This window comes from Nylanderia fulva, unplaced genomic scaffold (assembly GCF_048542155.1).
Source record: "Nylanderia fulva isolate GAGA-0341 unplaced genomic scaffold, ASM4854215v1 Scaffold117, whole genome shotgun sequence".
Lineage (NCBI taxonomy): Eukaryota > Metazoa > Arthropoda > Insecta > Hymenoptera > Formicidae > Nylanderia > Nylanderia fulva.
In genome coordinates this window covers 125932-270110 of record NW_028189376.1, presented here as the reverse complement: position 1 = coordinate 270110, position 144179 = coordinate 125932, and the positions used below count along the sequence as shown (strand labels likewise).

The 144179-nt window shown below is 40.2% G+C and overlaps 4 protein-coding genes and 4 long non-coding RNA genes across 10 annotated transcripts; 4 read left to right on the top strand and 4 right to left on the bottom strand.

Moving 5' to 3' along the window:
- The first annotated feature begins 18333 nt into the window (after positions 1-18333).
- On the top strand, positions 18334-18954 carry LOC114936782 (uncharacterized). Its single transcript, XM_029310098.1, has one exon. The coding sequence runs from the start codon at positions 18334-18336 to the stop codon at positions 18952-18954; it is 621 nt and encodes a 206-aa protein (XP_029165931.1).
- A 1646-nt stretch (positions 18955-20600) lies between these two features.
- Positions 20601-21455, top strand: LOC114936783 (uncharacterized). Its single transcript, XM_029310099.1, has one exon. It carries the CDS (start codon positions 20601-20603, stop codon positions 21453-21455), a length of 855 nt encoding a protein of 284 aa, XP_029165932.1.
- Positions 21456-33171: 11716 nt separating this feature from the next.
- LOC114936789 (uncharacterized) lies at positions 33172-37771 on the bottom strand. Its single transcript, XR_003820774.2, has 3 exons — positions 37636-37771; positions 34730-34886; positions 33172-33235 (listed from the first exon to the last, which is right to left on the bottom strand). It is a non-coding gene; the product is annotated as an uncharacterized LOC114936789 (long non-coding RNA).
- A 10025-nt stretch (positions 37772-47796) lies between these two features.
- On the bottom strand, positions 47797-49840 carry LOC114936788 (uncharacterized). The gene is made up of 2 exons (XM_085489662.1): positions 49580-49840; positions 47797-49185 (listed from the first exon to the last, which is right to left on the bottom strand). The coding sequence occupies exon 2, from the start codon at positions 49183-49185 to the stop codon at positions 48784-48786; it is 402 nt and encodes a 133-aa protein (XP_085345788.1). The 5' UTR covers positions 49580-49840; the 3' UTR covers positions 47797-48783.
- Positions 49841-52753: 2913 nt separating this feature from the next.
- Positions 52754-53577, top strand: LOC146724778 (uncharacterized). Its single transcript, XR_014926392.1, has 2 exons — positions 52754-52823; positions 53129-53577. It is a non-coding gene; the product is annotated as an uncharacterized LOC146724778 (long non-coding RNA).
- A 20555-nt stretch (positions 53578-74132) lies between these two features.
- LOC146724777 (uncharacterized) lies at positions 74133-75600 on the bottom strand. Its single transcript, XR_014926389.1, has 3 exons — positions 75189-75600; positions 74812-74967; positions 74133-74684 (listed from the first exon to the last, which is right to left on the bottom strand). It is a non-coding gene; the product is annotated as an uncharacterized LOC146724777 (long non-coding RNA).
- Positions 75601-82454: 6854 nt separating this feature from the next.
- LOC114936784 (uncharacterized) lies at positions 82455-87817 on the bottom strand. Its single transcript, XM_085489723.1, has 3 exons — positions 87773-87817; positions 87244-87559; positions 82455-86491 (listed from the first exon to the last, which is right to left on the bottom strand). Exons 1-3 carry the CDS (start codon positions 87815-87817, stop codon positions 82455-82457), a joined length of 4398 nt encoding a protein of 1465 aa, XP_085345849.1.
- A 40916-nt stretch (positions 87818-128733) lies between these two features.
- Positions 128734-132881, top strand: LOC114928787 (uncharacterized). Of its 3 annotated transcripts, none has more exons than XR_014926386.1 (8): positions 128734-128834; positions 129032-129122; positions 129358-129487; positions 129856-130083; positions 130775-130887; positions 131320-132299; positions 132417-132530; positions 132659-132881. It is a non-coding gene; the product is annotated as an uncharacterized LOC114928787 (long non-coding RNA). The 3 variants fall into 3 exon arrangements; XR_014926387.1 differs by having other exon boundaries at positions 129007-129122; XR_003819118.2 differs by having other exon boundaries at positions 128734-129136.
- Positions 132882-144179: the final 11298 nt, after the last annotated feature.

The following is a 144179-nucleotide window of genomic DNA, read 5'->3' as shown; positions in this document are numbered from 1 at the left end:
TATCCTTACCACATTTAATCAAAGAATATAATTTTTTCGGTATAGTGTAGACCACATTAAAACCCATTGTACTAAGCGATCTACTTATGCATTTACTAATGTCTTCGACATAAGGCAATGGGATAATCGACTTAATATCGAATCTCTTTTTAATAATATTAATGTCGAGATTATATTTATGTCATTAACAATATTATAGCGTTCATTTAAAATATTGACTCTTTTATAAATAAAATGTTTAATGGTGTGCTTGGGAAAACAGTTATTTGTTAAAATTCTTTTAACCGTATAAATGACTTCTTTGTGAAATTCAACGTCAGACAGTAATATAGCATGATCAACTAAGTTATAAATCGTGTTAATTTTGTAATTAGAAAAGATGATTAGAATAAAAATTTATATATCTCTCAGAGTTAGTAGGTTTCCTATACCTTATTAGTCAATAATTTACCATTGCGTCTTATGACTGTCGTATTTAAAAAATTAATACACAAAGTTGACTCTGTTTCATGTGTGAATTTTAGCCGTTCATGATAACTGTTAAAAGTCCTTAAAATTATTGACTAATACGGTTTTTAATTTTAAAGTAAAGTTTAACGTTGTTTACATAGATCTTTACGCATTACTATAAACTTATTTTTACTTTTTTATTTTTATTACTTTTTTGTAGTACACTTGATAAGGACTAAAACCCATGGTCGAAACGTTGTGTTGATTATTAAATATTTATTAGCCAGTATTGGTCGTTAAAATTATTTATCCTATTAAAAATATTGTTGATACTGCTAAATATGCAATTGTGCAGAATTGATACTTATAGTTAATATTCTAGCACAGAAATGTCATAGGAAAAAGAGAAAAAAGTATTTTTAAAAATAATAACACTAATTTTATTTTTTAGAAGTAAATATCAATAACAACTAATTATTTATTTGCAAAAATATATATTTTAAAAAATAAATAATAAATAGAGGGCCAACTTAAATGAGCTAAATTTTAAAGGTGTTATAATGATCTATTTATTATCAAGTATATAAATTCTGACAAATTTAAACACGTATACGTTTCGACTGTACGACAGTCTTTATCAATGCATACAAAATTAAATACCGTGATCGTGCTATGGTGTTAACAATTATTAGGAAAACAGTTTGCATGTCAAAATTTTAACAAACCAATGATCAAAATCGCAATTACAAATTTCAATGAGACGATTACATATTGATTATTTCCGACATGAGTTATAAACTGTTGATGATTCGCATTAATCGTTAGAAGACGCATAAACGTGAACATCATACTTCTTTAGATTGTTAAATGTTGGAACGACCAATTTAATAGTCCAAGGCTGTAGATATTACATGTCACTTAGTCATTTAATAAAATATAATTAATCTATTAAAAAATTGTGGTCACTTACATGTGTGTCAAAATGCTAGTAGTATAGTAACAGGTATGGCACGTCAAAACAAACCCTCACCACCGGCCCCTCGTTCCACTATAGACGCTTTAATATCTGGATTGCGCGTTACACAAAAACGGATGTCTTTTTCTTTTAAGACATTTTGTACAGAACGGGCGATAAATTCTTTGCCTTTGTTGGTCTGTAAGTGAACAGGTAGTCGACCTTCGTTTCTCGAAAATATTTGTTGAAAGGCCTTTATTACGCAGGCGGCTGTTTTGTCACGTAAAGGTTCTACCCAAACAAATTTACTAAGCACATCGATAACCGTTAGTAGATAAGTATAACCGTCATTATAGCTCTTGAGATTACGAAGATCGATCAAATCGGCTTCCCATAAATCATCGATATTTGCTACGTTATAATGTAAACGAGGAAATTTTCGTCGTACCGGTCGATGCAATGTGTACGCGTCCTGCGATTTAAGCCACTCGACGACTTTGTTACGTGTAAAATTCAGTTTAACGGCTCGCGATAAATTGTTCACCGCAGAGTAGTCTGCATAATACAAGGGGTCGTAATACAATTTTTCGAATTCCATCAATTGAGATTTATCCAATCGAGTAAGCCTCTTCTTCTCTTTGACGGAGAAACTACGTTACGCGCTAATGTTTTATCGTCGTCGCCTTCGTCGTCGACGGATATAAATTGCGTATCTCCTTCGGTTTCACTCACTTCGTCTAACTTGCGACTTTACGATTTTGAATGTGTGATCGGAGTGGAGGTTCCGCGAGGTAACGCGGAAGTAATATAGCGAGATCGTGCGCCTGCTTTTAATAACTTTTGATTTCCTATGAGATGCGGTGACGTACCTATGTCCTGTAGTAATCGAGCAAACTGATTTCTTTCGGTTGCTTCTACCGTTTTTCTCTCGCGTACGGCATCGCTTATAAGTTCCGCGATATTCGAACCCTCCACAATGTCACCGTCTATAGTTACGAGCCCTTGTCTACTCCAACTAATTTTAGATGATGGAGTATTAAGCAGATGTTTCAATAGCAAGCGTGCTTTACGACGATAACTTTTCGGAACACTATTAAGTATTTTTTGGATCATTTCCGCTGATTGAGTACGTTTTTTCTCGAAACTACTACTAGCGACGCTAATGTTACCGTCGCTGCTAATTAAAGTTTGCGTTTCCATAAGTTCATCGTCATCATCAATGTTATCATCCAGCTCTTTTGTGTCTTCGTTCTGCTCTCCATTGCGTTCACCGTTGGCGTGCACGTCTTTGCGTAAACGTTTTCTCGCAGCTCGAACAAACTGAAGATAACGCTGAAATACCTCCTTATACATTTTCCATCTTTCGTCCTCGCTGACTTGAGGCGTGAGATTCAGAATACGCCACATCTCTGCATCGTACCGCGACAAAGGAATTCCCGGGGTTCGCACGGAATTATTATTATCATTTTCCACATTCGATATTTCGGTAATTTTATTTGATGAATTATCGGTCGGCTTGTTAAAAAAAATTTCCGGTTGTCGCTGCAGTCTTTTGAGATTTTCCGACGAAATTAAAACCATTTTTTTTTGCTCTTTCCATTATTGAATCGTAAATATTTTACCTTTTTTCACGTTCGACGCAACAAATATACACAGAATAGCGTTTCTTTTTTAATCTCCAATGATCCGGGATAATATAGCTTCGAATATAGGAACAATAAGATAGGGTAAGAATCCGCCGCGTTGCACCAATAGTTCTCTCTTAACTTTCAAATCACCTTTTTTCGCAGCAATACGACGTAGGATCGATTTATGTTTAGCAAGTCGTTTCTTTTTACTACTTCCAAGCGGTACGTTACCTTTAAGAGTATTGAAAACGCACTCTTGAATACACTTTATGAGGTTATTATTGACGGTACGTAAAAACGTTGTTCTTTGATTTTTTTTTAGATAACATAAAGTTTTCAAAAGACTCGTGTTTCTTTTGCCGATAGATCGTCTAGCAATTTTTACGGCCCTGACGGATGAATTCTTCGACGACGATAATGCCGGTTGCGATTTTTTTTCTTTTTTTACCATCGCGCTGTAATTGCACGAGTGATAATCGTGTGTGAATAACGGAGTCTTTTATACGCCTCCCCCTCTATTGATCGATCTACGTGGAATGTACGCGTAATGCAGCTTATCGTTGGGAAAGATACATGTTCGAAATCGATATTCGTCTGGAGTCGATTGTTTTAAATTGAGCAATAAATACCCGTGAGGCTTCGAAGTAGTGTCGTAGTACGCTTCTTCCATAAACTTCGGATCGTCCGGATATACTTGACGTGCTAAATGCTGAATTTGCGCGCGATCGCGCGGATTTTTGAAAACTACTATGTAATTCGCAGAGATATGTCGCGTTGTCCGCGTCCCTGATAGAAGAGATTTTGCGAAATGAGAATAACACTGAGATTCTTATGATGGCTTCCTTTAGTAAACAGATCTACGATAACATTGCACGATGACGACTCTCTCATAAGATCGTCGATTATCACTAATTTCGGGGAGAGTGGATCGTGAGAATAATCTTCCGTGCGCGGTAAACCCTCGTGAAATTCGATTATATTTTTCTTCGAGATATCGGAACGTTATTTGCATATACGCTCTTTTTTCTCACGCTACTCTTCTCTTCTCTTTCATTTTCATCGCATTGCAGACGTTGATAGGCATCTTGCCACTCGGCGTAATAAAATAAAATTCTCTCTCGAGCATCGGACACGTCGGACAAATAACAAAGAAATGTTTTCACAAAAATCGTTTTTTCACATCCCGTAGGCCCGCAGACGATCGACATCCAAGGATGTTTCCAGCGCACATTCATTTCCTAAAATGAACGCGATATTCACCGTTTATGTACAATCTCATAAATAAAAGAAAATCTAATCCGGGACGTTCTTAAAACCAAAAAATTAACGTAAAGAGCGCCCGCGTATTTAAATTTTAATATTACTCATACTCATAGTATAGAATGAGTACGGAGGAAAAAGCTTATCCGCGCTCCGGGCGCCCAACCCGCGGCGGTCGCATGCTCGTGCCAGCGTACATCATGGATAGCGCCGATCAGCTGATGAGCGCCTGGTTAGCTCGCAACTACCGATCAGCTGATGAACGTTTGGTTAGCGCACCGCTACCGATCAGCTGACGAGCGCTACGTTGCGCTGCCCACGATCAGCTTTTAAACAAATGTTCTTGTTGGCGTGTATGTCTTGTGATAGTGGACGTATGTGAGTTTGGCACGGATATATTTGAATATATAAAAATCGTACGTAACAAGAATTTTTTAAAAATTAAATATTTTTATGTTAAAGTTTTTCAGACAAAAAATTTATATTAAAAATTTTGTTAAAAATTTAATATTTCACTAAATAAAATTTATTTTGCTTAAAAGGTTAATTATTATTATTATTAAAATAATAAATTAGTAAAAATTATAACGCTCTTATATATTGAAATAAAATTGTAAAATTAATGTCAGTACAGGCCAACTAAAGAGCATAAAATTATTCGGATGTTAATGAATATTATAAATTTTTATTTTAAAACCATCAAAACATAATAATACATTAAATCACAAACGTTTCGACTGTACGCAGTCTTCTTCAGTGGAGTCATATAATATTAGTCAATTATAAAATTTAAAAAAACATTTCGACAATGCTAACGATTGCAATTCTTACTGTTCATTATAATCATATATAAAATAATTTGGGTGATGCGAACGATTACAACTTTTGATGATGTGTAGCGTGTATGATTTGAGGTTGAATACATCTCTATATTGTTCTTGGATCATTTCCAGATGTTAATGCGGATTATTTCCAATGATGATTTTAAAGGTGGACAATTGGTGGAAGGTTGGCATTCCATCATTTGAAAGCGTGGAATTGTCTTAGTTTCCCTTAATAATTATACGTTTCTATATGCAATGACACACTTTTACTAGTTTACAAGATCAGTTGCAAAGACTGCAATGCAACATACGTGGGTCAGACAAAGAGACAATTACAGACAAGGATAAAAGAACATATGAATAACATCAAATTGGATTCAAAGAGACACTCTGTTATCTCTGAACATAGAATTAGGGAGCAGCATACATTTCATTGAAATAAAGTTAAAATTTTAGATCATGAAATAAATTTATTTACATAACTTTATTTCAATCAAATGTATGCTGCTCCCTAATTCTATGTTCAGAGATAACCATTACCGTTTCGCCTATTTGAAGTTCGACATTTCGACTGCAGTTTTTCGCAATGACCTGAGCTAATTGTTTATCGGAAACACTATTAACGTCTGGCTTTAGTAAGTCAAAACGCGTCCTCAATTCTCGCTTATAAACCATATACGCCGGCGTTCTCCCCGTCGTACAATGCTCCGACGTCCTATAATCAAATAAAAATAAGTTCACCGCATAATCTAACGGTTTACCGCTCTTCACTATCTTGTCCACTTTATCTTTAAAAGTCTCTACAAAATTTTCTGCTGCCCCGTTCGTTGTAGGGTGGTGCGGCGCAGTGAAGCTGTGTTTAATGCCGTTTCTATTTACAAAGTCTCGAAACTCGTTACTCGTATATTGAGTCCCGTTGTCTGTGACAAGATGTCTCGGTAAACCATGCCTACCGAGTATTTTCTTAAACTCCTCGATAGCTTTTGGAGCTTGCGTGCACCTGTGCATGTCAATTATTTCAGGCCACTTTGAGTACGCGTCTACAATTACCATGAACATGTGTCCGTGGAATGGACCTAAAAAGTCTGCGTGAATTCTGCTCCAAAACCTATCGGGGTAGGGCCAAGGTGTCAAAGGTACACTCGCAGGTATTTTTCTCTCTCTCTCACACATACTGTACACGCCGCAACCATGTTCTCAATTTCGCTATCAATGTTCGACCACCATACATATGATCTCGCGATCATCTTTATTTTCACTATTCCGAAGTGTGATGCGTGGAGTTCTCGAAGGACGCTTTCCCTAAACTTCTCTGGAATCACAACTCTATAACCCCACAGTACACACCCTTTGTCCACCGACAACTCTTCTCGTTTTGCATACAAATTTCTCTCTTCCCCGCTTAACTCATCTGCTTTTGGCCACCCGTTTCTTACGTATCGGATAACTCTGCTTAACGTTTTATCGCTTTTACTCTTTTTCGCAATCTCTCCCGTATTCAAAATTTCGCTTTCTTCTATGTAATTTATCGCAGAAAATTCTTTATTGAAAATTGGAGTCGCGTCATCGATAGGGAGTCTTGATAATGCGTCACAATTGCTGTTCTTTCCTGATTTAATGTACTCGATTGTGTATGAAAATCTCGAAAAAAAAAATGCCCATCGCTGCAGTCTACTAGCCACTGTAAGTGGAATTTCTTGTTTTGGGCCGAAAATATGAGTCAACGGTTTGTGATCAGTTCGTAAAATTATCTGTTTACCGAAAATGTAATTGTAGAATTTTTTAAAACCGAATACTATCGCACTAGCCTCCTTATCGATTATCGCTCTATTTAATTCTGACTCCGGAATCATTTTTGATGCGAACGCTATCGGTCTCTCCGTTTTATCTTTATACCGGTGTGATAGTATCGCTGCTATTCCGTATGCCGATGCATCGCATGCTAAGACTAACTCTTCCTCAGGATCAAAATGAGCTAAAACTCTCGAGGACGCTAATTCTGTTTTTATCCATTCGAAAGCCGATGCGCATTCTTTACTCCATTTAAATTCGCCTTGTTTAGCGCATTCGTACAGCGGTTTTAGCCTTTCGGCTCTATCTGGTATAAATCTTGCATAATATGTTATTAATCCTATGAACGAGTTTAATTGTTTCTTGTTTTTCGGTGTCGGTGCGTGAATCATTGCCTTGCCTTTTGTTTCCGCTTTGTGGAGTCCATTCTTATCAATTACGAATTTTAAAATGTCGAGTCGATCTTTGAAAAAATCGCATTTGTTTATGTTTATTTTGAACCCGGCTTCTTCCAATCACGTAAATACCGTATTGAGAGCTTGCCAGTGTTTTTTGTCGTTACTACCGGTGCAAAATATATTGTCGAGGTACGGTATCACGCCTTCGATACCCGCTAAGCATTGTTCTATTTTCCGTTGGAAGTCTCCCGGCCCTGACGCGATGCCTTCTGTCATTTTTGTATATTTGTACAATCTTTTATGTGTAATTATTGTGAGGTAATCTTGACTTTTCTCGTCTACCGGAATCTGCATATACGCGTGCTGTAAATCTATTTGTGAAAATTTCTCGCCATTCTGCAATGCTAAGAAGATTTCATCTATTAATGGTAACGGATGCCGGTCCATTACTAAACAAGGGTTCACCGTGAGCTTGAAATTTCCACAAATCCTTACTGTCCCGTTCGATTTGATTACCGGTACGATTGGAGTCGCCCAATCGCTAACGTCTACTTTTTTTAAATGACCTAATGCCTCCAATCTATTTATTTCGTTTTCGACTTTTTTGTCAATGCAAAAGGTAAGTGTCTTGCCTTAAACGCTTTTGATTGTGAATTCTCTCGTAGTACTAATTTTAAAACATCTTTATTATATAGTCCCGTTCCCGAATAATTTTGGAAACTTACTTGGAAATTCTTTAATAACGTTACTCAAATCTATTTTATGGCAGCTCAACGTATCGCTTACTAATTCGTTTAAAGGTAATGGCCATAGTGCTAATGCTTGTAGCCATTGTCTTCCAATTAATGTTGGTCCCGATCCCTTCATTATTATCATTTTTAATGTTGCCTTTCGCCTACCTAATTGCACCTCTAATCCCGTCGTAATACCGACATGTTCGAATGGAACTTTACCGTATGCTTTCAGGGGCGTATTCAGCGTTTCAATTTGTATACTCGGAAAATATCTCTTTTTTGTTTCTTCCGACATTATTGTTACATATGTTCCCGTATCTATTTCCATCTTTACATTAATTCCATTTACAATAATATTTATGTACATCGGTTCCGCGGTCTTACAATCGTTTATGATGTTTACATTACCGACTCTTATCCGATTATTACCGATGTCGTTTTCTTCTTGTCAGATGAAGTCTGCTGAAGACTCTTCTCCCTTCTCAGTTTCCTGGGTTGACACTTGAAGATGTTGAATCTCCGATTTCTTTGATCTGCACATTACTGTGAGGTGTCCCTTCCTGTGGCAGGCTTTGCATGTTTGGTATCGTTGAAAACAATCTCTGGCCATGTGATTGTCTTTTCCACAGCAATAACATACGATTGTTTGTTGATAAGTGTTTGAGCTGTCGTCCGTAACTTTTTTTCTTGATGCACCTCTAGTGTACTGTTTGTTACCTCGCCAAGATTCTTGTGTGCTTCTGTAAGAACGTTGTTGTGGCTGCTGTGTTCATTGTACCGAACTTGTGGTTGGCATCGCTGCCGTATTTAATTTATCAGTCGCCGTCGCGTCCTGTTCTGTCGTTTCCATTTGTGTCGCAATTTTATATGCTGTATCGTACGTCAAGTTTTCTTCTCGAAATAGAGCTTTCTTCGTCGCATGATCCTTGAGGCCACACACGATTTGATCTCGTACCGCATTATTTACATCCGGAAAGTTGCAATATAGTGAAAGTCGCTTTAATCTCGCAACAAAATCAGCAACCGATTCCGTTGACGCTTGTTGTGCTTGATGGAATTTGCACCTTTCCATCGCCTCCGAAGGTTTGGAGTTCAAATGATCTTTGATAAGCGCGACTAGTTGCGCATATGTTTTTGTGCTTGGTTTGTCTGGTGCACATAGGTCTCTTGCTAAATTATATGTTTCCGGGTTGATTTTTGTTAGCAAGACTGCTGCTTGCTTATCAACCTTTATGTCGTTTACCAGGAAATATAGCTCCAGTCGTTCCGTATATGTTTCCCAGTCGTCTTTTCCTAGTACGAACTCTAGCTTTGATGCTTTGTGTTCTGACATCGTGTGAATTATTTCCGGGACTTTGTTTATTTCGTTCTCAGATGTTTCGTTGCGTTCTGTTTCTTGTTCACGCTGCTTATCACGTACGCGTGATCTTAGAAGTTTTTGTAGTTGTTCGATATTGCTATTATTGTCGAATTTGATGTTTAGGCCCGACAATAATTTAGCTAGCTGTGCCTTTGAGAGAGCTTGAATCCACGATGTCCTTGTGTAGTCAATATTATGAATCGTTATTTCTTCTTCGCTGCTGGATTTCGACGACGTTCGAATATGGAACTATTCTAAAAGTTTCTTTATTCGCTAATTACACTTGTGTAATTCTGTCTCCCGATACCTTTAAGTTTTGTTGTTATCGTATGCTACATTCTTCATTGGCTACTAGCTTGTTCGTGGCTGCTTCGCAGTTACTGTATATAGTGGATCTCGAGTACGGCGAATCAAGCGCTCTTTTCTTACTTTCTTTATCGCGTTTTTGATTGTTGAGTTTGAGTTACCTCGTCGCCAAAATTGTCATGTCTTGCCCTAAGGTCGGGTTGTTAATTAAACACCAGTGTGACTTTCAATAAACAACTATATAATTATTATTCGATATCATGAGAACTAGCTCCGATTACAATACGCGTCACGCGGTGTGTCGGTACGTTACGTACGAGCGTCGGCCGTGGACTGCCTCTGCCTTCGTGTCCCCACCATAGCAATATGTTGTTGATTCGGAGATTCCGCAGATCACGTGAATACAAAGTGATGATAATATATGAGTACAGTGAATACACCACAATAAGCAAAACATATAAACGTAGGAGAAGATTAAGTATAAAATATGCAATTATTACCTTTCTCAACCATCGCCCTGCTATTTTCTTCTTCTTCTTCTTCTTCAGAAAACGTGGCGTTATTTTTATCTGCCACTTCTTCTTCTTCATCTGCCGCTTGTTTTTCTTGATCTTCCGGCTCTTCTTCTTCAGCTTCCGTTTGCTCTATTTCTTCTTCCAACCTCTTCATCTTCCTCCTCTTTCTCCTCCTCCACCTCTTCTTCATCTTCCGAAATCAAGTTTATTTCCTTGTCGATTTCCTTCTTCTGTTCTCGCTCCTCTACGACCACGTTTTCATTCGCCATGCCATCTAATATTCATCAGTCATATATTATTAGTATTTCACATAATTAAAAAATCTTTTGTGTTGATATACCACTGTAGTATTTTTCTTACTTACTTTCAAGCGGAGTAAATATGCCCGCCTCATCGAACGGACTTACTTTGCAAACCCGCACTTCTTCCACGTCATTGTTACTTTTGGCTAATTCAATAACCGGATGTTCCAGCTCCGGCGTTAACACGATGCGTGCACGGCCTGGAACGTACAACATTTTATTAAAAAATTTTTTGTTTAATATTATGTTTTCTAACAACACGATATCATTTATGATGTTAAAACTTATGCGAAGGTCTGGGCTCCGGCGAAGAATCCGCTCGTCGTCTTCTATTTAGCCTTAATTTTGGTAGTGATACGCGACGGTTCTTCAGTACACGTAACCGGTTTCTTGTGACGCGTGCGACAGGTCGTACAATACCTGAAGTTTTAGCGATTTAAATAAATAAATAATTGAGGTAGTTTTAATTAATTTATTTATAATTAAGTGTAATAAAAGATAAAAACTTACTATTATCTTCTCCCCGCAGAACTCGATGAAAATGTAGGAGGAGATATTCGATGTGACCTGCTATATCGTTTTTCTTCTCACTACTAAAATAGTATCGCGACTCGATCACCTCTCCCGCGATAATCAGTAACTCACGAAAAACACTAAAATGTCCTAGTCGGAATAATACCGCTAGCACAGCGCTGGGACATTCTCCCGCGAATTTCCCAAAAATATTGAAGCATTTCTCTTCATTCGCGCATGCTAATTTACATATATGCTTGGAAAAATTTTTTCCGCATAAACTCTGCGTTAGTGATAGACAAATTTCAACTACTTTTTCAAACTCATTATTGAAATTTAATGATACACTTGCGTCAAATACGTGAGTACACGAGAGACGAAATTTAAAAATGTAACTAACTAACTGGTAATAACTAACGGTGACCGGGGCTGCCGAGCTGCACGCAGGGAGAGACGATATTCGTCGGAGCTGCACCTCGAGTGGCGGCGTGGCGCCGGGCAGAGAAGAGGAAGCGTAGCTGGGTAAGCTGTAGTTGAGCCTGCACCAATCATTTTTTTTGCGCTGCGCAATTAACTTATTTATTTATTTATTTGTAAATACTCGATTCGCGTTAGTCACTGTAAATTATTTGTGATCCAAAAAAATGCCGATCGACCGTAGCCCTGATACAAGTGGCGCGAGTGCGGCGACGTCAAACGTAACGGCATCGGAGGTAGCGGCGCTGAAAAGAAGGCGCGGAATAATAAAGGGCTCGTGCACGCGGATAGAAACATTTGTGAACAGCGTGATCGCGGTAGATGACGAGGCACGAGCGCAATTGGAAGTGAGGCGCGCGCGCTTAGACCCAATATGGGAAGATTACTGCAAGGTGCAGTTGCAATTAGAGGCAACAGACGAGGCCAAGATAGATGACAGAGTCGCGTTCGAAGACAACGTATATTCGTTGTGCGCGAGAATGCGGCGATTATTACAAAATGACAGCATTCAAAATAGTCCGCGGGCCTCCACGCCAGGATCAACGCGATCCGAGAGTGAAGCCGCAACACACGTCCGTGTACCAAAAATTAAATTTACCATCGTTTTCTGAAAAGTACGAAAAATGGTTCCCATTCCATGACACGTTTATGTCGGTCATACATAACAACAAGACATTATCTGATATACAAAGATTTCAATATTTGCGGGCGTCGTTGACGGGTTCAGCTCTCGACATCATCAAAACATTAGAGATCTCGAATAATAACTACGACCTTGCGTGGAATATTCTAAAAGACCGTTACAACAACAAGCGTGTAATCGTACAGACGCATATAAAGGCAATATTCGAATTAGCGGCGATTACAAAAGAAAGCGCGAGTGGCATTCGGCAGCTGGCGGCCGGTGCAGCGGTACACGTACGCGCGTTGACTGCATTGGACTGCAACGCCGACAAATGGGACGCGTTGCTAATACACATAATTACGTCCAAATTAGACCACGTAACATCCAGGGAGTGGCATGCTTCCCTGGGGGGCTTGGAGTTGCCCGCCTTCAAGGAATTGATTGATTTTCTCGCTCATCGTAGTCAGATTTTAGAGGAGTCGACTGGGGGGAGATCAGGCGCTTCCGAGCGCTCCGACATTTGTTCGCGGGCGCGATCGACTTCGGGGCGACACGCGCTGCATGCGACGGTCGAGGAGGGAAAGTGCACTTATTGCGGGGGTGCGCATTTGGTCTACTTTTGTAGAGGCTTCTTAGCGCTTCCGGTAAACCGGCGCGTAGGTGAGATGCGCGGCCGAAAACTTTGTTTGAATTGCTTGCGTAGCCGTGATCACGTGGCGGCCGAGTGCTCGTCGAGCGGCTGCAGGACGTGCAAGCTGAAACACAACACGCTGCTGCATCTCTCGAATCAAAGAAGAGGAATCGAGAATTCGCGGACCGTCGACTCAACGACGGACGGTTCGACTCCGATCGCGAGCGACCCTGCCGCCGTGGTTGCGCACGATGCGGTCGGGGGGGACGGTGCGGGCGGCTCACGGGTGTCATGCCGTGCCTTGCTGGATGCAGGAGCACAGGCGACCCCTTCGTGGATCGCGGCCTTGCCGTGGCGAAGGGGCTCACCCTTTGCAAGAGGATAGTCTTGCAAGGGGTGCCAACAGCGACCTGTACCTCTCGAGGTACACTGCCCCCGGTCCGGGGGGCACGCCCTCCGTCTCTGGGGACTCTTCTTCGGGGGGTGAAAGATTTCCACCCCCTGGGGAGACGGGGCCCACTTCCCCGTTAGAGCTTCGGCTCGTATGTGGTAAGGGATGGCGACCCGGAATTCAAACGCTCGGTGGCATGGCACCGTTAGGAGAAGGGACTGCACGGCGCTTCGGCGCTTCCCTTCCCACCATGCTCTGTGGCCCGACACGCCTGTCGGGTAGGCGGCTTTTGCCGTCCGGGGTTTTCTCCCCCCTCCGTCCTGGGGGGGGGGCTCGTTTTAGGGTTCCCTTTGGGGGGTAAGGGTGGGCGTCGGCGGCGGGGGCCGCATTGGAAGGTGCCGCGCGTGATTACCCGAGAGGCTCTGCCCGGAGGGTTTCCCGAGGGGCTTTGCCCGGAGGGGGTCGCGCCGGTGGAGGGATCGACATGGTCACCCGAGGGGCTTTGCCCGGAGGGTTGTCCCAAGGAGCTTTGCCCGAAGGGGGCCATGTCGATCGGTCTTCGGGGCCCGCTCGTGGAGTGGTTCCCGGGGACAGGGAGGTGCCTCAGGATGCTGGTTGGGGGTCTCCAGGCTGGGTAGCCTGGGTCCCTGTCCCAGCGTCCCTGGGGTAGGCCGCACCCAGGCCGCTCGGACGTCTCCGAGGCAGGGCTGGGTCGGCGTAGACGGCCACGCGTGGTCACCCGAGGGGCATAGCCCGGAGGGTTTACCCAAGGGGCACTGCCCGGAGGAGACCACGCGGGTCGGCCGTTGAGGCCGCTCGGATATATTCCGAGGCGGGGCTCGACGGCGAGAGGGAAGTCGCAGAGTGCTGGTTGGAGAGCGTGCTCTCGTCCCAGCGTCCCTGCGACTTGCCATCCTCGGGCCGCTCGGACGTTTCCGAATCCGGGCCGAGGGTGGCGGAGAAGGCGCGCCGCGGTTACCCAAGGGGCATAGCCCGGAGGGTGCCGCGGCCGCCTGCCGCCGGGCCCTGCCTCGGAAACGGCCGGGCCCCAAGTTTCCCCGGGGAGGGGACATATGTCTTAGGCCGGGGGGATACCGCACCCCGGCCAGACTCCGAGCCCCTTACACATCCGTGTGGGATTTGACGCCCACACGGGCTTTCAGGGGTCCCACACCTCTGACTGTGTGGGCACCGCAGCGGGTGGCGCCACCCGGGGGGCCCCACGGACGCTTTAGACAGGGTCGCCGCTCCTCGGCCTTGCCCTACACGCCGTGGCGACCAGCAATACCGTGTCGCGCCTTCCTCGAAGACGTTCGAGGAGGGGCAGGCGCCTCCCCGGCCGGTCGGTTCGGAAAGGGTAACGGTCCCGACCGACCAGGGATATCTACTCTCGCCGCCGGGCCCTGCCTCGGAAACGTCCGAGCGGCCTGGGTGCGGCCAGAGTAGATATCCCCGGTCGGTCGGGATCGTTACCCTTTCCGAACCGACCGGCCGGGGAGGCGCCTGCCCCTCCTCGAACGTCTTCGAGAAGGGCGCGACACGGTATTGCTGGTCGCCACGACGTGTAGGGCAGGGCCGGGGAGCGGCGACCCTGTTTAAAGCGTCCGTGGGGCCCCCCGGGTGGCGCCACCCGCTGCGGTGCCCACACAGTCGGAGGTGTGGGATCCCTGAAAGCCCGTGTGGGCGTCAAATCCCACACGGGTGTGTAAGGGGCTCGGAGTCTGGCCGGGGTGCGGTATCCCCCCGGCCTAAGACATATGTCCCCTCCCCGGGGAAACTTGGGCCCCGGCCCTGGGGTGTGGCCGGTCATGTTTCGGGGCACCTCTTGGCCGGTGGGGGTATACCCTGGGGGACGGAGCCGCAGCGGGACAGTGGGATCAACAAGAATGGAAGATATAATTAAAAACACAAATCAGAAAGAAGGTGAGAAGGGTGAGTCTCACACGGAGGGGCTAGTTACGCGAGCCGATATACGCGCCGCACTGGAAAGGGTTTCAGTCTTGCAGAGTTCTGATGAAATCGCAAGAGGGATCTCCAGAGAAGTCGCTATAAAACTCATGAGATGCGACTCGCAGACGGGCGCATCATCGTCTGAGGATTCATGCATAGCAACGAGACTAAGGAGGAGAACAGGCGTGCCACCCGCCTCAGGAACAGGGGCAATCAGGTCAAGAAGCCCCTCAAGAATAAGGGGGGCAACAAAAACAAGAGCAAAAAGTTGTGCTCCTTTTGAGTACAGCAGCCTTGATTTTGATTTAGATCAGATCAGCGTGGGCACGGAAAGAGCGGAGCTACCTGCTTTCCGTGAGATGACCCGACAGATCGACAATGATTTAAACCTGATGATAGAGAGGCAGGACGCGAAATAACAACCACAATTACCAAAGGAACCGCAACACCAACAAGAATGCGGGGAGCAAGAAGAGGAGGGGGTGATCCCCACCATTCCGGAGAAGAAAGGAAAAGGCCGGCCCGGAACTACCAGGATTGGTAGGACAAAGAAGGAGGAAAAGGCCAGGAGAGAAGAAGAAAGAGCCCTTCAAAAAGAGAAGGAAATCCTGGACCCGCTCTACAAACCAGGACCAACGAAATCTTTCAAAGACTTCGTTGAAAGTATTAAGGAGAGGGAAGAAGAGTACAGCGAGACCCCGATCGCTGACCTGGAGGCAATGGTATCCGAGAGATGTACGGATATATATATAAAGTTGCCACACAATCCGGCAACATAAAGGGCACACTTGCGAAGGCTGCAAAGGAAGCCGCAGCTGATATGTGTGCTGCCGCGACCGTACTTGCCATAAAGGCGCAGCATCCTCAGGAGGCTCGGATAGAGAACCAAATGAAGGAGATGAGATACCAAATGCATCTCCTTCGGATGGAGAATGCTGAGCTTCGCAAAGTCGTGCTGAAGCTCAAGAGGAAGACGAATAAGAGTCGCGAGGAGATCCAAAGACACTCCGAGAAGAGCCAGGAGACCTCCCTCGTCAAGGAAAGAGGGAGAAGGACAAAGAGGTGGATGAAAGAAAGCTCACCTCTATCGGGAGATGGGGAATTCCCGAGCACCGAGACGGTCCAGACGCCTGGGAATCCACTTCCACCCCCAGATAGGGAGCCCTCAGAGGATAAGGGAAAAGAGGCTCGTGGAAAGACACATCCACCCGAAGATGGGGTCTCCCCAGAAGCCCACAAGGAGGAGAAAATAGAGATAGACGAGTGGAGATCAAACATATTCAGGAAGGAGGAGTTCCCCCCCCCCTCGGAAAGGAGAAGACAGGAAAAGGAAACGGACCAGGCCCACTTCCTCAACACCAAAAGAGGGTGGTGGACATCGCGGATCAGGAGGACAAGGAAGAAAGAGAGGAGAGATATAAGAGGGAGGCCCTTATCGCCATGATGGAGGGGATCTGTGAGCGCATCATGGATAGGAGAATGGGAAACCCGGTCCCCAGCTTCGCCCGGAGGAAGAAGGCCGAGAAGACAAGGACGGAAAAAGAAGGAGGCAGCAAGACAAACCCGTCAGCCCCAAGGAAGGAACAAGCAGCAACAACGTCAGGGAAAAAGAATAGAAACACCCCGACAACAGCAACAACCCTGAACCCGCCGGCGAGACCCGGGAAACCAAGAATAAAAGCTATCGAAAAGGTCTCGTTGGAACTCCCCCTACAAAAGAAAACAGCAGGGAAAAGGAGGGAAAAGGTAGGCGCAGCTAACTCCCACAAAAGGACCGCTCCGCAAGAGACGCAACAACAAAAACCCGAAGCGTGGACAACAGTTGTGTCAAGGAGAGCTGCGAAGAAAGAGAAAGAGAAAGACAAGGAGGAAAAAGAAAAGTTGCAACAGCAGCAGAGACCCCCCCCCCCTTTTATTGCATCCCAAAGGAAAGGGCAGATGGAGCCCCCCAAGAGGAGAAGAGAGCCAAGGACGGCGGCGATATCAATAACACGCCCCCCGGGAGAATACGAGGCCACTATGACTGAGGCTCGCCAAAAGATGGAGAGCCTCGAAAGCCTTGGTATTAAGGAGGGCGTGAAAATCAGAAGAGCCGTCACCGGGGCGCTGATTTATGAGATTCCCGGAGAAAACGGTAATGAGCTTGCGGACAAATTGGCCCTCAAGCTCAGACAGGCCCTCTCCGGGAAGGAGGGTGTAAAGATTCAGCGCCCCTCAAAGACAGCAGAGATAAGAATGAGGGGACTAGACGAGGCAGTTACCCCCTCAGAGATCGGAGAAGCAATCTCTAGAGACGGAAACTGCCAAGAGGAGGAAGTATCCGTGGGGAAATAAAGAGGGCACCCAACGGTACTAAAATGGTGTGGGCCCGGTACCCTCTAAGGGCGGCAAACACCATTGCGAAGAAAACCCAGGTCAAGATAGGCTGGGCAATGGTGAGAGTCGAGCTGGTGAACAGTCGCCCCCTCCAGTGCTATAAATGCCTGGAGGGAGGCCATGTAAGGGCCAGATGCCCAAACAAGGCAGACCGCAGCGGTAGATGCTACCGTTGCGGAGAAGAAGAACACAGAGCCAGTGTATGTGAAGCCCCGGTACACTGCGCGGTGTGCAAGGACAAAAACCTCCCTGCCAATCATAGAACGGGGGGAAAGTCCTGCACACCGGTGCAGAAAGGAAGAAGGGGTATCCCACTAACCAAGATGGTGGGAACCCCCAAAGAAACCGGGGCTGCACGAATGGAGGTGGAACCTCTACACAGCGTCTCGAGCGGGAGTTCTCGAGCCATGGCCCCACCCCCCAAACTCTTTGGGAGGGCGCGGCGTGGGGCCGGTGTTCGCCCTGCGCCGCAACCGCGAGGGAACCGCACAGCCATTGACTGTGTGGTAGGGGAGGGGTTTCGGTCGCAAGACTGAGGCAACTCCCCGGAGACGACTTGGCGGGGGGGCGGCGAGTCAACATGGGATACCAGCATCCTCGCCGCCCCCTATCCAACGCCCGGGAAAAACACCCGCTGGGGTTTTAGTAAGGTAAATCTTGGGCCCCCTGGTCGAACCATTCGTAGCTCGACCAAGGGGAACAAGGAGTCCCACATAACCCGCACCCCTACCCGGGGGTGTGTGGTACCATGAGGTTTTCCCAGCGTCACAAAAAAAAAAGAGCACAGGCGAACTTTATTTCGACTAAATTCGTAGCGAAATTAAAATTAGAGACATGGCCTATGGAAATGTCAATATCGGGCATATTCGACTCGACGTCCGTCTTGAATTGGATGGCGCGAGTCAGATTCCGGTCGCGACGGAGTTCGTTCGAGGCCGAGCTAAACTGCGTTGTCACCGATCAAATCGCAGATAGAGTTCCGGCGAGCACGCTGAAGCGTCAGACCTTCAGGCTGCCGCCCGGCATCGATCTAGCGGACCCGAAATTCAACGTGTCTTCCGACATCGATTTATTAATCGGAATCGATCTGTTTTGGCAGCTGGCGTGCGTGGGCCAAATTCGTGCGATATCCGAGCACCCTCTTTTGCAAAAAACACGTTTGGGTTGGATTTTGGCCGGGCGTACGGGTGGTGGCACCTCGCGATCGAGCGCCAAATTGCGTGCATTACACGCGACGATTAGTAACTCGCAGCTCCACGAACGAGTTAATCAATTTTGGCAAATCGAGGAACTGGCGGATTCTAACGGTTATACCCGCGACGAGCAGGCGTGCAAAAGTCACTTCATGATGAACGTGTCGACGAACGATGAAGGTCGATATGTAGTAAAATTGCCGCTAAAAGAGGACACATTTCAACGGCTCGGCGAATCGCGCGAAATAGCGATAAAGCGTTTTCTTACACTCTAGAAGCAGCTTAACCGCGACCCGGGTTTAAAGCGCTCCTACGCGAATTTTCTACGCAAATATCAATCGTTGGGACACATGAGAGTCGCATCTGCGGGTTCGATCGGGGGTGAGCCTATCTACCTGCCGCATCGGGGTAATAAAGGGGACCGGTCCATGCGCGAAGTTACGCGTGATTTTCGATGCCTCGTGCAAAACCAGCACGGGAGTTTCGCTCAACGAGGCTTTGCGAATAGGTCCGGTTATTCAGCAGGAATTGATCGCAATATTAATACGTTTTCGAACATTCGTGTGTCTTCGTGGCGGCCATAATTAAAATGTATCGTCAGATACTGCTGCACGAATCACAGACACATCTGCATAGAATAGTGTGGCGAATACGAGCTGCTGACGGTCACGTACGGTACGAGTTCGGCGTCGTTCCTGGCCAGCAGGTGCCTTCAGCACCTTGCACAAAAGTATGCGGACGAGTACGCGATTGGGTCAAGGTGCGTGCTCTGGGATTTCTACGTCGACGACCTGCTCACCGGTGCTAACACCCTGCCGGAGGTGAAGCGCGTCCGCGGGGAGACGGTTGCGCTACTGAAGCGCGGAAAATTCGAGCTCGGCAGGTGGGCATCCAACTGCCGAGGATTGTTGCAAGACGCGGAGGACGCGACGGATGCGAGCGTGTCTCTGGGCGGGGACTCGAACTCTAAGATCCTGGGAATTACGTGGGATCCCGTAATAGCTTCAAATTCGACTATGAGAGCGGCTCGCCTGCCAATTGCGTAACCAAGCAAACTATTTTGGCGGAAATCGCGAGCCTTTTTGGATCCGTTAGGGCTACTGGGGCCATTGACGGTAGTAGCAAAGTTAATTCTGCAAAACACATGGCAGACGCAGGTTGGATGAGATGAGTCGCTGCCGCAGGACATCCATACGCGTTGGCTGGGAGTAAAACAATTACCGAATCTTAGTGAGTTGCACGTGCCGCGTTTCGTGGGCCGCGTGATCGATGCCGGGGGCGTGCAGCTGCACGGCTTTTGCGACGTGAGCGAGCGTGCTTATAGTGCATGCGTGTACGTGAGAACACACAATTCCGAAGAATGCCGAGTACAATTACTGGTCTCGAAATCGCGAGTCGCGCCCATGAGGGCAATATCATTGCCGCGCTTAGAGTTGAGCGCGGCGCTGCTGTTGGCAAAATTAATAGAAAAGGTTCGAGAATCGGTCGGACTTCCCGCCGCGGGGGTGTTTCTGTGGTCGGACTCCACCATTACCTTACAATGGATTCGTTCTTTGTCTCGAAATAGGGGCGCGTTCGTCGCGAACCGAGTCGGGAAGATACAGCGTTTGACCGAGGGCGCGGATTGGCGACACGTGCCGTCCGCGGACAACCCGGCCGATATATTATCGCGTGGCGCGGACTTGGCGGCTCTGGCCGTATCTGGTCTGTGGTGGGAAGGAAAAACGTCGAGATATCAGGAGAACTGCCCGAGCAGAAGAGAGTGATCGCTGTCGTGGCGGTCGGAGATCGACCGATAGTCTCGGGGTTATTAGAGAAATTTTCGAGCCTGGAGAAAATACTACGCATAGTGTCATATTGTTTGAGGTTCGGTCGTGCGCGACGGGCTGAGGGGATCGGGTCATCGATCTCTCATCAGGAGATGACTGCGGCCATGCAGGTCGTGGTACGTTGTGTGCAGCGCGGGTCGTTCTTGGGGGAGTATCGCCATTTGGGCGAGGGCCGGAGCATCGGCAGCGGGAGTCGTATATTATCATTGTCACCATTTATGGACGAGTGTGGCGTCATTCGCGTTGAAGGTAGGATAAGCAGGGCGGCGTTGCCGCCGGATGCGGTGCACCCCATGCTGCTGCCGAAAAGTCACGTTCTTACAACATTAATTATTCAAGGAGAGCACGTTAGGAGCTTGCACGCGGGACTGCAGGCCACAATATGCGCGGTGCGTCAGCGCTATTGGCCCTTGGCGGCACGTTCAGCGGTTCGCGGGGTGTTACGCAAATGCGTAACGTGCTTCAGGTGTGGGCCGGCAGCATCTCAGACGGTGATGGCGGATTTGCCTGGACCACGGGTAAACGTGTCAAGGCTATTTACGCATACGGGCGTAGACTATGCCGGCCCGATACTTATAAAGGAATCTAAGCGGCGCAACGCCGGGATGGTGAAGGCTTACATCGCTGTTCTCGTGTGCTTCGCGACCAAGGCTGTGCATTTGGAGATCGTAAGCGATCTCACGGCGGACGCCTTCTTGGGGGCGTTTAAAAGATTCATGTTACGAAAGGGCAAGCTGGCGTGCGTGTACTCCGACAATGGCACGACATTCGTCGGAGCCAATAAGCAAATTAGGGAAATATACGAAATAGCCAATAGCTCTGAAGGGCAGGAAAAGGTGCGTCAGTTCGCGCGGCGGAACAAGTTCGTTTGGAAATTCATACCGCCCCATGCCCCACATTTCGGGGGGCTATGGGAAGCAGCGGTGAATCCGCGAAAATACATTTGAATTGCGTGGTCGGAAACGCGAACCTCACTTTTGAAGAAATGCAGACAGTCCTGTGTGAGATAGAGGCCGTACTAAATTCGCGACCATTAACAGCGCTAAGCGAGGATCCAAACGATCTCAACTGCATAACTCCGGGTCACTTTCTGATTGGTGCAGCGCTTAATAGCTTCCCAGTTACAGATTTGGCAGCGGAGAATCCGGGGCAACTGTTACGCTGGCAGCGCGTGGAGCAACTGCGCCAGCATTTTTGGAGGCGCTGGAGTACGGAATATTTGCACACTCTCATCGAGCGAAGGAAGTGGAAAGCTAACCAGGGGCAGCAATTAAAAATTGGTCAGCTTGTATTAATTCAGCAGCCAGGACTAGGGCCATTGCAGTGGTTATTGGGCCGAGTTGAACGGGTGCATCCGGGCGCTGATGGTGTTGTCCGAACGGCCACGCTAAAGACGGCACGAGGACAAGTCACAAGGCCCCTGACAAAACTGGCAATATTGCCAATAAATGACACGGACAAACCCACGATCGATTAAATTATTTGTACGCGCGTTCCTTCTACGCTGTACTTGTTATGCATGTGGCACAATGCGCGCCTTTTTATTTATTTTATTTATATCGTTTAGCGTTGCGTTCCGTTTTTTTTTTATTATTGTAAAATGCGCGCTATATTTATTTTATTATTTTATATCGTTTAGCGTTGCGTTCCGTTTCTTTTTTATTGTAGAATGCGTTTTGTTTTCTTTTTACTCAAGCATTTCTTTCGTTGCATGTGCTTGTTGCGTATCTTTACTTCACTTTGCGACGCACTGAGCGCGCTTGCTTCCATTCATTGTTGAATTCATGTCACGCCGCTTGACACGTTATCATTATTGATTGTTAAACAGGGCTCCATAACGAAATCTTCATTACAACGTAAATTTCATGAATCGACTAGTTTCGGCGCTTAATTTGAAGACATGACCTTCAAAGGGGGCCGGATGTTTCGTGCTTACAGCGACGATCAGAGAACAGCCAATCGTGAAATATAAGTATTGCTCGAGAACATGGTCTCACGCGATTCGCGGCTGAAAATACGTGGAGATAGCCCCCAAAATATAAATAGAGGAGCGAGCGCTCCTCCGGCTCTCTTACCTTTACGTACTTCTCCGCAAAACACACACAACATTGCGCGTATATCGTCAACAGATTTCTGTACTTCGACGAGCGGCACATTCGGACGCCGCAATAATAAATCCTGTGTTACAAGGAACGGAACATAGTAGTTATTCCGCGTGTGGATATCACACACGGACTCATCTATCCTGCGTTACATCCTGCATTAAGAGGAACGGCCTCACGGCTGGAACATCATCTCGTTAGCAATCAAACGTTGGGTAGAGAACGCGCCGGCTTACAACCGGCGCACCAGTTCTCATACTATTAAACAAGGTCAGACATCTCTAACCCGACAAGTTTAACACAAAAAGAATAATTATACTTATCTAATCTTTGTAACGACACTTGATGTGTCAATTTCAACTTATTATTTACAATTTGGTTGAGATGTTGAGGTGTTAAATTATTAATTTTACACTGTTTTAAAAAATAGATCCGTACATATAGTTTTAAGATCTTATAATTTATGTCAATCCATAGTTTGAGTGTGTATGAAGCATAACTCCCAAAATGACTTTGTTCCGAATTTGATAGAGGAATTAATAGATTGTGAACGAGAGAAGAAAGTAAATTAAATTTAAGAATAACAGAGTTTAATAAGAAAACAAAAAACAAATATACATATATAGATAGGTTAAAAAAAAGGTAATAAAACGCAGAATAATATTGAAAGTAATAAGCATAGAATATCACTGAACATAATATGCGGGGGTTAGCTAATTTTTAAACTCTACAGTAGAAAAGAAAAGAAATCGCTAAATATAATTAATTAAATAAATAGACTCCGCAACATTTAGAATAACTAAAGAGGTAAAAAAAATCATGTAATACAGTCTCGATCCAGTGATTAAACAAATAGACTCAGTAGAACGCTCAATAACTAGAATGAATAAAGAGACTCAAATAATAAAATCGCTGTCAAATTTGTGACAAATAAGATATAAATATCATGAGACGGTACGCAATAATAACTGAAAGAAGTGGAAAACATAAAGAAATAAGATTATTAGTAACTATAACATTGTGAGTAGTTAACTGCGAGATTAAAATAAAAAGTTCATGAATAATTTAATAACAAAGAAAAACATATTTAAATATCTTTACAAACATAGATAGGCTTATTAAAAGAAATCAAAATTAAAACTTGATTATTAAAAAGCAATTCATATGAGTAAAATATAAGAATGAGAACTTGTCGAAGCCAATCAGTGCTTAAGAGAACTTGACAAAATCAAGCCTTATAAGAACCTGATCGTAGCAGGCCTGGGTAGATAAACAGTTCATAGATTCTGTCGAGAACTTGGAATTTACCAAGCCAATATTATATTTTCAGATGTGATTTTAGTTAAGTAAAGATATATTACCTGAACAGAATCGTTTGTGAGATAATTACCGATTCACTTTCTTATGTCATTATTTTTCATTCCACTGCCTTCTGCAGTTATGTGATAGTTCCATAAAGAGAACGGTATGCTTACCGCCACTGTGTTCGATCGAAGAATCGAGAACGTTTCTGAGAACGATCGAAATCGCCTCGTGTTTTTAATATAGCTGAGTTCGTCAATTCACCCAATTATATAGAAGTAATCAATTAACGAACTTGAATAGATTTCAGTCTTTGTTCAACACAACTTTTGGGTGAAAGGTAGACTCTTAATATAATTTCTGACCTCAAGCCAATACGATTAAGACTCAGAAAACACATCCGTCGTCAACGAGGAAAAGAAGAACAATGGCCGAATCAAAAAAGAAGAAACGAGGGAGGAGGTCAGCGCTGCTAGCGTTCTTGTTGGGAAACAACGGCCTCTCGTAGCGCCTTTCCAGCGGCGTGCTACGTATTCTTTACTGAGCCGATAAGACGCGCGAATACAAACGCCAAAGAGTCTCTTCAACAGACTTTTAAACAAATTCGAAGTTAAACCGATGATAGGAGAAGTTGTTGATAATCCGCATCTTTTCAGTCAGCGTTTATAAAAATATGAGTATGAAAGTCAGACTCGTTAAATTAAAAAATAACTAATAATTGAAAGGCTAATACGGGCTACGATGTGTGGATGAAAACCGAATAAATTAAAATTCTTGATTAGAAATTAGGTGGTACGTTTCTGCACATACTTGTGCTTCTTCAGCCCCCATCGATTTGGCAATTACAGCGGTCAATAATAGATGGTTTTACATTAAGAAGAATACTAACATCCCTAGAGCGGAGTTTGTCAACATGGTTAATTTTATTCTCACTTAAACTTATTTTAGTTTTGAAGGGAATTTTTATAAACAAATTTTTGGCACCCCTATGGGGTCTTTGTTATCACCAATATTGACAGATTTAGTTCTAAGGAATGTTGAAAATAAAGCACTATATAAAATAGGAATAAAATTACCATTGTATGTACGATATGTTGACAATATTTTATTGATAGCTCCTAAAGACGAATGTAATAATATTGTAAAATAATATTGTAAAAATTTTTAATTCATATCATGACTAGATTCAATTTACACATGAGAAAGAGAAAAACCGCAGTTTAAATTTTCTGGAATTAAACATTACAGTTAATATAAATAATCATTTAACAATAGATTGGTTTCATAAAAATACATTTTCCGGCAGGTATCTATCTTTCCATTTAAATCACCCTCTATGTAATAAAATTGGTGTTATTTATAGTTTAATAGACAGATTCATATTACTTTCCAATCCTAATTTTCACAAAAAGAATTTAATTTTTTGTATTGAGAATTTAATAGACAATGGTTTTCCTCTTCCTCTCATTTTTAAATATACTAAAAAAAGAATAAAAAAACTGATTACCATTAAATATAACAACAATAATAATTCGATGGAAACATTTGTTTCTAATAATAACAATAAAAAAAGGTTTATTGGTTTTCCGTATATAAAAGGCTTGTCTGAACATGTTAGCTGTGCATTACGTAATACTAAATTTTCAGCAGGTTATAAACGTTTTAATTTATATGTTTATATGAACAAATTAACTCAACAAAAATTTTATTCTGTCAATTAAACAGATTTTGCTGTAACATTAAATAAATTAAAAAATTAATTACAACAGCAAAATTTAATTGCTATTACGTCAAGTATACAATCGCAATGACGTTTTTGCTGCAACAACAAAATTATATATATATATATATATATATATATATATATATACAGGGTGTCCCAGTAACTCTGTTACAAGACAATATCGTTATCGTTAATGATACGCGAAAATACCCAAGAAATAAATTGTTTGCTTCGAAGGGATACATATTATAAGAGGTATAATTTTTTTCTCAAGATCATATTTTTAAAGATTTTGAGGTCATCGATATTTTTTAAAATAAGATTGTATATATCTATCATTATAGCGTAATAGCTGTGGTCGAGACGAATCCAACGACCTATAATAATAATACAATGGCTTTCGTGTGATCTTGAGTACGAAAAATCAGAAATTCTGGGAAATGGATGTAAATAATGAAATAAGTACAATAGAAATATTAGTAAAAGAAAATTTATTGTAATAAGTTTTAATAACAGACTCTGTAATATAAATATAAATTTAAATCGTAAGAAGACATGAAGAGCTAAACGCGGATGTTGCTATGGAAACAAATCGTGCACAAGGCCCATATTATTCTTGGTGTACTAACCAAGATATTGAAAATTGAAATAATCTCTTACTTGAGATTTCATGTCAAAAACCCCTTGACCTCCCTATCGAAATAAATTCGATTCCTTCGCCTTCTTACAATTTAGATTTATATTTATATTACAAAGCCTGTTAATGAATCTTATTGTTAGTTGTTTATACACACGCCGGCGAATAGACGTTATATAGATGTCACGTCCGGATGACGGTTCTTTTCTCTTCCTACGCTTAGGCTAGGGAGAAAAGAGGGCGCTCTCTATTTTTTGCGGGGCAACCTGCTTACACCGGCTATACCCCAGGGACGCCGAGAGCGATAATAGATAATAGAATAAAGACCTATTTTCCTGAGTTTTTGTACAGTCTTATCCGAAAATTTAGGTTTTATTTGAATTAACGAATAATTTTATTTCATTTTATTGGATATTTTATATGAATATACAGATGTTACTTAATTTAATTTTGCAAATAGGCTGTGTATTGGTCTATTTGCGTATGTCTCTCTGGTAATTGGTCCTTTAGTCTCCTATTTAAATCGATAGGTGATAGCTCTTATTGTGAGGTATCTTCTTTAGATTTGGATTTTCGGTTTATTCGAGGTAAGTTAATAGATCTGAAGCGGCTGCCGGTAGGTCTGGAGTGTGGCCTTCCGTAGACTCAGTTTTAATTCTGTTAGACGCGGGTGTTAAAGCTGCTTGTGAATTGGTAGAGTTAGGAGAAATGCTAGTCTTCCAGAAGCTGCGCAATATGTATCGAGGGAACAAAACTGTTTGGATTGTTTTGATGCGAGGTTTATTAGCAATCTGTTCGCGTGTTAACCGACGCAGGCACGAGGCTATGTGCTTTGCACAGGTCTTTATGCCGGCTCGATGGTTTCGTTTACTTCGCCGTTCGTTTTTAGCTTTCCGGTTGCTCATCTACAATGGAGTTACCAAGTAAAGATATTTTATCTAAATTTATTAGAATGCGTCTAGATCAAAGTATTTATTTGGTTTTATGTAGTAAAGAGAAGTAAATGGGTAGTTCTCGGGAGATGAAGAAAGTTCGGTGGTGGAAATGAGGCGAATCATCAAGGGCAGAAATGTACTGTTTGATGATTATAAAAGAATAAATAGAGCAGGCGCGAAATAATCAAGAGCAGAACGCAGTGCTCAATGATTATTAAAGCATTGACGAGACAAAAAAAAAGATGTTCGTCAATAGAGAAAGAAGGCGCAAAATCGTTAAGAGCAGAACGCAGTGCCCGACGATTATGAAAGAATAGAGGAAGAAGGCGCAAAATCATCAAGGGCAGAACTATAATGCTCGATGATTATAAAAGAATAAATAGAACAGGCGCGAAATAATCAAGAGCAGAACGCAGTGCTCAATGATTATTAAAGCATTGACGAAACGAAAAAAAGGTGCTCGACAATAGAGAAAAAAGGCGCAAAATCATCAAGGGCAGAACTGTACTGCTCGATGATTATAAAAGAATAGAGGAAGAAGGCTGAAAATCATCAAGGGCAGAAAACAAAATTTTGCACTGCTCGATTATTATAAAAGAATAGGGAAAGAGGGCACAGGAGAATAATAGTAGGATGATGATAATTATTGATCTAGCGACTTCTGAACAGAATTCAGATTCTCATGCAAGTAATGTATTAGAGAAGTCTTTGTTAGTGTAAAAGGTACTTACCTTACGTTGGATGAACTTTTATATAGCGTCACTCTGCAGCACGTTCACCTGCCGTCACCCCCTTAGAAGACCTCGGTCGGGATGCGCGTAGCGAAATCAAAAGTACACAGATTCTGACGCTTTAAAGTTCTTTATTGTAACTCTCTTTACTTTACAAACTATGCGCAATTAAGAATTAATGAAGAAAGTCAACGTCGTCGACGGCGAACGCGTGACAAGGTTTCGTACAGAGAGTGACACAATGAGATGCAGTATCTAGTGTGTCGTAATATGCCGTGTATAATTATGCCGCCCAGATGCTAGGACCGCAGAGCTTATATACCCACCAAAATCGGAAAAAGTCCTTGTGCTTTGCGCCCTTTGGTGGGGGTTCCTTCATAAACTGTATCTCGAGATCATCGGTGCAAGTGATATGTGTGGAAAAAAGGAGGAGAGCCAATGGAATGTCTAGGAGAGCAAGAATTCCAAATAGAGGCAAAATTTATGACATACATATGAGCTTCGGCGCGTAGGGTATCGAGGCAATGCGGTATGGAGGGAGGATGCATAACGATTCGGCCACGATACAGATTCCAAGAAGCGTCGAACAGTAGCGAGGGTTTTGGGCAGACAAAGAGTTAAGAATTATGTCGCCTTAAAACTAACGGTTATAAATTTAATCAACATGATTATTTTAACGAGCGTATTTCAGAGAGTTTGCGCATAGATGTGCTTATTTGTTACGAACATGGAATCGTACAATTCATATAATTTATTTTATATTACTTAAAATTGAGGAATAAAATTATAAGGTAGAAAATTGTCGCTAATATATGAGCGAGAGCGCTGAGAATTTCTAAATTATACAATTACAATTCCACGATGTAGCGGCGAGAGTTCGGTTTATATATTTCGATTACATGATACAATATAATTTAAAGGGAAATATCCCTTTCTTTTAGTTATATTTACGTAAACCTTACTGTAATTTATTTATTATAGATTAGATCTTAAAATCTTAAATTCTTGAGATGTCATTTTTTATGAGATTATTCAATAATCTAGAAGGTAAGGTTTCGTGAATTTGATTTATGGAATCTTCATAATAACTTTATTAAGGCTAGAGCCTTTATTATAAAGGTGGTTGAAGCATCTTATCAATCGTTCGAGTATTCGAAATATTATAATTATATTATATTATTATGTTATGATTCCATAAGTTCTATTGTTTCTTAATTTTGAACATGTTAGTGTCGCATTTATATGCGGTTCAGTTAGTCGCACGAATGTATACGTGTGGTTGGAAGTATGCGCTCCGGTATGGTCTAGTGACGCTGTCCGATTGGCTGAGCCGCTTAGTTAGAACTAGGAAGACCCTATATGTTAGTACGGTTAGTAAAATCGTCCTAATAATTATAAATAATAAATAATAATAATAATATTAAGAAATACAATTGCGTTTCTTAAGTAATTATTCAAAAGGATTTGTAGCGCACAAAGAGTACATACACTTACATAGAGTATATGTAAGCAGAGAAAAGTATAGAATCGAAGGGTCTGAATAGCTCAGTTGGAAGAGCAGTCGCCCGGCAAGCGAAAGGTCTCGGGTTCGATTCCCGATTCAGCGACTTTTTGATCTATATTTTTCTCTCGCATTTTATTATTTATTTCGATAGGGGAGTCAAGGGGTTTTTGAAATGAAATCTCAAGTAAGAGATTATTTCAATTTTCAAAATCTTGGTTAATACACTAAGAGTAATATGTGCCTTGTGCACGATTTGTTTCCATAGCAACATCCGCGTTTAGCTCTTCACGCCTCTTCTTACGATTTAAATTTATATTTATTGTAATAAGTGTTCAAAATTATTTTCAATTACTTTTAAACATTTGTTAATATATATATATATATATATATATATATATGTATGTATACAGGGTGTCACTTAATTGGCGTCCAATATTTATATAGCGATATTCCTCGTAGAAAAATGAGTCGAAAAGTCCTGTACCATTTTTTTCTGTAAAGCATAATAAGACGTATTAACGTTACTGAATAATTAATACTTTATTATGCCTTACAGAAAAAAATGGTACAGAACTTTTCGACTCAGTTTTTCACGAGAAATATTGCTATATAATTAGTTTTTTCTGTAAAGCATAATAAAGTAGTAATTATTCAGTAACGTTAATACGTTATTGAACGCACGCACGCACGCACGCACGCACGCACGCACGCGCGCGCGCGCGTGTGTGTGTGTGTGCTAACTCTGTATATTAAATACAATACGTACAATATTCAATTAATAACCGCGTTACATCTTTTTAAAATGCAATATAATCAATACTGAATATTAAGCCTACTTTACACGATCTACAATTCGAGATCGATGCTACTTACAATTAGTGTTGAACTAAAAAATATTCAAATCAATATTTTTTTAAATTCAATAACAATATTTTAATAAAATTAATTTTAATAATTTTATGTTTCATATTTTCTTAAATTTCTTTTTATCACGATTCGTGATAATCATCGTTATCAAGTAACAGATAATACTTTAAAATATCTTATTTTTGCTTTAAAATTTAATTACAGTAATTAAAATTTTATGCAAAAAATTAAATATTAATTTGTACTTAAATGAATTACATTTGGAATAAAATCTTAAATATTTTAATTATTAACATTAATTCTTTTTGTAATTATTAATGATGGTTGCTCGCTATGCTCGCACGTCTCTCCTCGCATGGCAAAAATCGCGATTTTTGCCACGCGCCGATTTCGTTGCCGTGCGACGCGCGCCGCCCGCCGGCTGGCACGCCTAGAACGTACATCCTACGGTGTAGCCGCGCGCGACGCGTGCTAATTTGCCAATCTTTATTAATTAATATCTCAATAATTATTGCAAAAATTGCAAAATAGTATTAGAATTTTCTATTCAGTTTACTGTGCTCTATCCGCTCACGAGCGTTGGTCAAATCTTTATCAGACACCCTGTATATATATATATATATATATATATATATATATATAAGCATTGTTTTTATAAAACTTCGTTAATAAACATAAAGCAATATTTCTCATTTTAAACAAAAATGCAAAAACTTTTTTTAAATAGAAAAAACCAGCATAAATATATACTATATACCGGGTGTTTCCTGTAATTCGATAATTTAAAGTAACTCTGTTGTTTGTAATGATACGAGAAAGTTACCAAAGATAAATGTTTGTTTCCAAGGGACAAAAATTATATGTAACAAATGTTACTCAAGTCATTTTGTAAGAATTCAAAGTCATCGTCATTTTTTAAATGACGATTTTTTACATTGTCATTGACAAAGAGTTACAGAAACGGAGAAATCAATGCTCGCGTCACCAACACAGATACAAGAAACCAAATACACCAGAAAGTAAAAGTTTTGTGTGTATATATATATATATATATATCCAATTTAACGACATATTAAAGAACGATGAAGCACTTCGTAAATGTTTTGTAAGTACCTGTTTTGAATTATACTAATGATTGATTAATTAATTAAGTAATAGCGAAAATTTACATTTACTTTAAATCATCATTACTTTAAATGATCGAGTTACAGAAAACATACGGTATATCCATGCTTCTCCACGCAAAATAGATAAACGTTTATTAATTGTAATATACACAGAAACACTTATATATTTGATGTGGGATACAAGCTCTCTTGAACAGATAAAAAAATTCGACCGCAAAAGCAAATTCTACTTTTATATTTCTTGGTTTAAACAAAAATTTTTTTAAATAAAAAAGAAAACAAATCTGTATCATGTTAAACTAACACAATGTGTATATTACAACATGTATATTACAATGTGTATATTACAATGTGTATATTATAATTAATTAACGATATTCTGTATCTAAACCAACAAAACAATAGAAATAAGAAACAGGACAAAACACCTACTGGTCAAAGCTCAATTTGGAGCATTGATTGTGCAGTTCTAAAAGACTCAAAATGTGAAGGGAGTCATACTGATTGATTTTATTACTTTTAGGTTTAGCAATATACACCAATCAATGTTATTCATTTTTCACATTTTTACTCTTTCAAAAGTACACATTGATCCCAAGACATCGACTAATGCGGACTCTATCCTCGAAAGAGAACAGTCCCAGCACCCATTAGTCGAAGTTCGATCAAGAACGTCGACCAATGCGGACTCTGTCCTGGAAAGAGAACAGTCCCAGCACCCATTAGTCGAAGCTCGATCGAGAACATCGATCTATGTGGAATCTATCTATAAAAGAGACATTAAGACCATCATAAAAATACTATATATCTACGCTTTTCAACGTAAAATAGAGAAACGTTTAATTGTAATATACACAAAAACATTATTAGTGAACATGTCAAATATAAGCATTGCTTTTATAAAATCTCATTAATGAATATAAAGCAATATTTCTCGTTTTAAACGAAAATGCAAATTTTTTAAGTGGAAAAGAAAAACAAACCTGTTTCAAATTAAACTAATTACAATGTGTATATTACAATTAACTATTCTACATTTTAACTACGAAACAGATACAAAGAGAGAATATTGATCTACCAAACTCATTTATAAATTTAGATGTAAGAAGTATAGATTGCGTATATCAAACGCTGAACCCAAATTAAAAAAAACAACGTTTCGGAATTGTGAATTGACGGTATTCTATATATAAACCGAAACCACAAAACATAAAAAAAGGAGAGAATACTGCTACTTACTAAACTTATTTATAAACTAATTTCCTTACGTAGTGTGTTAACTTCGTCTTTCGTGCTTTCTATTGTTGAGCCTTCTTCATACGATATCGCATTTTGTCACCTGCGTGTTGCAACCAGTTCTTTATGTACTTCACAATCAAATCGATAGTGCAATCAGGGCCTCTTCCTTTAGTTTTATTCATAGTCCCTATAATACGTACATATTTATATTACATTAACATATATAAATATGGTTATAGAAAATTCTATAATACCCCGATAGGAAATCATTTCTAAAACTATATGATGAAATCTTATAGGCAATTTTTTTTCACTCGACGGTTGCTGTGAATAGTCTGTGGTCAATTACAATGTCAAACGGGTGACTCCCATAAAGAGAGATTATCAAAAGTACACTTACTAACTATAATGTTTGCAAAGGTAGAATTTGCTATTGCGGTCGAATTTTTTGCACCTGTCCAAGAGAGCTTGTGTCCCACATCAAATGTTATACAAATCGTCAGTATATTAGAGACCATTTTTTGTATCGTGTCCCCACTAATACTCTGTACTTTTTTGTCCTGTCAAAAATATTATTCATATGATAATTGAACTTCAAAAACAGTGAAGTATTATGTATTTATACTAAAAATTATATTTTTAACACAATGGAAAATAAAACTTTACAGATATACACACATATCTATGTGTACATTTGTACTAATACATGTATATTTATGTTGATTTTCAGATGCATTTTACATACAAACTTATACACAACAATCATTTCTAATAAACAAATATTCAAATTCTTTAAGTCACTTTATATAATCTAAAACTTTCTATGATTTCTTTGTTTTATTTACTTATCTGCCGAGAATAACGATTAAAAAACCCCCCTGTACCCCTTTAAAGATATAGGCGAGAAAAAATTGAGGTGAGTCGAAGTCGGGAATATAAGAATTAATTTAACATTAAAAAATCTTGTAATATTTGAAGTTTATTAATATTAACATAATGATGGTACAGATACAAGATATCCCAGATTTCGAGACAGTTAAATATCAAGCATTATCTAAGACGTGTTATGCGGAAATTACCGGGTCAAATTTACACAAGAAGTGTAAATCGGAAAATACTTAACAAAAAATAACTTGTTATAGTATTTTGAAAAATTCTTGATAATAGCTATGAGATTCTGAAATCACAAAGAATGTACTATTTTAAAAAATGTGACTTTGATCTGGTTTTTGTGACGCAATCCAAATGAAAAAAAACTGCTAAACATCACTAAATAAAATCTTAACCTGTCAACTTTTGTTTTAAATATTTTTCTCAGAACATAAAAATACATATTTTTGAAGATATTCAGCCGTTCTAGAACATCTGGAAACACTTGTACACTACTGATCAAAAGTTTAAATACACTATTGAAAAACGAATACTTTTTCAGACTATAAAACTGAGAAAATAATAAAATTAATACAAAAAAAGTGAACAAACCACTTAAATTACTAAATTATATATGTATGACGTATCAAAATTAGAAGGCAAGATAATACTTATTAGCTATTTTTGGTCGCACCCAACTTTATACAATGCAATGAGCATTCCAATATAATACAGATTCATTGTCAAAAGATAAATAAAATATATTAACAAGGCTAGTTAGAAACGTATAATGTGTATAGTAATAATTCTGAGTAACTAATCTTGAGTAATTTTTTTTTTGAAAGCCGTTTATCATATATATATATATATGAGTCACAATTATGCTACTATTAATCAGCTTCAAATATTACAATCTTTTAATAAAAAATTTATATATTTTATCACAATTTATATGTAATATTTCGGCTTTATAACTCGCTAAACATTTTGGCTATTTATGTTTCATTTACATTATACATATATATATATATATATATATATGTATGTATGTTCAATGTAAATGTATAATGTGAGTATATATATATATATATATATATATATATATATATATATGTATAATGTAAATGTATGATATATGTAAATAATATATGTAAATGTATATATGTATAATGTAAAATTCATACCTTGTTTTTGGTGTATTATGGACTCTGCTTTATGGAGCTGCGTTATAGAGTCAGCGTTGTGGAGTCTACCTGTTACAGAATTACTTCTGTGTTACTCTTCCTTTTATAAATGAGGCACAATCAATTGATATGTGGAAGTTCGTCTCAGAGTTTAGATCTGTAAAGAGATATACATACATAAAGAGATATACATATATAAACATAAGTTATTTTGTAAGAATAAAAAATTTTTAAAATGCTTTTAGATAATTAAAAAGCTCAATTTTTTGATAAATTTTCAAGTGTTCAAAATAAAGAATAAAAAATAACGTTTTTAACAAAGAGATGGAAAGAGAGAAAATGAAACTAAAAAAAAAAAGAGAAAAACAAAAAATTTCTACAGAAATATAATACAATACATTTAGAATACTGTTAATGGATATAGAATATAGGGAGAGAAGGAAGAACGGGAAAAGAAGAGAGAGAAAGCATCATTTATTTTGCGCCCTGTGACATATTTCCTCAAGCAGAGAGAAGAAAAAAGAAAGAGAGAGAGAGAGAGAGAGAGAGAGAGAGAGAGAAAGAGAGAGAGAAAGAGAGAGGAGTGAGGTTGAATAAAGGAAAGAGAGTGTGTAAGAGAGGAAAAGAGATTAATAGTGTTTTGCCCTTTATATGTATATATCGATTAAAGAAAATAATCTTATTAAAGTACCTTTGTAGAATAGTAAACTGCATTCGATAAAAGATGTAAACTCGATATAATTGTGAATTGCACTCGATGATAGGCGAGAGGAAACAGGAAACAAACATCTCGGAGGAAAGAAATGAAGGACACCTATTCGGAACTCCACCCGAAATGAACATCTAGGGCTTATTTATTTGCGATAATAATTGTTATTAAGAGCAGTTGGAACGTATAAGGTGTCCATTAAATAGTATATATAGTTACAAGTTATCTGTGTTCACAATATACAGTGTGTCCATTTTGTATTCAATTTTAAATATTCAATTTTATCTCAAGCAACTATTCAAAAATTAATTCTTTTAAATTATAACATTTATATTTATAAACTTAAATTTTTTATAATTGAATTTTAAGAAAACAAATAAAAATTATGTATTTTTTAATTTAAAAGATAGATTTTTAAATAGATTTTGCCTAATTTATATAAAATGAATAAAATAATTCTATATTATATATAATGTCACGTACCGACAAATTTTCATCGCTCTCGGTTAGATTTATCTTAACTCAAACTAACATCCGATACGCGGGATCGCTAGAATTTGCTTATCGTCACGTATTGACAAATTTTCATCGCTCTCAGATCCTAAACTAACATCCGATATGCAGGATCGCCAGAGTTGTTTATAAACCTTATAAACAAACCTTATAAACAAAATCTTATAAACAAACCGAAATAAGGGCCTCCCTCCTTCAAAATTCATAGATGGAGGTGGTAAAATTTCGAGTATAAATAGGGCTAGAAAAACGCTGTGCATCGCAGTTGAAATCTTAACGAAACCTTTGTCGTAACTATAGTTCTCCGTGAACTTCGACTGTCATCCTTCGTTTCCTTATTCTTACGACTAATCCAGTACTTTAGACTTATAATTTTGTAACCACTCATAGAATAAAAGGTAATTGATAATACCACAATAAGCTCAGTTATTTGGCATCTGATCCGAGTAAAATTTACATATAACGTAGGACATCTCCGAGAGCGGGGAACGGCCTTTTCGCTGACAAAGAGTGTAGCGAATTGGTAACCGGCGCTGCCGAAGAGTGTAGCGCCTACGAACACTACTCTTGGTGTATGAAATTATTTACCATAACTCTCAAATCGAGCTTATCCCTTTCGCTGCCGAAGAGCGTAGCGAATCGGACTGGTCGCTGCCTTGCGTAGCGACCTTAAGTTCATTTTGGGAGCTTCCGTCGTATTTTAACATTCTCATGAAGAAAAGGGCAGGTAAACGAGTACAGCTCAAACGGCTCAGATACCAGATAAAACAAGCGATTGATTTGCGACAAGATTTCTTTCACCTCTCGCAAAAACTCCAACATTTAGAAGCAAACGCCCAAATTGACAAACCTCCTACTATTCCTTACCAACTAACTCCTATTAACGTCGAGCCTGACTATCCCGACTATCGCCGCATTAACAAAACTGATCCGCGTTATAAAGTTTATAAACTAAGATTCCTGTTCGGGACTGAAAACTAAATACACACAACCCGTCCAACTCCCGGGTAAAGTATTTAAATATATTGACCCAAAAACGGACGAACGAAAACGTAACAATAATAAATTATATGTAAAAAAAAAATAAAAAAGTGCAAATTAAAAAGAAGACTCCTATTTAATTTGCACCTTTTTTTATCTCTGTACGATAATTAAGCGCTGAGTTATTGATATTTGAAATTAGCGAATATTTTCGATAGATGATCTGATACTTTTGAACGGTAGTATATGTGTGTGTGTGTGTATATAATACATACATACATACATACATACATATATATACATATATATATATATATATATATATATATATATTAATTTATAAAAAAATAATTTTATTAAAATACCTTTGTTACGGTAAAAACGATTATATAAAAAAAAGCATTTGAAATGAAATAATTGTCAAATTTTATCACATGACACTAATTTCAAAATCAATGCAAAAAATTACCACGCCGAGCCAGAGTACTAATATATCTATATCAAGAACATTATTGCAAAACTCTTTTTTACTGTTTGCAACTAATTTTTAAAAACCAAAATATAGCTTTAAAATCTTGATACTTAAAACAAAATAAACCCAGTAATTATATATCGTAAATAAACATGCACAACATACAAAGCAACAATGTCCCATAAACAAGTTTGCTTGGAAACACAATGATAATAAGAAGAATTTGTATACCTGAACTCTTCGCTGTCTGAACTCAATTATTCGATATGAAGAAAAACTTGAATAAAATCGCTAAGACTGGACCACAAGGACTTTGCATGTGTGACATTCTCAATATGTACAGCAACTTGTTTGTTCTTTATATTTAAACTTTGCTTCCTGAAAAGATACAAAGATTAAATTATATAGCATTACTGATAACATTACTCAATAATGTAACGGAGTAATGTATTCTGCTACAAGTTCGAGGTTACTTGTAAGCAGATGGCAAAATAATAATTAATTTAGGCATTTAATGCAAAAAAATGTAATGATATAATAGCCGACTAAACTTAATGTGTATTCGCATATCATCGTTGTATATTAATGTAGACAGAAAACATACACCATTGCATATCAAATTTTTGATCTGTCTACAGTAGTCTACATTAAGATGCAACGACGATATACAGTACAGAGATAAAAATTTCAAGTTTTTTATTTGTATTAAATTAAATCATTTTATTTATATATATTAAATTAAAAGTTGCTGTTTGTGTAAGTTGCTGTTGGAGATACCTTAAAAGATAAATCCGTGCTGGAAAATGAATAAAATAATGTAGCATACTACTAATGTTGATAATGTTAAATGTTTAACATACTACTAATTTAAATAATGTTAAATGTTATAATTAATATTTTTTAAATAAATTTAACATTAATTGCTACATTATTTTTTATTTGTCTAGTATAGATTTATTTTCTAAGATATTTTTAATTGCAACTTACGCAAGCAGTACCTTTTAATTCCTAAACGTTTTAAAGAGATTTAGGAGATATTTTTAAGATATTTAAAAGATATATTTAAGACATCTCAATCATAACGTGAAAATGTCTTAAACGGTATCTGCATAATATCTTTAAAATATCTTGAAAATGTCTTAATATATACTTTCCGGATATCTTAAAGAAGTCTTGTAGACATCTTAAAATGACATATAATATGTCTTTCAGATTTCTACTAGATATCTTCAAGTCATCTTTAGATATCTGAAAGATATCTCAAAATGTTGCGTTTAGATCTCTAAAAGATTTCTTTTCTAGATTTTTGGAAGATGTCGCAAGATATAGCGAGATATCTTTTAGAAATATAAAAGATATCTTTTTGTCTATCTGGGTTAGAATCGATTTTCATTTGTTGTGCCTCGGGTGAGGCACGAGGGAATTTCTGGGCTTCAGCCGACGAAGGATAGGGATCCAAAGGATCGGCGGACGTCTCCACTCCAAATCTTTCTCGCAGAATATTTCCTTTTTAATAAATCTTTATTGCTTTAACTCTTGAGTGGGTTTTTATTCTGTCGAATCCCACCTAGGTGGTTAGTTAAATATTTCCGCACTCGGCAGTTAGAGTACAGGCGATAGTTTTGTATTCGGCTTGTCTTCGACTCGTAGTTAGATTCTGATTAGCAACTTGTCTTGTCGAATTTCTGTCTGCGACTTGTCTCTTTGGATTTTTGTTAGCGACTGCCTTCATCGCCTCGCTCTCCGTTCGCGGTGGTCTCCTGTCTTTTCTACATCTTTTGGGAGAAGATGTAGAAAAGCTCTCCCATTGGCTAATTTTATTCACGCGTTTTTTATCTAGGTCCAAGCGAAGCAGGTTAACTCTTCGCTTGCAATCCGCGGTTTCCGGCGTTTCGCTTATTTTCTGTCGCGTTTGCGTCTTCTCGCGATAAGCGCTTCGCGAGAACGTGAGAACGTTTCTCAACGATTATATAATGCCGACTTACTAATTTATTATTAATATAATATTTAATATAATATAGTTATAGTCATTCGAACTATAACACATTATTATTTACTAACCACACTAGGGTCAGCCTTCCTCGTTCTAACCTGACGGCCCAGTCAATCGTACGCCGTCCCTAGACACCTGGAAGTAACTAACCACTACCTAAAAAAACCGACTCATTCGTATTAACTATACTAACCATTCCGCATACAGAGATGCGATACTAATACTTATGTTTAGAATCTAATATAAAGGATAAGATTTATGGAATCATAAGCATAATTATTTGTCATAGCTAAATAATTCAATGTTTGTAATGAGGTAAAATATTTAAGAATAGTAAAGCATTGTCTTTCTACGGAATTATTATAAGGAATCCATAAATCTTTCCAATTCCGATCCACGATAAACGCTTGTCTAGCAAGAGTATTCAGCTCGAGAATCGATTCACCGAGATTATATTTGCGATTACCTTTTCAAAGGTTATTTTCATTATTTAGACGTAAATGGTATCAAACAAATTTATAAGCAAATTTTACGTGGATATAAGGAAGCGTATATTCTATTATAAGCATAAATCATGTAACCAGGATATTTAAGGCAAGACTCCCCAAATTGCGATATGGAATTATTGTCATATAATTTAGGAATTATTCTAAGAACCGAATCTTGATAATTAATATAATGATATATAATTAATTTAATAAGTCTTTATTGATACTGAATAAATTATACGAAAAATGATTCCATACACGTAAAGAGGGAGAATTCTATAATTATAGAATATATCTATGCGCTCCATATCTAGACTTCCTCTATTACCAATATCAAGCAGGCGACAACAAGATCACTTGTAAAATTTATGACCTAGTTGAAATTTATAATTACGTCAAACATTTATGCGACATCTGGACTTCCTCTATTACCAATATCGAGCAGACAATAAGAACATTTTATGAAATTTATGTCTACCTAATTTTACGTACCATGTCCCCTTTTTTTTCACGAATATCTTGCGCCTGCTTCGGACACCCCATATTATTTAATGATGCCGATTCTAAGAAATCCCCGCTAAAACGCTGCACATGATTTTTCGATCTCCGATAGATATATAAGCCCTCTGGTCCTGGTATTATTACATTACATCTCCGAATTTTAATTCGACATCTCTGTTACTATATTACGGCATTCGGTATACGTAAAAATTGTAAAGATCACGTGTTAGCCGTCAACCGCGTCGATACATTCAATGTTTGTCGGTCGCGCATAGCTCTAAAGTAAAGATAATAATAAAAAGCTTGAGTGAATTCAAATCAGTGTACTTTGATTGTTACGTGCATCCAACGACCGAGGTCGAGAGGAAAACGACGGTAGACGAAGTACATCAGGTCAATAAGGTTCTACCTCTGCTGCAATAAAGTAAGTACTCTCTTCACTTACAACAAAACATTTTAATTCACAATTACTTTACATAAAAATTTGAACTTTGTTCAAAGGTCGCGCTTGACCAACAATCATCCCCCCCCCCGTATTAATTTACCTACTCCTAAGATCCCTATAGGACTACAGTAGACTCCGGATAACTTGCCCCCCGCAAACTTTCCGTTTAAGCTACTTCTCCTCCACACATACGCTCACTTATATTAATATCGTGTCTCCACTATCTGTATGAAAAGTCGCGCCACTCGCGTTGCGCCGGCGCAACGGTGGCGCTTATACAGTGCGCATGTACATAACGCGCTTACGCCAACAGAACAAAAGCCAAGAAGAGGTGGCATTCGATTACTTTCCATTTTCCACTCCTACAGCCCCGAAGTCGGAAAGTTATCCGGAGTCTACTGTATTACTCTACTCACTTATTTCTCTCTTGAATATCAATATCAGGTCTTTACGATAGTTTACCTTCTACCCATTCCTAGGAACTTCCTCTAATCAATGAACGTTACGATTAATGCGATTGACCAAATTTTCCTTTGCAAAAATACGTTGTCAATGAACATTCCGATTAATGCTCTCGGCCAACATTCTCTTGCAAAAAACGAACATTCCGGTTAAGGCTCACAATTCAACGTCTCCTTGCGAAAATACGTTGTCGATGAGCATTTCAATCAATGCTCTCAATCAACATCTTGCAAAAATTGCTTATCAATGAGCATTCCGATTAATGCTCTTGATCGTCACATCCCTTGCGAAAATACGTTGTAGATGAGCCTCCGAATAATGTTCTTGATCAACATTTCCTTGCAAAACTGTTTTATCAATGAGCATTCCGATTAATGCTCTTGATCGATATTATCCTGCAAAAATCCTAGTCAACGGGCATTCCGATTAATGCTCTTGACTGTCACTTTTCTGCAAAAATACATGGTTGATGAGCTTCCAAATAATGATCTCGATCAACATTTCTTTATAAAACTGCTTTATCGATGAGCATTCCGATTAATGCTCTTGATCGATATTATCCTGCAAAACTCCTAGTCAACGGGCATTCCGATTAATGCCCTTGACTGTCACTTTCTTGCGAAATATGTGTCAATAAGCGCTCCGATTAACGTTCTTGATTATCATCATTATTTTTGTAAAATCCCCTCCGTTAACAAGTATTCCCGCGAAACCTGAAGACGGCTCTCATTATCCTCGATTTTCCGTCTACGATTAAATTAAGAAACATAAGATCTGAAACTGATATTTCATACTCCCTTTCCATGCCAATTTACAAGCACACAACCCATTGTAGATGAACAATCCTAAAACAAAAAAACACAATGGATCAAACAAAATCGTCAGACTGGCGTGAAAGCCCGCGTCGCACGTTCTGCTACTTCTTCGCGTTCCCTCGAAAGACGAGCACTTCAAACCAAGCTTTGTGTCAAATCACGCGAAATAGTATCATTACCGCGTTATTTACTTCACAACCTACAAAAACTTACGGCTCAGAAAAGGGAATTAACACATAAATCTAACAATTCTATAACTACGCCTTCGGAAGGCAATTCTTCAGACTCTCGTATTCCGAAATTACTGCAATATCTCAAACTAAGGAAAATAATTTAAAAGGATAACAATTGTCACTTAATTTTGCAGTTCAAGAATCCAATAGAAATAGGCAGAGTACGATTCTTATTGAAACAACCAATGTTTGTGCCTGTTAAAACAGACAATTCATTATTCAATCATTCAGCTAGTCGATACTAAATATATGGAAAAATTTCATTCTCTTATAGAAATAATTATCGGATTATTAATTGCTCTAACAGAAGGACTTATAGATATTAATCAATTTGCTGTTTTCGTGGAAAATCTTCATGCTCCTAGAGACAAATTAAAGGTCAATATTACTGAATATTCCTTCTTATTAAGTATTCAATCATTTAAGTTCAATTCAATTTCCAATGAATTGTTTGTCCGGCGATAAAGACTGAGGATCGAATCTTGCATCTATGTATTAGAGAACTAGTTAGCCTAATTTGCGATTATTTAGCAGGCGAGCTGACTGTAGATAAATTAATCTCCATTTTGAAGTACATACAAGAAGTAGCACGAAGTTCCGTCATCCCCACTAGTGCCTTCCCTGCTCCCTAGATCTCCAACTCAGCCCCAGCTCTTGGCGTCCCTGGAGTATAACTGGTGGAAGCAGGTTGCCTCACAAAAATAGAGAGCGCCCTCCTTTCTCCTTAGGCATAGGAAGAGAGAAGGAAAGTCACCCAGACATGACAGCAGTCTACCCTGAGGACAGACGACTGCACGTTACCATCCGACGGAGAGGCGTCCAATTACACTCTGCCAGGGACTCTACCGGCCCTACGTAAGTGGGGACCTCGACGGCTCACCAAAACCGAGCCTAGAATCGAGTGGAGAGAGCGACTTCCCCCGTAGCGGCCGACCGAGCAGCAGTCGACGACCAACGGCCCTTTTCAGAGCCAACCAATTATCATTATCACGGCCCTTTTCAGGGCCCCATAAAGGCAACCGAAACATATTTGTATATATTGTACATAATGAGAAAATATACAAAGTAGAAAAATCAATAGGATTCGTCATTGGCGGAACCCTCTCTATACGAACCACCTCTCCTGTGCGGCACCTAGCGCTACTAGATATAAGTACACGCAACATAAGAATAAGCGCTACAGCAGATTGCCTTCTCTAGATCTCGCGGAAGCGTTGGTCATTAAACAAACTAAACAATTATTGATATAGTTTTTGATTCTCTTTCTACATAAAGGAAACCAATAATGAGCTGTGAGGCCTTGTACTGTTTTTTTCGTATCCGCAATGGGCCATATCATCATAATAATAACATATGATATTATGGATCATTTAGTCTGGGACTACAAATCTAAGAGTATGAATATCTTTTCTGTAAACTAGGCCATCGAACATTTCAAATTTTTCATGTTCTTCTTTTGACAAATTTTCCGCTATGAGTTTTAGTTTAAGGTCTTGTAATTGACAAAACTGTAGTTATTTTTCAATTGGCATGGCATTGACATACGCAACGACTCTGCTAAGGGCGTCGACATGAGCCATGCGTTGCTCATCTCGATGCTTCACTTTGAATGTATAATCTTGGAATTTCAGTGTCAATCTAGCAATTCTAAGATTTAAATTTACTTTATTCATTACGTATACTAATGCATGGCAATCTGTAACAACAGTAAAGTTAATACCATATAGATAGACATGAAATATTTCTATTGATCTTAATACTGCTAACATTTCTAATTCAAACAAGTGATAATTTTTTTCGATTACGTTTGTAGATTGACTAAAATATGAGACTAGAGCCCAAAGATCATATATTTGCTTTTGTAGAAGAATGCCTGCAATGGCTACTGCACTGGCATTTATGTGTAACTCAGTTTCTAATATAGGATTGTAAAGACGTAAGACCGGGAAAGCGGTTAATTCTTTTTTAAGTGACTGAAATGCCGAAAGACAAGTGTTATCAAAAACTGTTGCGGATTGCGCTGATAATATAATTTTGATCAGGAATAGAAGGGAAGAGGGGATTGACTGTTAACAGCGGAGATATCGTTTATAAACACTTTATTCGGCTTTTCACGGATAACTTAAGTTCACATGTAATAATTAAGCATACTCGACGAACGGTGGAAAATAAATTCAACGAGAACGTACGGACATCTTGCACTTGATCGGACTTGCTGCGCGCGTACGCGACGGAAATCTTGGGCAGAACTATGCTGTAGTTCCGAACGCGATGGAAATCTTCTCGCGACAATGTTAACGAAAGATCGCAGCGATCAAGAACCGAACGCGGATGCGCGACGCACCGTTCGCGAGATCGAGGTCTTAGAGAGTCTCCGAAACGCTGTAATGTCGGAGCACGTGGTGATACGTGCGGTCGCAATTGCAGCCGAAATATGCGTGTAGTTTACAAAAATGAACGGAACTGACTGAAAATATTGCGGGTACAATATTATACAAATCTTGCCGATGTCCGGCGGAAAGAAATCACTTTCGTAGCTCGACGGATTATTTTAACAACGCGGAATACGATTTTTCAGTAACTAGATGACGTGTTAATACATCAAGAGCCGGAACAAGAAGAAGGAACGGAAGAAGTAGAAGAATATTAGCGACTCAGATAGGCAGAAAACGGGGGTGCGCGACAGATCATAATCGATACACCGCGCACTCGAGTTGGCGAAAAAGAACCGCGAATGCGAATTACATCGAGGCGTGATAAGGATCGGCTACGCGCGATGCCTCGTTCGCGTGGAAATTTGTGATTTGCTAATGCGACGATTGATGGTTCTCAATATGTCCGATCGCGCGACATTCAACGTTTCGCGGAGACTCTCAAGTATAATCAACGGTTCCGGAACAAAAACAAATTTTGAGTTTTTCCTTAATAGGTTTTGCAAAGGTTTTGCTTTAATTGAATAATTCTTTATAAATCTACGAAAATAGCTAATCCTAAAATAGAATTCTAAAACTTTTTTAGGGACTAGAAAACTGGTGATTGCTTGCGTGTGTCTCTGACTTAACGTGATTCCTGACGGAGACAAAATATATCCAAGATATTCAATGGTTGTCTTGAGGAAAGAGCATTTTTTAAAATTTATTTTAAAGTCGTGACGTTTGAGTAGCAATAAAATTTGTTTTAAAATATCTAGATTGGAACTAATAGTATGAGTAGGTATTAATATGCCGTCTATGTAGACGATTACTTTATCCTCCTTAATCAAGGGTTATAAAATCATTAACAATCTTTTCTGGAACTCCGTTGGAGCTTCACAATATCCTAAAGGAAGTCTATTATATTCGTATTGGCCATCTGGAGTCGCAAACGCAAAATATTTAGTGTGATCGGGATGTATTTTGATATTATAGAAACCGTCTTTTAAATCTAACAATGTAAAAACAGATTTATTTGAGATTTTAGTTAAGCAATCTTCGATTATGGAGAACGGATATTTTTGTTTTGACACTCTTTCGTTCAACGGTCTTAAGTCGACGCAAAGGCGTATATCCCCATTCCTCTTTCTGATTGGAACGATTCTTGCACAATATTTTGAAGTACTTTCTTTAATAATACCTCTTTGTAGCAGGTCATACACAATTTCTTTTATTTTTACTTTTCCTGGCCAACCAAAACGTCTTGGGCTATATCTGTATGTAGAGTCTTTTTAATTTAACTTTTACAAAATAATCCTCGCCGGCTAGGGCTACTTTTGCGAATTACATCGAGGCGTGATAAGGATCGGCTACGCGCGATGCCTCGTCGCGTGGAAATTTGTGATTTGCTAATGCGACGATTGATGGTTCTCTTTTGTATTTTTTACTTCCAAAATAGTTGATATCAATTACTTTTTAATGTTTTCATCGAAATCAATATCTATATTTGTTAATACTTCTTTCAAATTATTTGAATTCTCCTCTAGAATGTCAGCTAAAGTTGCCTCAGAAAATAATTTTATTCTTTCGTCCTTTTCTTCTTTTGTACAGTTAAAGAGACAGGAAATTTTATTATTTAAAAGGAAGTCTCGTCCTAGAATTATCTGAGTGGAAAATGAGTTATTTTTCAAAATGTGAAATGTTACTTCTGCACTAATTTGAGGAGAAGAATCTACAATAATTGAGGTTGAAATTGTTCCTATGATTTCAAGAAGCCTGCTATTTAGAGCTTTATATTCTTTTATATTTGATTCTATTTGACAATTTATATCAAAAATTTTGTCTAAAGTATCTGAACAAATAAAAGAAATTGGGCTGCCTGTATCTAACAATGCAACTAGTGAAGTTTTACATCCGTTAATGGATACTACACTAATTACAGAATTATTGGTTGATATTAATCTACTTGTATCGGAAGAAACCAGAACAACTGTATTGTCCATTCACAATAGAAAGAGAGGATAACCGTAGCATAAGTTTTTTAGATATCTCACTCAAAATTATAAATAACATAATATACATAGATTGGTTTCAGAAAAAAACATTTTCGGGCAGAACACTCTCATATCATTCAAATCATCCTATATGCCACAAAAAAAGTGTAATATATAATTTAGTAGACCGGTCAATATTATTATCACATCCCCGTTTTCATAGTAAAAATTTAACATTAATCATAGAGATTTTATTGAGCAATAGTTATCCTCTTGATCTCATTTTCTCAGAAATCAATAATAGACTGAAGTTCCTTATTGTTAATAAATTAAACAAAGAAATGACTCAAGATATAAATAACGAAATCATAAATAATGACAATAATAAAAAATTCATAGCGATACCTTATATTGAAAGAATCTCGGAACTAGTAGCATCAGAATTAAAGAAATCAAATATAACAGTAGGATACAGATGTCTAAAGAAATTAAACAGAGTCATAAAAACGCAAAAAGACAGAGATAAGCTCCAAAATAATTCGGGGGTCATATATAAGATTTCGTGTAATAATTGTGATGCTACATATGTAGGACAGACGAAAAGACAATTAGGTACAAGAGTAAATGAACATAAAAATAATATTAGATTAGATTCAGCAAGGCACTCGGTGGTTTCTGATCATATTGTAAAATTTACACACAATTTCAATTGGAACGACACAAAAATCCTAGATTATGAAAAGAATTATTATAAAAGGTTGATATCAGAAATGATATATATTAAAGAAGAAAACAACAGTATCAACCTAAAAAAGGACACCGAGCGTCTTGACGGTTCTTATTATGATATTCTAAAAAAATTGTCTACGTCATCTTAAAAATTGGGTATATATACAGCGCGCCGACATTGTAAGATACAGATATCGATTTGTTTTTTAAAAAAGTACACATTGTGATTATGTTAAGTAAAAAGAAATAATTTTTTAACAAAGGTGTTATGTTCGTTGACAAAAAAGTAAGTTAATACTATTTATTAAAAATCTAAATGTATTGTAATATTTGAGCGGATATATTAATTTGTTCACAGTGTCGTTACATAATATAACAGCATCTGACGCTCTAACTCATGCCAACAATCATGAATTTTGTACTGCGTTCGTCATATAATCTTATAATTGGTGTATTTATTTATGATGTCGAAATGACTAAATTAATTTTTTAACATATTATTAGGATATTGAGAAAGACTGTCGTACAGTCGAAACGTTTATCGTAACTTTTGTATAGTATGACGTAAATTAATAAATAAAAAAAAATTTTTCAATTATTAGCATATAAGCTCGTTAAGTTGGCCTTTTATTATATCACATATTTGTATTGTCCATACTTGACTCAGTCTCCTTTACTGCAGACACTGTTGCCACTGGGGGTTGACCAGGTTGTACGTTCTTTTCAGCATCCTTCCTTTTGAGCTTATAACAGTCCTCTTTTATGTGATTTCTCCTATGGCAGAATAAACATTATTTATCTCTGTCCGGCTTGGAACGTTAGTCCTCCTTGACATCTGATCTTGCTGATTGTTATTATCAACTTTAGTTTTGTCAAACTTATTTTTAGTCTTAGGTGACTTATTGATTGGATCACCACTCGCTGAGGCTGTATGCTGCATTTCTCTTAAAAAGTGATTAAGAGATCTTGTTCTTAATGATGCTGCTGTAGCTCGCAATGCGAAGCTTCCTATTCCTTGGATTAAGAATTGAATGGCATCTTCGTCTGAAAGTTTGAGGGGTGCCAACTTATCCATGGAATATTCCTGGAAATTTTCCTTGGAAAATATCCACTTCCTGGCACTCACTTTTTGTAAAACCTCGTTAAAGAGTACTTTTCTTCTAAAGCGATCAACAATTTCTTTTTTGAAGGTGAACCATAATCTATTTATGGGACCTGTACTTAGATTAAACCATCTTTTTACAAATTTTGTTAGTTTGAAAGCAGCCGCTGTTAGCATTACTACATTTGAAAGATTGTGTAGTTCTGCTATTGTTTCGCGATCTTTTCAATCCAAAGTTCAATGTCCTCTTCTTCGGTACCTCCAAAAGATGGTATTTGTGAATTTAGGAATTTTATTGCATTGCCTGTCGCAGCAGAAAATTTATCATGATGTTCTGTATCCCTTGGTATTGTTACTGGTGACGCACACTGTGAATGAAGTTGAAGCAGGTCTGTTTCACCAAATTGCTGAATATTGCAGGGTGCTGCACATTGCACAGTTTGGAGGTTCTGCACAGGTGTGGCTACTAATGGGTCCAGATGTGCTCGCTCCTGCGATGACTTTTGTGTCAAGGACAGTAACTTCACCAATAGTTCAATCATTTCCTGTTGTTTTTCCATTGATTGTTTTGTTACACAGAATTGAGGAAGATATTCCATGTTAGGCATCTGAAATTGATTCGTTGCATTATTTTGTATAATATTTTCATCTGATACCTGTGCTGATAAGGATAGAAATTGCGCTTTATCCCCTGCTTCTTGATATTGAGAGTTGCATGCGTCATTTAATGGACCATTTGTCTTTAAGCAATCCAGTATGGCTTGGACACATGCTGCTTTTGTTTTCGGTATAACTGGTAATTTGTAATGTCGACATTCTTACTGTAACTGTGACAAAGTGAGAGTATTTAGCTCTGTTTGGTGTAATGATATCTGATTGTTGTCCGTTTTGTCAGAAGACATTTTGACAGTTGTATTATCTTAATACGTCGAAAAATTTCTGCTTTGCGAATATTCCTTGCGATGCTGTAATGCTTTCGCTGGATACGCGGGAAAAACTTACTGAGAGACGTAACTTGCTGTGTGACGCTGAAGAATAGCTGCCTCGCGAATATTTCTTGCGATGCTCGTAATGCTCTCGCCGGATACGCGGGAAAACTTGCTGAGAGACTTCGAAGAATGGATGCCTCACGAATATTCCTTGCGATGCCTGTGATGCTCTCGCCGGATACACGGGTTGCACTTTTGTAATGTCACTTCTTTTCTTCTTAAAAAAACCCGACCAGGGAAACAAAGGATCCCACTTCTGAGGCTGTAAAATATCTTCTGGAGGTTAGCTCAGGAGAAGACTTAGAGGAAAGAGGATGAAGGCTTAGTTCAGATGGCTTAGTTCTATTGTTCGTTTGCTGGTGGTTAATATATATATATATATATATATATATATATAAAATGTATGTTTTATATAATTTAAAAGTTGTATTAAAATACTTAATATATATATATAATATATAGTATAAATCTAATATATATATATATATATATATATATATATATATATTAGATTTATACTATATATTATATATATATATATATATATATTAGATTTGTACTATATATTATATATATATATATACATATATATATACATATATATATACATATATATACATATATATATATACATATATATATACATATATATATACATATATATATATACATATATATATACATATATATATATACATATAGTATAACATTAAGTATTTTAATACAACTTTTTAATTATATAAAACATACATTTGGATAATGCAAGTGTAAAGTGATTATTTTCACTTTCTTCCCCTTCTATTGTCTGCTATGCGTCTCCCCTCTGTACTCCTCCCCACTCTCTAAGGTGTGCGAGGAAGAGAGCACGACTTTCGGACTATCTCTGTCCTTTAGTTCGTGCTTCAGCTGGCCCCTAAGAACGCGCAATCTATTATTATTATATATATCTATAGGTCTGTTCTTTTTGGCTGAACTCGTTGCACTAGTTCAGGAAGTGTGCACTGAAGCGTTCTTTTCGACACCGGTGCTCGGTAGTGACACCCTTAGAACATATAGATATGGAAGGGGAATAGGAGCGCAAAACTGTGTCCAAGTTGGGTGCGAGAGAGAACCACGTTTTTAAGGAAAGAGAAGAGTAGATTGTTACTTCCGTTCGCAATGCGCAAACACGAATTAGCGAAAGCACCAATTACATTTCCAGTTTCAAACGGCGCGGTGAGCGTGACGTCACCGTGACGTCATCTACGTTTGCGCATAGGGTGCGTTCCGTTATGCACTGCAAGTACTGGCACTATGACGTCATGCAAGTGTACTGTTGACAGCGTTCCTTTTTAATTTTGTGCACTTTGAAGCTACTGCGAAATAGTAAAACGGAACGCACTACAGTACGCTTTCAGCAGACTTTTAACTAACCTTTTTCGCTAATAATCATCGAGTGAAAAATTGGTGAAATGGATAATACCATTATTGCATTAATTACATATAATTTAATCGAGAATATATATGATTCGAGTGAGTCATCAAGTGAAAGCGATTTGGAAATGGAATTAATAAATGAAATGAGACGAAAAATTAAAATACCTAGAATAAAATGTAAAAATTACGTTAAAAATATTGTATCATTATATTCAGATATGGAATTTAAAAGTTAGTTCCATCGTACACATGGAGGTAGCCATCTTGATTACTGCGAGTGCTTTACCTTGCCGGTTGCAGTAATCGCAACAGGAAATAACGTCAAAATTAATGACGTCATATACTCATGATAGTACTTTCGCAGTGCACTGCTATCTATATCGGAACGCTATTGGTAGTACTGTCAGTACTTGCAGTGCATAACGGAACGCACCCATAGATTAAAAGCTATCTTTCTCTCTCGCACCCAACTTGGACACAGATTTTTACCATGGAGAACAATAGCAATTCCCCTTCCAGGTATATATGTTCTAAGATGACACCGTACAAGCCCGTTCTTTTCATCAGTGCAATCAAACTTAGTGCAACAGTTCACTGTACTGTCTGCCCCAGGTCTTGAGCAAGGGCAACCAGTGCAGTGCAGAGACAGCAACTTATGGACTAGAAGATAAACAGAGAACACAACCTAAAGTACGTAACAAAAAATTAAAGATGCGATAATTTATTTACTTACAAAGATATACTTGTGTGTATGTATACTCGCACATACACATTATATATATATATATACTAATAGAGAGATATACATATGTATATCGTTGACTAATTAATTTTTTCTTGAAGCAAGTAGTAAGATTTTTTTTCTTAAGGTGTTTGCGATTTAGAAATAACAGAGAAAATGGAAAAAGAATTTGTTGTAATATTAAAGGATCCAGCAGGAAATATTTTAGTTAATGAAAATGGCTATGTCACATGTACTACTGAGGGTGAGTATCAATTATCTAAACACATAAATATAAATTTAAAAACTTTAACATATATATGATATTCGTGATGAAAATTTTTCTCAGAATTTCTTATATGTGTGAATTCTGAAATATTCTAAGATTCGTACAAAAAACTGAGAAATTTTCTAAAGGTAAAATTTATACAAAAATTCAGAAAAATTCTGAAATGTATATAAAAGTTCTGAGAAAAATTTTTAACCGGAACATTTCAATTATTTAAATACATATTCAATACATATAATGCTAATATATAATGTTTAATGTTTATTTTTAAGGAGGTTTGCAATTGCAAATATTATACAAAGAAATTGATTTTTCTCATGATACACTCGAATTTATTATGGACAATAGAACAATATTTTTATATAAAATTACACGAAGTTACACACAATGCACCAAGTAATGGAAATATGTTATCTTCAGTAATACAAAATGAAAATGTTATACAAGAACATGACAAAGATAATACTTTTTTCTGGACCGATGCGAACACCAAATTATTTATAAGTATATACAAAGAAAAAATAGATCTTTTGATAAGCAGAAAAATCAAGACAAGAAAAGTATTATGGGAAAGAATACGTCAGGTCATGCAGTCACACGGATACAACGCTACAACCACGCAAATAGAAAACAAATACAAATCCCTTGAACGTTCATTTAAAAATATGGTAACAAACAATAAACAGACAGACAGAGGATGTCTTCTCTCGAGAGCGCGATGGTCACATGACCCGCTTTCGTCAATCCGATGAGTCGACGTCACGCTGACGATGTTTGCGCAACCGCAGAAGCGTCCGTGGATGTGCGCGCATATAAAAATGGGCGCGCTTGGTAAGGTATATCCTTAAGCGGGGAGCACACACTTTTGCATAGACGCATAAAGCGTAAGCATAAGAATCTTGATTGGTTTATAAACATATGCATAAGAAATTCAACCAATCGAATTTCCTATGTATATATGCTTATGCGCTTATGCAAAAGTGTGTGCTCCCCGCTTTAAGGCCATTGCACGTAAAAGTTTTAGTCGTAACCGTAGGATTCGACCAATCGCGTTGGTTGATTCTTACTGCTACGGTTTTCGATTATTTTTCTTGTATATAATGAATTATCAAAGATTTTTCTTTCTTATCTCGCAGGATTTGCAGACCAACAAATATACTTGATCACCAATAGTTATATACTAAGGTATCGTTTAAAGAGGGTAGTTGCTGTTATTACGGGACAAGCGGCAAGAGGGGAAAGTTTATGTCTGTTCGCGTTCTTTTGCACTTTCAGTCTTTTATCTTTTTCTCTCCAATGCCTAATATATATTTATCTCTTTTTTAAGTGTAGAAAGTGCAAACGTCAGTTTATACACGCGCGCTTGTAAAGCGGGGAGCACACACTTTTGCATAGGCGCATAAGCGTAAACATGAGAATCTTGATTGTTCTATAAACGTATGCATAAAAAATTTAACTAATTGAATTTCTTATGCATATGCTTATGCGCTTATGCAAGAGTATGTGCTCTCCGCTTAACTCCAAATAATTAAAATGTTCGGCATGTAAACGAGTTTTATCAAATAAATATGTGAAATACATTTAATTAGCTATTTTTTAAGGTTTTAAATCGTATTTTGTACAAATAAAATCCAAATACTATTTATTATTCACATTATTATTCACATTGAAATGTGACAACGTTACATTTCATTTTCAATAACTCCTAGTACAATAGTATCGATAGTGACAGATAACCCTGAAACGTCAGAACATGACCACACTGACCATTATAAATCTATTTTAGTTTTGATGTTCTCAAAAATGAAAAAGTGGAAGGGAAACCTGCAAATAGAAAAGCAGTATAATCGGCATTTAAAATATCAGGACCGACTAACACGCGACGTTGTTGTTTTTCGAAGCGTGCTCGATAGCTTTACGCAAAACAGCTACAACATGCTGTTTTATTTTTACAATTTCTTTGTTCAAAACGCGAATAGAATATTCCAGCATATTCTAGACAAGTCGATATTAAATTCATAACAAATGTTCACTTCGTTTTTCTATGTTTTTCAACGAAAAAAACACTCGTCATAAATCAACCTGTCACCAACAAAAAACTATCAAAATGTAAACAATTAACGGTATCGTAACCGTTCCGCCGAATAATTATACTGCAACAAGCATGCGCGGCTTATCACGGGCGCCTCGAATCACCAATGATTACAGCGATCGCCCGCTCGTGCATGCTTTCTTCGGGCCTTCTTTGCGTCAATTATCACAGCGGCCAATTATGAGTAATGCGCTCAGGTCACCTCGCGCAATATTCAAATTACTCGAAATTATTGGCGCTTTACGCGAGGGTGGGCTCCGTCCGGAAAACTATAAAGGGGGAGCTCACACCCGGCTTGACAGCCTTATCGCTTTTCCGCTGTGAATACCGCATATCGCAAATCCGCTTAATAGTTAAAACCGCAAATTTGTTGACGACCGCCGCTTATTCTTTTCTCTGATTTTGATTAAGTAATTCTGAAAATAATTAACGTCTGTAATAAGTTTGTGTAAGTGTATTTTGTCAATAAGTGTATATCAGAAAATTAAATTCGTTTTTTTTTTTTATACAAGAGATGGCTTATCTTTGTATTGTGCGATCTCCTTTCACTCAGCGCGTTCGTGAACATTCTTGATAACTATGTAGACAAATTATTTCAGTTTTTGTCACGCCATTCGTAAATATGTAACAAATTATTTGCATCTATTTTTATTAAATTATTAGGTTACGTAACATTTTTACTGTCGGCCGTGTTTGCGTGCGTGCGCGCGTGCATGCGTGCGTGCGTGCGTATATAATATTAAAGGGATGCCGGAGATATGTTTTTACCGACCAAATGCAAATATTTAGTTTTTTTTAATAATTTTTTATTGACTATACTGATGAATAAATCCTTTTTCGCGATTAAAGTACTTATAAAAACGGACCGCGTTAGCTATGATTGCATATATAAATCATATAAAAATAAAAAAATTACAGTTTTGTTATCGACTTCTTTGTGTCAGTTCGTAACAATACTTATTTAATAAAAAAGTTCTGCAGTTTGTCTGTGCATGAAATATAGTATACGCGGTAAGGATAATATGAAGAATTATTAGTAAACGATTAAAAGTGAGATTGCAAGTCTAATAAAAAAGTTATATATTAAAAACATTTTTACGCGTATGTGTTGTATACGTGCATATGTTTAGATATGTGTGGTGCTAATCTATCATGTGTATATGTGTATACGTGCATATGTTTAGATATGTGTGGTGCTAACCTATCGGAGTTCGGCCGTCGCTCCGGCATCCCCTTAATATGTTTATACGTATATCTAACATTAATTGAGATTTTCTGTTTGCGGCCGATTTGCAGCATCATTGATTGTATCAATGAGTCTTGTCAAGGGGTAACAAATATTTTCTAGATGCCATGCATATCCCAGATCTTCGCTACGTCCACGTTGTTGATCCTGGGTAAAGCTTAAGAGCAAGAATGGTTCTAGTATCTAACTTTGAGCCTTTTTAGAATAAAATCGGTTCATAGGATTGACTTATGACCTAGTAATTTTTGATCAGCATCATTTAAACTACAAAATTGCAAAGTTTCAGCCAATTCCACCGAAATCAATTTTTCCCTATGTTTTGTGCGAGTTTCTTTGCTGGGTTTTCTTCTGACCTTTTACTATCGATATGTAGATGATATCATTCTCGCCGCTCTCAAAGAGCAATTCCATCGTATCCTTGCAACTTTTAATTCTCTATATGAGCGGGTACAGTTTACCATTAAAATAGGTAATAATAGCATTAACTTCCTGGACACAAGAGTGATGATAGTTGATGACTCACTTGTCTTTGATTGGTTCCACAAACCTACGTTCTCTGAGAGATTCCTGAATTTTAATTCTAACCACCCCCTAGCTCACAAACGAGGAGTTATTCTTGGTTTGGTTGACAGAATTTTGATGATCTCGGACCCTTGTTTTTATGAAAAGAATTTAAAACACATTATCGAGATTCTTTTGGAGAACTGTTATCCGCTACCTTTAATCTTTTCAACTATCAACGAGAGGATAAAAAAATTGATTTTTAATATGGATAAGGAAGCTTGTTTTAATTGTCCAAAAGGTTTTTTCACAATTCCTTATGTTAAGCACATTTCGGAGAAATTTGTTGCAGTTACTAAAAAATACGACTTTAGGGTTGCTTATTCTTGCATTAAGAATCTCAATAGATTCATTAAGGCAGGGAAAGATAATTTAAAGAATGTGGCCCGAGCAAATGTCGTTTACAAAATAAATGGTCTTAATTGTGATGCCACTTATGTGGGTCAAACTAAAAGACAATTAAAAACGAGGGTGAAAGAACACCGTTCGGATATTAACAGAACGGGATCCCCGTCTGTAATCTCGTGCTATCGCTTAGAACACAATCATGAGTTCGATTGGAACAAAGTAGAGATATTAGACGAAGAACTTTCTTATCAAAAAAGAATAATCTCCGAAATGATGCATATTAAAAAACAAATGAAGAGACTAAACAAAGTGATACGGAATCTCTATCAGATGAATATATCCCCTTGATCAATGTTCATCCTACTCCTTTCCTTGTTCCTCTCCGTATCCTCCACTCTTGACTCTCTCTCATCACTGTTATATATTTGTCTACATTTTTATCCGGCTGTCATTTGCTCTAAGTCTTTTAACCGTGTATCTGTGATCTCGCTTTTTAAATTCGAGGGTTTATCATGTATTACAATTCTGTACGTACGTATTTTTGAAAAAAATTAGTGCTTTTTTTTATATTTATATTTATTATTCTTTATTTATTTTTTATCTTGTAATAACTATCTCTTATATTGTTGTTACAGTATTATAACGCAACTGGATTTTTTAATATGTTATATTGTTAGGACTTTTTATTTATTTTTATTTTTTATTTTATTTAATTTAGTATATTTATTAATTTTAATTTTATTTTACTTTAACTTTTATCTTGTATGATTGCGAGCTTTACGATTAGGTTTTAATGTATTGATGGAAAGTTGAGACGCGTTTGATCACTGACTATTGTATTTTACCGTTTGCTTAATTCATATTATTATTGCTTAATCTATTGTAATGTTGCATTGAAGAAAGTTTTAAATAAACCGAAACGTATGTCTTTTGATTAATTGGATTCATTTAAAATTTATTTATTAGCACGAACACCCTGCTACGGCTCGTTCTGCCCGTTATTGTTATTTTAATTTTTCAATTATCAATATTAATTTCTTTTTCTAAATGTTATATATGACAATATGTTTTCTAGTAAGTTCTGTTATAACGATAAAATGATTTCTTAAAAAAATTTTTATTGTAAATTTTTTTATTGTAATGTTCGTTGATTCTTATTCCTTGTTTTAAATTTTAGTTTTATCCATTATTATTATTTTAATTTTTTTTGAAGATATAATTTATATTTATTGACGTATTTGGAGGTAATATACATTCCTACAATTTGAATTGATTATTAGTAATAATATAACTATTTTAATTTTTCATTGACAACGTATTTTATATCTATTTGAGTAATTTTAATGTTAATATGGATTTCCTACGAGTTTAATGAATTATTATTAGTGGCAGAATTTATAAAATTTTGTGTGATTTAATGGGATCTTAGTTGTTATGACATTCACAAGTGATTAGGTATTATTTATTTTTTATTTAGATTGTCGAACCGCTATTTAACATGAATATGTGGGGTATCAACATTACAGTTCGCATTGCGTCCGTTTTTTGTTAACTAAGATGTTATGACCGACTAAATATCTGTATGTATAACTGAAAGTTTTCATATAACACAAAAGTTTTATTGTAAAATTTATTGTAAATTGTAATTATTGCAAGGGGTATATACAGTAATATTTCTTTACACTGAAGATGATCTTGATGAGATTGAAACGTTTGTAATTTTGTAATTATAATATAAATTATTGACAATAAGAACAAGTCACGGTTCTTTCGCCCTTTATAATTTATTTGATTTTATACATCTGGTAGAGCCTAATTACCTTTAATTTATAATTTTATAATTTTAAATTATTAACAATGTTAATTATTTTAAGAATATTTTATCGACTCTCGAAATCAATACATTATATATGTATACATATATACAGGATGTCCGGTAATTGTCGCCTCAACCATCGTGTGCAGATAAAGTGAATTAAACCGAATAGGAAAGTCCTTTACCGTTTTGCGATTTTCGCAATAATTATTGAGTTATTAAATAAAAAAGATCGGCCAATCCACGCGAATAGAAGCGCGCGACGAGAAGAGACGTCCTACTGTAACACGATACGCGGCGCGCCGCAAAGCGGAAGGAGGAGCGAACGATGACTGTCTACGAATCGTGTTCGAGAAATCTTCGTGTATCATCCACCATTGGTTTGACCTTGGATAATTATTTGAAGGTCACTTAAGGGTCACCTTCAATTTCTTAAATGGAACCCACTATTTTTCATTACATATTCCTATAGCTTACTTCGAGAGTTTTCCAAAACATTATAACAAAATATTTTTCTATTGAGTGTTTTTCGAGTAATAAAGCCCCAAACTTGCAGTATTTTAATAAAATTACAAATTTACTTTCCTGTAATTTTATCTTACATGATTTTCTTGTAACGCCTGAAAACTCATATTGTGTACCCTACTGCCCGCTGGTACGGGACAAGATTATTGTCAAACTCTCACCGACTAAAACCACTCCGAATGCCTACCCTGACCAATATTGGGATCCAACTAGTCGAGGCAAGATTCGGACATGATCCAGCCAGTCGAGGCAAGATTCGGACGTAATCCAGCCAGTCGAGGCAAGATTCGGACATGATCCAGCCAGTCGAGGCAAGATTCGGACATGATCCAGCCAGTCGAGGCAAGATTCGGACATGATCCAGCCAGTCGAGGCAAGATTCGGACATGATCCAGTCAGTCGAGGCAAGATTCGGACATGATCCAGCCAGTCGAGGCAAGATTCGGACATGATCCAGCCAGTCCAGGCAAGATTCGGACATGATCCAGCCAGTCAAGGCAAGATTCGGATATGATCCGGCCAGTCAAGGCAAGATGTATTTTTGTACCGCAGATGTTCGAAGACTAGGCCATTTATTTGTGTGCATAATTCTAGTCTATGCTGAAAATCGTCTCTCATTTTTTGAAGAACACTTGTATTAATATTTCTGCATTAATCTTGCCTTGACTGGCTGGAACATGTCCAAATCTTGCCTTGACTGGCTGGATCATGTCTGAATCTTACCTTGATTGGCTGGATCCCAATATCGGTCAGAGTAGGCATTCGGAGTGGTTTTAGTCGGTGAGAGTTTGACAAATAATCCTGTCCCGTACCAGCGGACAGTAGGGTACACAATATGAGTTTCCAGGCGTTACAAGAAAATCATGTAAAATAAAATTACAGGAAAGTAAATTTGTAATTTTATTAAAATACTGCAAGTTTGGGGCTTTATTACTCGAAAAGCACTCAATAGAAAAATATTTTGTTATAGTGTTTTGGAAAGATTTCGAAGTAAGCTACAAGAATATGTAATGAAAAATAGTGGGTTCCATTTAAGAAATTAAAGGTGACCTTCACGTAACCTTCAAATAATTATCCAAGATCAAACCAATGGTATCATCTTATAGCCCCCTCGAAACCATACAATTTTTGTCTGAAATATTTTTCTCTAAAATCAAAAGTAAGAAAATTATTTGGGATGCACGCTTAAAATAGGACACCCTGTATATATATGTATATATATATTGTTACGTCCCTGGATTTGCATCCCCTGTGCAACTTCACTTTACTATTATCCCCTGAGCATCATCGCTAGGAGGGTTGTGTATAGACGACCGACGTTTGGATGTTTTCCGGCGCCATTGGAGAGATTTGGTCTAACCGACGCACCGAGCGGACGCATTTGAGACCCGATTATATTTTCTCGCATATTTAATGCATATATTATTATATCTCGCCGTATTTGTGTATTAAATCATCCTATTAAAGATCCTTTCCTCATTACGCATGTTAATTCATTTTGTGCGCGTGTGAGTGAGTGAGACTTCTGCAGAAATTGCAGAGGACCGTTCCGAGGACGTAACATTTTGGGGGCTCGTCCGGGATTGAAAAAAACGTCGAGCTGCGAAAGAATCGACGGAATGACTACGCAACATTTGCCGTAACCCGCTCGCAGGCTCCGCTTCATATTCAACCAGATGCAGCAGCTCCTTCGGGGGAGGACGTGCTGCAAACCGCGCTCGACGAGATCCGACGAATGCGAGAACAACAGGAGCGAGAACATACGCAATTTAAGGCCTTGCTGCGGCAGAGGGACGAGAAACTACACCGCCTCGAACAGAGAATCGCTTCGCGGGAAGACAATATATAGCTAAGTCTTTCCGATAACAGAGCTTCCGGTTCCGATACTAGAGCTTGCGGGGATTCGAATAATGATTTTCGCGCGAGAACGGGCTTAAAATTAAAGCCCGACACATTTGACGGAAAAGTTCCACTGCGAGAGTTCCTCTCGCCATTTCTTTTGATCGCGCGCGCGAATAATTGGGACGAATCGACAAAAACTGTTGCTTTGGCCGCAAATTTAAAAGGAAAAGCGCGAATTGTTTTAGAGAACATAGAAAATTTTGATAATCTAAATTTTTCTGAAATAAAATCAAAATTGGAATTACTTTTCGGAAAAGATACACAAAATTATTAATTTAATGTTCACAAATCGAAAACAGAAATTCGGAGAAGATTTTGCTTTTTTTGGTGCTGAGTTAGAGAGATTATCGCGACTTGTTTACCCCAAATGTCCCTACGCAGTTAGAGACAAAATCGCGTGCGCGCAGTTTATTTCCGCTCTCTCCGATGGATTCTTGAGGAGGACTCTTCAATTAGAAGGAATAACCTCTTTGAATTTGGCCGTTAAGAGAGTGAAAATTGTTAAATTAATTCAAGGAGAACATTTTGAGAGAAAAAAAAAATTTTATGGAAAATTTAATAATTTTGGAAAATTTAACAGCGCGAATTATCAAAAAGCAGAGAGAAACGACGCGCGGAAAGACTATAAAAACGAGAACGGAAATAAGAACAGCGAGAACGCGCGAAAAAGGAATGAAAAGAGAAATCCTTCGAGAGGAAGATGGCGAGGGAATGATTTTTCCTCGAAAGGAAAAGAATGTTGGACGTGCGGAAAGACAGGGCATTTCCGATTTGAGTGCCCTGAGGAGAAGGGAAACACGGCTTAGTCGAACTTCGTGGGGTGAGCTCGACTTTCTCTTGTAAAACCCCGATGAATCGTTTTGTTAATTTTAGTGTCGCTAGGATTATAGAAAATAACTTTATTTACAGTGGAAAAGTTAATAATAGAAATTGTTCTTTCAGAATAGACACGGGCTCCGATATTTCTCTGTTAAATAGAAAACTGATTGATAAAGAGATTGAAAAGATTCAAGTTAGAGATTATAGTTTAAGATATCCAACCGGAGAAAAAGTGTCAATTGATTTCGAAGTTGAAGTTAGAGTAGAGATTGGAAAAAATCGTATTGTGATTCCTATGTTTGTTGCCGCCATTAATGATGATTGCATATTGGGCACTGATTTTCTTAAAAAAATTAATTTAGAAAATATTTTTGACTCCAAATTTAACGAATTAAATGAAAATCTAAAATTAAATAAAAATAAAATTTATAATTGTTCACGGATAGAGAATTTTCCTGAAGTCCCAATTATTTTAAAAAAACTTTTTGAAAGTAATTTAATGAATTTAAAAAATACTGAAAAAAAAATTTTTGCCAATTTTCTAAATAATTATCAAGATGTATTTTCTGAAAATATTGTGGCTGGCAATTGTAGCATTGTAGAACATGTCATTAACGTAAAAGACTCTCTCCACATAAAACAGGTACCTCGACGAATTCCTATTCATTTGAGAAAAGAGGTTGATCAAATTATTGAGGACATGAAGGAACAAGGAATCATTGAGGAATCTCAAAGTCCATGGATCTCTCCGGCCGTTATGGTCAAAAAAAGGACGGCAGTATAAGATTCTGTATTGATTATCGGAAATTAAATGATGTGACGGTAAAGGTTTCTTACCCCCTTCCTCGTATAGATGAATTGTTAGATCAACTTTCAGGTAACTCATGGTTTTCCACATTAGATTTAAAAAACGGTTATTGGCAACTTAAAGTCCAATCAGAAGACAAGGAAAAGACGGCTTTCTCGATCGGTAGGGGTCTTTGGCAGTTCACGGTAATGCCATTTGGTTTATGTAACGCTCCCGCGACTTTTGAACAATTAATGGAAAAAGTGTTACACGGGCTTCTATCAAAAATATGTTTAGTATATTTAGATGATGTGATAATTTTTGGGAAAACTTTTGATGAAATGATAAAGAATTTGAATATAGTATTTTCACGATTAAAAGAAGCCAATTTAAAATTAAATTCAAAGAAATGTATTTTTTTTTCAAAAAAATGTTAAATATTTAGGACATATAATTTCTGAAGAGGGCGTTACTACAGACCCCGAAAAGATTATTGCTGTGAGAGATTGGCCGATTCCCCATACGAAAAAACAATTGCGAAGTTTTCTCGGTTTTTGCTCGTACTAGAAAAGTTTGTAAAGGGATTTTCTTCTCTCGCAAAATCCCTTTACATGTTAACTGAAAATCAAGTTAAATTTGTTTGGGGAGTTGATTGCGAAAATGCTTTTCAGAAATTAAAATCGATGTTATCGTCTTCTCCAATATTATCTTTTCCGAAAGGAGAAGATGAATTTATTTTAGATACTGATGCTTCTAACATCGGTATTGGTGCAGTGTTATCTCAAAGACAATCCGGACAAGAAAAAGTGATTGCTTATTTTAGCAGGGTCCTTAGTAAAGCTGAACGGAATTATTGCATTACTCGTAAGGAATTATTAGCGATAATAGATTCTTTGAAATTTTTCCGTCATTATCTTTTAGGTCAAAAGTTTATAATTCGTACAGATCACATGTCATTGAAGTGGTTAATGTCTTTTAAGGATTTAGAAGGACAATTGACTCGTTGGCTTGAGAGATTTCAAGAATTTGAGTTCGAAGTTATTCATCGAAAAGGACAATCTCATGGAAATGCCGATGGACTATCCAGGCAATTATGTGAGACCTTTGGATGCGAATATTGTGCCAAAATCGAGAGGAAGAGCGCCGAAGAAACGGAGAAAATAGTCGCTCGTATTGTGCTCGCAGGGGAAGATCTTGAAGAATGGCGACAAGCACAACATGGAGATCCTAATATCTCATTTATTATACAAGGAAAAGAAATAAAAAAAACCATTGCATTCAGGAGTTCCTGTTGGAAATATTTCGGCTCAGATTTACTGGTCTTATTTGGATTCTCTCGTTTTAAAAAATGGAATTCTTTATAAGAAATGGGAAGCTCCGAATCTACGAACTAGTTTTCTTCAATTAATAGTTTCCCAAGATCGAATCAAAGAAATTTTACAGAAGACTCACGATTCTCCGTCTGGAGGACATTTTGGAGTTAACAAGACTCTCGAGAAGATCCGAAAAAGATTCTTTTGGGCAAATTGTAAACAGGACGTTGAGAGATGGTGCAGGACCTGTGTATCAAAGAAAGGTCTGGAAAAGGAAAAACTCCCTTACAAATATATAACGTCGAAGCTCCATTAGAGAGGATACAGATGGATATCCTTGGTCCTCTTCCGTTAACTAAGTCAGGGAATAAGTATCTCCTAGTAGTGGTAGATTGTTTCACGAAGTGAGTAGAAGCTTTTCCTGTCAAGAACATTAGAGCCAAGACTGTGGCTGAAGTGTTCGTAAATCAATTTGTTTCAAGGCATGGAGTGCCTATTGAGATTCACACGGATCAGGGAAAGAATTTCGAATCTCAGCTATTCGCAGAATTGATGCGACTTCTTGGAATCAAGAAAACAAGAACTACTGCTCTTCATCCTCAATCTGATGGCCAAGTAGAACGTCAACATCAGACAATTATTAATTATCTGGCTAAATATATTTCTGAAAATCAGAAAGATTGGGATAAATGGATTCCTATGTTTCTTTTAGCATATAGATCCTCGAAGCATGAGACCACAGGAATAACTCCTGCAGAATTGTACTTCGTTCGAGAGCTTAGATTGCCAATAGACTTGACACAAGAAAGTTTTAGATTTGGTGAAGAAAGATTACCCCCGGAAAATTTTGTAGAGAATTTAAGAAATAGATTAGAAGAAATTCGTTCTTGTGTCAAAAAACGTATGGTGATAAAGTCTTCTCGAATAAAAGCTAGGTATGATCGAAAAGCTAGAACTATTCTCTTCAAGGAGGGAGAGAGAGTCTGGCTTTATAATCCTAGAAGAAGTAAAGGGAAGGCCCAGAAATTGCAAAGCAATTGGGAGAGCCCTTATTCAATTGTTAAAAAATTTAATGACGTGGTATATTGTATACAAAGAACTTCTAGGCATAGGAAAAAGGTTGTGCATTCGGACAGATTAGCTCCTTTTCTTGAGAGAGATTAGAATCGATAGAATAGATTGGAGTCCGAAGAATGTTTATTTATTCAGAATATTTGAAGGAAAATTTTATTGATTAAAAAAAAAAAGTGAACTGTTCACTGCGTAATCTTTTTTTTTTTTTTACAGAATCTCCGAAGAGGAGGTTTCGTTAGAAGAGTTTCGGTTCTGCTTGGGGGAAAGGAAAATTTCCTGAATGTGGCAACTAGCTGATCGTCAAGCTGAGTATTCGTCTGTCAAGAAAGGGAAGTTTCGTCTTCTTTTCGCTCTAAGAAGACTGTCTCGCCCACGGTTTTTGATCCGTGGTTTTCCCGTGGGACGTAAGGCAAATGCCGAGACAGGGACTTGGGGAGTCCACGAGGGACGATAGGTCCACGGATTACCCCCCCCCCCCTTGTCTGAAGTTCTTCACGAGGTCACAAGAAAATCAGAACGTAGCAAAAAGAACATCGTAGGTCGATTGGGTTCGGGTCGGCGGATCGCCCGGTAACTTGAGGCAGCAGCCCGAGGTAGGGCAGGATGGTTCGTCGGAGCCCTGGAGTCGACGGATAGTTGTCGGTCAATTGGGTCCAGTATAGCAGAGTCGCTCGATAACCTGAGACAGCAGTCCAGGGAGAGCAGGAAGGCTCGTCGGTACCTTGAAGTCGACGTGCACGGATGGACGATTGGATCCGGAGTGTCGGAATCCTGAGATCGACATCGAGGCACGAAGCTTTACGATAGCGAAGGATAGTCCTCTGTTTCTGATTGTCGGGACGACAATCTCGAAGGGGGGCAGTGTTACGTCCCTGGATTTGCATCCCCTGTGCAACTTCACTTTACTATTATCCCCTGAGCATCATCGCTAGGAGGATTGTTTATAGACGACCGACGTTTGGATGTTTTCCGGCGCCATTGGAGAGATTTGGTCTAACCGACGCACCGAGCGGACGCATTTGAGATCCGATTATCTTTTCTCGCATATTTAATGCATATATTATTATATCTCGTCGTATTTGTGTATTGGATCATCCTATTAAAGATCCTTTCCTCATTACGCATGTTAATTCATTTCGTGCGCGTGTGAGTGAGTGAGACTTCTGCAGAAATTGCAGAGGACCGTTCCGAGGACGTAATAATATATTGCGACGACTTTTCTCGCCCCGGAGCAAATGCGGCGAGCAGAGATCGACGTCAAAAAAGGAAGAATTATTTTTATTCTTTGGAAATTATTATTGAACGCGGGAACTAAGTTGGTGGTCGCTCCGCGCGTACCGCAGCAGAACGCCAGGCAATGGATACGCGAAATTACTTTATTTTTGTGCGCCAGACACGATCTTTCATGTATCAATTCACGACACACGGAATAACGCGACAATTCGGCCGGAAGTTCCGCAACGGGCCGGTGGCTCACCTAACGGTAGAGGGGCAGGGTGTGGTTGCTACAAAATAGATAACGCGTCGATTACATGAAGTACGCGCGTAATTAAGAATTAACCGATAATGAGGCGCGACAACATAAAGAGATGCAAATAATAAAGACGCGAACGTGTAAGATAAAATACTTCCAATTTATTACAAAAGAATAAAGAAAAGGAAAAACACAATATCTCATATAAAGTAAATTGGATGATTGTCAGATTACAAAAAAATAAATCAAAAGAAATATAATCTCGGTAGTTAGAAAATTAAAAATTAGCGAGTGATCGACTTTACAGAATAATAATTAATAACAAAAATATAATACAAAAAGAATGAGATGACTCAGGATAATATTCGCAGGATCAACGATAAGTTACACAAAGCGAAGGGATGTCGCTAAGCGTTCGACAAAGACGACAACTTATAATAATGTGCGAAGTATCGCGATAATCTCAGCTCGCGAAATAACACAAACCTTACACATGGCGGATGCACGACAACTCTATGAAATACTACACGCCAGAAAAGAGCGAACAACTGGGTGGTCAATCGCGAGAGTTCGAAATCAGATTTAAAAGATTCCCAGTGATAAATCAAAGAGCAAAAGTATCGCCGCAAAATGAAATAATTCGGTATGTAATGCGAATACGCCGGCGACTGGCAGTTCACGGCTATTGCCGTCTCGCTCACTCTCGCGCGCGCACATTCTTTATCCTTGTCGCTTTCGCGCTCTCGCACGCGATTTCACCTAACCTTTTCTTTCTCTCTCGATTATACGCGGCAACCGAATTACACGACGGACAATTACAATTTTTACACAACTCACTCTATTCGCTCACAGCTGTATTGCTCGACATTCTTGCAAAAAAACGCAATTAGACAAACACGAAAATAGGCGCGACAAAAAGTGAGACGGCGCGACGACAATAAACCCCAGAGAAACGTAATTCGCGAAAATAACGACGACGCGTAAATACTCGCAAAGCTTCTCGCCGCTTGACCACGATCGCTCTCGCGAAATGACAAACCCAAAAAGTATTCTTAATAACGGGGTTAGCCCGTACGCTAAATAATTACACTAAATTACACGATCGGGCTAAAACGGTCGAGACTCGGAAGTCAACAATGCGGACGTGTTACTTGCGTGATTCGTAGATAGGGTAGCCTCACCGGAAGAAAAATCCTCTCTTGTCCTCCTGATTCCAAGTCTTTCTCTTTCTCTCTCAGTTTTTGGCTTATTCCTTTTCGAACGTCTTATTCGGGCCAGCGGTCGCGCCAATCTGCTGGATCTGCGGACTCGCTATCGGCAGCCGGGCCAATTCGGCGAGTCGGGGGTAGTACACGCGACAGCCAATTAGGGCTTTCCGCGATTTTCTCGACTCGCGTGACAGTAACGAATTGTGTTGGGTACTTTCGGTACCCCTCGCGACAACAATTTTACAATATAAGAATCTCGCTGAAGAGGCACGTTATCTCGAGGCTTGCGCGGTCTTGAATTGCGGGCCTTCTTATTACAAGTCGACCAGCGAAGTTCTGGCGAAAAGAGAGCGGGGTTGCGGAGATTATCCACGGGTCCTTGGGGCTTTTTTTGGCGCCTGCTGGTGGGTGCACTCCTGCAGCTCCCTCGCCCCGCGGCCACTGTTGTTGTGGATGACTTTCTGTAGAGCCACGTGTTTTGTGCGTGTTTTTAGCCACTTCCTGGTTTGTTGTTTGCCGTCCTCGATAATCTCTCCTGATTAAACAAATCCTCTCGGCAAAACTCCTGAAATACATAAAAAATAAAAAATGAAAATAAAAATAAAACACGTTATTAATAATATTCTTTCGCGCCGCTAAGTCTCTCGGGGTTCACGTTCGCTCTCTCTCTCTCTCTCTCTCTCTCTCTCTCTCTCTCTCTCTCTCTCTCTCTCTTAATGCAGCCGCTCGGCTTTACGGCCCCGCGTCGGGGAGTGAACGGGCGTCGATATATATATATATATATATATATATATATATTGTAACGTGGTCATCTCGACACCCGTTCACTCCCCGACGCGGGGCCGTAAAGCCGAGCGGCTGTGTTAAGAGAGCGAGAGAGAGAGAGAGAGAAAGAGAGCGAACGCGAACCCCGAGAGACTTAGCGGCGCGAAAGAATATTATTAATAACGTGTTTTATTTTTATTTTTTATTTTTTATGTATTTCGGAAGTTTTGCCGAGAGGATTTGTTTAATCAGGAGAGATTATCGAGGACGGCAAACAACAACAAACCAGGAAGTGGCTAAAAACACTCACAAAACACGTGGCTCTACAGAAAGTCATGCACAACAACAGTGGCCGCGGGGCGAGGGAGCTGCAGGAGTGCGCCCACCAGCAGGCGCCAAAAAGAGCCCCAAGGACCCGTGGATAATCTCCGTAACCTCGCTCTCTTTTCGCCAGAACCCCGCCGGTCGACTTGTATTGTAATAAGGAGGCCCGCAGTTCAAGACCGTTCAAGACGTTGAAATGTTTCTGCAACATTTTTGTTAAGTTTGTGCTGTGTAGGATATATATATACTCGTATATATATATATATATATATATATATATATATATATATCGGTCATAGAGATATAAATAATTATCACATACTATATATGTATATATATCCTACACAGCACAAACTCAACAAAAATGTTGCAGAAACATTTCAAAGTTTCAAAAAGGTTTCAAGTAACACTAAAACGTCATTATGGGCCGATTTTTCCAACTTCTCGGTAAGTTTTACCTGAGAGGTAGCATATTTTCGTCTCTTTTCAGATAAGTTCTAAAAAAAGAGACAAAAATATGCTACTTGTCGGGTAAAACTTATCAAGAGTTGAAACAACCGGCTTTATAACATCTAAGAAACATAACATAGAAAACGTAACATTTGAAACGTTTATGCAATCTTTCATAAACATATTTGTGACAAAATAGTAGACATTTTCATGTATTCAAGACGTATATGAAACATTTTTGAATAAATTTTGCGAAGATCTTTGAAATGTTTTGTGCTGTGTGGGATATATATATATATATACAGTATGTGATAATTATTTTTTTGCACTTTTATTTTCAACAAAACGTTGATCGAAAAAGAACAAAAATTTTATTTTTTACATTTGAATATTACAATCGTATATTTCTTCGTCCCTGATGACTCGACGCTTTTACTGTTTTGAACGCAAAGTATATATGTGTTTGCACCAATTTATGATATGTACATTGTGATTTAATACCGTTGCTGCTTTCTATTTCTATAGTTGACTTCATAATTTTTTTTATTCTCAATTTATTAGAAAGATTTGTTCGCTTTAATTCGTCGCATTAGTTTTTTATGTTTAAATTCGTATACGCATACACGACTCCAACTGCGACTAACCATTTTAGCAGATTGAAAGGATTTGTAGTCTAACATAGTCATTATTTTGCTTGATATTTCAAGAGGCAACTCTTTTATAAAATCGGTTTTAGTTTTGTCATATAAACCTATATAGTTCAACAGTTTCTTCAACATTTCCATTTTTAATAATAATTGAAGCGACTTACTTGCTTTATATAAAGCACAAAAGTGATTTTTTACTATCGGATAAGTTTGTCGCTATGGGGCCATCTAGCGGCGCGGTTTCGTATTAGTTGGATGAATACATGTTTACTGCGTGTACTTCCTAAAATCCATTTATTTACTTTACATTATTAGATTTAATTAAAAATTGTTAACTTTCACACTTTTTTATAATAAAATAATGTTCTAATATGTATTGCGACGACTTTTCTCGCCCCGGAGCAAATGCGGCGAGTAGAGGTCGTCGTCAAAAAAAGAAAGAAGAATAGAAAATTATTTATTCTTGAAAAATTATTATCTGACGCGGGAACTAAGTTGATGGTCGCTCCGCGCATGCCGCAGCAGAGTGTACCAGCCGACGGATATGCGAAATTACTCGAAATTTTGGGCGCCAGACACGATCTTTCGCGACAATTCGCGACACACGGAATAACGCGAAAATCCAGCCGGAAGTTCCGCAACGGGCCGGCTGCTCACCTAACGGTAGAGGGGCAAGGTGTGGTTGCCGCGAAAGAATTAATAAATCGTTGACACTAAGGGTGCCATTACATGAAGCGCGGAAATGCGGAAACGCGGAATAGAATAGTAACCAAATTCCCGCGTTCCGTTCCGTCTGTTTTGATTGCCTTATATTACATGGAGCTGATTTTGAGAGGAAAAGAGGAACGGAAAATTATAAAATATTAATTTTTAACGATATTTATCAATTAAAATCCTTGTAACTAATAAATAAGCTGAAAAAATAAACATATTAATAAAAATTACTATATATTAAGTAAAAACAATTTTAAGAAATGAATAAAAATGTATATTTGTCACCATAACGTTCTGCTTTTCCGTACAAATAGTGCTCCATGTAATATAAGGCAATCATAACAGACGGAACGAGTACGTCAAATTATTGTCAATGTGGACACAGTATTCCATCAAATTTTGGAGTCAATTGAAGAAGAAAGTTTTTATATATTTCAATTGTTTTATTATTTTAAAAGTAACAATATAATATCAAGTACAATATCATGGATTCAAACATCATGTTAATAATTATTATGAAGTATCTTATACAAGCACGGGATGAACCAATAATAAGATATGCAGAAATAACTATGAAAAAAATTATTTCAATGTATATTTTATATTTGCGTTATAAGAAACTGCAAGAAGACAAAAGGAACCGTAAAATATGGGTCTTGTAAGTTTTGATTGAGTATTAGACTGTCAAGCTTCTTTTTATGTTGCACACTTTCAGTTTGATATATATACGTCTCTTTCCTTTAACATAAATAAATAAACAACTAAAATTATTGCTTATATAAATAACTCAATTGATTGTTCTGACATACTATACGTACTCATAATAACCACAGCATTGCTGTCAACATTTATAAGATTTGTAGTTTCATCGTATGTTTTGAAACAATGATGGTTCAAAATTATTCCACATGATCCCCTGAAAATAAAACCGCAATAGCCACACTTTGTTGCCTGTGAATAAATACAATCGTTTAATTATCTTTATTTTACCTAAAATGAGGTTATGACTTTGCAATAGGTATTAATAATTTGGTATTCTGTAATTTTATATCAATATCAAAAGTGTGTAAATTACAAAAACTTTTCTCTAAAAATAACAAGCTACTATATCTTTACTGAATACTAAAAAAATTCAAATATACTTACAGGACCATCCATTTATAAAGTTTTTATTTTTTATATACTTTTGAATCCACGTGCACACACGGTAACGCCCAGTAAGCAAAAAATCATTGCTACAACGTTATTTTTGTTGGCAAGTATATAAGTTTTTAATATTGTATGCAACATCATTATGAACACACTCTGACATCGATTTAGAGGTTTTGGTAATATTGAAATTAACGTTTTTAAAATATTTTATTAATATTTTGAGCAATATATGTTATTAAATAATATTTTTAAAACATTTATAAAACATCAGTTAAAATATTTTTTTAGAATATTTATTAATAATATTTTAAACATATGCTTATATATATATATATATATATATATATATATATATATATAGAAAACTTGACTTCGACGTAACTAGCAAATTTTATTTAATTATTTCACGACGTTTCAACCATTTGGTTGTGGTCCTTTTCAAGTGAAATTTCCATCAATTAAACCGAGGTTAACGTAACATCACACTGGTGTTATTTAAAATCGAAAGTTAAAGGAGTCGTTGACGAAACATCATAACGATGGGACGTGTTCCTCTTTTAACTTTTAACTTTCAACATCATAACGATGGGACGTGTTCCTCTTTTAACTTTTAACTTTAGATTTTAAATAACACCAGTGTGATGTTACGTTAACCTCGGTTTAATTGATGGAAATTTCACTTGAAAAGGACCACAACCAAATGGTCGAAACGTCGTGAAATAATTAAATAAAATTTGCTAGTTACGTCGAAGTCAAGTTTTCTAAGCTTATTTTTACCACTAGCGACCAATATTAATTTTGATTAATATTAATTTTAATTGATCGTATTTTAAACATATATTTATAAAACATTATATCATAGCGTTTAGAAAATTTATATAAAATCAACATTATAAAATATTGATTAAATATTTCTTGCTTACTGGGCGGCTTCCGCTCAAATGTGCAGAAAAAAACGACTCAATTCGCGGAAACGCGGAATAGTTATTTTTCTAGTTAAATTCTCTTCCGCGTTTCCGCGCTTCATGTAATGGCACCCTAAGGATACACGAAATTTAACCATACCAATTTTACGCAACAACTCTATAACAAATTACACGTCCTAAAAGAGCGAACAACAGATTCGGCGATCGAGAAAATTGAAGCTTCGATTCGAAAGAGTCTCCGTGATAATCAGAGAGCAAAAGTATCGCAGCAAAATAATATAATTCGATATTTGACGCAAATACGCCGGCGACCGGCAGTCCACGGCTATCGCCGTCTCGCTCACTCTCGCGCGCGCATGCTTTCTGTCTTCGTCGCTTTCGCGCTCTCGCACGCGGTCTTGTTTGTCCTTCGCTCTCGCTCTATTACACGCGACAATCGAATTGTACGGCCGACACCAATAATTATTACGCGATTTGTCTTATTCACTCACACATGCAATACTCGACATTCCCATCAAAAACGCAATAGTTCCAACACACAAATAAACGCGACACAAAAATTGAGACGACGCGACGACAATGAATCCCCGAGAGATGTAAATCGCGAAGGTAACTACGACGCGTACAGATTCCCGAAATTCCTCGCCGCTTGACCACGATCGCTCTCGACAAATCACCAACTCGAAATCGTTTCTAATAACGGGCTGAGCTCGTACGCTAACGGATAAAATTCCGAATAGGTGAACCCTCCGATTTTTTTGAAACTACACTATTTTTTGTATTTTTGAACGCTGATTACGAATATGATAATGAAAATTTGCGACGTCATTTTCAAGGTCAAAACTCAAAAAAACTGAAAAAATATCTTTTTAGACCTTATTTCAATAAATATTGATGTAACAAAAAAGTGTTTTAAATAAAAATTGCAGTTTTTATAAAAATACATCATTTATGTTTTATACATTTTTTGCGTAAAACTGATTGTTTTCGAAAAAAACCCAATGTGGAACCTCGCTTCGCGTGGAAAAGTGTATGCGTGGAAACAGTGGATTCCGCCCCCCTGCGGGGGGCTACACTACCGAAAAGCTAGACAACTAGGTTTGCGTGGAACCTCGCTCTACGTGGAAAGTTGTAAACCCATGTGGAATCGTATATGTACTGCAAAGTACGTGCTTAGAAGGGAGAACAAATATAAGATTTAGATTCCATCATTTTTGTTAAAAACTCATTTGTACGGTAAAAATTAATCTAAAAACTCACCTTTAAAAAAAGGTAAAAAAAGGCGACCAGTTAAGGGCACGCCATTAACAAAAATTATCCATTGCAAACCCATGTACAATAGAATTGTATGAAAAATTATCGATTATAAACCCATGTACAATCGTAACAAAAGTAATAAAATAAAAAAAAAATTGCGCCAAGTGAAAGTAGAAACTTGTACCAGTGGAAAATTAAAGTTGCAGACATATATAGAGTCGTATAATGAATTAATAAAAATTTAAATTTGCAAATGTAGAATTGTACCATAAAAAAACTTATCTTTTAAAAAAAAGATAAACAAGATGCCAAGTCCATGCGCCATGTGAAAAAGTGTTAAACAAAAAAGTATTTTTAAGTAAAAAAATCTATCAATTGACAAAAATTTATGTTCTAAAATTAATATCTCTACAAAAAGTAATGTCCAATTATTGCGCGAATAAATAAACATTTTTATAAAAAATTAAAATTTAAAAACTTATGCAAATTTAAAATTAATATAAAATAAAAAGAAATAAAAAAATTTTAGTTAAAAAAACTGGGCGCGCTGCTAAATAATATTCTAATGATATTAAAATTAAATTGTTACTTTTAAACTCATTGCAGCGCGCCCAGTTTTTTTAACTAAAATTTTTTTATTTCTTTTTATTTTATATTAATTTTAAATTACCGAGATTCTTTTCATAATAAAGATTAAGAGAGAGTTAGATTTTATCATAAGATTTATAAAAGTCATAAGATAAGGTTAATTGCATATTGTATAGTTTATCTCTCATTTTTTAAAGTAAATAAATATCAAAGTTACATTGCTTGAACTGGTGCGTTTGAAGTATGTTGTCTTTTTGAGGGATGCAAGACAATATAGTACAAAAGCATTGCTGTAATTCCCAAGAAAAAGGAAATGATACAAATAATAAAGATTATATTAAAGTACTAAGCCTCTTTAACTGCAGGAGAACAAGCATGTTGCCATAATAAATTTGCTGCAATATTTTCAAAAAAGCAGATAACATAGAAAGATAGATGTTTTCAAAATGTTTTGCTATCTACAGCATTGAGATATATAAAAATGTGCACTATGCCAATAACGGAAGCAAATAATATGGAATAAATGCGTTCTTTAATTGTAGGCTGCATATGTGGTGGATGACTGTAAGTCCGACAAAATTCCAATATTCCATGGGAATATATCAAAATCTATATTGTCATACTTAGCCAATGTATTACACAATATATTATGGTATATACAGGCCAGATGCTTGCAATGACACTGAGCAATAAGATCCTTGCCACTACAATCACAATGATAAAAATGATTAAATAAATTTAAAATAAATTTTAAAAAATATATTATTTTGATACAAAGTGTGTAATGAATAATATTTAATTTTGTATATTAATTATTGGATATATATGTACTTGCAATAAGAAAATGCCAGAAAAATTGTAAAATAGTTCCTATAGCACTGATATTAGATTTATCTTGTTAAGCTAATCAAATGCTGCGATGATAACTAGCCATTGCCCAACCCATGCTCACGAGTGAGCTGATAATGCTACCTGCTTGATGTACAACTGAAAAAAATATAGAAGCTAATTAAGAAAATTATTAAAAATATATGCATACTCATACATAGGCATTTATATAATTGAAATATTATTGAAATAATAGCAAAATATCTGATATTGTATCACAGACTGTAAACTTGCACATAAATTATTATGACAATAAATTTGCAAATAATAACATTAAAATTGAATGTAAAAATTGAAATTGAAAATTGAAAATATTTAACCCCGCACGCTGTCAATATAGCGGAGGGCAACTATCGCCGTCTGTTGTAAAACGTGCGAGATGGACATTTCCAATACATGCATCTATTCATGTGTTGTGTACGTGTAATATATGTGTGCGCATGTGTTGTATACGTGTGAATACGTGTAGCACGATACTACTATGTTTGCGTGGTCGATGATGATAATAATGATGACGGGGACGTTTCTTAAAAGAAATTTTTCATATTTCGACTTTGCAATTATATATCTCTGCTTACAAATCACGTAGAGCAAAAATAAAGACACTTTTATTATATAATTCAAACTCAATCTATCGATTAAGTCTAGTATAAACTCGATTGCTTCAGCCGTTATTGAGAATTCGAAATATTATAAAGACTCAAATGTCCGACTCGCGTTAAGATACACGGTGTCTCGGATACGCCCTTAACTGGTCGTGAGACACTACCGTGTCTCTTGATAGGACATAAATATTTTTCTCTGTAAGATCTAAAACTTTTGTCTAAAATATTTATCATGATTTTTCGTATTTACTGAGATAAACGTTAAAAACTATAAATTTTATGGGTTTTAATTAAAAACTATAAATTTTATGGGTTATGGGGAAATTTTTCATAATTTTTACTATAAAAATGAGAGATGCGCCAATTTTCGCTATGATATTCGTAATCAGCGCATCAAAATACGTAAAAATACTGAGTTTTAAAAAAATCAAAGGTGAGCACTTTTCGGAACTTCACCCGCCGTTTTTGGTCTTTAATATCGATTTTCTCGAAAACTATCAATTTTGCGCAAAAAATGAATAGAACTTAAATGATGTATTTTTATAAAAACTGCAACTTTTATTTGAAATATTTTTTTGTTCACATCAATATTTATTGAAATAAGATCTAAAAAGTTATATTTTTTCAGTTTTTTTGAGTTTTTACCTTGAAAATGACGTTGTCGCAAATTTTCATTATCATATTCGTAATCAGCGTTCAAAAATACAAAAAATAGTGTAGTTTCAAAAAAATCGGAAGATTTACCTATTCGAAACTCCATCCCAAAATCCTTCTCGTCCTCTCTCTCGGCTTTTTGGCCTCTTTCTCTCGATGTCTTACTGTGTCAAGCGGTCGTGCCAATCTCCCGGGCCTGTCGACTCGCTATCGGCAGCCGGGCGAATTCGGCGAGTCGGGGATAGGATTCGCGACAAGCAATTAGGGCTTTCCGCGATTTTCCCGATTTGCTTGACAATAACGTAATGTGTGGGATACTTTCGGTATCTCGCGACAGTAATACAATATAAAAAAAACTCGCTGAAGAAGCACGTTATTTCTAGGCTTTCGCGGCCTGGAACGGCGGCCTCCTTATCATATGTCGGCCGATAGGGTTCTGGCGAACAGGGAGCGGGGGTGCAGGAATTATCCGCGGGTCCTCGGGGCCCTTCTTGGCGCGCCCCTACGGTTCTCTCTCCCCGTGGCCGTTGTTGTGCTGCCTTTTCTTAGGGCCACGTGTTCCGTGCGTGGTGTTTTCGATTCTTTGTTTGCCGCTTTTTGCCTTCCTTGTTAATCTCTTCTTGTGTCGGAATGCGATAGGAAAATTAAGTAGGAGAGACTTAATCAGATTGCCTCCAACGGTTGCTGTTTCTTTATTTAATGGAATTCGGAATTCAAGGAATTATTATGCGGTTGTAGAACTAATATAACTCAAAACAGAGCAATGAATTTTGACGAATTGATAATCGTGATTTATTTCGTCAATTTCTTAATTGTACAACTAGATAACACACACACACACACACACACACACAAATTAATAAACAAAGAGACTAATTGATCGAGATCGCTGTATAATTGCTGTATTTAGTGTCTGATATCTCACCGCAAATTATTAATTCATCACGTATCGCTGTATTGTACGAGAATCCGAATCGCCGGAGTTCGTGAGCGCTTCTGCCGAAAAGGGAGCTCTCGTCCCAGAATATCGCCCGCGATTCGACTAAGAAGAGAGGGAATGTGTTGTTCGCGGTAGACCGGTAAACACAGGTCGGGACATCGATACATGGCTCAATACAAATGAAGAAATTTACGTTATCGATGTCTTCAAGAGAATTAGGAAAGAAGGAGGCGAAAGCATTCGCAAACCCTCCTGATTAAATAATTCCTCTCGGCAAGACTCCCGCAATACATAAAAAAATAAAAATAAACTCGTTAACAATAATATCTTTTGCGCCGCTAAGTCTCTCGGGGTTCGCGTTCGCTCTCCCTTCCCCCCCCCTCTCTCTCTCTCTCTCTCTTTCTTTCTCTCTCTCTCTCTCTCTCTCTTGCTCTCTTGGCGCGGCCGCTCGGCTTTACGGCCCCGCGTTGGGGAGTGACGGGCGTCGGGACGACCACGTCACAGTATATATATGTAATATTTTAACGAAGTAGAATTTTTAATGTAACTTAAAGGGTACTCTACACGATGCTGCTTTTGACGCTTGTTGCTGGCTTCTTTTGTTGCCAGCTTTTCGCTTTTTCAAAACGAATTTCTGGCTGACGAAGTCGCTAGCGTTAAATCATTTACATGATGCTGATAAAAAAAAATAAACAAAATAAGCAGTTTGATCACCAGTAAATTTTAAAAACAAGGTTGATAGAATTAAATCGACCAACTGGCTAAGGTGTTGAATTTAATTTGTTAGCAACGTTTCGACCGCTATATCGGGTCCTCTTCAGGCTACAATAAACAAAAAAAATTTTTTTACAAATGAATTGAAGTTTAAGGCGCATCAAACCAATGTAGGATAAATTAGCAATAAATGTATAACAACACACTAATAAATTATAAGTATGAAATAAAAATGAAATAAAATGTACAAATAATTACACCTAATCATTAAAATAATAGAAATATATTCCAGTGCAAATGAAATAAGTATTAATCTAACAATTAAATAATCTCGAAATAAAAAACCGGTCCTATTACATAAAAGTCATTAAATATATAAAAGTTATTAAATAACAATCCGATCATTTTACATAAAAGTCATTAAATATATCTAAATTAAAGTCATAATGTATTGTAAAATAATGTTAATACTTCTTAAATGATGATAAAGATCTTAGATTCGATCATGCCAACCAGTGAAAGGAACGAACTCGAGTAATAATTCAGTCATAACTTTACACTGTGCACGAACGCCAATTAAACATACACTGATAAATAATCGGAAGGACTAACTATGAGATAAACATAGACATAATAAGCAATATAAGTCAAAATAAATAAAAATACATATTCAAGGATCTTAAAAAACATTAAGAATTGTATCATAAACAGCATTTAAATTCTCTGTATCTTTTTGCAAATTTATAGCGTCTTTATGTTTTTTGATAAAAATCATTTCAATAATCTCCCTTTTTTTAACATTACACTCGCTATACAAAATAGACACAATGTCCAACAAAAGTCATGATTGAGATTAACTCTATGTTTGCTGACAATCAAATGATTACTTTCATGCTTCTTAACAGCATTATAATTTCTTTAATGCGCGTTTCTAAGTACCGTTTGGTTTGCCCAACGTTTGGTTGACAAAGTCGCTAGCGTTAAATCATTTATTTGTTACTAATAAAAAAAAAAATAAAAAGCGTTTTGGCAAAAATTTGTCTCGCACATGCGCAGGATATCGAATTATTCGTTACTCGTTTGGTTATTCATTTGCTACCATCTTTACACGAAACGTTTTTTGATGTTGCTGCTAAAGTCGCTCAGTTATTCGCTTGACGAGATCGTTAAGGTTGGACATGTTCAACCTTAGGATACCGAATTATTCGCTACTCGCCTGGTTATTCATTCGCTACCATCTTTACACGGAGCGTTTTTTGACGCTGCTGCTAAAGTCGCCCAGTTATTCGCTTGACGAGAGCGTTAAAGTTGAACATGTTCATAGCTGAAGATTCGGATAAATGGCGTCAAGCGATAAAATTGGAACTTGATTCATTTACAAAAAATCAAACTTAGATATTGGTTTCCAGACCAAAGAATGTTAACGTCATCTCGAATCGCTGGATATTCAAAAAAAAATTGAAGATGGACCGCAAGATAAACAAATACAAAGCGAGGCTGGTGGCAAAGGGATATTCACTGAAGCAAGGAATTGATTACACGGAGACCTTTTCGCCTGTAGTCAAGTTCAGCACAGTCCGGATGCTGCTATCCATAGCAGCGGCACACAATTTGGAGATATTTTAATTTGACGTCAAGACGGCTTTTCTGCGTGGAGAACTAGACCGACTAATCTACATGGAACAAGCTAGTGGCTGCGAGGATAATGGTGACAGTGTGTGTCTGCTAAATAAAGCAATTTATGGGCTGAAACAGACATCTATGTTGTGAAACGTGAGAATAATGAAATTCCTAATAAGTTGGAATTTTGTGCAATTAAGTGCCGATCCGTGTATATTTGTCGAGACAAAAAAGAAACTGTATTTAGCTATATATGTTGATGACGGACTGTTGTGTGGACAGAATGTGTCAGAAATGAATGTTTTGTTGAATGATCTTCATAAAGAATTTAAAACTACTTTTTCAAAAGCTGAATTCTTTGTTGGTTTACAGATCGAGAGGAGTCGAGACGAGAGAAAGCTAAGAATTCATCAGAGCACTTATGCTGAAGAAGTTTTGAGGCATTTTAATCACGATAGTTGCAACCCCGTCTCCACTCCTGGCGAGCCTGGAATTAAATTGTCCAGTATTAGTCATAGCGCCAAAGAGAACGTTGTTTTTCCATATAGGCAAGCGATAGATTTGTTAATGTATTTGATGGTAGGAACAAGACCACACATTGCGTACATTATAGGAATTTTGAGTAGATTCATAGAAAACCCACGAATTGAGCATTGGAATGCTGTGAAAAGAGTGTTAAAATATTTGCGAGGGACTATTATTGTAATTATGGAATTATCTTCAGTTATAACTCTCAGGATACAGTGCTGGTCGCGTACAGTGATGCAGATTTTGCAGGCGACATTGACAAAAGACTCAGTACGACTGGTTGGGTGTGTTTTGTCAATTCAGGACCAATAGCATGGAGTTCAAAAAGACAGACAGTTACTGCGACGTCGATGACAGAAGCAGAATTCATAGCCCTTTGTTCGATCACAAAGGAAGCGATCTGGCTTAAACGTTTGTTAAAGAATCTTGATAATATCCAAAAAGAGCCGACCGTAATCTATTGCGATAATCAAAGAGCAATAACCATTTACAAAACACCTGCGTCGATTAAGAGTACTAAACGTATAGAAGTGCAATTCTTTTTTACTTATGAGAAGCAACAATCCAAAAAAATTGATGTGCAATACATTTCAACAAATAATCAATTGGCTGACACACTCACTAAACCTTTATCGAAAGAGAAGTTTCTAGGATTTAGATTATGTTATGGAATCTGCTAATAAGACTATAAAGCGTGTTAAAGTTGAAAAAACAAATTTTTTTTGCGTCCTTTATGTTCAAAAGTTGACATAAGGCGAGAGAGAGAGAGAGTGTTGAGCTTAATTTTTGGCGCCTTATGCCATCTTGTATGGAGCAAGTCAAGAAATGTATAATTTAGTAGGTCACTTGACCATGTTAGTAAATAAATCGGGACATGCGGGCGTTCCGTTTCCTCTCACGTTTTTTGTTTGCTCGTGAGACCTCGTGCTGAACGCACGTATTAGTCACTCTTTCCTTCGAACTATATTCGGAGCATAGTGATAATTTTCTTTTGTTAATCTTATACAATTTCTTATTTTGAATTAATAAACAAGTGTTTAGTTTATTTCTCATAATCCGCGGAAATCGTTTATTTACGTTCTAAATCCAACAATCTCATTATTATCCACTCTATAGAATGGAATGTTATTTAGGCGATGACCATCATAATGTTTATTCTAATAAATATAATATAAACGTGTCTACTTATAAGGATTTTTGTAATTGTCAATGTTGATTATTCAGGGACATCTTATCTCTGAGTACATTGTGAAAAGACAGAACTCAGCCAAGTATTTATATAACATATCATACGTAAACCCCGAAGTTTTTCTCATATTATTGACTTTTTTCTATTTGTTTGTTTATCTTTTCAAAGTTTGCTAATTTTTCAAGAATGTCAGAATAAGACTCACTAAGTAACTCTATTTAAATTTAGTCCGTTTTTTTGTTATTTAATGTGCAACATTTCTGAGATTAATTTTTATTGATAATTAGTTTCGTAATCTAATATCTTAACATTATTCCAATCAAATGTATATTCTTTAATTACCTATGTACTCTGTTATGACAGAGTGCCTCTTTGAATCTAATCTAATATTATTCTTATGTTCTTTTAATCTAGTCTGTCCTCATCCTTAATGTAAGGAATAACTATCAATTTTTTCTTTTCCTCATCACTTATTGTATTCGCAGTTTGTGTTGGATTGCTATACTTGTTAAAAATCTTATCATTAGAGATGCGATGTTTAATACGGCGATTCATATTGTTAAGAATCACATAGGTAACCATTGCTTATAAGTATATTTATGACTACTTCTAGATTCTTATGATAATATTGTGGGTGTGATAAAAGTAAACACCTGTCTATTAAATTATAAATAATTCCTACTTTATGGCAATAAGGATAGTTGGAAAAATATGACAATACTCTGCCCGAAAACGTTTCTTTCTGGAACCAATCTAAATACATTATGTTGTTTAATATATTAATTGAAATGTCTAAAAAATTTAAGCAACGGTCTCTCTCATGTTCAACAATAAATTGTAATCTATCATGATAGTCATTAAAATTTTGTACAATTTTGTTTTGTATATTTTCTCCTTTGGTTTTTATCGGAGCTATCGCCTAGTTCTCTCTTGTGAACTGCGTCGATAGGCAAGGATAGATAGCAGGAACTAGTCTCTTTATTCTAAGTAAGAATACGTAATTTTTATTCTTCGGATCACAAATGTTCTTCTCGGGTTTACCGGACGGCTCGTCGTACCAGACTCGCCCTCCGTGCCGCATCGCTCCTTTTTAAAGACGCGGAAACTCTCTCCTAATTCGGCGCTTCGCCCTTGTGGTCGCAATAACAAACTGTCGATGTACACAATTACAGAGAGCTCTCAGTAGCGTATATCGAAGGCGCGCGGGGATCACGGAAATTTAATTTTTTCCCAAACATACCCCTCGGGTTGAATCGCCAAGGGATTCAAATGACAGTCAGGGGTAAATCCTTACACATTGAACTGCAATCATTGGAGACAACCTGCAGAATTTAGATTACGCTGAACCGTCCAGACTTACCGGCAATTTACAGAGTTTAACAATAGGTCTTACAAAAGTAGAAGACGCGGTCTTGACCTGAGCAACTCGCACCAGGCCATCCTTGTCAGGCTTACATTCGATGATTCTCGCAAGTTCCCATCTGCAGGGAGGTAAATTAGGATTTTTTATTAGAACAATATCGTTTATGCGAAATTCATCAGATCGATTCTGCCATTTAAAACGCTGCTGCAAGGTGTTCAAGTAGTCAAGACTCCACAATTTCCAAAATTGCTCGTATTTCGCACGCATTAATTGCCATCGTTCGAGTCGTGACTCGGAGATATGTAAGACGCTCGGACTCGGAATCGATTTAATGGCGCTACCAATTAAAAAATGCCCTGGTGTGAGCGCATTGCAAGAATTTACATCGTCATGAAGTGCGGCGATCGGGCGCGAATTCAAACATGCTTCGATGTTACATAAAAGCGTGGTGAACTCTTCGACCGTAGGTGTGCAGGAACCAAGTATACGTCGCAAGTGGTGCTTAACACTCTTAACACCTGCCTCCCACATGCCCCCAAAATGAGGGGCAGAAGGCGGAATGAAATGCCATTGAACTGGCTTTGACGCGAACTTCGCTTGCAGATCTACGTCGGCTTGAGTCTGTCGGATCGCTGTAACAAGTTCGCGATCCGCGCCTTGATAGGTAGTCGCGTTGTCGGAATAAAGATCGGATGGAATGCCACGACGCGCTACGAACCGTTCGAAAGATGCGAGAAACGCAGCCGTGGAATAATCATGAACGAGCTCTAAGTGTATAGCTCGTGTAGCGAGACAAACAAATAGCGAGATGTATGTTTTGTGCGACTTACGTCCGCGGCCGGAAGCGTCTCGAATTGCGAAGGGGCCGGCGTAATCAAGTCCCGTATGGCAAAATGGACGGGACGGAGTTACTCTAAATGTAGGAAGGTCGGCCATAAATTGTACGCCGGTTATGGCGCGATGCCGAGTACATGTCACGCAATTGCGGATACAACCTTTTACCATGCTTCGCGCCCCCAGAATCCAATATTGTTCTCGCAACGTGCGAAGCATTAATTGTACACCGCCGTGAAGTGTATCCTTATGAATTTGATCGATAATGAGCTTAGAAAGGTAATGTTTTGGAAGTAGAATCGGAAATTTACGATCATATAAAAGGTCAGACAGTTGAAGTCGACCACCCACGCGTAGGATACCGGAGGGATCCAGGAACGGATCGAGAGAATGGGTGGAGCATCGAACTGGTAACCTCGACTTGGCTTTGAAAGCGACGATTTCTTTTGAAAAGTATTCCGTTTGCATCTGTTTAATCCAGAATCTGTGCGCGGTTTTTATTTCATCGACTTGCAAAATAGAGAGACCTTGAGCAACATCTGGGACTCTCGTTCGAAACTTGAACCGAAGGACGTATGCGGTAACCCGTAGTAAGCGTGGCCACGTGGAGATATGATTGAAGGATTCAAAAAGTTCCGCTCGATTTGAATGATGCGAGTGGACTGCATTTGACGCTTTCAATTCGGAATCATCTTCGGTGCAACTTATCGTAGATTGAACTGGCCAATTATCCTCGTTAAATTTCAGCCATGCCGGGCCGTTCCACCAGGAACTGGAAGGCGTTAGCTGAGCTGGATTTATGCCGCGCGATGCGCAATCTGCGGGATTATCTTCTGTTGGCACATGCAGCCATGTCGCCGTAGGAAGCTTCGTTTGAATAGAAGACACTCTGTTAGCTACAAATACTTTTAAATCTGATGGAGCCTTTTGCAACCATGCTAATACGATTGTCGAGTCACTCCAGCAAAACACAGGAATGTTTTGCAATTTCATCGCGTCAATAGTAAACGAAATACAGCGTGCTAGCAGCTGAGCCGCACAGAGCTCGAGTCGTGGAATCGAAATCGTTTTAATCGGAGCGACCTTGGTTTTTGATAGGAGAAGTCGAACATGACTATCGCCAGAATTCGTGACAATTTTTGAATAAACTACCGCTGCATAGGCTTTAGATGAAGCGTCGCAAAAGCCGTGTAAATGCAAGCACTGAATGTTACGCTCGAAGCTTAACCAACGAGGAACTTGCAAAGTCGTCAAGTGTAACATCTTTTCGCAAAAAGCATTCCATTCGGTTGTTATTTCCGCAGGAAGAATATCCCATCCGTAGGAAAATTTCCACAGTTTTTGCAGTAGAATTTTGAGAGATATCGTGATCGGAGACACCCATCCGAGGGGATCGAATATTTTCGCTATCGTCGAAAGGATTTGTCGTTTCGAAATGTCGGTAGATGGTGGACGGAATTTTATTTCAAATGAGAAATTATCATCGCAAGGTGTCCAATGAATACCGAGTATTTTTAATTGTTCACCTTCTTGGAAAGGCTTGGAACTTGCTAGACCGTGATTCGCAGGATTTATATCTTGTAGAATTTCAAAATCGTTGCTGGCCCATTTTCTGAGATGAATGCCTGCGCTTAGTAAACAGCCGATTAGTTGGTCGCGTTTTTTAATCGTGGATGGTTTATCATCGCCTACGGATAGGACATCGTCAACGTATATTTCATTTTGCAAAATTGCTTGAGCTAGTGGAAAACGCGAACTCTCGTCGATTGAAAGTTGTTTGAGCACGCGTTGGGCGAGATAAGGCGCGCAGGCAGTACCATAAGTAACGGTATTTAATGAATAAGTATGGACTGGCTCGTTCGGAATCGTACGCCACAATATTAATTGATATTGGCAATCGTCTGAATGAATCTGTATTTGTCGAAACATTTGCTGAATATCAGCGGAAAAAACGTATTTGTACAAACGCCATTGAAGAATAATCGCCGGAAGATCGGCTTGCAACTTTGGACCAATCATAAGATGGTCATTCAAAGAAGTGTTATTCGAGGTATTTGCCGAGGCATTAAACACTACACGAAGTTTGGTTGTAGTATTGTCCTCGCGAATAACTGGATGATGAGGTAGAAACGTCGGTTGAAAGAAGCGTTGTACGTTTTCGATTTTTTGCATATGCCCGAGCTCTTCGTACTCGTTAAGAAAGTCGACGTATTGCCCTGAAATTTCCCGAGAATTGGCTAAACGTCGCTCTAGTTGCGCGAGTGAACGCGTAGCTACTGACCTTGACTCGCCGATCTTTATCAGAGGACCAGACTTGAAGGGTAAGCGGACAACATAGCGCCCTGAAGAATCGCGCATATGTGTCTCTTGAAAATGTAAGTTGCAACGAAGATTTTCCTCTGAGAGAGCGTGTGTCGTTGGAATTTCTTCCAGCTCCCAAAAACGTCGGAGTTCGAAATCGAGATTGCCAGAAGTTGCTTGGTGAACGTGAATTCTTTGGCTACCTCTTTGGTTTGAAATAGGACCCGAAATAATCCACCCGAATATCGTTTCTTGCGCAAGTGTAGCATCGTTAGAAGCTTTCATTAAGCCACTCATCATAATTGAACCGTATAATTCGGCCCCGAGAAGTACTTCGATTGCATCATTTGAGCTTGGATTTGGATCGGCTAGATTCAATTTGGAAAGAAACGGAATCTCTTGTAATTGGAAATGAGGTGGAATGTACGCTGTAATTTTTGGAACGACCAATGCTTTGGTATGAAGAATCGTATCATTTTTATTAGTCGCGCTGATAGAAATAGAGACGGCATGTTGAACGCAATTAGACGTAGTGTCACCGATGCCAGATACCTTTACGCGTGTTGAAATTAAGCGAGCTCTCAACATTTGAGCGACTCGTGACGAAACGAATGTGGCATCGGAACCTTGATCGATCAGTGCTCGCGTGTAAACATATCGACCGTTTTCTGATCCTATACAAACACGTGCGATAGCCAGGAGCACGGGTTTAACTCCCGCGTTCACGTGTGAATGTACGTTGGACGCGTTATCGCATTGTCCAGAGTCTGTTGTTGTCGTTAAACTTGACCTTGAATTCTCGTGTAACAAAGTATGATGTTGTCTTTTACATTTCAAGCAAGTAAAGGAACTACGACAATTCGAAACGTAATGACCTTTGGTCAAACAATTTTTGCATATATTATTTTTTGAACAAACTCTAGTCGATGCGAAATGCTTAACGCTTGAAATTTCTCGCAATGCATTAAACGATGTGTTTCGGAACAAAGAGCGCACGTACTCGCGGTGTTTGTATGGTGAGAACGCACTATATTATTTTTTCGTGCCGCATTTGGAATCGAGCGAGCACCGGAACTCTTTTCGGATGAGTTTCCGTTGGCGGACTTCGAGTTATCTCCGTCCTTGGATACAGCCTCAAGCGAACGAATTTGTGTATCTAGAAACGCGTATAGTTTTTCCATCGTAGGATATCTCCTCTCTGAACCTAAGCTGACTTCCCAATCTTTTCTCGTCAATTTGTCTAGTTTTTGTACAAGAATGTAGACTAAAATCATATCCCATTCATCTACAGAACATTTCAAGGCACGCAGAGCATTTATCGATTCCGATGAATTGGAGCGTAATTGTTTTAACCCGAACAGATCGTTAGACGAAACATTAGGAATGGTAAATAAACGTTTGAAATATGCGTCAATAATAACGCGTTGATTTTCGTAACGATTCGTGAGTTCCTTCCATGCAACATCGAAATTACTATCGGTTAGAGAAAGATGGGAAATCAACTTAGCAGCGTCGCCAGTAACCGCGGATAATAAATATTGCAATTTCTCGACTTGCGATATGGAACGGCGATTTTTAACGAGCGCAAGAAACAAATCGCGAAAAGTTAGCCACTCGGTTACATTACCGGAGAAAGAAGGCAAGTTGATCTTCGGCAATCGGATCTCGTTGATGGACGTCGTTGCGGCCGCCGTTGGTACAGGAATGGAAATTGAAGCGACGTTGAATGCCTCGAGTTTTTCTTGAAAGAAGTCGTAGGCTTGCATGTACAAGACCTCCGCCTTGTCTAGCAGCTTGCTCTTGAAGAAGGGAAGCTGTGCCGCGTCTGCGTCGGTTGCTATTGCCTCAATGATAGCGGCATTCTCCTGGCATTTATTCCAGTAATTTTGCAAGAGTTGAAATCGTCCTTTAGTGATGGCATGAGTTTGATTATCAACTCCAAGCTTTTGGAAATTCGTTATTGAGTTCGTTAAATAACGTAAATTCGTATCGAACGCAAATATTGCCTTGTCCATTTCGATCTATTGTCTTGCAGAGCTCGACCTTGTAAGGTAAACACGGTGTTGAAATGGAGAACGTATGTACGTGAGTCGAAATACTTCCTTGTCGTACGGAAATTTTTACTCGGAATGTAGCGCAATTGTTGAATGGCTCACTTGAAGTAGTTGCACTGCTTGCACGTGTATCTTGTTTGAATCCATCCGTTAATTTCTCGACACAGATCCGGCTCGAAGGACCATGTTTTGTATATTTTCTCCTTTGGTTTTTATCGGAGCTATCGCCTAGTTCTCTCTTGTGGACTGCGTCGATAGGCAAGGATAGATAGCAGGAACTAGTCTCTTTATTCTAAGTAAGAATACGTAATTTTTATTCTTCGGATCACAAATGTTCTTCTCGGGTTTACCGGACGGCTCGTCGTACCAGACTCGCCCTCCGTGCCGCATCGCTCCTTTTTAAAGACGCGGAAACTCTCTCCTAATTCGGCGCTTCGCCCTTGTGGACGCAATAACAAACTGTCGATGTACACAATTACAGAGAGCTCTCAGTAGCGTATATCGAAGGCGCGCGGGGATCACGGAAATTTAATTTTTTCCCAAACAAATTTTTTAAATATTTCTAGCTGGGGCAGTCAATATTATATCATCCACGTATCTATAGTAAACCAATATTTTTATATCTATATTTCTCAAAACTGTGTCCTCAAAATCCTGCATAACTAAATCTACTATAATCGGTGATGGTGATCCTATAGGAGTTCCATATGTTTGTTTATAGATTATGCTATTAAGGTAGTTCTATCGTTTTTCACACTTCTTACAAATTTTTTGAAATTTTAATATGTTATAGACAAAGTTAATATCTATCAATTACGAAATTTTGAAGTCGATTCACCGTTTAGTTTAACAGTTATTTATAATTAAAAATAGCACTTTTTGTGACTGTGTCCTATAGGTAATGTATTTTCATCACATTTTAATATGTAACAATAGAACGGATTTTACGATCTTAATAAAAAACCAGTGAGGTATACAACACGAGTGTGGGATTATCTAAAAAAAAATAAAATTTTTTCATCGTTTAGTTTCAAAGATATCACTTTGTAAAGAAAAATTTTTTTTCCAAACGGAACACGGAGAGAATTTGCGATGATCATGTGGCAACGCTATACGTGACAGCTGACTGGTAGGCACTCGACAAAGTTGTCATTTCAATCATTTTCCGTTTAATAAAAAAGAGTTTGAGGTAATTTTCTTTTTTTATCATTACAGAATAAAATTATTCCATAAACAAACATAATATATATGCACAACATTAAATATAAGAACAGGTTATAAAAGAATTAAAATAGTAATAACAAAAGTATGGCAAATATATATATATATATATGCATGTATATACATTTATATATCGCCGCTTTGTAAATGTGATAGTAGTGAGAAGGTTCAGACTGTATAGACTAGTCAAAAGTATTGCTCCAGTAGCATTGTATAAACAGTGAATTTTGTATCGATTGGAGGCAAAACTTTTGATTGATATTGTAACAATACAATTACCTTAGTTAAAGTAAAATAAGTCAATGTTAAAATGAAATTAATTGCATGCAAAAAGTCTGTCTGTGGTATTATTGTAACTTTATTAATGTGATTCCACCTTTTTTGATACTGTAATGCTAGATCTAGAGGAACATTTGTAAAAAGAGAGACTATATCCAGAGACCATTACTTCATCATCATTGACCCTTCTACTTAATAGAATGCTTCCCATTTCAGAACTGTTATTAATGTGACTCTTAGCAGATGGGAGACTGGAATATAATATTTTATGTATGTATGAAGCTAATGTGAGTATAGTGCTGTATTAGTTGAAGAGACAATGATTCTAAAGGGAGTATTCACTATGTGGATTTTAGGTAAACCATAGGCTTTAGGTAAGAAGAAATTGCTTGAAGATAATTTATGGCATTCATTTTTAGTTATGAACTCTTTATTCATCCATTTTCTTAACATCCTATTTAGATCTTTTTCTATCTTTAAGCATGGGTTTTTATCAACAATAGATATCCTGGGTGTGGCTGAAACCTGGTGGCCTGGTGCAGGAAAATGCGGTGTGGAAAATGGAGCATTCTTTTACTCCGGCAACGATGATCAAGACCATAGGAGAGGTGTAGGGATCGTAATAACAAAAAATCTATTAACGTCGGTTGTGGACTTTGTCCCATTCTCAGACCGCACCGCTTTACTGAAACTTAGAGCCAGGCCAAACGACCTTAATATAATACAGGTGTACGCATCAACTGCAGACTCGCCAGACCAAGAAGTAAAACAGTTTTATAGCGAAATTAAAGAGCTGCTCAAACTGACTAAAAAACACGACGTCAACATGATTATGGGAGATTTCAATGCCAAAATAGGTAAAGGTAAATTTGAGGAAATAGTCGGCCCTTACGGCCTTGGAATAAGGAACGAAAGAGGTGATCGACTTTTACAGTTCTGCCAAGAAGAAAGCATGAAAGTTACGAATACTTGGTTTCAACTTCATCCGCGCCGCCTTTACACTTGGAAGTCTCCAGCGGACGGACCGCACAATAGAGTACGTAACCAAATAGACTTCATCCTCATCAACCGCATATTCAGCTCAATAGTCAAGAGAGCTAGCACATATCCTGGAGCAGATGTACCATCTGACCATATACTATTGATGGCCGTTATAAAAATTACACTGGCAAGTGAAAAAAAGCCAACCACACAACGACGGATAGCATTAGAAAAAATGGAGGATCCAATAATAAAGACAGAAATGAGTAACGAGATAAACACACAAATTCAAACAATAACAGCAGGCATAAAAGAGGATTTAACATCGTCATGGACAAAGATAACGGATATTATGGCAAGCTCTATGCAGAACAGACTAGGATATAAAACAAGTAATAAAAAACAAAGATGGATGACAGATGAGATCTTGCTACTAATGGATGAACGTCGAAAACACAAGAACGAAGCAGACGACAGCATGTACAAGCACATTCAAAGACTTATAAGATCAAAGATAAGAGTAGCAAAAAACGAATGGCTTAAACGTCAATGCGCTGAAATAGAGCAACTGCAAAACCGGCATGACGATCTTAACCTACATAAAAAGCTGAAGGAAACTGCTGGCATATATAGAAAAATGAGACCAATAACAACAGTCAATCAAAACAACCAGACAGTTATTGATAACAAAAAAAAGAGCTATGTTTGGGAAAAATATATAGAAAACCTATTTAACGATGACAGACCTCCAACTGAAATTAATAACTGTTTAACGGGTCCATCGATCACCAAAGATAAAATAGAAAAAGCTATACGTAATTCAAAGAATAACAAAGCGGTGGGCCCAGACGAAAATCCCTCAGAGAACCTTAAACTTCTAGATAAAAGAGGCATCACAGCATTACATAAAATGTTTAACACTATATACGAAACTGGTCACTACCCCAAACAATGGCTATGCTCTACTTCTATTCCCCTGCCTAAGAAGACCAATGCAAGAAAGTGCGAAGATCATAGACTCATTAGCTTGATGAGCCACACCTTAAAAATATTCCTCAAAATCATACACCAAAGAATATACAAAAAATGTGAAAGAGACATAAGTGACTCACAATTTGGGTTTAGACAGAGATTAGGTACAAGAGAAGCGATAGTCGCAACGCAGGTGCTTGTCCAGAATTGCTACAATCAGAGGAAGGACGTGTGCCTATGTTTTATAGACTACAAAAAAGCATTCGACCGAGTACAACACCATAAATTAATGCAGCTCCTCAAAAAGCTTGATATAGACCAGAAAGATATGTATTGAAAACGTGTATTGGTACCAAACCGCACAGATAAAATTAGGCAATAATATGTCCAACACCATACAGGTTAGGAGAGGGGTACGACAGGGATGTGTGCTGTCCCCACTCTTATTTAATTTGTATTCAGAAGCAGTTTTACAAGAAGCCTTGAAAGACGTGGAAATGGGAATCAGAGTTAACGGAGTGTGGATTAACAACGTCCGTTATGCTGACGATACGGTCCTAATCGCCGATAATATACATGACCTACAACAGCTGATCAACGTAGTTGGAGAGCAGAGTGAATCAATGCGTTTAAATATCAATACCAAAAAGACAAAGTTCATGATTATCTCCAGAAACCTGAATACATTCGAAAAATCCAGCATAACATTCAACGCAATGACCACAGAAAGAGTGGATAAATTTAAGTACCTAGGCACATGGCTCTTCGAAGACTGGACATCGGACAAAGAAGTAAAATGTCGCATCGAACAAGCTCAAAAGGCATTCTTAAAACTCGGAAGAGTGCTCACCTGCTCCGATTTTGACCTGGACTTAAGACTAAGGTTCGTAAAGTGCTACGTTTGGTCGGTGCTCCTCTATGGTATGGAAGGATGGACCCTGAAGGTGAGCGCAATCAACAAACTGGAAGCTTTCGAGATGTGGTTATATCGCAGAGTTCTTAAGATACCTTGGACGGCGAGAATGACAAATGAGGAAGTTCTTAGATGTGCCAACAGGAGGCGCAAACTGTTTGAAACGATTAAGAAGAGGAAAACAGCATATCTGGGGCATGTTATGCGAAACGAAAGATATCAATTCCTGCAGTTGCTAATCGAGGGCAAGATTGAAGGCAGAAGAGGAATCGGAAGAAAGAAAATATCTTGGTTGCGAAATATCAGACAGTGGACAGGGCTACACGATATACAGTCGTTAATGAACACCGTAAGGAATAGAAAAGCAATGGAAAATGTGATCGTAAACATCCATTAGTGGATAAGCATCGGAAGAAGAAGAAGAAGCATGAATTTTTATCAACAATAGAGTACGTGTTCTTGTCCTTTAAAAGGCTCTCTATTTTGTTGATGTAATGGGTTTTATCCATACCCAGCTAATCATTTGCTTGGAAATTGTTAACAATCAGGAAACAAAATACGACCAAATATGGCTGCAAATCCAGGACCTACTGTGTCCTCGAGTGCGCTCCAATTGCAATCAAAAGTTGAAAGTATATCCTAACATCAAGTTGGGTGCAACACCAGAGCAGATCTGTCACTAACAGTGCGACGACAGATTGGCAACAGACTGGGAACAGATTTGTCAATCGCAAATTGAGAACAGATTTGCGCCAAATGCTCAGCAAATCGAAGAAAAATCCTAGATCTGAAAGATCTGCTGCATTTTTGGCATCAATCTGTTGTCAACACTTTCGACAGATCTGCTTGCTACTCATTGCCACTTTGTCAATATAGTCTGCTAACAGATGTTGGGAAATATTTACTGAATTTATGCTCACAGTGTTTGTAATGACAAAATATGTTTCTTATCTGCGGCCATTTTACAAAACAAAAGTTGTTGCTTACATTTGCCTCCGCAGAAATGGTTAGCTAGGTAGCTACCATCGCATTACCTTTATCCGAACATGTAAAAATTATATTCCGGTTATTCTGACAAATCTTATTTGTTTCATTTTTTCATAAAACAATTTATAGTGGACAAAGTCTTTCTTTTGATTAATATTTAAATATTTAGAAAATTGAGGAATGGCTATATTTCTGATTGTCGTCAAATTATTAATATTATTGCGTTTACCATATTGCTCTCTATATCTTTCACAAATTCGTGAATTACTTCTTTTTTGTTAGCTATGGGGAGGCCAAAGTTGCTTCCGAGTTGTAAAAGATTTGAAACCTCCTGAAGAATGTTCGTATTTGAAAGATTTATAAACCATTTATTGTTAGTTGATGTTAAAGGATGGTTAGCTTTTTAACAAATTTTTTGGCTTCTATGTGTATATTAATATTTCCTTCATTATTTGTTGTGGAAGGTTTTTGTGAAAGAGACTGGTTGTGAAGTTTCTTTATGTAAATTGCAATGTAATATTAATGGTTTTATTTGTTAATGTAAGATGATGCCCTTTTTTCAAAAATTAGTAAACTTTGAAAAAATAAACAAACAAATAGAAAAAAGTCAATAATATGAGAAAAACTTCGCGGTTTACGTATGATATATAAATACTTGATTGAGTTCTGTCTTTTCACAATGTACTTAGAGATGAGATGTCCTTGAATAATCAACATTGACAATTTTAAAAATCCTTGTAAGTAGACACGTTTTTATTATATTTATTAGAATAAACATTATGATGGTCATCGCCTAAATAACGTTCCATTCTATAGAGTGGATCATACATAATAATGAGATCTCGGTAATTTCCACGCTTTTCAACGATGGAATCAGAAGAGCATTCTTTCTTCCACAAAGATTCTAAGGAGAGAATTCGGTCAAAAGATTTCTAAATTTATTTAGACATGGAAAGAAGTGATAATTGTCATAACGAATATATGATTTGACCTTATCAATATTGTCATTACACAACGCATTATATTATCTTAATAAATTTAGTTTCATGGTATCAATTATTTCAGTAATAAGTTTAATATGTTAAAAGATTTACACTGAAGAAGGCTGTGTACAGTCGAAACGTTTGTAATTTATATGTTAAGTAGAACGATAAATATGTAAATTGGATTGTACCTTTAATTATAACTTTGATCGTATGAATAATTAAAATAAATTAGTGATTATGTTATAATTTTTTATGTGATCAATTAAAATAAAGTAGTGATTATTTAATAATTTTAAGCTCGTTAGTTGGCCTTATTATATACTTTCTATTTTGATATTGATAAGAGCGATAATAATATTTATTTATTTTTTGTTTAAAGCTTAGTAAATTTGTAATTTCTTGTTATTTCTTATCTTATTTATTGATAGAATGAAGACCGTGGTGATTTAATAAAAGAGAGTCAAGAAGAATCTTTTGAAGGATTTGAAAATGATGACAGTGAACTGACCCAGCACGTGGAGACTTCTGAGGATAAGAGTAAAAACAATGTCGTAGATGAAATAAACAATATCGTTCCGGAACAGAAAAGAGCTAATGAAGCCAATCAGAAAAAACGCCAAATATTGGATAATAAATTGAAGAAAATTACTAAAAATAGGCAAGTTACAAAGGATCTAAAAACAAAGAAATTGACCAATTTAACTCTCAGCAATAATGTGCAAAACGCCATAAAGCATTTTGATAATATCGTTTAAAGATGAAAAAAACAGAAGATGAAAATGATCAATTTGGCCGATATGTAGCTTCCTAATTCAGTTCTTTATCTCCTATTTGGTCTGTCATACTCAGATACTTTTAAAATTCAAAATGTTATTACAAAAATTGTTTTGGAATCTATAAGTTATAAATTAAAAGGCCAACTTAACGAGCTGATTAATTAGGTGTTAACAATTTATTCTAAGTCATGAAAATAATACAAATGATAATTAGTAAACGTTTCGACTGTACGACAGTCTTTATCAATACTGTGCGATTTCGCGACAACACGGAGTGCGAACCGGTGTGTGAGTGTTGAATACGAGGAATACGGAGCACAGCACAACGACACGAAAAAGAAAAGAAGACAACGTAAACGACGACAGAAATGTATTTTGTACACTATATACAAGAAAGTAAGTATCGCGCACTAGTGGCGCGACAAACTGCAAGGATTGCAAGAAGTGCAATCACCGACGAATCAAGTATGCGCGAGAAGTGCGATATAAAGAAACTTTTACGAAAAGCGAAAAGAAAACTCTCGGTCTGTGCGCGCGAGTGTCGACGAGACGAGTGAGGATAAGACGCGCGGGAAAACAGTTTTATCCCGCCGACCTTCGAGAAGATTCTGATGTGAAATTACCGAACTTGTAATTTTGCAACATAATGATATGAAATCTTCTCGAGTGTCGGAGGACAAAACTGTTTTGATTCGACTGTTTTGTTTGACCGGCCCACGGGCTGGCGACAGCCGAAGGCGTTTTGGCGTGATTGGCGTTCAGCGAGTAACGCAAATTGACGCGCCAAATTTGACATCGTGGTAAGATCAGTTTTCCACGATGCATTCTTTGGTCTTCACACATACCTACACATGCATGCGCACATCCTCTCCCTCTCCCCCCACCCCCTCTCTCTCTCTCTCCCTCTCTTCCTCTCTCTCCCTCTCTTCCTCTCTTTCTCTCTCTCCCTGTCTTTCTCTCTCCACTCTCTTTGTCTCAAATGTTGTGTAAATGTGTAGCTAAATGGTGTAATGCTGTGTTAACTAATGAAGCTATTAATCTGAATAGAACATTTTCTTTATGAATTTTACTTTAGGAATACCATTTTAGTGACAAGTTTACCTAAAGCGAATAGTCAAGTGAATAATAGTTTTGAATTATATAACACATTGTCTGATCTTAAATTAAACAACAATGAAATAATTGTATCATTGGATGTAATATCGTTGTTCACAAATGTACCTCTAGACCTTGCAATAGATAGCATAAATAACAGGTGGCATTATATTGAAAACCACATATTAATTGGCAAAAATGAATTTGTTAATGCTAAGTTCATTTTAACTTAAACTTTCTTTACTTTTAACAATACTATTTATAAACAAATTCATGGAACCCCTATGGGATCGCCTCTATCTCCAATCATAGCAGATATTGTCATGCAAGATTTAGAAACTACGATACTTGATACAATTAATGCAAATGTAAAATTTTACTATCGCTATGTGGATGACATTTTAGTTTGCATGCCGGTGGATCAGGTCTCATATTTAGTTGAAAAATTTAATGATTATCACGATAGACTAAAATTTACAATAGAACGAGAAGACAACCGTTACATAAGTTTTTTGGACATTTCACTGAAAATTATAAATAACATAATTCACATTAAGAGTTTAACTAGGCTCTGTAATATATAAATATAAATTTAACATATATAAGATAGGCAATAAGAGCCAAATCGCGGATGACAGTGCGTTATTCTAAACGAAACTAAATTTTTTCGTTAGAATTAAATACCTGTGCACAAGGCACCAAATTTTTACTTGGACACGGCCAAGATATAAAATTGGAATAATCTCTACAAGAGATTTTTAATTCCATGTATCCCCTATTCCCCCTAAAGAAATAAAGTGCGAGAGAAAAATATAGATCCGAAAGTCGCAGAATCGGGAATCGAACCCGAGACCTTTCGCTTGCCGGGCGACTGCTCTTCCAACTGAGCTATTCAGATCCTTTCGATTCTATACTTTTCTCTGTTATATATATTAATGTTGGTAAATAAACGCCTTTAAGCCAGCGTGTATAAATTAAGAGTTTAACTAGGCTCTGTAATATATAAATATAAATTTAACATATATAAGATAGGCAATAAGAGCCAAATCGCGGATGACAGTGCGTTATTCTAAACGAAACTAAATTTTTTCGTTAGAATTAAATACCTGTGCACAAGGCACCAAATTTTTACTTGGACACGGCCAAGATATAAAATTGGAATAATCTCTACAAGAGATTTTTAATTCCATGTATCCCCTATTCCCCCTAAAGAAATAAAGTGCGAGAGAAAAATATAGATCCGAAAGTCGCAGAATCGGGAATCGAACCCGAGACCTTTCGCTTGCCGGGCGACTGCTCTTCCAACTGAGCTATTCAGATCCTTTCGATTCTATACTTTTCTCTGTTATATATATTAATGTTGGTAAATAAACGCCTTTAAGCCAGCGTGTATAAATTAAGAGTTTAACTAGGCTCTGTAATATATAAATATAAATTTAACATATATAAGATAGGCAATAAGAGCCAAATCGCGGATGACAGTGCGTTATTCTAAACGAAACTAAATTTTTTCGTTAGAATTAAATACCTGTGCACAAGGCACCAAATTTTTACTTGGACACGGCCAAGATATAAAATTGGAATAATCTCTACAAGAGAATATCTTATTGCCTATCTTATATATGTTAAATTTATAATTATATATTACAGAGCCTAGTTAAACTCTTAATTTATACACGCTGGCTTAAAGGCGTTTATTTACCAACATTAATATATATAACAGAGAAAAGTATAGAATCGAAAGGATCTGAATAGCTCAGTTGGAAGAGCAGTCGCCCGGCAAGCGAAAGGTCTCGGGTTCGATTCCCGATTCTGCGACTTTCGGATCTATATTTTTCTCTCGCACTTTATTTCTTTAGGGGGAATAGGGGATACATGGAATTAAAAATCTCTTGTAGAGATTATTCCAATTTTATATCTTGGCCGTGTCCAAGTAAAAATTTGGTGCCTTGTGCACAGGTATTTAATTCTAACGAAAAAATTTAGTTTCGTTTAGAATAACGCACTGTCATCCGCGATTTGGCTCTTATTGCCTATCTTATATATGTTAAATTTATATTTATAATTCACATTGATTGGTTTCAGAAAAAAACATTTTCGGGTAGAACACTTTCATATTATTCAAATCATCCTATGTGTCATAAAAAAAGTGTCATATATAATCTAGTAGACCGATCAATACTATTATCACATCCTATTTTTCATAGTAAAAATTTAACATTAATCATAGAGATTTTATTAAGTAATGGTTGTCCTCTCGATCTCATTTTCTCAGAAATTAATAGAAGACTGAAGTTCCTCATAGTTAATAGATTAAATACCGAAATGACTCATAATACGAATAATAATAACATAAATAATGACAACAATAAAAAATTTATAGCGATACCATACATTGAAAAAATCTCGGAATTAGTAGCATCAGAGTTAAAGAAATCTAATATAATAGTAGGATACAAAAGTTTGAAAAAATTAAATAGAATTATAAAAACACAAAAAGACAGAGATAATCGTCAGAATAATTCAGGTGTAATATATAAAATATCGTGCAATAATTGTGAGGCAACATATGTAGGGCAAACTAAAAGACAATTAGGCACAAGAGTAAATGAACATAAAAATAATATCAGATTGGATTCTGCAAGACACTCGGTGGTTTCTGATCATATTGTAAAGTTTACACATACTTTTAATTGGAATAATACAAAAATCTTGGATCACGAAAGCAATTATTATAAAAGGTTGATATCGGAAATGATATACATTAAAGAAGAAAAAACAGTATCAACTTAAAAAAGAACACCGAGCAATTTGACGGTTTTTATTTTGATATTTTAGAAAAATTGTCTATGTCATCTTAGCATGGCGATATATATACAGCGTCCTGACATTGTAATTTACATATATTGAGTTTGCTTCTTACAAAGTATACATATGGTTTATAATGTTTTTCAATAAAAAATATTTAAAGAATTTTTATCGTCTCGACATAGATGTAAGTGATCACTATCTATTTAAAAATCAAATATCCAATATTCAGGCTAACACATTAATTATTTCACAACTCATTACATATCATTATTATATCATGGACTACAAAATTAGACGTTTATTTAAAAAGAACTACAAAAATCTGATGTTCGGGGTTAGGCTCTTTAACGACTAATTCGAACGATCAGCCGTAATTCAAGCCAACAATTATAATGTGTTTTTCATATTATAAGTCTATATACGTATTTTACATGTATGATATTAGTTCTGTCTTTCCAAATTATTTGATTTATGGATATGTTAGCAAAGCGATATTTGTATTTGTATTGATAAAGACTGTCGTACAGTCGAAACGTTTATTAATTATCATTTGTATTATTTTCATGACTTAGAATAAATTGTTAACACCTAATTAATCAGCTCGTTAAGTTGGCCTTTTAATTTATAACTTATTTTAATTTTACACGAGCCGAATTTTATTTCACATTATATATATTTGGAATCTATGTTTAGCCAACAACCTGGAACTAGTAAAGCATTTTCTTTGTCCTATCATCGACATCCTTTACAAGACGTATCAAACTATTCTTTATGTGTATCAAATCCTTCTTCTCTATTACCATATTCTCTTCTCTTTTTATTACCGTACCCTTCTCCTTCTTCATCATCATATCTTTCTCTCTCTCCATCATTATATTTCCCCTTTCTTCATCATTATATCCTTCCTCTCCATCAACACATTCTCTTTCTCCATCACTAAATCCTCCCTCTCCATCAATACAGCCTCCTCTCTCCATCACTACATCCTCCTTCGTCTTCATAATTACATCCTTCTCATTCTCAATATGATCACAATATGTTTAAATAATAAATTAGAAAGAATTTCTTTTGTAGAAGCTGAATTAACAAATATTACAATAAAATGAAACAATAAATACTTTTTTCCTTTTTCAGATGTTCTTTCTTTCATAACTATCACAATAACATCGCGTTTGGCTCTATTGGTCGAGAGGAATCAAGTGGAGATTGTGGCTTTAAAAATACTTTTTTTTTTACAAAAATGTTTATATTTTTAAACTGTCCGAAATACAAGTCTGAATACCATATCTCTTTCAAAATTAAATAGTTACAAATTTTATAAGACTTACCTTTAGATAATCCCACAACACTTGTTTAATTGCATCAAAAACTTCTGGCAGAAATTTACAAATAGTACAGGCTGCGACTCTAAAAAAGAGTCATAACGATTGATAGGAGTCCCCTGTAGCTAAATATCGAAGAGCTATTTCCAATTTAGTCCGAGATGGAATAGCGCATTAGAATATCCTTTTTTTGAATAAGTGGATGTAGTTTCTTTAAAAACTTTTCAAATTTCTTACACGTTAATTGCAATATTTTACGGTACGCAATTGGATTTTCCAATACTAATTCCTTAAAGAGATTGTTTGAGGCACCTAAAACTATTTTCCTACTTATTCATTTTTGTACTCATATTCTTTTTTTTCTGGTTTATTGCAGAATTATAAATTTCTACTTGAAGAGCTCGAGCACAAAGCACAACAGCGGCTTGAAATAAACCATTCCGAGATGCCATGTTTGTTGAGGCTGGCCGTCTAAAAACAAAATTTTTGCCAAACCGCTTGCAACTTTATTTTTTTTCAAATGATATTAATAAAATGACCCTTATTCTAATAACAAGATAGAAAGAATATTCGCTGTGAGAGCCTGATTCTTAGCAGTTCGCTAAGTCGAGAAACAATCTCTAAATTTAGATTTAAATTCCCCTATTGCTCTTTTTACCCCCTTAAATTGATCTAGGCGAGAAAAATATATCGGTCTGAAAAACTTAGCAAACTGGTAAGAATCAGGCTCTTACAACGAATATTTTTTCTATCTCTTTATTTTTTTTATCAGCAACGTGTAAATGATTTAACGCTAGCGACTTCGTCAGCCAGAAATTCGTTTTGGAAAAGCGAAAAGCTGGCGACAAAAGAAGCCAGCGACAAGCGTCAAAAGCAGCATCGTGTAGAGCACATTTACAATTAGCTTTATAACGCCAGTGTAAAGTTGGCCTCTCACTTTCAAAAATCGGGATTTTTATCAGCGTTCCTATTGCATCCTAAATAGTTCTACAGTTCTTGAAAGGTTTTAGAAATAGTTCCGACGAAATACCTAAAAATATAGCGTTTTGAACATATAAGGTGCCAACTTCCCGCAGCATCGCAACATACGAAAAATGCCATTTAAATTATTGTATCTTATAGTTCTCGAAGAGTTCTACAGTTTCTGATATATTCCAACAATAGTTCTAGCCGTCAAATATTTTAAAACAATTCTTTAATATCGAAGCTGGCACCTCATTTAGACCTAAAAGTGGCCACAACTTTTAAATTTCTAATTTCACAACTTCGAGCTTTAATACTTATCGATAGAACTCATTGGGGTACAAATAAAACTCTAAACAGAACTGCGAAATTCCGAAACAAATTTATTTAGAGTTTCGTAAGCATTCCGACGAGTTCTATTGATAAATATTAAGGCTCGAAACTGAGAAATAAAAGTTAAAAAAGTTGTGGCCACTTTTAGTTATACCCTATCAAAAAATTTCCAAATATTGAGGAATTGCATATTTTTTCGGAATTTCGCAGTTCTGTTTAAAGTTCCGTTTGCATCCCGACGAGTTCTTTCAAAATGTATTGAGGCCTGAAGCTTTAAAATAAGAAATAAGATAATTCTGGCCACTTCAACGCATGATGAGGTGTCAGCTTTGATATTAAAAAATTGTTTTAAAATATTTGGTGGCTAGAACTATTGTTAGAATGTATCAGGAACAGTAGAACTCTTCGAGAACTGTAAGATATAATGATTTAAATGGCATTTTTTGTATGTTGCCAAGGGAAGTTGGCATCTCATATTTTCAAAACGCTATATTTTTAGGTATTTCGCCGGAACTATTTCTAAAACCTATCAGAAACTGTAGAACTATTTGGGGTGCAATAGGAACTCTTGATCAAAATCCCCATTTTTGAAAGTGAGGTGCCAACTTCACATCGGCCTTTATATCACTATATAATAATAATATTTATAACTGCATCTAATATTGATACATATTTTTCATAATCTGTCTACTCTTAACTCTCGTTTTGCATGTACCTTTATTTCTTAATAACTTTAACAAGTAATAATTCAGCGATGAGAATAACGGCTAAAATTTTTTGAAAGTTAATCAGAGTCACAAGAGTCACGATGTTAATACAGTAATATATATCATAGTCAGTGCTATTTTTATCGTGTAGTGAATATTTATTCTAATTTTTAATATATTTTGCAAAAAAACAGTTTATATAATTTTTTATTTTTTTCGCCAATACACCAATGGTTTTTCTTTCTCTTTTATTTTCCAGAGAAACCTTTCTCTTTTATTTTTCCAATAAACATTCCAATAATTATTATCTAACTGCCAATATTCAATTCTTGCCTCATAATATCAGTCACACAGTTCTTTATTCTCGCTAATTGTTATCACAGATCGTTCGTCCACGTTTGTAATACACTATTATAACGATGACAAAAAAATCTTTGGAAAAAATAATCGTCGCACGTTACCTATTTGCTTTGTGTCTGTTGTTTTGACAATAAAAATAATTCATTATGTTCGAGAACGCACTTCGCGAAAGGAGGTCGTGCTAAGTTAGATAAGTCACTTTGCTTATAAAAAAAACAATTTAATAATATAAAATATACTGATCGACAAAAATATATATACACGCACAAGATTAATACAGAATTTTAATAACTTTTAGTAATCGTAATCATAATCAGACAATAGTGGCGGTCGTCAACGTATTTAGCGGTTTATCGAGTAAGCGGAGATGCGATATGCGGTTCACAGTAGAAAAAGCGATATGGCCCCGAAGTCCGAGCATGAGCTCCCCTTTATGGTTTTTCCGAAGGAGTCCACCCTCTCGTGAAGCGCCAATAATTACGAACAATTTTAAGTTTGCTCGAGATGACCTGAGAGCGCTCTGTTCATAATTGGTCGCTTCGACGAGATACTCAAAAAGACGCTGGTTTGATATGCGCGAGCGTGCGATCTCTTTAATTATTGGTGAATTGGGACGCACGTGATAAGCTGCGCATGCTTATCGCGGTATAGACATCCGGCGAAACGGTTGCGATACCGTTAATTGCGTATTTTCAACGATAGTTTCTTGGCGACAGATTTATGACTCGTTGATTTACGACGGGTTCTTTTTATAAACATATAAACGACTTTGACTATTCACTGTTGACTCGACAATAGGCTTTTCTAGAAAATATGTAAATTTTACATTTGCATCTTGAACACATTACCAGTTTCAACATCCAAAATCAGCAGTAAGTTTATAAAAAAAGAAGGTAAATCTATACAACACTATGAGGTATCTTTTGTATCAAACAGGCCGAATACGTTACTGAATTTTGATGGAAAATATTATTATTATTATTAACATTTAACAATTATTAATAACATTTTTAAAATAATGTTATTGGAAGTATTATATGTTATGTTTTTTAGAAATATTTATTATATTCTCTCGAAATAATTGATCGTGAATCGTGATACCCAGAGAGCAAGGCTATAAATTATTCATTTTAATTGAAGCAAATTCTTTAGACTCAATCTTAAAGATATTTACACACTTTAATAAAATGACTATTAATTATTTTCGAATATTTACTATAATTTTCGCGAGTTTTTATGTATCCTAAAAACTTACCTTTAAAAAAAAGTAAAGAAAGGCGCCCAGTTAACGACATGCCAGTGTGGCGATAAATGCCACAAGCATATAAAATATATACAGAATAAAAATTAAAAATTACAAGCGACGTGTGTTAGGAATATCGCGATCGATGACACAAAACAATTAATAAATAAATAAACGAGCGACTAACATGACGAATGTAAATTTCGATTTCCGAACATAACAAAAAGCGAGAGTACCTCAAAATAAAGAAAGAGTCTAATCACCTAAAAATAAAAATAAGGTCGAGGAAGGATGGAGAGAAACTAAGCAATGCGCGGCCTCGAGGAGTTAGAGAGAATTTGACTCGCGTTCGCGTAACACACTTTGTTTCCCGGCGAAAAGATAAAGTTTGTATCAGATCCTTTGTTAAACGAATAAACGAAGTAAAATATATTATACTGTGTGAACCCAAATTAATAAAAAATTAAATTCCGGATAAATTTCCTCTCTTGATCCTCGACAACACGAAATATAATTGACGGACAAGAACGCGCCTAAACCAGTAACAAAAAATTACTCATTGCAAACTCATGTAGAATCCTATAAAAAATTAATCATTGCAAACCCATGTAGAATTCTATGCAAAATAAACCATTGCAAACCCATATGTAGAATTGTATAAAAAATTATCCATTGTAATCCATGTAGAATCTTACTACAAAAGTAATGTATCAAAAAAAATTGCGCCAAGTGAAAGTAGAAACTTGTACCAGTGGAAAATTAAAATTGCAAACATATATAGAATCGTATAATAAACTAGTAAATTAATATAATAGTAAATTAATATAAAATAAAAAAATAAAATTTTAGTTAAAAAAATTAAACGAAATAAATATTGTAGGCCAACTAAATGAGCAAAATTTACATAAGATTTAAAGATTTATTAATAATTAAATTCTCATTTCATTAGAGAAACAATATACAACGTAAACGTTTCGACTGTACTACAGTCTTCTTCAATACATAAAACTCAAATATTAAAATACAAAGTTAACGATTCTTCGCTGATGAACAATGGATGAGTAAGACGATTGGTCTGAGATTCCAAGTTTTGCGACATTTAATCATGCTGTGGAGATTTTACGCGAATTAAATTAATATCAGAGAAAATTAAAAAATCTTTCAACTTACATTATCGTTTTAACAAGTTCTTCTTCTCGAAATTTCAAGTGTGTTGCGAAGTCTAAATAACAAATGTCAAGGTAGAGAGCGTGATGTATATATTTATTACCAATGTTTTTCTAAACTATGATTCTATACATTGCAATGTTTGGACGGAACAGAGATAGAGCGTGTGGAAAGAATGAAATATCTAGGCATAATTATTGATGATAGGTTAAGATTTAAGGACCATTGTGATTACATGCTAAAAAAAATAGGGAAAAAAGTGAGTTTTTTTGTATACACTAGAAGCATTATATATAAATCAATCATAGCGCCTTACTTTGAGTATTGTGCGACGCTGTTAATTGATATAGGAGAAACACAGCTGAATGAGTTGCAAAAAGCGCAAAACCGAACCATATTGCAATGTGATAGATATACCAAAGTAGAACGTATGCTGCAAGCGCTACAGTTTATGTCCGTAAGACAGAGGCTACATTATTATGTGTGTAAATTTATTTTTCAGATTTTGAGGAATATGTTACCAAGTCAATTAAGAAATAAATTAACAGTAGTAGAAAATGAGAGTGAAAGACAGACGCGACAAGCAAGGAACATTGTAATGCAATTTCACAAAACAACAATTTCACAGAAGAGTATGTTTTATGAAGGAGTGAAAATGTTCAATGATTTGTATTTTACAAATAGCTGAGAAGGTTAATAAAGATCAAACAATCATTCAAAAAATATCTCCCCCTCTCTCTCTCCCACTGTTTCTCTCTCTTTTCCCTTCTCTCTCACGTCCCTCCCCCTTCTCCAGCCCTTCCCCTCCTTTTCGCTCGTCTGGTTTTCTCTCCTCCGTCTCTCCCTCCCCTCCCTCGGGTCGGTCTCCCTCCCATCACCGGCCCTCCCAGAGAAACCACTCTCTCTCTCGCCGTTTCCCCTTTCTGTCCGCCTTTCTCCCCCTGTCCTCTTTCCCGCTCTTTCTCTTTCCCCTCGAGCCGATCCGCCACAGAGTCGGCTCCAGTCCCTGGTCCTCTCCTCTCCATTCCGCTTTTCGGAGAAGTCCTCCGAAGTACCCCAACTCCCGCAGGGCCAGACCTATACGGATTATACGATCGTCCTCAGCAAAACCGCCTAGGCAAATCAATCCTACTTACTTCCTCCGACGACGAAGAGTCCTCGTCCCGGACCGAGCGTTTTCCCCATCAGCAGCCACGGGATCCTATATTCCTACCAAAAATCCTAAACCCTAACCTCCTACTACCTCTCGGAACTACGAGATTCTAAATTTGCGGTGAGTCGTCAACCGACCCGAAATAGGCTCACGATCGCGGTCTTGTCCCTCGGGGAAAAGCTCTGGCCAACGGGCGGATCCTAACCCCTACCGGGGTGCCCTCGAGATGGGCGGAAAAGAGGGCCACAACCCCCTGACGCTACCTCCCTCTCAGAAACGGACAGACGGGGAGTCCTTTCCCGCGGTCTAGATCCTGAACATAACTACCAATGAAACCGCGGCCAACTTTCACATAACTTCCTAACTTGCAACCTATCCTATCCCCAAACTTCCTCGGGGGCGGAAGAAAAACGAGTGTCCCAAGTCGAGATCCTGAAAACCCCCTAACCTAAAAACCGGAATCGATAAATCGAGACCGAGTAAATCTCCACTCCTCATCCCTCCTCGGGTGCTCAAAAGGACGATAGTCCTTCCTACTCGGTCGAGACCCAACGACCCCCGACGTAGAGCCTTAACCAACCACGACAACTTGTAAAAAGCTTTTTAAAACTTCTTCGGTCTGCAAACTAAAAACGTAAAGAAACAGAAACGTATATGTGGCAGAGAGAACCCCCGCCTTCTTCTATAAAAGAAAACAAAAAAAAAAGACAACCTTGCTTCGTATTACGAACGTAAGGGGAGAAACTCAATGATTAACAAGAGAGTTTAACCCCGACGAAGAGGAAAAGATAGGGGGGGTCTAACACACAAAAAAAAGCTACCGCCACGGAAACCCACTACAGACATACAAACTACTTTGTAATAAAAACTTCTTTTCTAACTTCTAACTTTCTAAAACACTTCTTAATTCCTCTTTGTTCTTTCTTTAAAAAAAAAAATAAAAAATGGGAAGTAAAATAACTGCAGGTCTGTTATATACCGCCGGCCCGCATCGATCGAGCGTCGCATTCCAGGTAAACCGTCAGTCCCGTTTCATCACCACAGCATCATTTCATTGTCATTCCATCACATCACAATCAATCACAATCATCATCATCATCAATTCAGGTCGGTTTCATTTCAGCATCAATTCACCGCCTTTATATATACATATGTATTCCACGTCGTCTTTCTCTGTAATAGATAATTAAGCCGCATCCGCGCCGAATATCTGGTTGCGTCGTCCGTCGTACATTACTTTGAATAAAACCTACTTATACCCGAATACCCGCCTGGTCATTTCGGCGAAACCGAGTCTCACCTGTTCCCGAATCCTGGCTCCAGCGAGCACATCCCACCAAAAACACGTAACGTTACAAATTTTCTACTTTTGTATCTGTTTCTAAAATGGATATATAACGATATATATTTGCAAAATAACAGAATTTGGGTACTAATTGTCTAATTTTATTTTTTAGCGGCCACTATACAATGATAAACTTTTTTTTTAATCTTATGCAAAAACGATAGTTTGTACCAAACTTCAGTTTGCTAACATTTCTTCTGAGGTTTCGCTCAATTTTTATCTAAAGTTATTCTAAAGTAAATGAAAAATAAATATAATAGTATATATTAGCTAACAAGTGCGGGAATTGTAAATCGGCCGAGAGTGCGGAAGTTTGGCGCACGAAGCGAAGCCGAGCTCGGCTTCGCCTCGTGCGCCAAACTTCCGCACTCTCGGCCGATTTACAACCCACACATGTTGGCTACAATATTTTGTGTGACCGGTGCGTGGAAAGAGAGCTCTTTCTAAAATTCCATCATGTGCGTAAAGGACGACTTTTCGCGCGCTGGTTGCACAAAATATACTGAGTTACTATAAAAGCTACACACATGCACATACTTATGTAAGTACACAAGCATGTGCGCACGTAAGTATAGACACATGTTTACATATACATACTTAGCAAACACCGATATATAACTGTTATATTGCTATAATAAAACAGAATGTAACAGGTAATATAACGTGTATATTAAACGTGTATATTAAAAATATTACATCTATGAGTGGGAAATTACAACTAACATATACGTTACATGTAACATGCTTGATGTATATAACATTTATATACCGTCAGAAAGAAATATTTTTATCGGCTCTCAATATAAAGAATATAAATATGATGTTATTTAAATCGGCCAACAGAGCCAAAGCACAAAAATTAATTATTCGGAACTGTATCTCTTGGTTTGAGATCACTAAGTTCCATATATCAATTAATCTCGAAACTCACATATGGAGAAATAGACGCGAAAAATATAGGTCCGAAAAGTCGCTGAAGTGGGAATCGAACCCGCGTCTTTCACTTTCCGGGCGACTGCTCTTACCAACTAAGCTTAAAGGGTCTGAATAGCTATTCCGTTGCCTAGCCTCCGTTGTAAAATTAAATTTGCAGACAATAAAATAGCTAAATTTAAATACATTAGAAATGCTTTTGATGTTGAACAAGATTTTCCTTTTAAACTCCTTTACAAATTAAAGAAACAGGATTTTAATTTTCAAGACTCTTTTGTTAAGATGAGGGTAAAAACTGCAGCACGTCAATTAAGTCATACTGTTGCTGCAGCTATTCATTCTTTGCGTTTCTAATGTTAACGGATTGTTTCCAGTTGAATCAATACAAACCCCACCCAGGGCGCCCCCCCCCCCCCCCCACAGCACGCCCCCCCCGGCCCCCCCCCCCCACCCCCCCTCCCCCGCTACCACCCCCCCCACCACCCCCCCCCCCCCCCCCCCCCCCCACCCCCCCCCCCCACCCCCCACCCCCCCCCCCCCCAAACCCCCCCCCCCGCCCCCCCCCACCCCCACCCCCCCCCCCCCCCCACCCCCCCCCTCCCGCGTACCCCCAGTCGCAACCACCCCCCGGGCCGCTCCCATCCTTCACGGCGGCCGTTCCTGCGTCCGCCCCCCCAGCCCCTGCCCCCCTCGCGCTCCTCCCCCAGCCACCCCCCCCCCACCCCCCCCGCCCCCCACCCCACTCCACAACCCCCCCCCCCACCCCACCCCCACCCCCCCACCCCACCCCACCCCCCCCCCCCCCCCCCCCCCCCACACCCCCCCCCCGCCCCCCCCCCCCCCCCCCACCCCGCCCCCCCCCCCCCCCCACACCCCACGACACCCCCCCCCACACCCCCCGCCCCCCCCACCCCCCCCCCCCCCCGCACCCCCCACCCCCCCCCCCCACACCCCCCCCCCACCACCCCCCACCCCACCCCCCCCCCATCCACCCCCCCCCCCCCCCCCCACCCCACCCCCCCCCCCCCCCCCCCACCCCCCACCCCCCCCCCCAACCCACCCCACCCCCCCCCAACCCCCCCCACCCCCCCCCCCCCCCCCACCCCACCCCCCCCCCATCCCACCCCCCCCCCCCCCCCCACCCCCCCCCCACGCCCCCCCCACCCCCCCCCCCACCCCCCCCCCCAACCCCCCCCCCCCCACCCCCCCCCACCACCCCCCCCCCCACCCCCCCCCCCACCCCCCACCCACCCCACCCCCCCCCACCCCCCCCCCCCCCCCAACCCCCCCCACCACCCCCCCACCCCCCCCCACCCCCCACACCACCCCCCCCCCCCACCCCCCCCCCCACCCCACCCCCCCCCCCCCACCCCCCACCCCAACCCCCCCCCCCCCACCCGACCCACCCCCCCCCCACCCCCCCCCCCCCCAACCCACCCCCCCACCCCCCCCCCCCCCCACCCCCACCCCCCCCCCCCCCCCCCCCCACCCCCCCCCCCCACCCCACCCCCACCACCCCCCCCCCCCCCACCCCCCCCCCCCCCCAACCCACCCCCCCCCCCCAACCCCCCCCCCACACCACCCCCACCCCCCAACCCCCCCCCCCCACCCCCCCCCCCACCCCCCCCCACCCCCCCCCCCCCCCACCACCCCCCCCACCCCACCCCCCCCCACCCCCCCCCCCCCCCACCCCCCCCCCCACCCCCCCCCCCCCCCCCCCCCACCCCGCCACCCCCCCCCCCCCCCAGCCCCCCCCCCACCCACCCCCCCCACACCCCCACCCCCCCCCCTACCCCCCCCACCCCCACCCCCCCCCCACACCCCCCCCCACCCCCCCCACCCCACCCCCCCCCCCCCCCCCCCCACCCCACCCCCACCCCCCCCAACCCACCCCCCCCCCCCCCCCCCCACCCCACCCCCCACCCCCCACCCACCCCCACCCCCCCCCACCCACCCCCACCCACCCCCCCCCCAACCCCCCACCCACCCCCCCCCCTACCCCACCCCCCCCCCCCCACCCCCACCCCACCCCCCCCACCCCCCCCCCACCCCCACCCCCCCCACCCCCCCCCCCCCCCCCCACCCCCCCCCCCCCCCACCCCCCCCCCCCCCCCCACCCCCACCCCCCCCCCCCACCCCCCCCCCCCCCCCCCCCACCCCCCCCCGACCAACCCCCCCCACCCCCCCCCCCCCCACCCCCCAGCCCCCCCCCACCACCCCCCCCCCCCCCCCACCCCCCACCCCCCCCCCCCCCCACCCCCACCACCCCCCCACCCCCCCCCCCCCCCCACCTCCCCCCCCCACCCCCCCCCACCCCACCCCCCCAACCCCCCCCCCCCACCCCCCCCACCACCCCACCGCCACCCCCACCCCCCCACACCCCACCCCACCCCCCCCCCCCCCCCCCCACCCCCCCCCACCCACCCACACCCCCCCCCCACCCCACCACCCCCCACCCCCCCCCCCCACCCCCCCCCCCCCCCCACCCCCCCCCAACCCCCACCCCCCCACCCCCCCCCCACCCCCCCCCCCCACCCCCCCCCCAACCACACCCACCCCCGCCCCCCCCACCCACCCCCCACCCCCACCACCCCCCCCCCCACCCCCCCACCCCCACCCCCCCCCCACCACCCCCACCCCACACCCCCACCCCCCCCCCCCCCACCCCCCCCCACCCCCCCCCCCCCACACCCACCCCCCCCCCCCCCCCCCCCCACCCCCCCCACACCCCACCCCCCCCCCCCCCCCCCACCCCCCCCCCCAACCCCCCCCCCACCCCCCCCCCCACCCACCCCCCCACACCCACCCCACCCCCCACCCCACCCCCCCCCCCCCCCCCCCCACCCCACCCCCCCCCCCCCCCCCACCCCCCCCACCCCCAACCCCCCACCCCCCCCCACACCCCCCACCCCCCCCCCCCCCCCCACCCCCCACCCCACCCCCCCCCCCCCCCACCCCCACCCCCCCCACCCCCCCCCCCACCCCACCCCCCCAACCCCCCCCCACCCCCCCCCCCCCCCACCCCCCCCCCACCCCACCCCCACCCCCCCCTCCCCCCCCCCCCACCCCCCCCACCCCCACCCCCCCCCCCCCACCCCAACCACCCCCCCCCCCCCCCCCACCCCCCCCCCCAACCCCCCCCCACCCCACCACCCCCCCCCCCCCCACCCCCCCCCCAACCACACCCCCACCCCCCCACCACCCACCCACCCCCCACCATCCCCCCCACACTCCCCCCCCACCCCACACCCCCCCCACCCCCCCCCCCCCCACCCCCCCCACCCCCCCCCACCACCCCCCCCCCCCCCCCCCCCAACCCCCCCCCCCCCACCCCCCCCCCCCACCCCCCCCACCTCCCCCACCCCCCCACCCCCCCACCCCCCCCCCACCCCCCCCCCCCCCCCCACCCCCACCCCCCCCCCCCACCCCCCCCACCCACCCCCCCCCCACCCCCCCCCCCCCCCACCCACTCCCCCCCCCCCCCCCCCACCCCCCCCCCCACCCCCCCCCCCCCCCCCCACCCCCCCCCCCACCCCCCACCCCCCCAAACCCCTCCTACCCCCCACCCAACCCCCAACCCCCACCACCCCCCCCACCCCCCCACCCCCACCCCCACCCTCCACCCCCACAACCACCCCACCACCCCCCCCCCCCCCCACACCCCCCCCCCCCACCCCCCACCCCTCCCCCCCCCCCCCCCCCTCCACCCCCCCCCCCCCACCCCCCCCCACCCCCCCCCCACCCCCACCCCCCCCCACCCACCCGCCCCCCCCCCCCCCCCCCACCCCACCCCCCCCCCGAACCCCCCACCCCCCCACACCCCCCCCCCCCCCCACCCCCCACCCCCCCCCCCACCCCCCCACCCCCCCACCCCCCCCCCCCAACCCCCCCCCCACCCCACCCCCCACCCCCCCCCCCCCCCCCCCCACCCCCCCCCACCCACCCCCCCCCCCCACCCCCCCCCCCCCCACACCCCCCCCCCCCCCCCCCCCCCCCCCCCCCCCCCCCCACACCCCCACCCCCCCCCCACCCCCACCCCCCCACACCCCCCCCCCCCCACCCACCCCACCCCCCCCCACCAAACCCACCCCCCACCCCCCCCCCCCACCCCCCCCACCCACCCCCCCACACCCCACCCCCCCCCCCCACCCTCCCCCCCCCCCCCACCACCCCACCCCCACCCCCAACCCCCCACCCACCCCACCCACCCCCCACCCCCCCCCACCCCACCCACCCCCCACCCCCCAACCCCACCACCCCCCCCCCCCCCCACCCCCCCCCCCCCCCCCCCCCAACCACCCCCCCCCCATCCACCCCCCCACCCCCACCCCCTCCACCCATTCGCTCGATCACGACAGTGGCAGGCGGGAACCCCATCTCCGACGGACCCTTTGGGCATCCGACTCCACTGTGGGCCGGTAAAAGTCTTTCGACTTTTCTTCTTCCCCTATTGATTTTTGGCTTTTTTTTTACTTGTGGCCGTCCCGGGTGGCGAGCCGAAGCCCTTTTGGTCCCCACTAGGAGGCCCATCCATCCACACACACATGCACACACACATTCACCCAATGCCGGAGTTAACCGATCTCAATCACCCACAGCCGTCCTCTAGGGTGCCCTGCCAGGGACCGAGTCCCGTCGGCATATCCTGTGGATCATTGGTCCAGTGTGCCCCATAAAACTTACAAACCGCGCGGACCCCCGGGTGCGCGAAGCCCATACCCTACAGGTGGGCACATGACCCCCCCTGCAGAGTCCGCTGAATTCCCTCCTATACATAGGGCCGGTGTACCTCCCACATTCGGTACGGTCCCGCGCTTGGCCCCCTCGCAAATTTCCTCTTGCGAAGAGTAGCCTCTCACCACGTCAAGGTGGCGGCCAACGCGCGGGGGGGAACCTTTTTTTTTTTTATTTTGTCCTGGGGAAACCATTGTACCGTACACCCCCTGGTTAGGGTATGGGTTATGTGGGATCCGTTTTTCCTCTGATCGACGCCCCGAAATGTTCAAACCGGGGCCCAAGACCCGACCTCACAAAACCCCCAGCGAGTGTTCTCTTCAGGCGTGACTATGGGTGGCGAATATGCTGGTTTCCATGCCTGACCCTCCTGCCCCCCCCGCCCATCCTTCTCCGGAGCGCCTCGTCTTACGATCGAGACCCCTCACCCTACCAGCACAGTCAATGCGTGCGGTTCCCTCGCGGTTGCGGCGCAGAGCGAACACCGACCCCACGCCGGCCTTCCCAAGAAGTTTGGGGGGCGGGCCTGGCTGAGCGCTCCCGCGCGAGCCATCGCCCCGCCGCCCCCCGGCTGGACGCATCCCCGGACCCCCAAGAGGGTGATCCGGTCGTTGGTCCGCTGAGGGTAAGCCGGGTGTCGCCTGGGAGGGTTTTTTTCTCAGAAGGAAGAACCCCCTCCTGGACGGCGTTGCCCTCCCACGGTGCCTTATGGCTCCCGTGATGGCCCCGCGCGTCCACGTCTCCGTCATTGAGGGTGGACCAGTCACCCCACGCGGGCGGGCATGCGCGTGGCCCCCCCTCGGGTGTGTTTTCCTACTCAAATATTTGGGCTTTAGAGGGGGCAACCCCATGAGGAGCCGTCATGAACTAAGACGGCCTCTGTTTTTTGGGTCGCCAGCTTCAGCCCATTCCCATCCTATCGTCGGGCGCACACACAAGCACCCGCGGATGTTTGCACGCGCTGTCGCTTCCTACTCCCAGGAGTTCCCCCCGGCCATGACTAATGTGTCATCTGCGTAGCCGATGGCGTCACACCGTAGGATTTCTGATCCTCAGGGTCCACGGTCGTATGCGAAGTGCAGGTGTCTTTGCCGTAACAATGGTACAGTGGGGAGGGGTAGGGTAAGGAACACACCCAAGTCTGACCCCCCCCTTCGGACCCCGCACGACACTTTGACCCTTCGTTCCTCTGCGTCCTGGTTCTATACATAGACCAGCTCTTCTGTCCCGAAAATAGTCCCGATATTATGGACACCAGGTAGGGGGGAACCCTGTGGTAATTTCGGCATCCCCACCCGGTGCCAAGGCAGGGTGTTTGAAGGCATTGGGAGATGTCCAGTTGATACTGCCACAACACCCCGCCTTCTTTCACGACGGCTTCCGAGACCGAGCGGACACGCAAGATTGCGTAATTGTTGACCGCCTGGCCCGAAAGCCGTATTGCCTCTCATCCAATTCGGACCAATCTCGGGACAGGTGATGGACGAGGCGGGCAGCGATGAGTCTTTCCAGAATTTTTCCCGCCTCGTCCAACAGGCATATCGGCCTGTACGCCGAGGGCGAATCCCTAGGTTTCCTTCCTTAGGATTAGGACTATGGACGCCCTCTTCTTCCACTCCTGGGGGAAGAGCCTCCTTGAGGCAACCCTTGTACAGGGTGCCTCATGGGCTCGACCATCTCTTTGAAGGCAAGGGCCCAGATCTTTCCGTGGATGATGCCGTCTGGTTCGGGGGGCTTTCCCCTTCTTGATTTTCCTTGACGGCATCCCGGATTTCTCCTCCCGTGACCCCCATCTTAGTCTCGTCCCAGTCCTGTCCCCCCGTCTGTATCGGGTTTTCCGTGCCCGCTACCCGAAGGAACAGGACATCAATTATATTTTGGACGAGATGGGGGTCCAGTGACTCCGTCAATGGAGCCAGTCCCTCCTCTCAGTTTATTTTAAAACTATTTTATAGGGACGGCCCCACGGGTCCTCATCCAGGGAGGAGATTAGATCTTTCCAGGCCCTCGCCTTCGCCTGTCGGATGGAGGCTCGTAGGGCGTTTCTTCTCTCTCTATACGCATCCCACGCGTCCTCCAATCCTTCAGGGTCCGACAGCGCGTACTTTGCCCTTCTTCTAACGTTCCTTCTTGCGTTATCGGAGGACCCGCCTCAACTCGGCAATGTCCTCCGACCACCAGTATGTTTTTTTTCGGGGACCGGGTTTTAACCCTGGACATGGCCACGTCGCACGCTTGGAGTACGACGTTCTTTAGCCATGCCCTGTGTTCCTCTAGTTCCCCGGTCCCCTTTTCCCCTCGTTATCATGGCGGGCGATAAACGCCGCCATGACATGTCCTCGTCCAGCTTCCTGAGAGCCCATCTTTTAGAGTTCGCCTCTCTTTGGTCGGCGACGCTCTGGCGACCTCTTTTGTGGTGGTGGCGACAGAGATCTCTATGTATCTGTGGTCTGATAACGTTTTCGATCTCCGCCGCCACCCTCCACTCTCTTGCCATCCTTTGCCGCAGGGCGGGTCATCCAGGTAAGATCGACAATTGACCCGCCCTGCCGGCGCACACACGTCTGCGCGCTCCCCACATTGAGGAGCGCCAGGTCGCATCGCGTTGCTCATTCCTCAACCTCAACCACCCCGCCAGTCGGTACGCGGGGAACCCCACGCCGTTGATTTGGCGTTGAAGTCCCCCGCGAACCATTACCGGTTTGGGGTGGTGTCTGGCGATCTCTCGTTCCAGGATATCCAGTCTCCCGCCGAATTCATAATTTTTTAAGCTCGGCGGGAGATAGACTCCTATCACGACGATGGGCCCCCAGGAAGCCGCCACGAATCCCTTCCCCGCCCTGATGAGGTTTAGGGGAGGGGAGTCGGGCATATTTCTCCTCACTATTGCCGCGGTGCCCTCGGTGCTTTGTACTCAATGGGGCCTATTTGGCACCTTGTAGGGCTCCGCGACAATTCCTAGGCCACAGGATCTCTCCGCCATAGTGTGGACAAAGAGATCCTTTTTTTTTTTTTTTTAGAGTCAGGAAATTTGCCAACCAAACTTCGCGTCCTGACCCTTGAGGGAGAGCCAGGAGGCTTCGTGGCGGATTCCCGCTCGTAGTATCCCGAAGGACTAGCGGACGGGGTACCAGCCTAAAACCTGACTATAGCCCCTGGTCTTTGATAGGTATTGTCCACCCCGGAACCGCTATCGCATTACTTCACGGTGGACACCCATGACCGGATCCTGTTAAGAATGCATCCCCGGGCAGCTAGGCTGCCCGTCCAATACCCTCACCCCCGAGAGGGTAAAAGGAGCGAGCCGGGCTATCAGCTCGCTCCCAGCCATACACGAGGTCAACGTGCAATGGGATTGGAGCCCCCACTCCTCCCCTGCTGACCTGGTTGGCGAGGTGACCGCAGCCACCGACCCCACATGAAGTTGACGTCACGGGACGTCACCAACTATATGGACAAACATATATACAAACATATACACGTCCACGAAGAAACCAAATAAGGGCCACAGGCCCAGCCCTCTAGGGGCCAACAGCGAAGGCACAGAGGCCGAAAACATGTAAAGGTGGTGCATGATGTTCACACCACCTATGGACGAAGAACGAGAAAAACTAGGACAAAAAAAACATGAACCTGGCGCGGGCAAGGAGGCCGCGGAGTCACCTTTCAGCGACCTCCCCGGCACTCTAAAACCCATCGCCGCTACCTAATAAAGGACATAACAACATTTAGAAACACATACCTCAGAAAATGACATGTCAGCCTCAATTTGATAAATCGGAGGTAGGCGAGATAAGGGCAAGCCTGCAGTCTCCTCTCTTCCTCCTCCTTTCCGCGCATAATAGTATTGACATACTCACTAAATGCGATCCATTTATCCTCAGATGTTAGCACTTCCTTGATAATGTTCTCTAGATTGAGAGAATCAATGTCTAAATTCAAAGCATTTAGCAAATTAGAACGCTCATTGAGCCACTCCACACAATGAATTAAAGTATGTTCACAAGTATCGTCATGATTAAAGCATTGTTGACATCTGGATGAGTGTCTCCTTTTGATCTAAATAAGTAATGGCCAAAACAACCATGACCAGTTAACACCTGCGTAATGTGGAAGTCAACATTACCGAACTTTCTCTCAAGCCACTGCTTTAGGACAGGCTCGATAACCATCCTGGTAAGCTCCCCCGGTGCTCCACGTCTTCTGATGGCGATATCCCATTGCCGTAACATTATTATCTCCTCTTCTTCTTTAATTTCGGAGATAAATTGCGGTTGCCAATCCAAGGTATCTCTCAGCTCGGTTACACGATGATATACACGCTTCCGGCATGACGCAAGAAGAGGCCACGGAAGAATTCCAGCTATCAAACAAGTCGCCAGACAAGATATCGTGCGATAGCCCGATATAACTCGTATGGCCGTACGGCGCTGAAGAGCCTGCAACAAGCGTGTCTCCCTATAGGGTGCCACAGAGTATTGTCCGCCCACACCGGAGCCACATACATGACAATAGATGTGATCACGCTGGCGTATAATTTCCTTTTCCTTGCTACAGGACCCCCAAGATTTGGCATCAACCTAGCTAATGACCTTTGGATTTTAGAGGCCTTTTCCTCAATATAGTAAAAGTGATCGAAGAAGGGCCATCTACTGTCAATAATAACGCCTAAATACTTCATGGCAGATCCTACTTTAATTCTAGAGTTGCCGCACGTGATGTAAGGTCTATCACGTGGTTCCCTATAGCTAAAAAGTATAGCCTCGGTTTTTTCCTCGGCCGCGTCAAGGCGGATGCGACGAATATAGCGGAGAACTCTCGCCAGCTGAACATCAGCCTTAAGGGTTGCTCCAAGAATGGTGTCAGCGACAGAAAACAATCAATGTGTCATCTGCATAACAGATGACACGGCACCCGGGTTCCAGGTGTAAACGGAGCACGTTATCAAAAGCTAGGTTCCATAACAGAGGTCCCAAAACAGAGCCTTGTGGAACACCAGAATCCACCTCTTTCCTATGTAAACCTCCGCTTCCATCTTGGTAAATGACGCTTCTATCACGCAGGTAGCCACCAATGATATTGCACAAATAATCTGGGATATTACGTTCACGTAAGGCGCTCGCAATAACTCCCCATGGAACTGAGTTAAACGCGTTCTTAATGTCCAGGCTTACAGCTATGGCCTTCTTGCCCTCTTCAAGCGCAGAAGATGTAAAATTCCTGAGATCCATAAGGGCATCAACTGTGGATCTATTTTTCCTAAACTCATATTGTTGGGAAGACAGGTCATATGCTGGGTTCTCTTTTAGCCAAAACTGGATCCTGTCAACGATAACACGCTCAAATATCTTCCCTAACTCGTCCAGAAGGCAAATGGGTCTTGCCTTGATCGGTGCATCTGGAACCGTGGCACCCTTAGGGATAAGGACCAGGTTAGCTATTTTCCATTTGTCCGGGAAAACGCCCATTCTCAAACAACGAGCGTAACACGCAGCCATAATACGAATCATTGACCATGGCATGATCCTCAGGGCCAAGGACTTAACTCCATCAGGGCCAGGTGCAACATTACGAGCTAGTCTCTTCTTCAATATACTATTAACTTCACGAGGTGTTATGTCCCATTCTTCATTCCATATAATATCCAAAATAGGATGATCAATTCCGAGCCTATTAGATGGAAAGAGCCTAGCAAGCAGATCAGACAGCTCCTCATTCGAGATAGACGCAGCCAAGTTACTACCGGACCTGCGCAGACGGTTCAGGACCATTTTATAGGGCAGCCCCCATGGGTCCTCACTTAAAGCGCCAATAAGTTCCTGCCATGCAGTATTTTTAGATTTATTAATGGCTAAATGTAACTCCCTCCTCGACGTCCTATAGTTATCTGCAGCAATCCTGATAAGAGCATCATTATTTTTCTTCCTGGCTCGGGTAAGAGCTCGCCTGTAATAAATAGTCTTCTTTCTGAGGTTGCCAATCTCCTCGGTCCACCAATAGCAACACTTTTTCTTGAATACACTTAGTCTAGGCGCAGACGCACAACACGCATCAGAGATTGTTTGATTAATCCAATCCACAAGGGATTCAGCTGAGTCGTCTTCTAGAGCAGGTATAGTATTCACGTTACAGTACCATTCAATACACTCTATATATAATGGTTTATCCATTTTTTTAAAATTCCATCTTCTAGTTGGTATTGGATTGGGTGTACATTGAGTGTTCGAGCGACACAGGTAAGTAAAACTGATATAGACATGGTCGGATAATGTCTCAATATCATTCATTACCCGCCAGTCACTTATATCATCTATAATGCCATGCGATACCCATGACAAATCAACAACAGATGTGCCCTGTGGACGAATACAGGTTGGGGAGTTGCCAACATTCAATAGCGATAGGCTATTCGAGGCCGCCATGAGGCCAATCAACGTGCCTCGTCTATCCGTATCTCTTGATCCCCATAAGTGAGACTTTGCGTTAAAGCCTGCACAGACAATAACCTTCTTATAGCGAAGTTGCTTAATTAACACGTCTAAGGCATCAATGAAGGCTTCAAAAACAGTTCTTGAGCTATTAGGTGAGATGTAACAGGATATTAAGTAAAAATCAGAATATTCCAAGGTTATGATATTATCCAGGCTTTTAAATAGCCTATTTCTAGCCTTATTGTTAACCAGCATGATAGCAGCTGAATTATCCTTACTGTAGTAACAATCCACTGGAATACTGCGACCGCAGGGAGGCTCAGAAATAGCAACCAAGTCGATGCCAAGCTCGATCGATTGCTGGCGAAGTAAATCAAGAGCCTGCCATGACCTATTTAAGTTGCACTGCAGAAACCTAGTTGTCATATCCAGAGGATCGCTCCGATTGCCTTTGCTCCACACGCTTAACGGTTTCATAGCCGTTGTTAACTAGACATGGGTAGGAACCAATACGATAATTACTATTTTTGCCTATGTTAGAACATACAACGCAATGCGGGGGAGCAGAACAATCTTTGGCTTTGTGCTCACTGTTACCGCATCTAAAACAGGAGCCAAACCTATCCTCCGGAGCCGAGTAGTTCATCCTAACGTGTCCAAAGCGCCAACACTTGAAACACTGGACTGGACGTTTTTTGAGAAGCTCAACTCTCGCCACCGTCCAGCCAATGCGAAGACGACCAACCTCGGCAATCGAGATTGCAGCGTTAAGGGGGCACTGCACCCAGGCAATCCCCATACCATCGCGCATCCTCTTTATATCGCTGATGCTGAAGGACGCTGAAGAAAAGCCGCTAATATGAGTTAGCTGTTTGCTAATCTCCTCCTTGAGAGTAGAGGGAGCCAATCCGATAATCCTGAGCTCACCCCGAGCGATCGGGTTATCTACTTTAGCTACATCCTGCAAAATAACTTCCAACTGATTTTTAAGTTGGCCAGCGAGCTCCAATCCTCTCTCACCAGGCACTTCAATCTTGTAGCCGCCGTTAAAGGCTTTACGAATCCTAGTCTCCTTGATGCCAAGACCATCAAGAGAGATATTCCGCCGAGCAACACCAAGGATGTCGGCATAAGAGGACTCAGTGCCAGCCTTACTTGTTATTGTGACCACTGCCACCTTACGCTTACCAACCCTGGGTTTATTTACAGGTCCAGGATTGCCAACGTCTCGCCAAATGCTAGTGGACTCGTCACGCGAACCCCTGGAACCTCTACGCGAAGCTTGAGGTACAGGGAGAGGTGGAAAATCCCTATCACTTCTCGTAGCAGTCGCCATCTTCGGTGAGGCAAACTTGCTGTGAGTCAATTTGGGAGGAACAATCTGTTTGTTCTCTACTATTCTTATGCCCTTGGTACGAGGGCTTTTCAAGGGTGGACGGAAGGATTTATTGTCCAATACTTTTTCAGCACTTGTGTTGCGGAACACTTTTGAAGCGATGTACGATGACTTATCCAGGTCCGCGGATGGAGGTGGGCTCCACGCTGACCCGGCTGACTCTAAGGCCCAAGCCACAACACCACTCGAGTTGCCAGGTTCCTTACGTGCTTCAGTTACCATAGATCTAGTAACAGAAGAGTCAGTATCCTCTTGTTCGGCAATACGGACCCTAGTCTTGGACACCTTATTTAGTTTAAGTGTATTATTGCGTTCTTCTCTAAGTACTCGTAGTTCTTCCTGCAGAGCAGCCATCATATTTTTAACACTTCTAAGCTCGGCTTCAGTATCCTCGCCACGCTTGCGAACTTCTTTAATTTCAGCTTGAAGCGCCTGATTCTCACGCTGCAGTTGACCAATATCACCTTGGGCTTGTACCTTCTCACTGTAAGCACGAACAACGTCACTCAGTTGTTCCAAGTATCGTTTCCATCGACCACTGAACGGGCCAGAGACATTCTTGCTTTTATTACGTAGAATCTCTGTTTGGTTCACCAGAGACAGACCGTATGAAGCAATCTCGCCGTTGTTCATAGCCACCAACTCTTTAATGCTGATTCTAGTGGTGACATCTAAATCACAAGAAATGTCCAAATCAGGATTGTTATTTTTGTTCTTTTCCAGTCCCGAAGCGGGAACTAGAGTACTTTTTATTTTATTTTTAGATATTTTTCTTTTAGATCCATCAATTTGCTGACTACTCGACGGACCCGGCGCAGTCACATCCATTTCGTCGTCATCTGAGATAACAACAGGGCTTGATTCAGGGCTTATATTTCTTTCATCCGCAGCGGCAAGCCTTTTACTGCGCCTTTTCTTTCCAGTATTTCTTATTCTACGTAAAGGTGTTTGTTCTTCCGGTGAAGAGGATCCAGCGTCATCCTGACGTGAATCGTTAGTAGGTTCAGTATCTCCTTCATTACCAGCGGCGACATCTTGCCCATCCTGATCATCAGAACTCTCTATGTGTCTGTACTTGCGATTCCTACTAGTCGCAACAATAGCATCATTCTCGGGCGACTCGTCAGCCTTTCTTTTTGATGCATAATCAGCTGGGGGCACATTACCAACAAACTCGACCGATGGAGTATTAGACCCTACTCTAACAACATTAAGGGAGTGACACACTGGGTCAGCATATAGTTGTTGGTCGCTTGGTGGATCAATATTTGTCGCTGTTGTGTCCATACATTCGTCACCTGCTTTCAATCTCAGGCTCATTCAAAACCGCGGTAGTTGCTTCAACCTGTCCGCCCGACGGCAACGAACAGGTCAGCCCCTCGATAGATGACGACAGGGCGGAGCTGGGGACGACAACTCCACCATGCCGATCACTGGAAGCTCCGAAAACCTCCTGTGACGGTAAGATCGTTTCTTTTTCCATTTTGTCAGCCATTTCGTTATAATAATTGTATTTTTTGGAAGGTGTCCTTCCCTCATAATCGTAAACCAAAGAATTGCCAGGTCTGCATAATTGTGATCCGTCCAGCATGTCTGTATTCGCAACATCGCTCATTGTACAGGAGATGATGCGAAACTCCTCATTTAATCTATCAATTTCAGCTTTAGTATTGTCGATCGAATAGCCTACATTGATAAGTGTATCTTCAGTTTTATCCAACTTTATCATTTTGTCAAGATCGGCGAGCTGGGATTCCATAGACTCAACCAGAGTACGATTTGTTATGAGCGTTTCACACACATAGGCCTGAAGAAGAGTTATTTAGCCTGCGCGAGCTCAATTCTATGTCTGCAGTGTCCAATGGAGAGTTTATCCGTACAACACTATCAACAGTATTAAGTAGAGTCACATATCTTGAGACTCTACCCAGCAGATATGATCGGGCACAAAACATCTTATAGCCCTGGTCATAGATAATTCGGATGCATGCTTCCACGTTGTTAAGTTCCTCTACATGTACTAAACATTCACCATTGCGCAATTTATCGATGGAATTAATCGCACACCCCAGTAGCATCGTAGGTGTGAGGCGAGCCTTACGCAATCGTATCAAAATATCCTCAATTGACTCCATTTTGTAACAATGTCAATAATAGTTGAGTATAATAATAAAAATACTAGTGGTGATAAATAATAAGCAAGGCTCCACAAGTGTTAATATAATAGCACAGGGAACCAAGCAGGGTCACAGTCTAAGTATTGAATTATTTAATACAAATTATAGTCTTTGAAAGCGTGTTAATTCAGCAGCAATCATCCATTCTTCAAATTCATTGAAGAGGAGATGCCGCAATGTTCATGAAAACACGCCTGAAACTTTAGATAAAATAATGAATAGATAATGTTCATTTATATCTAGTGTTCATTCACCATCGATATGTATTAATTAATGTTACAATTTAAAGAAAAACGCATGAAAAATATGTAATTACTTATATAGAATGTCGAGTTAGCACTGAATTTACACAGATAATTCAATAAAGTGTGTTATAATAGAGGAAAATCTTGAATTTGTCCAATCCTCAAGATTCCCCCAGATCTAGTAACTTTTCATATGCAGATTACACAATAAGTAATGTATTCACCCTACAAACTAACAAAAGTTCATTGTCCAGTTTTGATATAAGGCACTATTTAATATTTAACAGTTCTTAGTTGCTTATATTTATACAAATTGAATTCTAGTAAATTATATGTAAAAAACAATTATTTTAACAAAATCAACTTAATTATATAATAAAATAATGTTTTAATATATAAAATCATTTAAATAATAAGGAAAACACAAAATTACAAAGTTGAGTAATTTTCCCCTAGATCTGGTAACTTTGGACAAAAGTGTGTAGGGCACATCGAGTTACGTATCTATGTCATGGTTCATGACTATTCAGTGACTTTGGGTACGGAGTTCATTCACGATACAATAGATGGCGCGTCGATGTCCGTTTTGTAGCGACTTATAAATAAATTCACCAGATCTTTGAAAAAGTAATGTTTATTCATTGAAAGTATAAAGCGAAAGAACAAAAAGAATTAATATGTAACAAATAAATGAATGAATGTGTTGTTATGGAAATATTGATTTTTCTTAAAAACATTATGTATATTAATGAATTGAAGTTATTACAAATGTATAAAGATGTAAAAAGTGTAAAAGTGTAGTGAAAAGTGTAAGGTGTAATAAAAGTGTAGAGTGTAAATGAAAGGTGTGGATGATGAATGCTACAGTACTCCCCCCCAAGTGACGATATTCGTTGCGAAATGGACTTTCTTCTTCTTTGGTGGGTAGGTGCGTAAAGCTTTTCCAACAGTAGAAGAAGAAGAAGGATTTGAAGTAGCAGAAACAGGAGCTGAAGTAGTAGGAACAGGAGCTGAAGTAGCAGGAACAGGAGTTGAAATAGCAGGAACAGGAGCTGAAGATCTGGTAGAAAGTTCAGTAGAATCTGAAGTTCTAGGAATGAAGGCTGGCTTGAGACGTTCTGTCGAAATATTGACAACTCTTCCTGAAACATTAACTGCAAATAAATGATCAGAGATACGTTTCTCAATAGGAAAAGGGCCAGAATAAGGAGGTTGTAGTGACTTCCTAACAGTATCTTCTCGAATCCAAACATGAGTACAATCAAAAAGATTCTTGTGAACAAAAGGTGATCTTTTGCAATGATGACTTGTAGGAGATGATCTGATATTCCTCATATGAATCCTGTGTTTTTCAAGAAAGATTTCAGGATCTGCAGGAAAATCTTCTTCAATGAAAAATTCTCCAGGAATACGAAGAGTGGATCCATAAAGAAGTTCTGCAGGTGAAGCTTTTAAATCTTCTTTGAAACACGAACGTAATCCCAAAAGAACTGAAGGTAAAGATTCTACCCAGTTGGTTGTTTCGTGGCACATAATCGCTGCTTTCAAAGTCCTATGCCATCTTTCCAGAATTCCATTTGAAGCAGGATGATAAGCAGAAGTTCTAATCCTTTGGCATCCAATTAGGTTTGTTAAAGCTTTGAATAAAGCTGCTTCAAACTGAGGACCTTGATCTGTTGTAATGCTGATAGGAGAACCAAAACGTGCTACCCAATGTGAATAAAATGTTGTAGAAATAGTTTCAGCAGAAATCTCAGAAATAGGAACAGCTTCAGGCCATCTGGAAAAACGATCAATCATAGTAAGACAATAACGGTAATTTTGACAAATAGGAAGTGGTCCAACAATGTCTAAATGCACATGCTGAAAGCGTTGATCAGGAATTGCAATCTTAATTGGAGAATTCTTGGTGTGTCTTGAAATCTTCGCACGTTGACATGGAAGACAAGTTCGAGTCCATTCCTTCACATCTTTCTTCAAAGAAGGCCAAATGAATTTCAGTAGTAATTGTTTAGATGTCAATCTGCCGCTGGGGTGAGCGAGTCCATGAACAACATCAAAAATTCTCTTGCGTAAGAGTTTAGGAACATATGGACGAATTAATTCCGAAGAGCAATCACAATAAATAGGTATGGTTGATCCTGAAAGAATAAGTTTCTTCAACAGAAGTGAAGAATTTGAAGAAAGTAAAACTTGAAGTTCTTCATCTTCTTTCTGATAATTAGCAAGTTCTTCTAAAGAAACTATAATAGGCATTGAAATAGATTCAATTCTTGACAGAGCATCAGCAACTGAATTCATTTTTCCAGAAATATAGGTAATATTTGTAGAGAATTGAGCAATAAAGTCCAATTGTCTGATCTGTCTTGGTGACGCTTTATCCAATTTCTGACGGAAAGCAAAAATCAAAGGTTTATGATCAGTTCTGATAATCAGTTGTCTTCCTTCAACAAAATGTCTGAAATGTTTAATAGCCAAATAAATGCTAAGAAGTTCTCTATCATAAGTGCTATAATTTCTTTGAGCTTTGTCTAGTTTCTTTGAGAAAAATGCTATTGGTTTGATATCGTCGTCAATAGATTGTTCAAGTGATGCACCAACAGCAAAGTCAGAAGCATCACAAGTTAAAATAAGAGGAGCATGAGGAGCAGGATGAGAAAGGGTAGTAACTTGTAAAAGTTCTTCTTTACATGACTCGAAAGCTAATTCCGCTTCTTTAGTCCAACAAATAATTCTTCTATCCCTCTTGCGACTGTCCTTTAAATATTCTGTTAACAGAGCTTGATGATTTGCAGCATCCTTGAGACAGCGACGATAATAATTGATAATTCCTAAGAATCTGCGTAATTCATGAAGTGTCTTAGGTTTAGGATAATCAATAATTGATTTCACTTTCTCGGATGTAGGTTTAACTCCTTGGTTAGAAACTAAGTAACCAAGAAAAGAAATCTCGCTTTGACCGAAAAGACATTTAGCGACATTGATTGTCATTCCAGCTTGTTGAAGACGATCAAAAATAATGCGTAAGTGAGCAATATGTTCTTTCTCATCTTTAGAAGCAATAAGAATGTCATCAAGATAACAAAAGGCAAAACTCAAATCATTAAGTAAAGAGTTCATGAGCCGTTGAAAAGTTTGGGCTGCGTTTCGTAAACCGAAAGGCATTACGACAAATTCAAAAAGCCCAAATGGAGTAGTGACAGCTGTTTTGTGAATATCTTCTTTAGCGACGGGTACTTGATAGTACGCTTTAACTAAGTCGATTTTAGAAAAGATATTCTTACCAAAAAGTGAAGAAGAAAAATCTTGAATATGAGGTAAGGGATAACGATCCGGGATAGTCACTGAATTGAGTGCACGATAATCACCACACAGTCTCCAAGAATTTTGTTCCTTTTTAGGTACCATATGTAGAGGGGCTGCCCAGGAGCTGCTTGAAGGCCTGCAAATTCCTTGCTCCATCATAGACTTGAATTCTTCCTTGGCACATTTAAGTTTCTCAGGAGTAAGTCTTCTGGGAGTCGAAAATTTAGGAGAACCTTCCGTAACGATATGATGTTCAACACCATGTGTTTTTACCGAGGAAATTGGAGAAAAACGGGTGAGTCCTGGAAATTCGGTTAAAAATTTGTGGTACACAGAATCAGGAGATGTGGTAAAAATTGACAAATGTGCAACTTCTTGAATTTTTCCAGTATTCATAAGACCGGTAACATTATCAATCAATTTCTTGTTTTTAATGTCAATTAGGAGATTAAAATGACAAAGGAAATCGGCGCCTAAAATAGGACGTTGAATATCCGCGACACAAAATTTCCATTTGAATTCTCTCCTTAAACCGAGGTTCAAAATTAAAGTTTTAGAACCGTAAGTATTAATTTGAGTACCATTTGCGGCAAAAAGTTTTAAATTAGTATGCCACGGCTTCAATAAAACCTTTTTAGGTAACAACGATATATCAGCGCCCGTATCAACAAGAAAATTCAAATTTGAATGTCTGTCGAAAATAATGAGGCGATTGTTAGAAACACCGTCGTAAGCAGCCTCAGTCTTAAGCGGCGTTTTTAGTTTTCCTGTGAAGCCGAGAATGTTTTGGACATAGAACAAGGTAAAGTACATCGTTTAGCCTTATCACCAAACTTCTTATGGTAAAAACAAATTGATGTATCTTTAATATCTTTATTTGATTTGTCTTTGTTACGCGATAACGATCTAAATCTTCTATTCTCTCTAGACCGGCTTTTGGAACGATCTCGACGACGAGAAACTTCAAGAGCTTCGATTCTTCGTAGCAAATCGGCGAAATCCGAAGATTTATTATTTGCATTATTGAAAACTTCCGCGACTTGCAAACCGCCGTCCCGATCAGCAATTTTATCGGCTAATTCCGCAAGTTTAACAAGAGGAACATCCTCTACTACGGCTAAAGTCGTTTGAATTCTATGTGGTAAGCGTTGAAGCCAAATCATTTGCAAAACACTATCTGCTAAAGATCCTCCAGACAAATGACGAATTTCTCGAAGTAATTCCGAAGGCTTTTTATCATTAAGTTCAATTCCAGCTAATATTTGTCTCAAACGTTTTTCCTCTGAATCCGTAAAGCGATTTATTAATATTTTCTTTAAATAATTATATTTATCTGTTTCAGGTGGATTTTCAATGACTTCAGATATGTTTACTAAGGCTTGTTCATCAAGATGACGAATGACAGAACTATATTTAATATCATCTGATCGAATTCGATAAACCGTAAACTCACTTTCAATAGAAGCAAACCAGAGTTTAGGTTGTTTATGCCAGAAAGTCGGTAGTTTTAATAAACGAAACTCATTTGAGTGAATTTGTAACATAGGATTACTCACCTGATGTCCAGTTTGAGAAGGTAAAATATTAATATTATCTGATCCAACCTGATTTGATCCGTTCGCCAAATCCATATCAATCTGTGTATCCGAACAGGGTCTAACTGGTGATCTATCGATTGGCATTTTCCTCTTGTTCCAGGAATCCGATAAAATGATTTGAGAATTTCCGTGAAGGACTAATCCGCCTCTGATGTTTCAAAGATCCGGAGAATGAATCTCTTAAAATCAGAATATCCAGCAATTCTTCCAAGCGATGATAATATTTCGCAGACTTCAAATACGACGATCACTTGGCACTTATTCCGCATCAGCCTTTAAAATGCGTCGGCTTTAATATCACGTCGGCTTTAATATCACGTCGGGGTCACCAAAAATGTAGCGACTTATAAATAAATTCACCAGATCTTTGAAAAAGTAATGTTTATTCATTGAAAGTATAAAGCGAAAGAACAAAAAGAATTAATATGTAACAAATAAATGAATGAATGTGTTGTTATGGAAATATTGATTTTTCTTAAAAACATTATGTATATTAATGAATTGAAGTTATTACAAATGTATAAAGATGTAAAAAGTGTAAAAGTGTAGTGAAAAGTGTAAGGTGTAATAAAAGTGTAGAGTGTAAATGAAAGGTGTGGATGATGAATGCTACAGCTTGTCACGTTTATTATTCCCGAGAGAGGAAAATCCACTCGGGAGAGAGTTTATAACCTCAATACTACAGAATGTCACTTCATCAATGCAGCAATCCCAAGGATGCACTTTTTGGGTAATTATATAATAACAGTAACACACAATAGCTGCAGTACGAGGTAATATCATTTAATTGTCAATAATAATAATAATAATAACCGAAATTCAAACTATATAGTATATGCATGTCATATCAAATTTAATTAATTCTAATTATGCTATTGTTGTTACACAACGCATTACTTGAGGGTCCGTCGCATATCAACAATGCAGAAGCGAGGAAATATCCTATCCATGTGAAAAGGACAATACGTATAGCCCCAAAGAGGACATCATTACATACCATTGCATCGCAAACATCCAAGTTAGTCATTAATGGTACGCTTTTCAAGTCCTCATATAATCAGATATATCAAAATATATACACTAGACAGTATAAAGTTTAATACAAATGTTAATACACTGTAAGTCAGGTAATTTTTGTGTGGTTAGTTGTCACTTGATTAACTTGTAGCAATTAGTGCCATATACCGTCACATAACTTTATCATGTATTAATTTATTATGAAATAAGTCATTTATTATATTTGCATATTCCAGATACACACACAGCAGCTTAAAAGTGTTGTTAAAATCACTAGGTATCAAGATTGTCACAAATTAGGATACTAGGACACAAGCCTAGCTGCAGAGAAAGTATTATTTATCCAAATTTGATATATTTAGTGATGTAAGTATTTTAATATCATTTAGTAGTTAAAATTGTCTTACTATATCATAATAAGTATATTATTCAAAACCAAATGACTTTAGGTTATTTAATTGTCAAATAAATGTTTAAGTTTATAATATTGAACTCTAGTATTTGTTAATATGTGGTTATATAATAGATCCGTTTATCATGGCACATATTGCTTTAGTTCACACATTTAGAAGGATTATTACACTTATTAAGAGCTTTTTAACTAAAAATATCAATGTTTTGGTATCTATTCAGTATTACAAGGAACACTGCACTATGTATGATTCCGTAATATGTTATGTAAATTGTTAATAGAAAGTCATTTACTAAATACTTATATTTTATGTTTACACTAGGAGACGACAATAGATGAAGTGCCACCAATTAACTCAGAAGGATTTCAACTGAGTGTTGACATATAAATGTAAACGAAGGAAAATCACATACCCAGGACACCATATGCACTGATGGTGTAATATAAAAGTCCACATTTATCGATGATCACTTGCAAGATAGCTATTTTATCCTGTGTAGTATACAATAGATGTATCTTCAGGAATATTAACTTTGAACAACAATAAGTGGTAATTGAGTATTTTTGGAGTTTAAAGTTTGTATTACTCACAATTTAAAGTTTTAAGTCATATAAATTTTATACACCGCGAGCAGTACTGTTTCCATGCACATTTTAGGTCTGTACGATCACTTATTTTAAGATTTTAATATTATAGAGTTTTGTAATAAATTTATAATTTCAACATATGTAATTACTACTTTAATAGAACATCCTTCACTAATTTGTTCTTACACTAGATTCAATGCATATTTTACATCATTACATACATGTGTTAAATTTCCTAATTAAACAAACAGTTAATTGATTATTATGTGTAATGAATATATCATTGCTCGTAGTAGATTTATTACTTCAAAACAAACTATTTCTAGATTATTATTAGTAATAAGATGTTTTAAGGTTTATATCGTTCAATGATTAGTATTTGATATTTATGTGCAAGACTTTTGCAATTTAATACGATCTGCTTGTCATTAGCATTTTAACTTAGTTTTAACACAAAAAATATAATTGTTTCACTTATATGAAGATTAATTAAGAAAAGTTATAGACTTTGAGCATTACTATCCAATGTTATTATGGAAACAGCTAATAGCTATCAATATTTTATATAATGTAAAGTTACGTAGTACGATGTGTGTGATTATTATTGAAATGTCACATGTCAATTACTTATGCATCTCAATACATGTGTCCAGATGCAGCAGCACATGGGATCCCAACAAATTAACTAAAAACGTACAAGATTGAGGCACTGAGGTACAATTATAAGGAAATATAACACCACCAGCTCTCCACACATATCAATAACGTAAGAGCTTAATGTTTATCAGTAATTATTTGTGAAGAGATCACTTTGTTCCACATTGGCGTTTAGTTATTATAATTTACGCAAAAATGTGTAATATTTCTTTACTAAACGCATATACTTTGTTCATTTAATTAAATTAAATAGTAATTTATGGTTTATATAATATTAATATTATAGTACTTGACACATTAGTTGGTGAGTTCACAATTTTAGTGTATATTATTATTATTAAGTAGAGTGTTTTACTAATTATCTGTGAATTTACTGCGTCACATATTTCTTTTCACTGTTTATGTATGATAAATATTTATATCAATAAGTCGATTATATGGTCATTATGGGTTTACAGGGCTGTCCCTAAGTAACTCTGTGTGCCCATATATAAATTTAAAACGACCACACAGACATATATAAGTCACTTATCTTTTGCAGGTCATCAGGATGGTAATATATTGTCTCACGTGGACCACCAGCAGTTTCCAGGAGGCTTCATACACCACAGTCCCTCCGAGGAAGACCAGACTGATGAGGCTGTGTTGCAGCGTCAAAGGGATGATATATCCACTCAATTATATATCACTATTTTATAATTAATTTGCACACATCGAATATCATATATTTTATATGTCAGTTGTAATTATTATCACTAAATGAGTTACAATTTACACACTAGTATATAATTTTTAGTTAATTTAGTAACATAGTACTAAATTCTCAGTATATCACAAGTTACAATATATCAGTTTACAAAAGATATTAAGTTTATTTAAATGTAACTAGTTAACTACCTTTTCACAGTATATCAAATAATGCAGCTAATCAATTAAAGATTCATATATTTTGAGACCCAATATTAGTTTATTTATTAATATCTCAAAAAACATAAAAAGTATATAGAAAGTATATTATAATACAATCACAGTCTTGTGTAGAATTAGCTAATAGCCAGCCACTATATAATACTTATGCAAATATCTTATTGCATTTATAAGATGTCATTTGCAAATAATCCAGATTTCACAGATCACTTGCTTCAATAGAAAAGCTTTACTTATCTTGTAAATTAGAACTAAATTACTCACTAAATAATCTAAATATAGATCATTTATTCAGAGTACATATATGAAGACGTATCTATATCTATAGAACTATAATTTATGATGAATACTTATTCAAATCACTATATATCTATCTTAGAAGTGTAAACAGTCATCAAAATATAGACAGTTTTGTATATTAATTCAATTCTTATAGAGAGATTTCTTATTTCACAGAGTTCATGAGGAGGATGAAATATACACTATAACCGTCCACCATTAGCTCCAATATCCTATGAATAAGGGATCTTCTTCAATTGTTAAATAAATTATCTTCTCAGGATAATTTAAAGTCGAATAGGCACATCCAGATGGGTGAGTATAGAAAGTTCACAGTCATTGCAAATTACACTATATATATATATGTTCCACTAATCAATATCTTAGAAGCAGGCACCAAACTAATATTAGATTTTTGCTTATTTATTTCAGATAAGAGAGGCAGTCAGACATAGTTTAATGGAGACATTTATGCAAAAAGAAGGCACTAAGATCTTATATCGTGTAGTGCACATACTACGTATAGAAGAACATGTATCAATATTCGTAAGTTTACTAAATATTGACACTAATAACCAACTTGTTTATTCAACGTATATATTTATTTAAGAATCAATATTAGATTTAGCAATAAAGCCAGAACTAGTACTAAGGTTTATTCTCATCTATTGCAGATGAAAGAAGCAGTTACTACATCACAACGAGAGTACAGTAGTAAGATACGAACAGCTTATCATAGTAATATTATTATCTGATATGAAAAGGCATTAAGGCCTTAACTAATTTATGCATTATGTATCAATAATTACAGTGGATTTCTCATTTAAGTCTAGCTTATTACGTATTCTATTATTTGTCAATTAATTAAGTAAAGACACTGTATGTTAGCACATGAAACTTTATATTGTGTTTATTGTTTATTACGTTCATAAACTATAACGTCTTAACTTATCTATATTAATAGATTATTATTTAATAGATATCCGAAATTTATTTAAATTGTAACATCTGTTAAACTCAATTAAGTATAAGCAATTTTAGTGAATTTTCTTTATAAATTCAACACATTTTAATTAAGTACTGTCTATATTTAAGTATTCATATGAGACTTCCGTTTCCGGTTGCGTGTGAGAAGGTTGAGGTGCTGTCAGTGTGTGTATTTGAGTGGAATATTAGAGGTGTGTGGAAGAGAAAGGGGGAGAGAGAGTGAGAGAGTGAGAAGCTGAAGGTGGCGAATGCAAGGGGAGTGCAGGCAAGTGGGGTGAGAAGGGAATAGAGCGGTGAGAAGGAAGAGAAGTGATGCAGGTAGAGTGAGTTGGCAGTTTGGAAGATAGATCAGGGGCACGAGGGGAGAGGAAGGTACTAGGAAAGAGGAGTGCAGGTGTAAAAGGAGAAGAGTGATAGGGGATAGGTGTAGGTGCGGGGAAAGTCTCTAGGGACAGAGGAACCAGTCGAGGATATAGGAAAAGTCTAGTCACTAGCAGAGGAGAAAGTAACTGAGATAGGGTATAGGGAAAGTCACTAGGCATAGAGTAAAGGAGATATAGATGGAAAGAAAAGAAATAGAGGAGATAGAAAGATTAAAGAAGACGGAGAAATGGGAGAGAAGAGGGAGCACAGGGACGGCAGAGGAGGTTTTGAAAAGGAAAAGGGAGGAATTAGAGGAAGTAGGGTTGAGAAAGGAGAGAGAAGAAAAAGGGGATTTGGAGTGGGCGTTCAGGAGAAGTAAAAAGGTAATAAGGTCGCCGGAGGTTGAAAGGAGGGAGGAGGCAGGAGGGATAGGGGAGATATTGAAAGAGATGGGGAGGGAGTGGAAGGAGGAGATAATTCAGGAGATGAGAGAGATAAGAAGAGAAATTAGAGAAGAGATCAAGGAGGGAGTAAGAGGGCAGGAGGAGTTAAGGGAGGAGGTAAGGGGGCTGAAAAAGGAAATGGAGGAGAGGGAGAAAAAGTGGGAGAGAGAAAGGGAGGAATTTATGGAAAGGATTAAGGAGATGGGGAAGAAAATGGAAGAATTAGAGATAGGAAAAAAGGGGGAGAGAGAGAAAGGGGAGAAGGGAAAGGAGAGTGAGGAGATGGAAGATAGGATTAAGAGGATGGAATGGAAATGGGAGAGAAAGGAAAGAGAAGAAAGAGAAAGAATGTGATAATAAAAGGAATTAAGGGAGGAGAAGGGGGGGTGAAAGGGGAGGTGGAGAAATTATTGAAAGAGATAGGGGTAGGGGGGGCAAGTAGAGGAAGTGAGGAGAATAGGGGAGGGGAGAAGGGACGGGACAAGTATAGCTTTAGTAAGGGTGGGAGAGATGGAGGTTAAAAGGGAGATAATGGAAAAGAAAAGGAGGTTGAGAGGAAGGGAGGAGAGGATTGAAGAGGATCTAACGTGGAAAGAAAGAAGGATGATGTGGAGATTAGGAGAGTTGGCGAGAGGGGAAGAAAGAGAGGGAAGGAGGGCATGGGTAAGGTATGGGAGAATTTGGATGAGAGGTAAATGGTGGAGATGGGACGAGGTGAAAGAGGAACTAAAGGAGGAAGGAGCAGGGGATGAGAGGAGGGAAGAGAGGAGAGAGGAGGGAATAGAAGGAAAGGGGATGGAAGCAATACAGGGGACGGGAAAGGAGGGGAGGGAAAGAGTGGGGAAGGAAGGGTGAAAAAGAGAAGAGAGAGAGGAGGGAAGTGGGAGGTAAAGGGCAAGGGAGAGGAGGGGAAGAAGGAAAGGAGGAAGGAGAAGGGGAGGAAGGATGGAAGGTGGCATTCTGGAATGTGGCGGGATTAAGAAATAAGGACGCGGACTTCTGGGAAGCGGTGGGAGAATGGGACGTAATGTTTTTTCTGGAAACATGGGTAGATGAAAAAGGGTGGGAAAGGATAAAAGGGAGGATGCCGGGAGGATATAAATGGGAGGTGCAATATGCGAGGAGGAAGAGTAAAAAAGGAAGGGCTATGGGGGGAATTATAGTGGGGGTGAGAAAAGGGGTAGGAATAGAAGGAAAGTGTAAGGCGGATAAAGAGGGAATGGTGGAGGTGGGGATAGGAAAAGGAGGGGAGAGATGGAGGTTGGTGGGAGTGTACATAAATGGGGAGATGGAGAAGAAGCTAGGGGAGATGAATGAATGGATGGAGGAGGAGGGAGACAGAATAAAAACGATAATAGGGGGGGGACTTTAATGCAAGAACGGGAAATTTAGGAGGAAGAGTGGAGATAGGAGAGGAGGAGGGAGAGGAAGGGAAGGGGAGAAAATCAAGAGATACAAAAGTAAATGGGGAAGGGAGAAGGTTGGTGAAGAAGCTGGAGGAAAAGGGGTGGGCGATAATGAATGGAGGAATAGCAGGGGATGAGGAAGGGGGGTGGACATATATGGGGCCGAATGGGAAATCGGTAATAGAATACATAATAGGTAATGAGGAGGTAAGAGAGGAAATCAGGAAGTTAGAGATAGGTGAAAGGATGGACTCGGATCACATGCCGTTAATAGTGTGGTTAGAAGGGAAAGGAGGAGGAGGAGAAAGAAAAGGGAAAAAGAGGAGGAGATGGAACTGGACGGAGGAGGGGAAGGAGGAATTTAGGGAGAAGATAGGGGAAATTTGGGGGAAGCAGAGGAATGAACAAAAAGAGGAGGGTGTAGAGGGAGAGTGGGAGGAGAAGAAAAGAAGATACAGGAAGTGTTAGATAAGGGGAATGAGAGAGAAGGAAAGGAGAAGAAAGAAAAAAAGAGAGGGTGGTTTGATAGGGAGTGTTAGAAGAGAGAAGGGGGAGGTGGTAAGGAGTTAAAAAGGTGGAGGAGGATAGGGGGGGAAAGGATAAGAATACAGGAAAAGAAAAAAGAAGTATGAGAGATTATGTAGAAAGAAGAAGGAGGAGGAGAATGAGGAGTGGGACGAAGAAAGCAATGGAGGGCGAGGACGGAAGGGCAGGTTTGGGGAGGTGGTTAGGAGGGAAAGGGGAAAAGGAAAAGGAGGAATGGGAGAGGGGATTGAGATGGAGGAATGGAACAGATATTTTAGAGATCTATTAGGAGGGGTAGAATCGAGAGTGATAATGAGAGGAAGAAGGACGGAGAAGGAGAGAGGGGAAGATCAGATAGAAAAGGGAGAATTAGGAGGGCGATAGGTAGGATAAAGGAAAGAAAGGCGGTGGGGGTGGACGGGATTCCGGGAGAAGTGTGGAAATTTGGAGGAGAGGGAATAGAGAAGTGGGTATGGGAGTTGTGCAATAAGATATGGAAGGGGGAGGGGTGGATAAGGGAGTGGAGTGAGGGGCTGGTGGTACCAATCTTGAAGAGGGGTGAGGGAAAGGAGGTTTCGGAGTACAGGGGGGTAACTCTGACACCGTCTTTATACAAAGTATATGCGACGGTGTTGGCAGAGAGATTGAGGGGAGAGATAGAGGAAAAAGGGATGTTGCCACCGAATCAAACGGGGTTCAGGAAAGGGATGGGAACAGTGGACAATATTTATGTATTAAATTATTTAATAAACAGACAAATAAGTAGGAAAGGAAAGCAAATGGTTCTACTGTTTGTGGACCTGAGAGCAGCGTTTGATTCGGTGGACAGAGTGAAGTTGATGGCGGCGTTAAGAGGGAGGGGGGTGAAGGAAGAGACGGTGAGGAGGTGCGAGGAAGTGCTAGGAGAGATAGGGTTCAGGGTTAGAATAGGGGAGGAGGTGGGGGAGAAGTTTTGGACGGGGAGGGGGGTAAGACAGGGATGCCCACTGAGCCCGCTTCTGTTTAACATGTTGATGGCGGACTTGGAGGAGGAAATGGAGAAAGGGAGATGGGGGGGTGTGAGATTAGGAGAGGGCAAGGTCTATACATTAGCGTACGCGGATGACGTGGTGCTGTTGGCAGAGGATGAGGGGGGGATGAGGTGTATGATGGAGAGGTTAGGGAGATATCTGGAGGGGAAGGGACTGGAACTGAATGAGAAGAAGTCGAAGGTGATGAGATGCAGAAGGGGGGGAGGGAGGTTAAAAAAGGCTAGTTGGTTTTGGAAGGGAAAAAAATTAGAGGAGGTAAAGGAGTACAAATATTTAGGATATGTGATTCAAAGGAATGAGGGGCAAGAGGGACAGGTAAGGGACAGAATAAAGAGAGGGGCAGCAATTATGGGACAGGTATGGGGAATAGGTAAGAGGAGATTTGGGAATAACTGGGGGAGGAGGTTGTGGCTCTTCGATGCGTTAATATGGACGGTTTTAGGATACGGGGTGGAGATATGGGGATGGGAAGAGAGAGAGGGATTGGAAAGGATACAAGAAAGGTATCTGAGATGGATGTTAGGAGTGGACTGAGGAACGCCTGGATATATGGTAAGGGAGGAATTGCAAAGGGAAAAGATAAGGACAAGGATGGGTAGAAGAGCATGGGGATATGAGAAAAGGTTAGAGGAGGGTAAGGGAGGATGGTTGGCGAGAATATGTTTGGGGGAGATTAAAGAAAGGGCAAAAAAGGGAGGGGAATTGTCAGGGTGGGAGAGAGAAAGAAGGGAATTTTTTGAGGGTAAGGGGATGGGATTAAGGGAGATAGAGGAAAGAAGGGAAAAGGGGGAGTTCAGATGGGAAGAAGTTGAGGAATGGGAAGGAAAGGAACAGAGGGAGGAGAGGGTAGGAAAAATGATAAAATCGGAATATAATAAGTGGTACAAACAGATTAAAGGGGAGGGGATTCCGGGCTATTTGAAGAAAGGGTGGGCGGAAGGTAGATGGAGGAGGATGGCAAGGTACAGACTGGGAAATGAAATGAAGGGAAATAGGTATTGGGAAAAGGAGGAGGATAGGAAGTGCAGGATATGTGGGAGAGGGTTAGAGACATGGGAGCATGTGTGGGAGGAATGTATGGATTGGGGAAGGAAAGAGAGCTGGCAGGAAATGGTAAAGGAGATAATAGGAGAGGAGGGGGAAGGGGAAATATGGTTAAAAAGGTTAGAGGAAGCAAGAGGGAAAGGGGGGGAGAAGGAGAAGGAGGAAAAAGGAGGACAGGGGGATGAGAGAGGGTAGGAGATAGGGGGAGAAAGAGAGGGGGAGAGTGTGTGAGTGAGTGTGTGAGAGAGAGAGAGGGAGGGAGAGGACAGGAGTGGGAGAATAGCGGTAACCGGAAGCGGAGGTCCAACATAGGCTAAGTAGAATGTAAGATTGCGTAGGTTAAGATAATTTAGAATAAGAAAGGTTAGGGAAAGGCGGACGTGTGTGTGTGTGTAGGTAGGGCAGAATGCGAGAAAAGATGAGAAAGGCGGCGAAAAGGAGAGGCGTGGCGAAAAATGTAATTAGATTAAGTTTTAGGTATAAGTTTAGGCTAAGGAAAAAGGAAGGAAGGAATAAAGGTTTGGGAACGCTCCTTTAAAAAAAAAAGCGCCTTGTAATCCCCAATTGGGGCGGCAATAAATATATCTATCTATCTATTTAAGTATTCATTAATTAATCAGTTAAGACACTAAATAGTAACACTTAATTGATCAATATCAAATACACTGTTTATTTAGTTTATATAGTTGCAATTTAATGACTCAAATATCGAGTATCAATTGTATATCAGACAGTAGCTATCCGGACTTATATCAGTTATAATAACTGCCAAAATTAATTGCTTATGAATAACTTCAGTAGATTTCTTAACAATTCAACCTATTTTAGTTTAGACAGTAAAAGTACACTATTGTTTGTTATTTAATTAATTAAATCACTATGTGGTACTTAATTATTCAATATCATGTTCACTATTTATATAATTTATTATTAAATTATTATTTGATGGCTTAATTAACCAAAGTTGATTATTTGTTGTTCAATAACTATCCGATGTATATTTAATTAATAGTATTTTAATAAATCACTTATTATGTAACTTAAAAATACGCGGTTTAACAGCGTCGACCAATTATAGGCTGCCTGCAGGCAGCAAGCAAGCTGCCAACCCACCTGAGCACGCGCGCACTGCGCAGAACATATGCGCCGTATAACTTTAACGCCACGTGTTAATTTTATAATTTCATTAAGTTAAGTCAAATATAATAATTGATATGTTTTTTACATAAACTCAGTTAGTATGACTATAGTTTAAGTGTTTATAAGTCAGAGAAGAATGTTAATATCACTAATAATCAATTTAAAATAGCAAATTTCAAATGATCACAGCCATAAATAACTAGGCCAATGATGTGCCGCCAACAACTTTAGAGGCAATGTAGCCAACGCAGAATTGAATACGCGAGCGCATTGATCTAGAGAGAATATTTACTGATTTTATAAAGTAAATTTAACAATAATTGGAATGATTTTAACAATTCTCAATCACTAGATAACTTCTTACAGTTATAAAGAACTCATATAAAATGTTTACTTTACCGTAGAAATACCAGGTCAAATTATTGGAGGCCCCAAAGACGTTTGACAGGTTTGCCCCAAGTGGGACAAGGATAGCAATAGTCAGAGATTGTAACTGTCTTTTATACATAAACTAAAGAGTTTTCACTGTCAAAGTTTTTACACAAGCTAACAAATAGGCATAGAAATACATTAAAAATATATTCCCATGTGAGAAAAGTATATAACACCGTGAATATAAACTTTTACTCCAAGTCCATTAGAGCAAGAGAGACAGCGACAGTCAGAAATGAAAACTATTGTATTTAACAGAATTAAACAATTCTGACACTGCAAACTTTCACAGGCACTACTTAATGTTAGTAAAAATATATTAAAAATATTTTCCCACATGTAATAATTGTCTAAGGACCAGAATATATACTTCTGGCATAGGTCTATTAGTAAGAGAGAGACATTGATAGTCTCAGCACAATTTTACTTATTTTATCTAGAATAGTTTATAGAAATGTCTAAGATTTATATATATGATGTAGTTCATCACAACAAATAATCTGGCAATGAAAAAGACCAGTTTTAATGCATTTTAATTTACTTGTCAAGAGTTTAACTACCTGTCAAAAAGTCACCAGGCAGGCAGAACATGTGTGAATATTTCAGAAGCTTATTTTAAACAAACTAATTGTTTAAACGACTTGCCTCCATTTGCCATTAAACTTGGCACCACAAACAATAATCCAGTAATGTTTTTTGCACTCAGAATGCACTTAGAACCACTTTTACACGTACTACTGTACGGGGCGTACTCAGTGCACGTGCACCGAGAAGATAGTCTCTCAACCTTTTTTTTTTTTTATAGTCAGGAAATTTGCCTAAACCAAACTTCGCCGTCCTGACCCCTGAGGGAGGGTCAGGAGGCTTTGTGGTGGATTCCCGCCCGTAGTATCCCAAGGGACTATCGGGCGGGGGACCGACCTAAAACCTGACTGAAGCCCCTGGTCGTATGGGTTATGTCCACCGCGGAACCGCTCACGCATTACTTCACGGTGGACACCCGACCGGCGTCCTGAGGTAGGACACATCCCCCCGAGAGGACACTACAGGCATCCCCCCGGAGAAGACAATACCCTTGCCCCGAAAGGGCATCGGAGGGAGCCGGGCTACTAGCTCCCGCCGGACTTCCCTGGGTCGACGTGCCATGGGATCGGGGCCCCCACCCCTCTCCCTGCCGAACCCGGTAAGTGAGACGGCCGCAGCCGCCCACCCCACACTTAGACGTCACGGGACGTCACCAACTAAGTGGACAAACATATACACGTCCACAACAAAAACCAAATAAGGGCCACAGACCCAGCCCTCTAGGGGCCAACGATGAGGCACAGAGGCCGACCACAATAAAGGTGGGAGGGTTGTAACTCCCACCTATGAACGAAAGACAACACTAAACCACAACATAAACTTGGCGTGGGTGAAGAGGCCGCGGAGTTACCTTTCGGCAACCTCCCCGACACTCAACACCCATCGCCGCTACCTACTAAACATAAACTTGGCGGAGCACGGAGACCACGGAGTCACCTTACGGCAACCTCCCCGGAACCACCCGCATCCACCGCTACACACTACGACAAAAACAAAAACCACACTAAACATTGGGAGCAGAGCTGCAGCCCGGCACAGGGGAGCCACCTCTCCGTGACCTCCCCCGCCCCAGACTGCAGTCCACCCCCACCCACTCGGGACTATCAGGAGCCTCCCCAGCAGGGGGTCCCGAAGCCTGCACGCGCTCCGCAGCAGGAGCGCCCACCGGGGCAGCCCCGATCTCCAAAGGCCGTCCCCCAACAGGACGACCCGGAGCCTGGCGCCCGCTATCCACCCCGGAAACTGAGGGCTTTAGGCACCCCAGAGCCCCCAGGGAGTGGGCTGCCAACACTCCCCTGTCCGAACAAATCAGACAGCGGGGAGTGGCGCCACAAGCCGCCGCACGATGTTCCGACACGCCACAACGATAGCAACGGTCGGAACGATCGACACTCCCCGAGCATCGATTGCGAGTATGCCCCACCTCAAGGCAGCGGAAGCACCGAAGGGGGCGGGCGCTAAGCAGCTCCACCCCCAACATCCCCCAACCCACCTTGATTCCTACCCTCGGATACGGCCCTGCGTGCTGTTGCCACCGGGCAACGCACCCACACGGTGCTCCAAGGAGAGCCCCGGGGAGTTCGAATCTCTCCGACTCGAACATCCCCGGCCGAGCATCCCCCCAGAGACACTAGGGCACCGCGAATGTCATCCCGGGAGGCGATTCCCTCCCCCATAGTCCCACGGATCCGGAGATCCATGGTTTTCTGGGGGCGGGAGACCACCACATCCCCGCGATCCGCGAAAACTTCACGGATGCGACCCGCCAGGAGATCCGCTTTTTCGCCGGTGTTTCCACCAGGGACCTGCAAGAGCAAGCCCCCAGTGGCGGCGAACCTCATGTTCAGCGGAGGAATACCGAGTTCCTCCAGGCTGATACGTTCCCCGGCCTCTCGCAAGATCTCCTCATATGACCTCTTGTTGCCGACAGAGGTCACATGTACCGCCGCTGAGTCGGGCTGCCGAAGCCTTTTCGGGACCCTTTTTCTCCGCGTAACCGGCTTCGATTGCGAAACCTCGGCTAAACCCCCTCGGGGCCCAAGGCCCCCAGCCCCCCCAGCAGCCGAAGTAGCCACTGACGGGGACGGAGACCCAACCCCCGAGGAGGAGACCACCCTCCTCGCACCTCGACCCCGTCTCCCACGCACAGGCGTCGAGAGGACGGGGAAAACCTCCTTGACCGGGGGGACAGAAGCAGACGACCCTACCTCCTCCCCCCGGGAAACCAAAGAGGACCTGAGGGACTCCACAGTCCTCTTCAGGCCCTCAACCGCCTCGGTAACGCGTTTCCCGATGAGGAGATCCACCCGCGCTAGAAGCTGCTGGTGTGGATCCCCCCCCCGAAACCGCATCAGAGGAGGACTCAAACAGAGTCCTCCACGCCTCAGAGGTGGTCTCCTTGCCAGAAAATTCCGGCTCAGAGACCACCTCTCTGTCCCGTCTCCGCCGCGATCTCTTCTTCGCGGGGGGCGTCTCCTTCTCCCCAGAAGAGGGAGGAAGGGGAGCCACCGCACCGCGCACCACCTCCAGCTCCTCACAGAGCTTCCGGTTGCTGGCCTCCAGCTCGCTGACGCGCTCCTTCAGCCTCCGGACTTCTTCCGCGTAAGCCCGGCAGTTATCCGACAGGGCCTGCGCCCCGTCAAAGACTTCCACCGGGCTATGAAAGACACCGGGCTTCCAGTACGCCGAGCGCGCCCTCAAACCTCCCAGGGGAGGCAGAGGCAGCGCCCGACACACCGTCACCCAGCAGACTCACCTTGTGGGTCGCGTCCCACGGCGAATCCCCCCGAGTCTTCTCCACCTTCCCGCCAGGATCCCGAGAACCGGAATCCTTAAGGCGCTCCTCCTCTATGGTCTCCAGGGCGGCCGAAAGGTCGTCCGACCTCCCACGGTCAGAGGACCGAGGCCCACCACCCCGGGTCACCCACCTCTTCCCGACGAAACTCCGGAGATCAAACTCCGCCAACCATCTATCCTCGTCCTGCAGAGCCAATCCAGCGGTCCTCCGGCGAGGCAAGACTTTCTCACTCGCCAGGTTGACCAAGATGCACTCATGTGCCGCACACCACCGGGTTGAATTTGTGGCACAGCACCCCAGGAACAGTCGGCAGAAGGCCAGCATCCTCTCGTAATGTTCTCTTCCACGGAAGGAACGAGCCTCCTTGAGCCAAGAAGAGCCACCATATCGAGCACCAGATCTCGAGGATCAGCCCCGATAGCACGACTCTCGAACCTGGCCTGCATCACTCTTAGCCGGTCGTCTACTTCTATCAACGGCACTGTCACATACTTGTCCGCGGACCCAGCCGGCAAATCCGCGGACGACCTGTCGTCTGATGACGACATGGAGGGAGCCAGGCCTGCACCCCCCCACGCCGGTTCCTAGTTACCGACCCTAGGACAGTCTCTTCCTTTTTTGAGCCGCTCATAATATCTGAAAAAAGAAGTTGGTTCTTTCTGTCGGGGGTTTTCCTTCCCCTTAGGAGGTTGCCTTACTCAGCTAACGGGGCCTCCCCCCCGGGTGTTATGTCAGTGTTTTCCTTCACCTAGTGCAGTGGACAAGTCCTTTTTAGGGCCTGCACGCCCATCGCACCTCATTCATCCATCACCACGCAATCCAGCTCGGGTACCTCGGGATTGCGACACCCGTACACTGCAGGGATGAGTCCACAGTGCCCCTGAGGGATAGTCTCTCAACCTAACCTGACGAAGAGATCCTTTTTTTTTTTTTTTTTAAGTCAGGAAATTTGCCTAAACCAAACTTCGCCGTCCTGACCCCTGAGGGAGGGCCAGGAGGCTTCGTGGTGGATTCCCGTCCGTAGTATCCCGAAGGACTATCGGACGGGGTACCGACCTAAAACCTGACTGAAACCCCTGGTCGTATGGGTGTTGTCCACCGCGGAACCGCTAACGCATTGCATCACGGTGGACACCCGACCAGCGTCCTTTTTGGAGGACACATCCCCTGAGAGGATACTACAGGTATCCCCCCAGAGAGGACATTTCCTTGCCCGGTTAAGGGCATCGGAGGGAGCCGGGCTACTAGCTCCCCCCGGACTTCCCAGAGTCGACGTGCAATGGGATCGGGGCCCCCACCCTTCTCCCAGCCGAACCCGGAAAGTGAGACGGCCGCAGCCGCCCACCCCACACTTAAACGTCACAGGACGTCACCAACTACGTGGACAGACATGTACACATCCACAACATAGACCGAGTAAGGGCCACAGGCCCAGCCCTCTA

Excerpts from the sequence above, each read along its gene's own strand:
- LOC114936782 (XM_029310098.1), top strand. The coding sequence starts at position 18,334 with ATGTCAATATCGGGCATATTCGACTCGACGTCCGTCTTGAATTGGATG.
- LOC114936783 (XM_029310099.1), top strand. The coding sequence starts at position 20,601 with ATGACTGCGGCCATGCAGGTCGTGGTACGTTGTGTGCAGCGCGGGTCG.
- LOC114936788 (XM_085489662.1), bottom strand. The coding sequence starts at position 49,185 with ATGCCTAACATGGAATATCTTCCTCAATTCTGTGTAACAAAACAATCA.
- LOC114936784 (XM_085489723.1), bottom strand. The coding sequence starts at position 87,817 with ATGGATTCAAACAAGATACACGTGCAAGCAGTGCAACTACTTCAA. Across the intron at positions 87,560-87,772 it reads AAGCAGTGCAACTACTTCAA|CTTGGAGTTGATAATCAAAC; the intron begins GTGAGCCATTCA and ends AATTTCCAAAAG. Across the intron at positions 86,492-87,243 it reads CAACTTGCCTTCTTTCTCCG|GTCATTACGTTTCGAATTGT; the intron begins GTAATGTAACCG and ends GTTTGACCAAAG.